Genomic DNA, 136,676 nt, shown 5'->3' with positions numbered 1-136,676 from the left:
AACTGCTTTTGCTGCATCCCATAGCTTTTGGGTTGTTTTGTTTTTGTTTTCATTTCCAGGTGTTTTTAAGTTCCTTTTTTTGTTGATATCTTCAGTGAGCCGTTGAATAGCAGCATGTTGTTAAGCGTCACATTTACATTTAATGTGATTACTGATAGGTTCAGTTCAGTTCAGTTGCTCAGTCGTGTCCGACTCTCCGCGACCCCATGAATCACAGCACGCCAGGCCTCCCTGTCCATCACCAACTCCCGGAGTTCACTCAAACTCATGTCCATCGAGTCGGTGATGCCATCCAGCCATCTCATTCTCTGTCGTCCCCTTCTCCTCCCGCCCCCAACCTTTTCCAGCATCAGAGTCTTTTCCAGTGAGTCAACTCGTCGCATGAGGTAACCAAAGTATTGCAGCTTCAGCTTTAGCATCAGTCCTTCCAATGAACACCCAGGATTGATCTCCTTTAGAATGGACTGGTTGGATCTCCTTGCAGTCCAAGGGACTCTTAAGAGTCTTCTCCAACACCACAGTTCAAAAGCATCAATTCTTCGGCGATCAGCTTTCTTCACAGTCCAACTCTCACATCCATACATGACCACGGGAAAAACCATAGCCTTGACTGGACGGACCTTTGTTGGCAAAGTAATGTCTCTGCTTTTTAATATACTATCAAGGTTGGTCATAGCTTTCCTTCCAAGGAGTAAGCGTCTTTTAATTTCATGGCTGCAGTCAGCATCCGCAGTGATTTTGGAGCCCAAAAAATAAAGTCTGACTGTTTCCACTGTTTTTCCATCTATTTGCCATGAAGTAATGGGACCAGATGCCATGATCTTTGTTTTCTGAATGTTGAGCTTCAAGCCAACCTTTTCACTCTCCTCTTTCACTTTCATCAAGAGGCTTTTGAGTTCCTCTTCACTTTCTGCCATAAGGGTAGTGTCATCTGCATATCTGAGGTTATTGATATTTCTCCCAGTAATATTGATAGGTACTTAATGGCCATTTTGTTAATTGTTTGGAATGTTTGTTTTTTTTGTTTTTCTTTGCAGTTTTTTCCCCTTGTATTTATTTTCTAGTCTCATAACACTGTAGTCAGAAAGGATGATGCGGTTTCGGCTTTGTGAGCTTTAGGGAAACTTGTGGTGCAGTGTAAGTCCTAGAATTGTGGTGCTCTGTTTCTCCCTTGTCAACAGTTGCCCTGTGTGTTTAGGTGCCCCTGTGTTCAGTGCATTTATCACTGTTCATGCCTTCTTCGGCTTATCCCTTTATCATTATGTATTGTCCTTAGTCTCTTGGGAGAGTCTTTATTTTCAAGCTTATTCTGTCTGGTATAAGTATTGCTAGCTCATTTCCGCCCCACCCCCATTTTCACGGAATGCTTATTTTCCCATCTACCTAACTTTCTTCAGATTTGCAACAAGTCTCAGGCAGCATATATATTGATATTGTTTTTGTATCTGTTCAGCCATTCTGTGTCTTTTGATTGGAGCATTTAGTTCATTTACATTTAATGTGATTTTCTAATAGGTATGTACTTAATGCCATTTTGTTAGTTGTTTGAGGGTTTTATAGTTTTTGGTCCTAATTCTCTTCCCTTGTGATTTGAAGACTCTTTAATGTTTTAATCCCTTTCTTTTCTCTGTGTATCTGTTACAGGTTTTTGGTTTTCTGATTACCATAAAGTTGTCTATCTACCTCCCTATCTATGACTATTTTGTTACTGATCTCTTCAGTTCAAATGCATGTTAACAGTCCTGGCATTTTTACTGACCTTTCCCCCCATGTTTACTGTTTTTGATGTCATATTATACATCTTTTTTTCTGTATCCCCTAACTACTTATTGTGGATATAGGCAATTTTACTGTTGATAATTTTGTCTTTTAATCTTCTTACTTGCTTTATAAATGTGCCTTTACCAGTGAGATTTTTTTTTTCCTTTTGTAATTTTTATTTTTCTAGTTGTGCCCTGTCCCCTAGCCTTCCCCCTTAGGAAGTCTGTTTAACATATCTTGTAAGCTGGTTTGATGGTGCTGAACTCTTAGCTTTTGCTTGTCTGTAAAATGTTTGATCTCTCCATCAAATTTGAGTGAAAGCCTTGCCAGGTTTTTTTTTGTGTGTGTGTTTTTCCCTTTCATCACTTTTAAGTATATTGTGCCGATCCCTTCTTGCCTGCAGTTTCTGCTGAAAAGTCAGCTGATAGTCTTATGGGAGTTCCCTTGTACTTAACTAGTTGTTTTTGCTTTGCTGCTTTAATAGTCTTTAATTTTCGCATTGGTGTAGTCCTCTTTGAGTTTCAGACTCTTGGCTTCCAGGACCTGGATGTCTGTTTCCTAGTCTAGGGAAGCTTTTAGCTATTATGTCTTCAGATGGATTCTCTGTCCCTTCCTCTCTTTTTCTGAGACTCCTGTAATGTGAATGTTGCTCTACTAGATGCTCTTCCTCAGGTCCCTTAAACTCATTTTCTTTCTTTTTTTAAAATTGAAGTATAGTTGATGCACAATGTAAGTTTCAGGGATAGAACAGTGATTCACAATTTTCAAAGATGATGTCCCATTTATAGTTTCACAGTATCGTATGTATCCTTGTCACTTATTTTATGCCTCGTGGTTAGTGCCTCAACCTGCCCCATTGTGTCCCTCCCCTCTTCCTTTCCCCTCGCCCCTCTGGGAAACACTAGCTTGTTTTCTGTATGTTTCTTGTTACATTCACGAAGTTTTATTTTTTAAACTTCCCATATAAGTGATAGCATACATTATTTTGGCTTTCTCTGACTTACTTTACTAAACATAACATGGTTCATGTCCATTCATGTTGTTGCAAACAGCAGAGTTTCTTTTGGCTAAGTGGTATTCCATTGTGTGTGTGTGTGTGTACACACCATATCTGTCCATTTGTTGATGGACACTTGGGTTGCTTCCATACCTTGGCTGTTGTAATAATGCTGCTGTGAACACTGGTGTCCTCATTTCTTTTTGTTCATCTCGTGATTCCCACTGCTGTCTTCTAGTTTGTGGATCCATTCCTCTGTATCGTCCAATCTACTATTGATTCCTTCTAGTGTATTTTTTATTTCAGTTATTATATTCTTCATCTCTGGCTCTTCTTTATATTTTATAATTCTTTGTTAAAACTGTCTAACGTTTTGCTCTGTTCACCCACAGCACTTGTCTCAGGTATGGAACATCATTATGATCATTACCTGATGACTAGGGCTGCATGCCTTAGGGGTGCCCCCTGTTTGTGCCTGAACTCTTCTGTTGTGGTGGGCTGATTACTGTGGGCCATCTGATGGATGTGGCTGGCCCAAGCCCGGTTGGTTTCCAGGCCTTGCCTTGTGCAGAGGCTGCCATTTGCTGATGGGTGGGGCTGGATTACAAGGCTGCTAGCTGTGGAGCTTTGGGGGATCCTGGGCTCCAGCTAGTCCACCGGTGGGGTGAGCGAAGTGGCGTGAGGGGTTGTGGGGAATGAAGTGGGTGAGTGTGTCCCAGATCTAATGTTGGCTTGCTTGTGGGCGGGACATAGTTTGCTGACATAGCTGGCTGCCAGGTCTGAGGTGTGGTGTTGGCTCACTGGTGAATGAATGGGCCTGGATCCTGGGGCAGCTGGCTAAGGGTTACAAGGTGTCTTGGAGTTGGTGTCTGCCTGCTGGTGGGTGGGATTGGGGCTTCCTGGGGCTGCTGGTGTCTTGCAGGGAGACAGTGCTGGAGCTAATGCCAACTCACTGGTGGGGGGAACTGGGATCCCAGGTCTCTGGCTGCAAGGTCCCAAAAGTCCTGGAGCTGGTAGTGTTCTGCTGGTAGGTGGGGCCGTATCCTGGACCAGCTGACTGAGGGTCCCAAGGTGTCCCAGAGCTGGTTTTAGCCTGCTGCTGGGCAGGCTTGGACCCAAGGGGTCCTGTGGCAGGTGCAGGCCTGCTGGTAGGTGGGCTGGGTCTTGATACGGTAGGATGCAGGGTTGAAGTCCTCCTAGGCCTTGTTGCTTGCTGGTGGGCAGGGCCAAGGCCCAAGGTGTCTTGGGGCTAATGCTTATTCACTGGGAGGCAGATGCGGGACCTGAGGTCTTTAGCCCAGGGTCCTGGGGGTCCCAGAGTTGATGTTTTTTCCTGCTGGTGTGTGGAGTGGTGCCCATAGGATCCTGGGTCTACCCACTGATGGGTGAGCTTGGTCCTGTGAGTAGTGCCCATTGGTGGACCCAACCAGGGTTTGAGCCCTCTGGTAGAGAGAGCCAGGTCCTGGGTTGACTTTGGGCTCAGGGGATCATAAAGCAGCAGGCCTGTTGTTGGTGGGACTGTTTCTCCACCTGGTTAGTTGCTTGGCCTGGGCATCCCAATACTGATGCCAAGAGGCTGGTGGGAGGGGCTGGATCTTGAGGCAAATAAGCTAGAGAGAGGACTCCAAAATGGCACTTGGCAGCACCAGTGTTCATGTGATAGAACAAGCTCCCAAAGATAGTTGTGCCAGTGTTGTGTCCCCAGGACAAGCTGCAATTGCCTCCTGCCTCACCAGGAGACTCCAAGATGAGATGGTGGATCTGACTCGGGCTCCTTTCAAATTATTGCTTCTGGCCTGAGTCCTGGAGTATGTGAGAGTTTGTGTGCATCTTTAAGAGTGGGGTCTCTATTTCCGACAGTCCTCTGGCTCTCCCAGAAGTAAGCTCTGCTTATCTTTAAAGCCAGATGTTCTAAGGGCCCATCCTGGTGCAGGATTCTCTGGGATGGGGAGCCCATTGTGGGGTTGGACCACTCACTCCGTGGAAGAACCTCTGCAACTTTAATTATCCTCCCATTTGTGGGTCATTCACTTGGGGGTATGAGTTTTAGCTATATTGCATCACCTGCCCTCTTACATGTCTTGTTACAGGTCCTTCTCTGTATCTTTGGTTGAAGATATTTGCTGCTAGTCTTCCAGTTTTTCTCATCAGTAGTTTCCCTGTTTTAATTTTGGTATGCCTGTGGGAGGAGGTGAGCTCAGGGTCTTCTACTCTGCTATTTTGGCCACATCTCCATTATAATGAGTTTTGTTAAAAATTATATTTGAGTATCATCTATTTGGGTAATCAAAGGCACTAGTGTAAATATGCTGCTGCTTTTAGAATGGCCATGCCTGCCCACTATGGAAGTACACTTATATGGGCAGCGTGACCCAGTTGGGAGCTTGTAAGGCATGGAATAAGACCAACTTGAGAATAATGACACGATTTAGTAGGGCCACAAAATGCTGTTGTCTCCCTTTCTTGTTCACTTTTGTTACCATTCGGCAGGCTGGCTTAAGTAGTTTCTCAACAAGTGGTACTTGTGAGCAGTCTGAAAGGGATGTAGCTAGGGCATGGATGGGACTAGGATTAGTCCCTGTCACTTGTCAGCATGAAAGGTGCTGTTGTAATTGCATGTGACTTCTCTGTGTTGTCTGTGAACCTAAATTCCATGAGGCCAAGAATGTCTTCTTGACTGTGACATACATACAAGTGCTTAATAAGAGTTGATATTGAATGAGGCTAAGCACTGGGACATGAGTCTTGAAGCTGGCTTTAAAGCAGGAGATTGTGGGTCCCAAAGGCAAACCAAGGTTAGCTGTTGGCATAACTTGGTTTAGGTTTTTAACTTTGTTGTTCAGTTGTTAAGTCTGGTTTTTTTTATTTTTAAATTTGTTGTTCAGTTGCCAAGTTGCTAATTCAGGGTTGATTTCCTTTAGGATTTACTGGTTTGATCTCCTTGCCATCCATGGGACCCTCAAGAGTCTTCTCCAGCACCACAGTTTGAAAGCACTAGTTCTTTGGTGCTCAGCCTTCTATATGGTCCAACTCTCACATCCATACATGACTACTGGAAAAACCATGTTCTTCAGTCACTAAGTTGTGTCCAACTCTTTGTGACCCCGTGAAATGCAGCACTCCAGGCTTTCCTGTCCACCACTATATCCCTGAGTTTCCTCACACTCGTGTCCATTGAGTCAGTGATGCCATCTAACCATTTCATCCTCTGTCACTCCCTTCTCTTGCCCTCGATTTTTCCCAGGATCAGGTTCTTTTCAGTTAGTCAGCTCTTTGCATCAGGTGGCCAAAGTATTGAAGTTTCAGCATCAGTTCAGTTCAGTAGCTCAATCATGTCCAATTCTTTGCAACCCCATGGACTGCATCACGCCAGGTCTCCCTGTCCATCATCAGCTTCTGGAGTTTACCCAAACTCATGTCCATTGAGTCAGTGATGCCATCCAACCATCTCATCCTCTGTCATCCCCTTCTCCTCCTGCCTTCAATCTTTCCAAGCATCAGGGTCTTTTCCAATGAGTCAAGTCTTTGCATCAGGTGGCCAAAGTATTGGAGTTTCAGCTTCAGCATCAGTCCTTCCAATGAACACTCAGGACTGATCTTTAGGATGGATTGGTTGGATCTCCTTGCAGTCCAAGGGACTCTGAAGAGTCTTCTCCAGCACCACAGTTCAAAAGCATCAATTCTTCGGCGCTCAGCTTTCTTTATAGTCCAACTTTCACATCCATACATGACTACTGGAGAAACCATAGCCTTGATTAGATGGACCTTTGTTGGCAAAGTATAATGTCTCTGCTTTTTAATATGCTATCTAGGTTGGTCATAACTTTCCTTCCAAGGAGTAAGAGTCTTTTAATTTTATGGCTGCATCACCATCTGCAGTGATTTTCAGTTCAGTCGATCAGTCGTGTCCAACTCTTTGCGACCCCATGAACCACAGCACGCCAGGCCTCCCTGTCCATCACCAACTCCCGGAGTTCACTCAAACTCAGGTCCATAGAGTCGGTGATGCCATCCAGCCATGCAGTGATTTCAGAGCCCCTCAAAATAAAATCTGCCACTGTTTCCACTGTTTTCCCATCTATTTGCCATGAAGTGATGGGACCAGATGCTATGATCTTAGTTTTCTGAATGTTGGGCTCTAAGCCAACTTTTTCACTCTCCTGTTTCACTTTCATCAAGAGGCTCTTTAGTTCTTCTTCACTTTCTGCCATAAGGGTGGTGTCATCTGCATATCTGAGGTTATTGATATTTCTCTCGGCAATCTTAATTCCAGCTTGTGCTTCATCCAGCCCTGTGTTTCTCATGATATACTCTGCATATAAGTTAAGCAGGGTGACGATATACAACCTTGACGTACTCCTTTTCCTATTTGGAACCAGTCTGTTGTTCCATGTATAGTTCTAACTGTTGCTTCCTGATCTGCATACAGATTCTTGAAGAGGCAGGTCAACATCAGTCCTTCCAGTGAATATTCAGGGTTGATTTCCTTTAGGATTGACTGGTTTGATCTCCTTGCTGTCCAAAAGACTCTTGAGTCTTCTTCAGCACAACAGTTTGAGGGTGTCAGTTCTTCAGTGCTCAGCCTTCTTTATGGTCCAACTCTCACATCCATACGTGACTACTGAAAAAACCATAACTTTGACTATATGGACCTTTGTAAAAGGCTTTGGCATAGTCAATGAATCAGAAGTTGGTGGATTTTTTTGAATTTTCTTGCTTTTTCTGTGATCCAGCTTATGTTGGCAATCTGAAGGGCATGTCACTGCTAGTTAGGGCCTGACAAAATGTGGTCCACTGGAGAAGGGAATGGCAAACCACTTCAGTATTCTTGCTTTGAGAACCCCACAAACAGTATGAAAAGGAAAAACCATGGCTTTGGTTTACATATAGACCTTTATTGGGAAACTGATGTCTCTGCTTTTTAATACGCTATCTAGGTTTGTCATAGTTTTTCTTCCAAGGAGCAAATGTCTTTTAATTTCATGGCTGCAGTCATCATCCACAGTGATTTTAGAACCCAAGAAAATAAACTATGTCACTGTTTCCACTTTTTCAACCCTTCTATTTGCCATGAAGTGATGGGACCAAATGCCATGATCTTTGTTTTTTGACTGTTTTAAGCCAGCTTTTTCACTCCTCTTTCACCATAAAGAGGCTCTTTAATTTCTCTCTGGTTTCTGCCATTAAGGTGGTGTCATCTGCCTATGTGAGGTTACTGATATTTCTCCCGGCAATCTTGATTCCAGCTTGTGCTTCATCCAACCCAGCATTTCTTATGATGTACTCTGCATATAAGTTAAATAAGCAGGGTGACAATATACAGCTTTGTATTCCTTTTCCAATTCTGAACCAGTCCATTCCATGTCCAGTTCTAACTGTTGCTTCTTGACCTGCATACAGCTTTCTCAGGAGACAGGTAAGGTGGTCTGGTATTCCCATCTCTAAAGAATTTTCCAGTTTGTTGTGATCCACACAGTTAAAGGCTTTCGCATAGTCAATGAAGCAGAAGTAGATTTTTTGGGAAATTCCCTTGCTTTTCTGTGATCCAGCTGCTGCTGCTAAGTCACTTCAGTCGTGTCTGACTCTGTGCGACCCCATAGACGGCAGCCCACCAGACTCCCCCGTCCCTGGGATTCTCCAGGCAAGAACACTGGAGTGGGTTGCTGTTTCCTTCTCCAATGCATGAAAGTGAAAAGTGAAAGTGAAGTTGCTCAGTCGTGTCCAACTCTTCGTGACCCCATGGACTGCAGCCTACCAGGCTCCTCCGTCCACGGGATTTTCCAGGCAAGAGTACTGGAGTAGGGTGCCATCGCCTTCTCCGTATGGTTAAAAAGATGTTGGCAATTTGATCTCTGGTTGCCCTGCCTTTTCTAAATCCATCTTGTACATATGGAAGTTCTTGGTTCACGTAGTGTGGAAACCTAGCTTCAAGGAGTTTAAGCATTACTTTGCTAGCATGTGAAATGAATTAATTGTATGGTAGTTTGAACTTTCTTTGGCATTGCTTTTCTGTGGGATTGGAATGAAAACTTACTGGTCCTGTGGCCACTGCTGTGTTTTCCAAATTTGCTGACATATTGAGTATATCTCTTTAACAGCATCATTTTTTAGGATTTTAAGTAGTTCAGCTGAAATTCTATCACCTCCACTAGCTTTGGTCATAGTAATGCTTCCTAAGGCCCACTTGACTTCACACTCCAGGATGTCTGGCGCTAGGTGAGTACCTTTAATAAATGTTTTAAAGCTACTGATTAGATCTGTAGGTTCATGAGAGTAACTGCAAATATTCATTGTATTGTGAAAAGGTGATAGTTGCATTTTCTGGTTATTTGGATTCTGAATTGTGTTTTTTTATTTAGTTTACTAAATTTTTTTATTTGATTTACTAAAAAATTATTTTTTAGTAATACTTATATTTACAAAAATTCAGTCAGTTCAGTTCAGTCGCTCAATCGTGTCCGACTCTCCACGACCCCATGAATCACAGCACGCCAGGCCTCCCTGTCCATCACCAACTCCCGGAGTTCACTCAAACTCATGTCCACAGAGTTGGTGATGCCATCTAGCCATCTCATTCTCCGTCGTCCCCTTCTCCTCCCCCCCCCAACCTTTCCCAGCATCAGTCTTTTCCAGTGAGTCAACTCGTTGCATGAGGTGGCCAAAGTATTGCAGTTTCAGCTTTAGCATCAGTCCTTCCAATGAACACCCAGGATCGATCTCCCTTAGAATAGACTGGTTGGATCTCCTTGCGGTACAAGGGACTCTCAAGTTTTCTCCAACACCACAGTTCAAAAGCATCAATTCTTCGGCGATCAGCTTTCTTCACAGTCCAACTCTCACATCCATACATGACCACGGGAAAAACCATAACCTTGACTGGACGGACCTTTGTTGGCAAAGTAATGTCTCTGCTTTTTAATATATTATCAAGGTTGGTCATAACTTTCCTTCCAAGGAGTAAGCGTCTTTTAATTTCATGGTTGCAATCAGCATCTGCAGTGATTTTGGAGCCCCCCAAAATAAAGTCTGACACTGTTTCCACTGTTTTTCCATCTATTTCCCATGAAGTGATGGGACCAGATGCCATGATCTTTGTTTTCTGAATGTTTAGCTTCAAGCCAACCTTTTCACTCTCCTCTTTCACTTTCATCAAGAGGCTTTTGAGTTCCTCTTCACTTTCTGCCATAAGGGTAGTGTCATCTGCATATCTGAGGTTATTGATATTTCTCCCAGCAATCTTGATTCCAGCTTGTGCTTCTTCCAGCCCAGCGTTCCTCATGATGTACTCTGCATAGAAGTTAAATAAGCAGGGTGACAATATACAGCCTTGACGCACTCCTTTTCCTATTTGGAACCAGTCTGTTTTTCCATGTACAGTTCTGACCGTTGCTTCCTGACCTGCATACAGGTTTCTCAAGAGGCAGGTCAGGTGGTCTGGTATTCCCATCTCTTTCAGAATTTTCCACAGTTTATTGTGATCGACACAGTCAAAGGCTTTGGCATAGTCAATGAAGCAGAAATAGATGTTTTTCTGGAACTCTCTTGCTTTCTCCATGATCCAGCGGATGTTGGCAATTTGATCTCTGGTGCCTCTGCCTTTTCTAAAAGCTGCTTGAACATCTGGGAGTTCACCAATGCAGTATACTAATGCATATATATGGAATTTAGAAAGATGGTTATGATAACCCTGTATATGAGACAGCAAAAGAGACACAGGTGTATAGAACGGTCTTTGGGACTCTGTGGGAGAGGGTGAGGGTGGGATGATTTGGGAGAATGGCATTGAAACATGTATATTATCATATGTGAAATGAATCACCAGTCCAGGTTCAACGCATGATACAGGATGCTCGGGGCTGGTGCACGGGGATGACTCGGAGGGAGGATATGAGGAGGAGGGAGGTGGGAGGGGGGTTCAAGAAGGAGGGGAACACATGTACACCCGGGGTGGATTCATGTCAATGTATGGCAAAACCAACCAATATAATATTGTAAAGTAATTAGCCTCCAATAAAAAAAAATAAAATAAATAAAAAACTACTGGTTTAAAAGTTTGTGGTCATATTGTCTATCAAACAGCCAGTTTTCAATAATATAGGGAATTTTTGACATTTACAAATACTACTTTAAAAAGATAAATATCTGAAAGCACCAGCACATGTAGAATTTGCTTAGTTCAGTTCAGTTCAGTCGCTCATCATGTCCGACTCTTTGCAACCCCATGAATCACAGCACGCCAGGCCTCCCTGTCCATCACCAACTCCTGGAGTTCACTCAAACTCATGTCCGTCGAGTCAGTGATGCCATCCAGCCATCTCATTCTCTGTCGTCCCCTTCTCCTCCCACCCCCAATCCCTCCCAGCATCAGAGTCTTTTCCAGTGAGTCAACTCTTCACATGAGGTGGCCAAAGTATTGGAGTTTCAACTTTAGCATCAGTCCTTCCAATGAACACCCAGGATTGATCTCCTTTAGAATGGACTGGTTGGATCTCCTTGCAGTCCAAGGGACTCTCAAGCATCTTCTCCAACACCACAGTTCAAAAGCATCAATTCTTCGGCGATCAGCTTTCTTCACAGTCCAACTCTCACATCCATATATGACCACTGGAAAAACCATAGCCTTAGAAGTTGCTCAGAAGTGTTTAATATAATAGCAAATTGTATAATGAACTGTTAACAGAAACTAGCAAAGAGAAACAGAAAATAGAACAAGGGCAGTGTGAAGTGACAAGCAATTGTGAGAGTCCCCATGTTCTTAGTAGTTTACTAGTATGAAATGTATGTGAAATTATATATTAAAATATTGTTACAATATTATTATTTTGGATAAGAGCACCATAATTGATTGTTTTTAGGAGTGTGGTGATCCTAAAACATCTTTGAATTCTTACCGTTCTCTTCTAAAACTCTCCTTTAAAAATTCCTGTTTAAAAAAATTGATAGATATTACTTTCTCTCTCTCTCAGCATGGCTTACAAGGTCTTCGTTCCTCCACTGGGGATGGAACCTGGGCCCATGGCAGTGAAAGCAGGGAGTCTTAACAACTGGATCACCAGGGAATTCGCAACGTTGCCCTCTCATCCTTGTTTTAAGTCCTACAGATCTGCCTTCAGAGTGCAACTATTTAGATGTTCACCCAACTACTTAAAGTCAGCTTATCAAAATATCTTTCATATTCCAAATTTCAAAATTTCAACCTTTTCAGAAGATTTTTCTTTACTATCATGTTAGGTGGATTTCATTTATTTCTCAGTTTCAGTATTTTTATATGCTTATTTTTGGTTCACACCTTCCCAGGCCACATCCTGTACTAGGCCTTCCTCTAAGATCACAGTAACATCTGCCTAGATTGACGTCACCACATTAAAAAAAAATTCATTTATAGATAATTACAGATATCTTCATGTCACTTCCCTGATTTAAATACTGAAAAAAACCACTCATTTTACTGCTTGTTGGACATTATCTCACGTTTGCCCAGTCATTTTGGACTTGTAGAGCTCTCTGTGAAAGCTTTCTTTTCACCACTCTATTCTCTCAGGTTTCTTGCTGCAACAAAGGTGACTTGCTTCCTGAGTTTCTCATGATTTCATTTTCATCCTAGTGGGGCAAGACAGGCTAAATTCAGATAGCAGATCTGGTACTTACTTGTTTAGTGGCCTTAGAATTGGAGACAATAAATACACAAATCCTGGAATGGAGTCTGGCCAGTGGGAAGGACTTCTTTTAATCATATCCTCCTTGCATCCATTATGACCACAAGTCCACTGAGCTAGATTTGAGTTCATCTCGCCCCCGGTTTTTCGCCTTTGTTGCCTGAGTACTCTACTCACATTTACATTCACTGCCTTGCTGCTTTGTGTCTTCTCTCCACAATTATAACATCATTTTGAGTTGTCTTCTAACCTCAGGGGCCTCCCGTACTGCATCCTGTGCACAGCAGGCATTCAGTAAAGGATACTGCTTGGCAGGGAAATCAGCTGTGCAGTTTTCTCAAATTTACGAGAGAAGAAGACAGTTGTTATTGTCTATGCAATAAATTATTACCAAAAAAATAAATTATTACTTAAAGGACAAGAGAATCGTTCTAATGAAACAGTGATCTTTAAAAGTTGATATGGTGTCAGACGTGTAATAGAATAACTTTCCCAGTTAAAAACGGAGCGTCCCTCTGTATTAATACTTTTTTCACCTTTTCTCACAATCGTTTATTTTTCTTTTCTAAGAGACATGTGAGAAGACCATATCTCTGTAGCTAATTCCTTTAACCACCAGGTGCAAGCACCGCATTGGGCATTCTCAGCAGGCATCTCTAATGGTAGGTAGACTCCTAACAGTATGTACAGAATACTCCCACAAGACAGGTTGCTGGACTAGAAAGCAAAGAAATAATACGAATTCTGTTGCACATTTTGGTCCTGAAATCCTTCACTAGTCACCTTTAAGGGTTTCATGAGATAAACACTGTGCATAATAATATTATGTTTTCATGTTGAAGAACATGTCCTTGCCTTGATCAATTAGGAAAAAATTTAACCTAAGTTAAATCAACTATTATTTTCGTATAAGCTCTGGAAATCTCCATGAATATGTAAGAACATGTAGCAATTGTATAAGCTGGTGTTCTGAAATTTGAGGTTCCATTCTTTAAATCAGTCATATTGCTTTCAGACAGTAAAGAATCTGTTGCAGTGTGGGAGACCTGGGTTCGATCCCTGGATGGGGAAGATTCCTTGGAGAAGGGAATGGCTATCCTCTCCAGTATTCTTGCCTGGAGAATTCCATGGACAGAGGAGCCTGGTGGGCAACAGTCCATGGGATTGCAAAGGGTCGAACACGACTGAGTGACTAACACTTCTTTCATTACAGTAAGTAATGAAAGTGGAAAGTAAGTAAGTGGAAAATTTCAAAAATGAAATAGGAAAAATGAAAACATACTACCATCCCAAAATATGGACTAATACATTTAACATTTCTTTTTGGCTGTGCTGGATCTTCGTTGCTGTGTCTAGACTTTCTGTAGTTGCAGTGAGTGAGTGCTACTGTCTAGTTGCAGTGCTCAGGCTTCTCATTGCCGTGGCTTCTCTTGTGGAGCACAGGCTCTAGGGTGTGCAGGCTTCAGTAGTTTCGGCTCCTGGGCTCTAGAGCCCAGGCTTGATAGTTGTGGCACACAGCCTTGGTTGCTCCACAGCATGTGGGATCTTCCCGAATCAGGGATGGAGCCTTGCGTTGGCAGGCAAACTCCACTACTGAGGCTCCAGAGGAGCCCCCTGGACTAATTCTTTTTAGAATTTACCGTTTACTTTTTTCTTCTATGTCTATTATTTTAAAACTTAGTTTATTTAAAATTTGTATTTTGCTTTGGAAGGTGTAATGGTAGTAATGAATGCTATAAGGAGCTGCAAATTTAAATATCAAAATCTAGGGACTTCTGGGCATCCGGTGTTTAAGACTCTACACTTTTACTGCAGGGGGTGTGGGTTCAATCCCTGGTTGGGTAACTATGATCTCACCCTGGTTGTGATGCAGCCAGAATTTTTTTTTTAAGTATCAAAGTCTAGGTAAGATGTACCAGGAAACTCCTGCTAAAGGCATTTCTATATAATGAAGTCACTCAGTCGTGTCCGACTTTTTGTGACCCCATGAACTGTAGCCTACCAGGCTCCTCCACCCATGGGATTTTCCAAGCAAGAGTACTGGAGTGGGTTTCTATTTCCCTTTCCAGAGGATCTTCCTGACCCAGGGATTGAACCCAGGTCTACCGTGTTGCAGGCAGCCGCTTTACCAGCTGAGCCACCAGGGAAGCTCTTTTTCCTTTTCCTTTCCTTTTGAAAATAGAAAAACTGTCCCCAGTTTATTTTTAAATTGAGACACTTGTCACTTTTTAAAAATTGGTACCTATAAATTAGTTCCTCCTCAGTCTTGTCTCATTTAAACTATTATTTGTTTAGCATGTTTCAGGGGGCATATAAGACACTTACGTCCAACTTCTCTGCCCTATGACTAGAAATTCAATGTTAAGAGGTTGCATCAATGAAGGAATGAGGTTTAGGGCTATTAGTTTTCCAGTTCCTAGAAGAGACAAATTCTTTTTCTGTGTTTCAAAAGCACTTTGAAATCAATAAGACATTATTTAGGACAAAAGGCCCTTCCCTATATCAGCATTTCCCAAAATGTGTTTGGAAATCTAGATAGGTCAGTTCTAAGAGATGGTACTAGCCTAAATTATTCAAGAAAAGTTTCCATCTGAGTCTGTTGGAGGAATCCACTTTTTTCCTGCATGCTTTCTCAGACCCTTGACTACATTAGTGTGCATTGGGAATTTTCCAAAGGTTTTTTTTGGTGTATGTGGTATGTTTTTTGTATGATTTTTTTTGTGTCAGTGGGCATACTTTTCATCCATTATCCGCCCCATGCACAAACTAATTTGGACGAGTATATGTCATATAAGCTCTTCTGGAAGCGCTATCTCGGCTTTGAAGAGTTATTGCAATATTATTGCCTCATAAAATGTCATTAGATTTGGTCTTTCCCAGGCTTTATTTGATGACAATCAGTTCTTTCTGGTATGTGGACTTTGTACACTGGTGTAAGTATGTGTTTTCAAAGTAACGTAATGGAAAGAAGCAGCACTCATTGTTTATAGGAATATTAATTCTTTATTGAGAATCAGAAATATTCTGATTTTTACTGAATTCAGAGGTAGTCATGGCCCCTACCCAACAAGACTTTATAGTCTTAAACAATTTGTATGTTTTAATTTCTTAATTATAGCACAAAAGAAAGTCACTGAGAAAACCTGTAAAATCATCTTATGCAACATCTAGAAAATGCTATGGAGTAGTTCATATGCTAAAGTATGATAAAACAATTTATGATCAACACAGTAAAATGTCTGCTTATCAGTGATATAATGTAAAAGTCTGTAATGAAGTTAGACTATCTCCCCAAATTTCTACTTTAGGTGCTGTGAACTTTTTTCTCTTGAACCATAATTTTCTCCCCTTCCACCCAGTCTAAATCAGTCATTAAAATAGGCATCAACTGTATTATCACTGTGTAGAATAAGAACCAAATTTCTCAATAAGCAATTTTCCCTGTTACAGTGAGACAATATGCTATGTTCATTTTTCCATATTCCCTAGGAAAAGATATTTCTAATCTAGTGCCAGATATTTTTATTTTCTAAAGATAAAGCTAGCCTCTCACACCATTTTAAGAAACATTACAAATGCAAAGTTGCTTCTGAAACAAAAACATTGATTCCTTAGATTTTCAGAAATATTGAGAAGAAACTAATGTTTCTAATACCTCCAATAGCTCAGTTCAGTCACCCAGTTGTATCTGACTCCTTGGGACCCCATGGACTGACTCCAGCACGCCAGGCTTTCCTGTCCATCAACAACTACTGGAGCTTGCTCAAACTCATGTCCATTGCATCAGTGATGCCATCCAAATATCTCATCCTCTGTCATCCCCTTCTCCTCCTTCAATCTTTCCCAGCATCAGGTCTTTTCAGTTAGTCAGCTCTTTGAATCAGGTGGCCGAAGTACTGAAGCTTCAGCATCAGTTCAGTTGGTGATGCCATCCAACCAACTCATGCTCTGCTCTGTCGCCCCCTTCTCCTCCTTCCTTTAATCTTCCCTAGCATCAGGGTTTTTTCCAATGAGTCAGTTCTTTGCATCAGGTGGCCAAAGTATTGGAGTTTCAGCTTCAGCATCAGTCCTTCCAATGAACATTCAGGACAGATTTCCTTTAGGATTGACTGGATGAATATCCCTGTGGTCTTATAATGCTGGTACTTATAATGCCGAGGTTGTGAGTGGGGCTTCCCTGATAGCTCAGTTGGTAAAGAATCTGCCTGCAATGCAGGAGACCGCGGTTCTATCCCTGGGTTGGGAAGATCTGCTGGAGAAGGGAAAGAAGCTATCCACTCCAGTAATCTGGCCTCGAGAATTAGTCCATGGGGTTGCAAAGAGTTAGACAGGACTGAGCGACCAATAGCTCAAGTCTGTGATAAATTAAGCACTAAAATCAACACTGACACTTACCTGTAGAGACTTTTCTCTAAAACACTCCCCACCATTTAAATTCATTCGTGTTAATATTTATTATAATAAGGAGGTACATGAGAAAAAGCTGTGCAACTTCATGAACTTTTCTTAAATATAAATGGTCATTCTAGCTAGCCAGTGTTTCAGCTTTCAGGCCAATTCTGTTTATTGGTCTTTGATACGTTATACAGTCTTTAAAATATTTATGCCTCTAGAGTATTAACTATCCTTCTTCCACCTGGACAATACCCAAAACTGGCACCAGAGTGTGGCATCTGACACCACTGTGCCTGATCAACATAGAATCACAGTCAAGCAAAGAAACGGAACATTTTACAGGTAAGGAAGCTGAACATTGGGTGGGCTGGATCTTGGGGCTCCTGCCTTCCAATTACCATTTTACTCTTTTTACATGTACTACCTTTTCTCCTATCTTGGAAATCGTTGCCATATTGGTTTCTCTTTAAAAGCAGTTATGCCTGAGCTTAGAAATCCTGAGGAGCGTAACCACCAGCCTAAGAGGGTGGAGAATAGTAGGAAAGGTGTTATGTAGGGGAATGTGGGGATCTGGTTTGACTGTAGTCAGAATTCCATGATTGTTTCTCCTTTTGAACAGGTCACTTGATGAGCATGTAGCTGGGATTCTGCTATACTAAATCCTTGTGGCAAATTTCACTTTCAAGCTCAGACAGAGCTGTTGCTACAAAATAAGTACCTCAAACCTGCTTTGAACTAAATTCAGGTTTGGTTTATATTTGGAAATTTTCTAAATGGTTTTAAGTTTGAGAAAATTTCTTATTTTGAAAACATTATTTGTTTCAGAGATTTACATTAAGCCTTAAGAACCAAATCAGATCTTGGTTCATGTCCCTTCAAAAATTGCCCTCTTAGAAAAGTTAGAATGCCTAAATGCCTGATTGAAAATTGTTTACAACTTGATAGACTCAATGTATGTAGTAAACCAAAATAATTTTCTGTAATATATACTTTCAAGCATATAACAAATTACTGCTTATTTAAATAAAAATATTCAGGTTATTACCAGATTTAAAAGAAGTCTACAAATTTTACTTTAACATGTATGATTTTGTGCATGTGGAATCAGCCTGGCACAGGAACATCTCCTAAATGCCCATGTATCTCCCTTTCATTTGTGGGTCTCAAGCGTGTGCCAAATCCAGTATAGTTTTTGTTTCCAGATCATATAGAACTTTCTATTTATAATGAGAACTAAAGCAACTCACTTTCCATGAGGAATACATAGCACTCAGAAATCTGCTTGCCACAGTCGCTATATTAACCACCTGACCCCCTTAACCTAATTCATATATATATAATGTTTTAAGAATAGCAGTTTGCTGGAGCACTTAGTTCATTTATTCAGTTCTCACCGTGTGCTAGGATTTGAGAGTAAATAAATTTTCCAAACAAATTAAGTAGACCTTGGTCTCAGAGACCTCACACTCTACCAGAGACAATCAGCCATGGAAGTAGAAGATCATAATATAGTGTGGTAAGTCCCATAACAAGTAACCTGTGTAATCTGGGGAGCAAAGAGGCAGGGCCCTCAGATCAACGGGTGGGGGGCAGCGCTGTGAAACGGGACAATGGTCAGCAAAGGTTTCCCACGGGAACTGAAACGTGAACTGAGGTTTCCTTTTTTTTAAAGGGAATCATCGATCTTCAAGTTTTACTTGTTTACTCTTAACAGACTAGTCTTTATTTCTGTTGTAGTTTCACATCAGCAAGTAAGAAAGATGTAATTTACATAGCATGTATGCCTTGAAACCTTCACTTTGTAGAGTACATTATCACAAAGCACCTTATGAAACGTTATTTAATACGTAATAGTTACTATCTTTATACATAAAACCTACCATTTTAACCAGTTTGAGTATACGATTCAATGGCATTAAATACTTTACAACGTTGTACAACCATCATCACTATTTTCAGAACTTGCTTACCTTAAACATAAACTCTGCACCCCACAGACAGCCTTAACTGAGTTTTAAAGGTGGAGTGGGAAAGAAAATGTAGTGGGTCAGAATGGCACTGCCAGGCACAGGAACACACACGGCATGTTATGTGTGTAGGAACTACATGCAGTTGATTGCTGATTGTTTTAAACAGACCCCTTTCCCTAGTGCTACATGGAGGTTGCATTTGAAGAGGAGAAGGCTGGGAGCAAGAGACCAGTAAAGCTGTTGCTGGGGTGCAGGTGAGTTATGATGGCCTAAACCTGGTGGTGTTAGTAGCCATGAAGAGAATGTAGAATCAGTCAACACAAATAACAATGTTTATTGTTATCTGAAATCTTTGTTATTTGATAACATGTGAAAGGAATGATTTCATATTTGAATTTGAATAATAATTTGAATCCTTTAAAATTCCTTTCATATTGTTATTTGATAACAATCGTTATTTGTTAGTTTAATGCAAGTCAGGGACTGAATAGAGGGGATGAAGGAGCAGGAGGAGGTATTAAGGGCGACTTCCAGGCTTTTAGTTTGTGCTGTCAGTAACTGAGACAGAGAATGCAGGAGGAAAAGCAGCTCTGGGGAAAAAAGTATGTACAACTTTTCAACATGATGAGTTTGAGGTATCTATGGGCCACATCCAGGTAGATGTGTCCAGTGGGCAGTCAGACCTGAGTCTGAAGTCTGGCATTTGGGGGTCATCAGCATAACCGAGGACTGTGGCATCTGGTTTCAGAAAGGCAGGGACCCTTACTTAACCTATTATTTTGGGGGCTCTGTAGACAAATTTGTCATCCCATCAGGTCTGTATTTTCTTGGGCTTCTGGGACATGGTTGCCTATTTTCTCTTACATTTCCTTAGAACATTGGCAGAACTTAATATTCCCAGTCCTATATCATTTCTCCCTGTACTCAAAATTATATATGGCACTATCTTTTCACACAGAGCACACATGGCAAGGTCTTGCATGTATTAATAGTATGCTATATGCTCACTCAGCTGTGTCCGACTCTGTGACCCTTTGGACTGTTGCCCCGCCAAGCTCCTCTGCCCATGGGATTTTTCAGGCAAGAATACTGGAGTAGATTGCCATTTCCCCCTCCAGGGGATCTTCCCGACCCATGTATGTAATGGGTAATCAATAAATATTCATCTTCATTGCTTATATTCAAATGGCTGTCTGTATACAAAATTAGTTCTTTTTTTTTTCCCCTGCAGGAACTTTTTTTAGCTTCTTAAGTTTAACTTCTTATAAGTTTCTAAGACCACTTCAAGATTAAGTGTAAGCAGTACTTGATGGGCAGGTATCTTCCACATTAAATAATTCCTTTCATTATCACCATACATTGCTCATTGCAGGATCTGAAAACAAACATTTCTCTTCTTAGGGAAGGATCATGGAGTTTATCCAATCAAGGTCCCACAGAGGGAGTTAAGAGTTGCAGTAACCTGGCATGGTTAATCCCTGATTCCAGGTGATGATGGGAGTTGAATTTCACATTTTGCTTTATTTGAACAATATGAGAAAAAGAGTCACTAAAAATAAGAACAGACTGGGTTTTGTTGCAGCTGAGTGGCCTTGCAGTTCACTGTAAAGAGGAATCCTGGGACATAAAGGATTTGATTCTGAGATATGATTCAATTGCCCTCTGAATGGAAGTAAAATATCCTTTTTAAGAGCACTGAAGTTCTGGGATTTGGGGGGAATAGTCACCTCTGTGAGATGTGGATCATGTCCAGGGACTGTAACCTGAGAGGAAACAAGAAACAGTTATCTGAGTGGCTTCAGATGTTTTGTGGTGCCAGCACTGAAAACACCGATATCCACCACTAAATGCAGCCCTTATGAAACACATGCAACACCCTGCCAGGTCTCTCTGGGCTAGAAACAGCTTCAGTCCTGCTCGCTGAATGAGTTATCCTACTGATACGGAGCACTGTTGTTAATGCCGTTGCCGAGAATTACAAAGTGAAATAAACACAGTTCCTTTATCTGGAGATGTCAGAATTCGAAAGCAACAGACTGATTTCTGTCCCCATCATTTATCATGGGTTGCAAAGGTAAAAGAGTTGACTGTTTCTCTTTGTCCCAATCTGTACTTACTATCCTGACTTGAAATCAAGATTATTTATAAGTGGAAATCTTTTCTCAATTTATTCCATTTTCCTGCAACTGATTTTATATATTTGTGTGCATATATATATATATATATGTATATATATATAATGTTATTGCTTCCTTAAAAAACTTTGATTTTACCTGGTTTTGTCCATGAATCTGAATCTTCAGCTAGATTTATCTTTTTGGTGGAGGAAATGATCAGGTAAATAATGACAAATGCTGAACTATGGACTGTTATTTACTGAGAAATGCTTTCATTATATATGGTAGAGGGAGAAGAGAATGGGGAGTAACATTTACCTGACCACTAACTAGCCTGTATTTAGTCATTCATCTCAGCTTCCACAGTCTTACCTTCCCCTTTGTCCTACAGTTAGTAACTAAAGCTGATTTGTGCTGCGTTAGTCTAACTAATTGGAAATTAACAATTCATAACTTTAAATTTTATTAGAGTATAGTTGATTTATAATTTTCAGGTGTACAGCAAAGGGAATCTGTTATATGTATACATATATCCAAGATGTGGCTTTTTTATGGGACTGCATAAAAACAATTTAGATTCACCATAAGGAAAACCCTTTTTTTCATGTAATGAAAATGTCCCAGTAAATAACAGGGAACAAAGGGCCTTTTTAGACAAAGATTCATAGTGAGTTGGGTCTTTCCAGTTCTGTTTATCTCCTCAGTAGGAGGAGAGACACTCAAGAAAAGGGTGAGTACCTCACTCCAAGTGTGCTGGGCCCTTTGGGGATAACCTCTGGAGCAGGAGTTTTTAATCCTACAGAGTTTTACGAACTGAAAATCATGCCTTTTTTATGTCCTAAAGACAAAGTAACTCAAAAGCCAGTTTTACCACAGAATAAATGACTACCTTCTCAGGACTAGATCTGTATGGAACGTATGCTATGGCTGGCATTAGACCCACTAAACAAACTAGATATAACTTGACATTCTAGATAAAGTCACATCAAAAAGGAAGAGACACAATCTAGCCTACTAAATCAGCTACTTATTCATTTAGTTCATTTGCATAAACCCACTCAGCCTCAAACTAGGCCATGTATCCTTACAGAAGAAAAGCCTCAGAAACATTCATCTAAATAGAATTAAAATCTGGAATTTTACTTGCATTGATTGAAAAACTCACCATCATCTGCTTATGAGAAGGCTGCAAAAATATGTGTCACTTAATATACTGATAGACTTTGTGGATCAAATTTTATTTGTAATGAATTCTAAGGAACTTGTGTCCCAATCAGTTATTTAATAGTAGAAATTATGGTTCATGGAATAGGTGTTAAACTGGTATTTCATGAACCTTGGAAGAACTTTGACTATGTTGGTTGTTGTTGTAGGATTTGTTCCATTTTTTATCATGAGAAATGTGATTTGGCTTCTATTTAAAAAATTTCCAGTTGGGGAAAAACATGATTTTGAATTTGTTTTTACTATTGCCACTTTACCCACTCCCGCTGACAAATGCAAATCTGACACTGACCTTTTATTCTGTCCTGATGTACCTCCTTTTGCATATTCCAGACTTATTTTAGATTCTTTCTAGGTGAGTAAGCATTGAGTTCTATAGTATTGTAATAACAGTAACTAGCATTGTATACTTACCTCTATTACATAGGATCCAGGCAAGAGGAGAAGGTAATACTCTCCAAATTTGTTGGTTCTATAGGGGCAGATATGTTTTCTGTCCTGGACTTCTACAGTTACATTGGATAATGGAGTCTTATTCTGATCAAAAACTTGACCCTTTACACCTGCAAGATAAAAAAAGAATTAAGTGTTAATACCACATTTTACGGCATAAGAAAAAAATACTTATAATTGTTTAAGAAAAATAAGCTCCCCCCCAAAAAAGAAAAATAAGCCCAACATTTATTAGCTATTCTGAGTTAATAGAGTATTTGAGAAGGGATGGTAAACTGTTTTAAAAAATTGAGATATAATAAAAATATATTAGCTTTAGGTATATAACACGGCTAAATATATGTATGTACTGTGAAATATTCACCAAAACATGCTCAGTTAACATAGTTACACTTTTTTCTTGTGATGATAACTTTTACTTTCTGAGCAAACTTCAAGTATACAATACAGTATTAACTCTATTTACCACGCTGTATACTACCTCCTCAGGACTTATTTAGACTTACCACATTTTCTGCATCTATTTATCCATCTGATTAAGTTGCTTCCATTTCTTTTGGATAAATACCCTTAAGTAGAATTACTGGATCATATAGTAGTTCTATTTCTAGTTTTTCTTAGAAGCCCCATACTGTTTCCACAGTGCTACACCAGTTTACATTCCTGTCAATAGCGCAGAAGGGTCCTCTCTTCTCCACATCCTTGCCAACACTTGTTACTTCTTGTCTTTCGACAACAGCCATTCTAACAGGGGTAAGGTGATATCTCTTATTTGTCTTTAACTTTTGACATATTAATTACAATAAGTCTTGATGTGGGTCTCTTTTGGTTTATCTTATTTGGAATTCTCCAGGCTTCCTTGATCTGGATGTCTGTTTCCTTCTAGGAAGTTCCAGGTCAGGGAACTTTTCAGCCTTTTTTTCCTTCAAGTAAGTTTTCTCTTTCTCCACCTTCTGGGACTCCTGTAGTGTAAATGTTGGTCTGCTCAATGTTGTCCCGTAAGTTCTTTAAGCTGTCCTCACTCTTTCATTTGTTTTCTTTTTGCTGCTCTTATTGGATGAATTCCATTGTCCTGTCTTTGGATTTACTTACCTTTCTCCTGTCTCATCTAGTGTGTTGTTGAACCCCTCTACTGTATTCTTCAGCTCCATGACTTCTATTTGGTACTTTCTTATATTTTCTTTCTGTTGAAATTATTTTGTTCATGATATTTCTGCTGAACTCAGTGAGCATCTTTATGACCACTATTTTGAACTCTATCATGTACATCACTTACCTCTATTTCATTAAGCTCTTTTCTGGGGTTTTATCTTGTTCTTTGATTTGGAACGTAGTCCTCTGTGCTGACACTGTGTTGGTTTATATGCATTAGATAAAACCACCATCGCTCCCAGTCTTGAAGGAGTGGGTTCATGTAAGAGATGAACTTACTATTCAACCCTGCCCCAGCTCTGGGTTTTGTCTCAAATCTTTGTGATTACCCAAGCTGCTTAGTTTAGACTTAATGACTCCCATAGTTGAGAGTGTGCCAAGACCTGTTAGTGTCTCAAAGGGGAATATTTTGCACAAAGGTTCAGGTGTACTGGAAGCCAAACCCTCAGACAGCAGCTTTGAAGGTATACGAATATGTCTCTTTCGGGGAAGGCTGGGAGATGAGTGTTTCTGTCTATTGCCTTTGCACTGAGCCCTGGGGTGACAGCCAGTTAAGAACCATTTCTTTGTTTGATATCATCTCTTTGAACTCGTGAGAATCAGGCTATCAAAGGAAGTGTTCTCTGGGTAGTAGCCACAAAAGCCAAGGGGCTAGATGGGTATACAGGCTCCTTTCTTGAAGACATTGGTGACCATGGGTAGGGCACAAGTTGAGAGTGAAGATGGTGCCCAGTGACATCTAGAGATGACTATAGTGAGCCACTAGATGTAAATTTAATTAGAAGCCTGCTCCTTAGGCCACAACTATGAAGATAAACTAATAGTCCTCTTTCACCAAAAGACTGTTTTTTGTTTTTTACTGCTGCTCTCCCACTGTGTCCTGGGTATAGCTGGTTAAGAACTCCTTTTCTGTTTGTTACAGTCCTGTGGGATCCATGAACACAAGCCCTGCTGGTCAAACAGAACCAGGAAATGAAGGGGTGGCCCCTGGGTGGCAACTGTGGAAAGCAGTGCACCAGACAAGTGTACAAACTCTTTTCCAGGAGACACTGGGATCCTGGAGGGAGGTGGAGGGACAGGGCAAAGATGGCAGCCTCTGTCTTTGGAGAGTATTTCAGCTGACCCCTAGATATGTGTTAAATGAAATGACTGCCCCTCAGGCTGAAGCTTTCAGACAGGCAAATAGGCTTCTTTCACAGAAAGACTGGGCACTTTTCCATCAGCTGCCTTAGCACTAGGTCCTGGGGAATAGCCAGGCAAGTCTGTGCGATTCCTTTAAGAACCGTTTCTCAGTTTGCTGTAGCTTTGTGGGTCCCGTGGATGCATGCCCTCTCATTTTCAAAGCTATATGTTTCAAGAGTCTCTGGAAGGAACCAGTCCTGCTGACACCTGGACTTGAGCCCAGTGAGACTGGTATGAACTTCTAACCTTTAGAACTGCACATTCAAATTCACTGTTATTAGAGAGGAGACAAGATGGTGGAGTAGAAGGACAAGAGCTCACCCGTTATGGAAACACCACTGCCAAAAAAAAACAAACAAACTGGAATCTACCAAAAGAGATACCCTACCTTCAAAGAAAAAGAAGAAGCCACAACGAGACAGTAGGTGGGAGGCACAACTGCGATAAAACCAAATTCCATACATGTTGGGTGGGTGACCCATAGGCTAGAAAATAATTATACCACAGAAGTTCTATAGGATTGAAAGTTCTGAGCTCCATATCAGGCTCCGCAGCCTGGGAGTCAGGCAATGGGGAGGAGTCGTCCCTAGAGAATCTAGCTTTCAAGGCCAGTGGGGTTTGATAGCAGGAATTCCACCAAACTGGGGGAAACAAAAATTCCATTATTGGCGGGCACACACAGGGTCTCATACGCACCAGGACCCAGGAAAAAGCAAAGACCTCATAATCGATTGGGCCAGACTTACCTGCTAGTATTGGAGGGTCTACTGTGGAGGTGGGGGTGATGGCTGTGGCTCACTGTGGGGACAGGGACACTGGCAGTGGTAGTTCTGGGGAGTTTTCATTGGCACGAGCCCTCTGAAAGGCTGCCATTTTCTCACCAAGACTTGTCCCCACACAAAAGCCTGTAGGCGCCAATGCTGGGAAGCCTCAGGCTAAATAATCAAAAGGGTAGGAATACAGCCTCACCCATCAGCAGACAGTTTAATGTCTTCCTGAGCACACAGCTGCCCACTAACCACACCCCCTGACAGCCCTGCCCACCAGAGGGATAAAACTCATCTCCATCCACCAGTGGGCAAAAATCAGTCCCTCATCCCTGGAAGCCTGTACAAGCCTCTTAAACAGCCTCATCTACCAGGAGGTCAACAGCAGAAGCAAGAAGAGCTACAACCCTGCAGCCTGTTGAATGGAAGCTGCAATCACAGAAAGTCAGACAAAATGGCAGAGTTCTATGTCCCAGGTGAATGAACAAGATAAAATGCCAGGACAAAACTAATTGAAGGGGAGATAGGCAATCTACCTGAAAAAGAATTCGGAGTAATGATAGAAAAGATAATCCAAGATCTCAGAAAAAGAATGGAGGCATAGATTAAGATACAAGAAATGTTCAACAAAAACCTAGAACTAAAGAACAAAGAGATAAAGATCACAATCACTGAAATGAAACAGGACCCTAGAAGGAATCAATGGAGTAACGGGCGGAAGAATGGATGAGTAAGCCAGAAGACAGAATGGTGGCAATAGACTGTTGTAAGAGACAGAAGGACCCCACACAACCAAAGAAGGACACTGCACAATGATCAAGGAATCAATCTAAGAAGATATGACAACTGTAAATATATAGGAACCCAGCATAGGACCACCTCAATATATAAGGAAAATACCGACAGTCATTAAAGGAGAAATTGACAGTAATAGTAGGGGACTTTAATACCCCCCTTTTATCACCGAACAGATCAGTTAGAGAACCAGTAAGGAAACATAGGCCTTAACGATACATTAGACCTAGGTATATTCTTGACACTTTGAAATTTCAATAATACAGTTAATAAAAGGCCATATATATTTTAAGACTCCTCTCATTTTAAATCCTGTTTTCCCATCTCAGTTTGTCTACTTTGTTGACAAGTCACGTTATCTTAATGACATAAATGAGAAGAGGCCACAATGATAAAAGTTATTAAATTCCATATTTCCTTCTCATTTTTTTCAATGTAATCAAATGTAAACCTCCACTTTGATTTTTTCCGCTTTTGCATTTAAAAAAAAATAGGTTCCATTTACACTTATTCCTACTAGAGCTGACCTTTGAACAATGCAAGTGTTAGGGACATTGACCCTCCACACGGTTGAAAATCCACATATAGCTTTATGGTTGGCTCTCTCAGCACTGGCAGAGTCCACCAATCATGCATTGGGTATAGCAATGACACCCCACTCCAGTACTCTTGCCTGGAAAATCCCATGGACAGAGGAGCCTGGTAGGCTGCAGTCCATGGGGTCACACAGAGTCGGACACGACTGAAGCGACTTAGCAGCAGCTGCAGCAGAGTACATATTTAGTGAAAAAACAGAACCAGTCCCCTACCCCACACATATAAGTGTATTCATGCAGTTCATACCTGTGTTGTTCAAGGGTCATATATATCCTTTTGATCTTCAGGTAGTACTCAACTGTCCAACATCAGTCATAATTTAGTAACCTGATTCTGTATTTATTCATTGAATTTTAGTGGCATTCTTTTTTTGAAGAGAGATTTCCATTATGTCCCAAGTCACTAAACATTCCCAAGCCTCAATTCCATCACCTATAAAATGGGCATAATATGTATATTCCTTCCAGGATTGTCATGAAGATCAAATACAAGAGAAGGCTCAACAACTATTAATCCATTTCTTAATCCTTCTTTCTTATTTGGATAAGAAAAATGATACAAAGGAATAGAAAGACCACAACTATGTAAGTTTGAAGTTGAACGGATATACTATATAAATTGCTGGGATCTCATTTCAACTTGAGAGCAAGAATATGTGAGGAAAGAAGCTATGCTTAGACCTTCCTTCCTTAGGTCTCTGAACTAGCTTATAGTCTTCCTACCACTGAGAAAATCTGTGCATTTATGCAAGATGGCTTGTGGTACTGGCAGCATGTGTGTTGGCATCTTTTGTATTTTTCAGCTTCTTTAAAACAAACAAACAAAAAAAAAACCAAACCCCAAAACTCATAGAAAATAAGCTATCTTTGAAATTGACTTTATACCATCCTTTAACATCTAAGATAATGCTAGAATAAGACGCCGGATGTTTGAAACTATCACAACATTGTTGATTGTCTATACTCCAGTATAAAAAAGCTTAAAAAGATTCAGGATGCAAGGCAGAAGGTACCAAGAAAAAAATTCCATGGCACTTGTTAAAAATCAGCAAACAGGACCCGCGGGCCGGTTGGCGGGGAGCGCTGGGGGCTGGCGGCGGCGGCACCGCGTCTGAGGGAGCGGACTCTGCGCTGCGGCCGAAGGGCCCAGCGGTCTGGCAGGCACAGAAATGGAACAAGAACCCCAAGATGGAGAACCTATTGAAATTAAGATCATCAAGGAAGCATACAAGAAAGGCTTTGTATTTGTTAATAAAGGACTGAATAATTTATTTAAAAAAATAAAAAATCAGCAAACAGTAATCAAAACAGCATGGTACTGGCACAAAAACAGACATATAGATCAATGGAACAGAACTGAGAGCCCAGAAATAAACCCACCAACCTATGGTCAATCTTCGACAAAGGAGACAAAAGAAATATACAATGGAGAAAAGAGCCTCTTTAGCAAGTGGTGTCGGGAAAGCTGGACAGCTGCATGTAAATTAAGGAAGTTAGAACACAAACCATACACAGAAATAAACTCAAAATGACTTTAAGACTTAAATATAAAACATGACATGACACTATAAAACTCCTAGAAGAGAACATAGGCAAAACATTTTCTGATGTAAATCATAGCAGTTTTCTTGTCAATGTATGGCAAAACCAATACAATAATGTAAAGTAATTAGCCTCCAATTAAAATTTTAAAAAAAGCTAAAAAAAAAATAAAAACAAACAAATGGGACCTAATCAAACTTACAAGCTTTTTCAGCAAGGGAAATCATAAACAAAATGAAAAGACAACCTATGGACTGGGAGGAAATATTTACAAATGATGCAACTGACAAGGGATTAATCTCCAGAATATATAAACAGCGGGGCTTCCCTTGTAGCTCTGTGGTAAAAAATCTGCCTGCAATGCAGGAGACCTGGGTTCAATTCCTGGGTCAGGAAGATACCCTGGAGAAGGAAATGGAACCCACTCCAGTATTCTTGCCTGGAGAATCCCATAGACAGAGGAGCCTGGCAGGCTACAGTCCATGGGGTCACAAGAGTCGGGCATGACTTAGTGACTAAACCTCCATATAAACAGCTCATACAACTCAAAAAGATTTTAAAAATGGCCAGAACTAGACAATTCTCCAAAGAAGACATACAGATGGCCAACAGGCATAAAAAGATGCTCAACATCGCTAATTACTAGAGAAACGCAAATCAAAACTACAATTAGATACCATCTCACCCTGATTAGAATGGCCATCATTAAAAAGCCTACAAATAACAAATGCTGGAGAGGGTATGGAGAAAAGGAAACCTGCCTACAGTGTTGGTAGGAATGTAAGTTGGTGCAGTCTCTATGGAAAACAGTATGTAGATGCTTCAAACAACTGAAAATAGTATTGCTATCCGTTCTGTTCCGTCCGTTCCGTCGCTCAGTCGTATCCGCCTCTATGCGACCCCGTGGACTGTAGCCTACCAGGCTTCTCTGTCCATGGGATTCTCCAGGCAAGAATACTGGAGTGGGTTACCGTTTCCTTCTCCAGGGGATCTTCCCGACCCAGGGATCGAACCCGGGTCTCCCGCATTGGAGGCAGATGCTTTAACCTCTGAGCCACCAGGGAAGCCCAGTAATCCCACTCCCAGGCATATATCCAAACAAAACTATAATTCAAAAAGATACATGTAGCCCTATGTTAACAGTACTATTCACAAAGGTCAAGACATGAATGTCCTTTGGCAGATGGATGGATAAAGAAGATGTACATACATACAGACCACAGACAGAACAGTCTTGTGGTTGCCAAGGGGGAGGGAGAGGGAGAGGGATGTATTGGGGGTTTGGGATTAGCAGATGCAAGCTGTATAGAATGGATAAACAACAAGGTCCTACAGGGAACTATATTCAATATCCTGTGATAAATCAGAAAGGAATATGAAAAATACATAAAACTATATGTTATATATACATATATAAAACAGTCACTTTGCTGTAGAGCAGAAATTAAGACATTGTAAATCAATTATACTTCAAATTAAAAAAAAGTTAGCATTTCCTTCTTGGCTGGAAATGGTTGTTACGCTTTAACAGAACAGATCTGAATTTTTTGACAGCCTATGAACAGTGTTTTTGGATGACCTTAGATACCCACCAGAGAAGGCAATGGCAAGCCACTCCACTACTCTTGCCTAGAAAATCCCATGGACAGAGGAGCCTGGTGGGCTGCAGTCCATGGGGTCGCTACTAGTTGTACACAACTGAGCGACTTCACTTTCACTTTCACACATTGGAGAAGGAAATGGCAACCCACTCCAGTGTTCTTGCCTGGAGAATCCCAGGGACGGCGGAGCCTGGTCGGCTGACGTCTATGGGGTCGCACAGAGTCAGACACGACTGAAGCGACTTAGCAGCAGCAGCAGCAGATACCCACACAGACCCCCTATATCATCTGTGAAACTGAAGAAAGATTTCCAGGGACCTACAGTTTGCCTATCCTCAAGTATGGGGAAACAAAGGGTAATTTGGATTTAGGTCAGTTGCTAAAGTCTTCATATTCGAGTCTGACTTTCATTCAATGTCCTCTAAAGATTAAAAGATTCATTTCTGTACACCACTTACCCAAACCTAGAGACAGTAGTTCAAGTTGGGAATATCTGAATATCACTGTTACTGAACAAACACAGACCATGCTTAACTACAGAATTTCTATTAGAGGATAACCCCATACCACCAGCCAAATGCAAGCTACCTTTGGATCTTATATGTCTTTTCAATACTCTGTCCAGGCACCACCAAACTTTTCACTTATAAGTGACTGTTTTACCAAAAGAGATGATTTATTTCTGTATGCTAAAATTGAAAATGGAAAAAAAAAAAAGACCAGTAGATCCAAAGATTTGCAGATAACATCAGCACTATGACATCAGGAGAACAAAATGCAAAATTTTGAAAAAAGTTCATGAAATAGGCAAAGGAGAATGAAATATGAGACTTAAATTTTGTGGCAACACCTGGAAATGAGGGGGAGAAATAAATGTACATCCCCTGGGTATGTATCAAGCTCCGTGGATGAAAAGCACATTCTGGGCAAGAACTGGCCAGAGCGCAGTCTGAGCTGGTGGTTTTCAGGGGACTGTTCATTCCCATGTCCCCACCTGATGAGCACAGATGTCACTGACTTTGGAGCCCGTGACAGACGCGTTATCTGTCTCTCAGGCTTCTGGCACTAGGCACATACCAGATTCTCTAGGGCCCAGGTTGCTTAGGTTTCTGGGTGCTGTGGGCCATCCCCTAACCTCTGGGTTCAGCTCGCTCTAAGGAGTTCAGGGGAAAGGACAGCAGCAGATAATGTCATGTCTTGCTCATCTTTACTTCTCCCAAGAGAGGGAACATTTGAGACATTCCAGGTCCCTAGAATTCAGACTCACCTTAATGTCTGCCTTACCCTCATCTCAACCTGAGCCTGGTCAACCCTCTTAAGCTTGATGACACAGCAACAAAGAGCCTGAATTTAGACTGAGGTTGGAGGTTAGATTTAATTGAAAGAATGACCAATCAGAAGCTGGGGTGAGGCAAGGCATATGCTGTTAGTCCCAGCTATCAGTTGACTAAAAACAGGCGAGGCCAGTGACTTGCAAGGTTTCACACAGGCAGATAACAGAACAGCTTAGGCTTTACCCAGGTTCCTGCCCTCTAGACCAGTGGGCCTGAACCCTTTTGTCACCATAGACAGGTTTCACAGAAGACAGTTTTTCTACAGACCAGGGGTGGAGGGGGGTTTTGGTATGAGTCAAGCACATTACATTTACTGTGCACTTTATTTCCTTTATTACTACATCAGCTCCACCTCAGATCATCAGGCACTAGAGAGGATGGGGACCCCTGCTCTAGACTAGGTTCTTCCATTAGAGCAAGAGGCCTTTCCTTCCCAGACAAGGACGACTTACCAGAGTCTTTGACCCACCTGGGAATCTCAGGTCTTAGCATCATAGCAAGTGGTGAAACTGAACCAGTGAATGGGATGCACCTTGACAGAGCTCAGTAATTTTCTTAAGCCAGAGCAATAAAGGTAAAGCAATGTCTGCTTCCGTTATCCACAGACATACTCTGGCTTCCCCTCTGATGCCAGGAGGGACTGGGGGTGGGAGGAGACGGGGACAACAGAGAATGAGATGGCTGGATGGCATCACCGACTTGATGGACATGAGTTTGAGTGAACTCCGGGAGTTGGTGAAGGACAGGGAGGCCTGGCGTGCTGTGATTCATGGGGTTGCAAAGAGTCGGACACGACTGAGCGACTGAACTGAACTGAACTGGGCACCAATATGGAGAACCTCTCTATCAGGTAACAGTAACTGTGCTGTATCAGTATTTTGAAATAGGGTTTCATTATTAAACTAGGGAGGGAAAGAAACCCAAAAACCAACCCTGTCTTAAACCACAAGGGGGCAGTGTTGATGTGTTAATATCCATTAATACATACGGTGTAAAGTAAACTGCCCATCTGATTATAGGGACACACAGATGAATATTCTTTATAAAATCTCGTTAAATGGACTTGTAAATGCTTTAAATTAATAACAACAATGCTGAGGCCATAATTTGTATGTTATTTAACAGTTTACAAAGCTCCTTCACTGACATTATTTCAGCATGATATTTCAGAGCCCACCTTAACTCAGCGCCCAGTAAGTAGTACCCTAACCGTTCCAGCTAGTCTGAAGTTCATAGAGTATATTTTGTGTTCCGTTGCCCTCCCAGTTTTATATTCTTCTGAAGGAGGAATTTTTAGAGTTTACACTAAAAGATTGGTATAGGTAGAAGCTACAGCCAAAGTAGAAATGTGCCTCGTGAAGAAAGCCCAATAATAAGCTCAATAAAAATTATTAAGATGCTGGTAAAAGTTACACTAAGATGCTGGTAATACTACATTTTGTAATATCCCCCATCAACCTACTCCATTAATGTCTCAGCCAGTTATATGGAGTCCTGCCAATTCAAAAATAATATTTCTGGGAACTTCCTGGGTGGTCCCGTGGCTAAGACTCTGTGCTCCCAATGCAGGGGGCCTAGATCCCACATGCTGCTCATATGAGTTCTCAAGCCACAGCTAAAGATCCTGTGTGCCGCAACTAAGATCTGGTGCAGCCAAAGAAATAAACATAAATATTTAAAAAATATATGATCTTTCTGTACTTGTGTTTTGGGGTGGCAAGAGGCTGGGGGTCAAGTATGAAAGGGGGAAGGAATATCTATGTTTGGGATGTATGCCCAAGGGAAGCTTCTAATTGCCCCTGCACTCAGCCCTGTACCCGCCAACTACCCCAACTCTTTGCAGGAGGTGGGAAGCTTTGGTGCAAAGCATGCAATTATGCAATAGGTCCATGAAGAAAACTTCTTCAACACACACACTCTCCACTTTGGCTTCATATGGTAGCATATGAAGAGTTTGCTTGACATTTGCCATTTAATACCACAATTCTTGACACCTTGCCTCCCCTAACTGTTCTGAATGGAGAAAAATAACACGGGCAATGCAGAAGAGCCTTCCACACTGTGCCCAAGGTTCCAGCATCACCACAAGTGATGTGCTATTTTCATGCAATGGTTTTCAAAGAGTCGTCCCTGGACCTGCAGCGTCCGCATCACCAGGGAAGATGTCAGTCATTCCAGGCCCACTAAAGCAGAAACTCTGAGGATGGGCCTGGCAAGCCATGTTTTAACAAACCCTCCTGGTGAGTCTGTTGCACATGCCTGAGAATGACTGCTCTTCTCACACCGTCCACTCATCTGTCATAAAGGTCAGACAGGCATCAAAAAAACAGGCTGCAAAGACTCCCAGTGCCTGGTCATTTGGCACAGTTGAGAGGTGGGAGGGGTTGAAGCGAATGGTGCTAGGTCTAGAAAAAAATGTAAAATGGCATGTCCAACGTTCTCTGGGTCTGTGGTATTAAATGGCAAATGACAAGCAAACGTGGCTTCTTTCTAAATTGGCGGTGATGTAACAGAGTTACAGCCTGCTTTATTGATCTTTTGCCAGATTTCCAGGTCATTCAACATGTAAAATTAGAAGTACTCTGGATTTTACACCCCCATATTAAAGTAACACACACCATCTTTCTCTTATATGAGCTGATGGGTGCTGCATTTTTCACATGCTGCAGGTGCTCATGCAGAGAGAATTCTGAACCGTTCGTTTTGGTACTAAAAATGAGGCTGGACCGAGAAAACAGAAATAGGAGCTTGCATTTTCTCAACCCAAAGGTTTTGCCAGATGCTATATTTTATGTTAATAGGAATTAATAATAAAATCTTACAAACCTATGTGCACTTGTTTTATATATTCAATCAGTGAATCTTTGTTATCCTTCCAGAAGCTTGGAAGCTTCTCCTTGCGAGGATATTTACAGCATGACAGCTCCAATGTAATTTCAAAACACTGGGCCCAGATGTAGTTGTAATCTTGCATTCCACCTAAACACAAACATGTTTAAGTTTTTTAAAAAGTATGAAGTTGGAATGAAGTCAAGTATCACATATCTTGGAGACAGGTGAATCAGACAGTTGCAATGACAGTACATGTAAACAGGAAAAGATGAATTTGACATATTGGCATGTACAATTACAGCTTGACATTTTATTATCCAGACATGACCAAGCAATCCTAAATATTCCCATGTGGGTAACTGAATCAGAGCTGACTGATGATCATCTATGCATTCAGATTAACTGAGGAGTAAGGGAAGGGTCCTTTTTAAAAATCACAACTACAAAAAGTATTATTCATATTAAATTTCTTTCGTAAATTACATTTTAAACAGAGAGAAACTAGAGTGAGATTTCTTTTAAAATATTTCTACAAGCCTTTCATAAACACATTTATTCTGTAAAAATAAGTATACGCTAGCGTGTGAGATGAGTGCAACTGTGCAGTAGTTTGAACATTCTTCAGCATTGACTTTCTTTGGGATTGGAATGAAAACTGACCTTTTCCAGTCCTGTTGCCACTGCTGAGTTTTCCAAATTTGCTGGCATATTGAGTGCAGCACTTTCACAGCATAATCTTTTAGTATTTGAAATAGCTCAGCTGGACTTCCATCACCTCCACTAGCTTTGTTCACAGTGAGGCTTCCTAAGGCCCACTTGACTTTGCATTCCAGGATGTCTGGCTCTATGTGAGTGATCACACCATCTGATTATCTGGGTTATGAAGATCTTTATTTTTAACAGTTCTTCTGTGTATTCTTGCTACCTCTTTTGTTAGGTCCAAATCATTTCTGTCCTTTATTGAGCACATCTTTGCATGAAATGTTCCTTTGGTATCTCTAATTTTCTTGAAGAGATCTCTAGACTTTCGCATTCTATTGTTTTCCTCTCTTTCTTTGCACTGATCACTGAGGAAGGCTTTCTTATCTATCCCTGCTATTCTTTGGAGCTTGGAATTCCAATGGGTATATCTTTCCTTTTCTCCTTTGCCTTTTGCTTCTCTTTCTCAGCTATTTGTAAGGCCTTGTCAGACAACCATTTTGCCTTTTTGCATTTCTTTTTCTTGGGGATGGTCTTGATCCCTGCCTCCTGTGCAATGTCATGAACCTCTGTCCATAATTCTTCAGGCACTCTGTCTATCAGATCGAATCCAATGAATCTATTTGTCACTTTCACTGTATAATCGTAAGGGATTTGATTTATGTCATACCTGAATGGTCTAGTGGTTTTCCCTACTTTCTTCAATTTAACTCTGAATTTTGCAATAAGGAGTTCATGACTGCACAACTGCACTCATCTCACATGCTAACAAAGTAATGTTCAAAATTCTCCAAGCCAGGCTTCAACAGTACATGAACTGTGAACTTTCAGATGTTCAAGCTGGATTTAGAAAAGGCAGAGGAACCAACATCTGGTCGATCATTGAAAAAGCAAGAGAGTTCCAGAAAAACATCTACTTTTGCTTTACTGACTATGCCAAAGCCTTTGACCGTGTGGATCACAACAAATTGTGGAAAATTCTTAAAGAAATAGGAATACCAGACCACCTGACCCACCTCCTGAGAAATCTGTATGAAGGTCAAGAAGCAACAATTAAATTGGACATGGAACAACAAACTGGTTCCAAATTGGGAAAGGAGTACATCAAGGCTGTATATTGTCACCCTGCTTATTTAACTTATATGCAGAGTACATCATGTGAAACGCCAGGCTGGATGAAGCACAAGCTGGAATCCAGATTGCCGGAAGAAATATCAATAACCTCGGATATGCAGATGATACCACCCTTATGGCAGAAAGCGAAGAAGAACTAAAGAGCCTCTTAATGAAAGTGAAAGAGGAGAGTGAAAAAGTTGGCTTAAAGCTCAACATTCAGGAAACTAAGATCATGACATCTGGTATCATCAGTCAGTTAGTCAGTTCAGTCGCTCAGTCATGTCCAACTCTCCGCGACCCCATGAATCACAGCACGCCAGGCCTCCCTGTCCATCACCAACTCCCGGAGTTCACTCAAACTCATGTCCATCGAGTCAATCCCATCACATCATGGCAAATAGAAGGGGAAACAATGGAAACAGTGAGAGGCTTTATTTTTTGGGGCTCCCAAATCACTACAGATGGTGACTGCAGCCATGAAATTAAAAGACGCTTGCTCCTTGCAAGAAAAGCCATGACCAACCTAAACAGCATATTAAAAAGCAGAGACAGTACTTTGCCAACAAAGGTCTGTCTAGCCAAAGCTATGGTTTTTTCCAGTGGTCATGTATGGATGTGAGAGTTGGACCATAAAGAAAGCTGAGCACTGAAGAATTGATGCTTTTGAACTGTGGTGTTGGAGAAGACTCTTGAGAGTCGCTTGAACTGCAAGATCAAACCAGTCAATCCTAAAGGAAATCAGTCCTGAATATGCGTTGGAAGGACTGATGCTGAAGCTGAAACTCTTATGCTTTGGCCACCTGATGTGAAGAACTGACTCATTTGAAAAGACCTTGATCCTGGGAAAGATTGAAGGCAGGAGGAGAAGGAGACGACAGAGGATGAGGTGGTTGGATGGCATCACTGACTTGATGGACATGAGTTTGAGCAAGCTCCAGCCGTTGGTGATAGACAGGGAAGCCCGGTGTGCTGCAGCCCACGGAGTCGGAAAGAATCAGACATGACTGAGCAACTGAAGTCCATGAATTTGGAGGAATAATAGCCGATGTTTACTGAGTGTTCGCTGCTGCTAGGTACTGTTTGAAGAGCTTCACTATCATCTCTAACCCTGACAGTAATTATCACCCGTATTTTACAGACGAGAAACAGAGTTACACATGGGAGGTCATGTACCCAGGGATTCTTGCCAGTGAATGGCTGAAACCTGATCCCATGCCACCTTCCTAGAACCCCTGTGCTCTCACCCAGCACACCGCACTATGTCTGTGGATGAGAGACATGGTGCCATGTGGACTCTTGGGGAGCAGGGGAAGACCCAGACCCCTGCTCTTCTGGGATTACCACTGCCCATGCTCACTTTCTAGTTCTTACCTCTCAACACCCTATTTTCAAATGGTTATACTCATATTTTAAGTTTTTTAAGGTGTAAAACTTCTATTTTAAAAATCTCTGAATTGGGAAGCATCTTAAATTTGATGGCTGAAAAGCATCACTGTGTTATTAGTTCAGCTGGAAACTTTTTTCTTTCTTGGTGGGACATATTTTACAATCACTGGCATCTTAGATTTGATGAAATATGGTATCTTTGAATGAATTAGTCTCTGCCAGATTTTAATTAGTTATACTTGATATTTGCTAGGGAAATAAGTTTTCTGAAGTCCATCAGAGTATTTGGGAAGTAATGAAATAAATATTTATGCTCAGAAAATGGTCAAAATATTACATAACTATTAAGTAATACCTATGGAGTTGGTGATGGACAGGGAGGCCTGGCATGCTGTGATTCATGGGGTCGCGGAGAGTCGGACACGACTGAGCGACTGAACTGAACTGAACTGATGTAGGTTCCTGGAGAAGGAAATGGCAACACACTCCAGTATTCTCGCCTGGGAAATCCCACGGACAGCGGAGCCTGCAGTCCATAGGGTTGCAAAGAGTCGGACACGACTGAAGCGACTTAGCACACACGCACGCATGTAGGTCCCAGTTTTAGCCAGGAAGAATTCTTTTCTTCCTTTTCCTTTACTTGTAAGTTTTGTATTTCTAAGCTCATTTTCACCAAGAAATAGAAGAGAAAAAAAGGAAGAGAGAAATGAAACAACAGCCCTTGACTGGATGACTGTCTCAGGTAGAAAGAACTTAAATGGCAAAGCAGGTGTGGAAAGCACGCCGGATGGAGAATGCCGACTGTGGAGAGCGTGTGCCGCTCCGGATAAGGCCAGTCAGGCCTGACCAACAAAGGCACACGTGGGAACAACTCGCGACAGCAAAACTGGCTCCTAGTCAGTCTCCGACACATCTGGGTCTGCCTTGGGAAGTCACACAGAGAGCACACTGCAGGACAGAGCCGCTGCTGGGCAGGAGGGCTCCTTTCCTCCCGTGTAGAGTCGGGAGCGGAGACTAGGCTGCCCTGCGGTGGGGGTGGGAGGGGAGGCTGTCTCTCGGACACGGAGGGAAGTCTGGGGTCCTGTGGTGTCTGGCTGACCCTGCCGCCTTCCAGTCATGGTCGAGGCTTATTTACATTACCTGGAAAGCTGGCAGAAACCTGCCCAGATAGAAAAGTCCCAGCTTGTGCAAGGTTACCTGATAGGCTGTGCATCTACGCTGACAAGCAAGGAAGTGGCCCGTGTGTGGGAATGCAGGCTGCGGCCTGCTGCTGGCCGATCTGCTGACCAGTCTGAAAGGGGGCGCTTTTCACCGAGGCGGTGGAAACCTGGTCGCCGCCCACTGTCTCCCCTCTCACCCTTCCATGCTCGGTTCCTCCTATTCTCTCGAGTTTCCGGACTAGGACTATGACACCCGTGGGCTTCTGCTGATATTCTTCCTTCTGACAAGAACATCCCCTCTGCCATGTTTCCTACATGGCGAACTCCTCCCTCCCTCCCTCCCTCGCCTGGCTATCCTATTCCAAGGGAGCAAGACTAGAGGGCTCTTCTGTTCAGTCTGCAAAGTGGCTTGAAAACTCAGGAGACTTCATGGAAACATCCATCTTGCTTCACAAACTGGAAGATCTGCAATACTGCCCCCTCCTGCTGCATGGCAATGACTACCTGGATGTAAGTAGCGACACGCTTTGCTTCCCTGGTGGCTCCGATGGTAAAGAACCTGCCTGCCATTGCAGGAGACAAAAGAGAAGCGGGTTTGATCCCTGGGTCGGGAAGATCCCCTGGAGAAGGAAATGGCAACCCACTCCAGTATTCTTGCCAGGATAATTCCATGGATAGAGGAGCCTGGTGGGCTACAGTCCATGGGGTCGTAAAGAGTTGGACACGGGTGACTGGGTGACTAGTCACCCATTAACTAGGTGACTAACACACAAGTAGCAACTGTCCCCATTGGATGAGACATAAGAATTTCATTCCTCCAAGGCCTTCACTGCTTCCTGCTGTGTTTCGGCTTTACACCCCTGTGGTACACTGTCCCTTTTCTAAATCTCTCTTCTTATTGATATGACACTGCCATCACAATTAACTTAAATGTTGCTCTTCTCTGTTAAACTTGGGCTTAAGATCTGCGTCCTGCTCATCTTTCTTGGCACAGTTCCTGGCTCCAAAGTGAATGCTAAACAAGTGTCTGAACTCAGGCAACTTTGGCAGTAGGGAACATGTCTGAGCATCTCTCAAATGGTCGTCCCCCTCCTGGCTCTGTGCTATTAGCTGACAGAGACATGACTGAAGGGACTGCACTGTGCCTGACTAACTTCTGGCAACTGCTGAGGTCAATAAAGGCCTGCTGGCACCTCTCGGTAAAGACAACTAGAAGAATAGTAGAGCGAAGAGAAACTCACCTTTCAGTGGATACCAGGAGTATCCGTTTATAATTCCACTGGAAAACCCTGTTTTAATTCTACATGAATTCCTTTTCATCTCAGGATTCCTCGAAGCATAGGTATTTGCAAGATATTGAAAAACATCATCATCAGGGGTTAAGCTCCGAGAGTATAATGTTCCAGTGGCTGCACATGGAAGACAGACCAAGACCTTTTAGCTGATGTAGAGGAAATATACAGTATATTAGCCCCTGCACCACAAATTCCACACAAAGGCTCTAATTTCCTAGAGAGACCCTCTACCCACTTCCAGGAATGCTTCTCTCTACTCTTCTTCCCAGTTTTAGATGGACATAACAGAAGGGATATCACACAAAATAACCACGTACATGTCCATACTCCTCTCCTCAGTCAGCTTAAAAGTTAAATACCTTCTTAGTCATTCTTGTTGATTCCAGGAGATCAGTAAACTTTCCTTAGGTACTGTAGGGATTAAATGAAGCCACTGGAATATTTTAACTCCTTGGCACATACCTTATCCCACAGTTTTAAGGGGAGTCAGGAATTCCTATTCATGTGATTAGTGTTTTTTTTTTTTTTTGCAGTCATGTTGTCTCTTGTGTGCTAATCTAAATTACAATTTTACTATTTCACTGATGAATGTCAAGTAATCCCATTTTTGGTTGTCCGTTCAGACACCTTGCCCATCTCCTGTTTATAAATTGTAGGAAGGATAGCTCAGAGTTCAGAGAATGAGGCTTTTTCCACCCCCGCCAGAAAAATTAAGTAGGGAGAGAAAGAGTGTATCCCCACTCATAGGTGGAAAGTTTGCAGTCTCACTCTGGATTTAGAGAGCAAGAGCAGGGCCCATGTGTGCTTACCTGGAACACCATTATCAAACGGGTAACTGGCCACCAGGGCACCGCCATGGAGGTTTGCAGAGAGGACAAAGGTCTCTGTAGTCAGCCACTTCATGACTGCCATGGTCTCAGGCTGCCTTGGTACATTATTAAACTCAAAAGCATCAGGGAAGTTTCTATTCAGGTCATAGAGGTTACTATTATCCCTTTAAAAGAAAGAATTTTTAAGGGTTTACTGTTGGTGTATGAGGGAGCAAATTCCTGTAGAGTGTAGACCTTTGCTCTGGGCTCCAGCTGTTTTTCCAGATATGAATACAGAGGTGGTGGATGGTTGTCTTGTCAGCCTCCAACGAATTGCACTTGGTATTCATGCACTATGTCGTTCCCTCCCATGTGACTTGTTCTTGCCAGTGGGACAGGAGTGAGTTGGATATAAGCAGAGGTTAGATAAGTGTTTGTGTTTCGGGACTTCTGCTCTTGGAACACTCCCATTTGGAACCGAGACCTCAATGCTAGCTACATCAAGGGGCCACATGAAGGAACGAGGGACCCAGGTGACAGCCAGAACTGAAACTCAAGACACAGGGTCCCAGACAGCCCCCGCTAGGTCCCATCATCATGGCATAGAGATGGACCCTGCTCCGCCCTGCCCAAATTCCCAACCTACAGAGTGGAGAGTAAATAAAAAGGTGGCTGTTTCCTCAGTCTTGGGGCAATTTGTTCCACAGCAATTGTTATCAGAAATAATAGGAACATGGTATTTTATACAAATATGTTTCTGAAAAGTGGATTGGCTACGTTTGTCATAGTCGTTTAGTCAGTAAATCCTGTCAGACTCTGACCCTATAGACTGTAGCCTGCCAGGATTCTCTATCCATGGGATTTCCCAGGCAAGAATATTGGAGTGGGTTACAATTTCTTTCTCCAGGGAATCTTCCTGACACGGGGATCAAACTTGTGTCTCTGGCTTGTCAGATGGATTCTTTACCACTGAGCCACCTGGGAAGACTTGGCCATGTTTAAATATGTTAAAATAAAAAAAAAACCTTAAAAGTGGAAGGGAATCCAGTGGTGATTTATGTCCGGTAAAAACAAAATTTTAATTGCACAAGTATCAGTGTTTATCAGACATTTGAGAAATTCCAAACTCCCTGAGGCCATTTAAAATACAATAAACTTTAAATCAGAAATACTACAAGACTCACTCTTCTTTATGTTAGTTCTTGGCCGGGCTTAATAAATCAACCTGCTTATCGAGGGGCCAGGTTCTATACTAGGCTCTGGGATTTCCTAGTGATGAACACTATGGGCAGGGCTCCTGCCCTCAGGTAGACATTAAAGGAGAAATGAGACATTGAAATTGTGCTGTGAGGGTAAAGGGCCAGGTGACATGAGTATAACTTGGGACCTAATATCCGATAGGTTAGGGAAGGGGGTTTTGAGGAAATGCTGTTGAAACAGGCCAGGGTCGGGCCAAGGCAGGTGGGTGGGAATGCCAGAGGTGAGAAGGAAGGCTGTCGTTGTAGTTTCAGGGGTGAAGAGGGATCGAAACGGCTGCAGGAGGGTGACAGTGGAAAAAGCAATAAAGCCAGAGCAGTGGAGGGTGGGCAGGCACAGGAGTAAACCAGCCTTATTCAGGATTTCACCTCTCACAGTCAAAGCCATGGGTGGTCCTGAAGAGTTTCCAGCATGGCAGTGACATGACACAGGCTATAAGATGTTTCATTAATTCCTCATGACAGGGCCAAGGTGTCCGATCTGATGGGGCCTTTTGTGGTTTTGTTATGTTTTACATAGATGGGCCCATTCTTACCTGCCCTCATTGTAAAAACAGTCAGGCTTTACAACAGCTTCGAATCCATCTGGGTTCATTGAGGGCATGATGTGGATCCGGGTACTGCTGATTAGATTTGTGATTTCAGGGTCTCTTCCATCTCTGGTTACAAGATATTCAATTAAATGGAGCAGCAGTTCCCGCCCTACAGCCTGTAGGTGTTAAAACAGAGAAGAGGCTACTTGAGGCAAATGAGGAAAACAGTCCCCAAGGTACAAATTCCCCAACAAGAAACACTACAGATGATATTTAAAACCAAAACCAGTCGTCAGACCACCGTTTCTTCAGGCACATGACAATCCATGACTGGTATGCTGCAAAATCTTTTTTAAGAGTTTACTTAAGTTAATTTTTTAGAAAGTATCTAATAATTTACTTTTAAAAAATGAATTAGAGTGGAGTAAAGGTTATTTCTTATTATCCTACTTTCAATTTGCTTGTCTTCCAAATACTTCCTGGAGTGATGGAGACAGGGGGAGCTAGAAATCAGGCAGGGATTCTACTTCTCAGCTTCACATTCTCAATTTACGGTGTTTACAGGGATTTATTTTTACAGACTCAATAAAGGAGTGTTTGAATCACCTTGTCAAAACTGGTCCCCCACTCTGTCCAGGAAGCTGAGGAGCAGCCATTGTCCCCCCTGGTCTGATTCCCTTTACTTTCTCTGATTTTCCAAAAGAAGTCCCAGCCTCCAGACCCTGCCATCCAGTCTTGAGAAGAGTGTGGCTCCTTCCTCCAGTCTGATCGGTGGGCCCCTCTGACCACCCTGCTTTTTAGCTGTCTGATAACCTAACGCCTAGCCATCTTCGCGAGCACACGTGACACACGGGAGAGCTGTGGTGCAGGTCTCGGTGGATGATGCATGGAGAGCCACTGCAGCAGACACGTGGATCTTAACAGAGAAAAATCCAAGTTTGTGACACTCATAATTTAAATAGGTTTCTGATTTCCAGATTCCCCTATTTCCAAGTTCTTCTATTTTCAAATTCCCCTCTTGCACACTTGTGCAATTTTTGCCATAGCTCTGTACTTCTGATTTCCACAGCCTCATGTTTTGTTGACATGTCATCCTCACAACTTTTTGCCATATTTCCATATTATCTATACTATTATTTAGTCTGCAATTTTCTGTAATTTGGCTCGCTTTTTACTTACATTATTAATGATAAACTTTGTATAATTATCATTTTGCTAGATTTCATGTTTTTAATTATACAGTAAAATAAAAGCACGACTATGAAAATAAACATGGTCACATTTACCTAAAATTAACTTATGTACCAACAACGACTGGGAAACTGAAGGCCTGTGAAAAATCTTGCTGTATAAGGGAGAGATTTCCTATTTTTCTTTTTTTAGAAAAAAAAAAAGGAATTCACATTTTCGGCCTTATTCTGTAAAGATCTGATTCAGTTCAGTTCAGTCACTCAGTCGTGTCCGACTCTTTGCGACCCCATGAATCACAGCACGTCAGGCCTCCCTGTCCATCACCAACTCCCAGAGTTCACCCAAACTCATGTCCATCGAGTTGGTGATGCCATCCAGCCAACTCATTCTCTGTCGTCCCCTTCTCCTCCCGCCCCCAATCCCTCCCAGCATCAGAGTCTTTTCCAGTGAGTCAACTTGTCGCATGAGGTGGCCAAAGTATTGGAGTTTCAGCTTTAGCATCAGTCCTTCCAAGGAACACCCTGGACTGATCTCCTTTAGAATGGACTGGTTGGATCTCCTTGCCGTCCAAGGGACTCTCAAGAGTCTTCTCCAACACCACAGTTCAAAAGCATCAATTCTTCGGCGATCAGCTTTCTTCACAGTCCAACTCTCACATCCATACATGACCACGGGAAAAACCATAGCCTTGACTAGATGGACCCTGGTTGGCAAAGTAATGTCTCTGCTTTTCAATATGCTATCTAGGTTGGTCATAACTTTCCTTCCAAGGAGTAAGCGTCTTTTAATTTCATGGCTGCAATCAGCATTCACAGTGATTTTGAAGCCCCCCAAAATAAAGTCTGACACTGTTTCCAGTGTTTCCCCATCTATTTCCCATGAAGTGATGGGACCAGATGCCATGATCTTTGTTTTCTGAATGTGCTGAGCTTCAAGCCAATCTTTTCACTCTCCTCTTGCACTTTCATCAAGAGGTTTTTGAGTTCCTCTTCACTTTCTGCCATAAGGGTGGTGTCATCTGCATATCTGAAGTTACTGATATTTCTCCAAGCAATCTTGATTCCAGCTTGTGCTTCTTCCAGCCCAGCGTTCCTCATGGTGTACTCTGCATATAAGTTAAATAAGCAGGGTGACAACATACAACCTTGACATACTCCTTTTCCTATTTGGAACCAGTCTGTTGTTCCGTGTCCAGTTCTAACTGTTCCTTCCTGACCTGCATACAGGTTTCTCAAGAGGCAGGTCAGGTGGTCTGGTATTCTCATCTCTTGAAGAATGTTCCACAGTTTATTGTGATCCACACAGTCAAAGGCTTTGGCATAGTCGATGAAGCAGAAATAGATGTTTTTCTGAAACTCTCTTGCTTTCTCCATGATCCAGCGGACGTTGGCAATTTGATCTCTGGTGCCTCTGATTAGCCTACATTAATTTCCCCCTGTAATCCTGACCTCAAAGATTCTGCTTCTAAGTAAGGAGTATTTACCTCTTACTTGTGATCAGATGTTGTTGAGGGGTTAGGATATGGGAAATCAGTGCAGCAGGTGGTTAAATAAGGATGGTGCTGCCAGTGCATTAATGAAGGCCATGGGCAACAAAAGAATCTTCAATTATGACTCCATTGTAGCGATTCATGGCTGTGACAAAGAAGGAACAATGCGGCACTCTATACTCCTTGCTGGCAAGCAAAGAGATCACATCTTATGAATTTGTTATCCTAATGGACACAGAATAATTGAAAATGGAACTAAGAAAAATTTAAATATGTGAATTATATATTTATACATAGCCATACAATTTAGAGTGGAAATAAATTCCATTCTGACTTCTATTTCTTTTTTTCCCACTCATGTCTGTCTTCTTCCACTACTGTGATTTTTGTTTTTATAGTCCAAATTTTGAAAAAGGTCCTTACAAACTAATAACTAAAAAAGTCAAGTGAGTCACACACTGGGTTTCCAATTCGGTGTCTTGGAAGCTCAAGCACATTTGCAAGCTCCTTACTGCCTTCCCTAAATCCAGAGGAGGAGGGGCTGGTAATTTTAAGTTGTGAAAGGCTCTACAAGTGGACCAAGAGGACCGTGTGGTTGGTTGAAGGGGGCCTTTCCTGGCAAGGGGAGGGAAGGAGAAAAGGGTCAAGGAAACGGAGGAGAAGTAAGATTTCTAAATACTGGTTCAAGACTGCAGGATGCTGCCCTTAGAGGGATGTACCAGGAAAAACCTGAGGCCAGTCTGAGTCCCAGGTCAAGTATGAAGTGAGCCATATTGGAATCCCCACGTGATTCTAAATTTCCTCTTAATTCTCTGAATCATACATTCTCAAGCATGCTTGAACTCAAGACAGGAGTTGGCAATAAAATTCATCCACCCACAAGCAAATGAAAACAAAGAGTAAGAAGCTGTAATTAAGCTATATAACTCAATTAAGCAACTGTGGTGGTGTTGCTTAGGATAGAAGGTAAAAGTTAAGGTTTATCGTTAACAGCAAGGGTGGGGGTTAGGGGAGCGGGGTGGGCGCAGAGATGAGTTTTCAAAGTGCTAATTTCACTTTTCATAGCAATGGGTCATAGGATATTATCCAAAGTTTAAAAAATATATATATATAAAACCATTATAATTTCAGTTTTTCCTAATTTTTTGACTTCAGAAGAATTTTATTAATAAGATAATTAATTTCTTATTTTGAGAAATTAACAAGTTCACCAGTCATTTTCATTTCACTTAAGATCAAGTAAACTTATTAAGTCTCATACTTCTTAAAGATAACACATATGACACATTTTATTTCCTTTTGATTCCTCTCATTCTATTGCTACAGAAATAAAGAAATATATAGAATAGCGTCTGGCAAATAATAATGATGGCTATTTCTAAGTGACAGTATCCTGAATAGTTCTTATTTACTCTTATTTTTCTAGTTCTTTTAAATGAAAGAAAACCTATGTTCTTTTTACAAAAACAAAATCATGATTCTTTCAAGGACACAAATATGTGACCAAGGTATTTTCTGTTTGCCTCCATATTCCAAAACAAACCACAAATTCTTAACTGCATAGGGTGAAATAAAAATCTTGGAGGTATGATAAAGAATTGATTAAGAGTCAGATAATCTTAAAACTAGTGAGATAAACTGATAAAATTTCAGAGAGAGTTAAACAAGGTCCTTTCGTTTTCTTGGACCATATTTTCTTGTCCCTGTAAAAGCAAATTTATGTCACATATTATTCAAATTAATTCTTCTCAACCTTAATATAAATGTCTCAAATACTCATTCATGTTTTATGTATAGGCCTCCCTTCATTTAAAATTAAGTCTTTGAACATGAGACCTTAGAGAGACTAAACATTTTTTTTAACGTGGTCAGAAGTGTTTCCATTGACTTATCCAGCCTTTCATTTAGCTTTCGCTTCCTTTTGTGAGAGTGTGGAGAATCCCTAATGAAGAGCCTGAAAGACTGGGTAAGCACACCGGCTTCTAGAGTGTTTCTCTGATAATTCATCTGGTCATTAAGATGGCAATACCCCAGGATGGACCTACAGATTGTCATAGTGAGTGAAGTAAGTCAGACTGAGAAAGAGGAATATTGTATAATATTGCTTATAAAAGGAATCTTAAAAAGACAAGATACAAATAAAATTATTTACAAAATGGAAACAGACTCACAGAGAACGAATTTATGGCTACCAGGGAGGAATGTGGTGGAGAGTGGGGAAGGATAGTTAAGGAGTTTGGGATTAACATACACACAGTGCTATATGTAAAATAAACAACCAGCAAGGACCCATTGTATAGCACAGGGGACTCTGCTCAATACTATGTAACAACCTAAATGGGAAAAGGCTTTGAAAAAAATAGATAGATGGATCAGTGAATCACTTTGCTGCACACCTGAAAGCAACACATTAATCAACCATTCAGTTCAGTTCAGTCGCTCAGTCGTGTCCGACTCTCCAACGTAAAACTAAAAGTGTTTAAAAAAAGATGGAAGAACTCAGGAAGCAGAAAATAAATCTCTATCAGTTTTACCTCAATTCAGTCAAGTTGGAACTTGCTAGATAGATGAAAATGAGTGTTCCAGCACTTAAAAGAACAACTGCAAAAAATTTTTGAAGCAACAATCCACAACTGGGTAGTGTATTGTGTAAGACTGAGTTTTGAGGTCCACAAACTCCTAGAAGATCCATGCACCTTGAGGACAGCATTCAAAGCTAGTGCCAGAATAGCAAGGAATCCCCCAAAGAAGGTAAAGAACCACTGCCCACAAATGTAAACTCTGCTGCTTTTTAATAGTGGGCCTTGAAAATGCTCTTAAATCCCAAAAGGTCTAAGAGAAGAAGAAGGATGAAGAAGCCGGTTAGACCCAGCTAACCCAAGTGACCCTTCTGCTCCTGGGTTAAGCCATCCCTTTCCCCAGCTCCTGGTGGTACCACGAGGGTGGAACACACAAGATCTAAATTCAGGATAATGAGTTTCTCAGTGGCCCCCAAAGCTGTCAGACACTGTTAACAGCTAGGACACACAGAGGGTGACAGGACTTCAGGGCTCTACACCCAAAACACACTGACATTCCCCCTGCATAATCTCAGTCCTTGGCAGTCGCCAAAGAATCAAGGTAAGTGAATGAGACCTGCTTTGACAGGATACATTAACTACCTGGAGGGCAAGATGTCAGAAATTTGGGAAAGTACAAGCAAATTCAGGGGTGAACAAGAGGAAGGACTCTTGCTTTTCTTTGGAAGTTTCAATTGAGAGGATTAAATTCTGAGCAGCAGACTGCAACCTTTCGAAATGCTAGGAACTCAATAAGTAAGCTACTGGAGTCCATTGAGGGCCACATGTCTCTTATTAAAAATGGATTCTATGGGACCTAATCAATTGACCAGATAGCAAAAGGGAAAGGAAGTCTGGGCTGCTGTCTATCATGAATAGTTGTTTTATTAAAAACAACTTTGCTCAGACTCCCAGCAATATCAAGCCTTTTTGAGCACAGCCTATTAGGCTCAAAAAAGTAACTTCCACCTACCCATAAATCAGATTCAAAGACAAGACAAGCCACTTTCTCAGAGGCAAACGTTTGCATTTGAGCTCCAGTGACAAGAAGTCCCCTCACTGGTCAGGACGGGTTGAGCAGCATGTCTGGACAGGAAAGGCAGAATTGTGTGTGTGTCACTCAGGGTGGAGCCTGTTCCTATAAAGCCTGGGTTTGGGGAGGGTTGAGTCAGAACAGGAAGCGCAGCATTTGAGCAGTGGATGCTGCCACACTACTGCAGATCTGGAAGTGTTGTAACAGTCAGCAGGTCATACTTACAGGATTATGCATTTTCTCTGACATTCCCTAAAGTTAAGTGTGTTTGATAAGGTGTGACACAGATCATATGTCAATTTTCTTTACTGTCAAGACTGGAGACTCTCTTTCCCTTCCACTGGATTGCCCAGTTGTGTGGGGTCCTGGGAAACAGAAAATCCTGCAGCTGTCATATTCTAAAAAATATGAGAGCTGAGGAAGTATATACTAAAATATGTATTGAAAAGTATATATAAATATATATTAAAATATATTTTATTGTACATGAAATACATATACAAAAGTATATACTAAAATATATATAAAAGTATACATACAAAAATATTCTCTGAGGAAGTAAGGTGAGAAATTTTGGGGAACACCTTCAAATGCCTGGCTAGAATGGTTGGGCAGCCAAGAGTGGTAAAAGGGTATTTTGCAAATTATAAGATAAATAACATAAATGAAACAAAATGGAGTTGATCTCTGATAAGCTGGAAAAGAGCAAGATGTTATGATGGAATTTAAGGGTTTGTGAAATGGTGGGGATGACAGAGCCCTAAGCTTGATGGTCTAAACTTAAGCACCAAAAATGCTAAGTTTTGCATTAAGAGAAAATGACAAAAGCATTAAAAAAGGCAGCTAGTAGGAGGCTGCATAGCCAGTTGGGACCTTCTTAGTTCAGATATATCACTCTTCTGCTGGGTCACCTTGACGCTGAGCAGGAGGTGGGGAAACCAATCCAGGAGGCGTTCAGGGACTTGGACAGATGTCATTCTTCCAGCCCCCAAACAAAAAACAAGCTCAGGTTACCTGCACAGGGCACTGGGTAAACAACCAAATGGCTGTGATGGTTTTTGGATCATGGCTCCTTCAGTCCTCTCAGAAGGCCTTACAGGAAGACCCTTCCAGATTCTTTGCTACAATGTCTACTGCTTCCTCTACATTTACACAGAGTGCAAGAGACACGAGGGAAGGTCCTTTGGTGACACGTCAGATACACGTTCCAACCACATACATACCTCGTCTCCATGCATATTTGCCACGTACTTGAATTCCGGAATCCCGATTCTGTGTTCCTTTGGAGAGCGTCCCACGACGAGAACCCACAGGTTTCTGCCTTTATGGGGGAGAAAAGTACAGAAAAATGAGTAGCCTTTTGAAGTGACAAATGAACTCTGGTAGAATGACAATAGTGAACAATGATGCTACTTCTCCCACCTGATGAATGTTTCATGACCATCTCAGTTCGTGCAACTAGCACCTCCGTGCCTGGAGCGATTTTAGTTTACTGCCAGCCAAAATCCTTTCAATCAGCAGAAATATTTAACTTCTTATTCTAGAATGTGACTTTTAAAAATTGAAGACTTAGTGGGTTACATAGATCTGATTTTTCCAAAAAGTGTGCTCTGAGTTCCTGGTGCCTTATAGAAGTGATCTTGCTAATTCACACAATAACACAGAAATAATAATGGATAGTTGACTGGGAGGGAGCCATAACTCTCAGTGCAAGGAATGTGAAAAAACCAACAGCAAGAAAACATGCAACTCAGAAGGGAGATTGTTTTTACAGTAAATCCTGAGTCTTGTTGTATTCAAATGATCATGTAACAAAGCCTCTCAGCAGTGAGTGTCCTTGATGAGCACTGAGTCCTGGTGTAAGTTGGGAACCACAAACTATGCTGACAATGCCTCAAGGAAAACTTGTAAGTCCTAACTCTGCCAGGGATAGTGAGATTTGGACAGAGACTAAACATGTGAGGGTTGGACTGTGAAGAAAGCTGATTGCCGAAGAATTGATGCTTTTGAACTGTGGTGCTGGAGAAGACTCTTGAGAGTCCCTTGGACTGCAAGGAGATCCAACCAGTCCATTCTAAAGGAGATCAATCCTGGGTGTTCATTGGAAGGACTGATGCTAAAGCTGGAGCTCCAATACTTTGGCCACCTCATGCGACGAGTTGACTCACTGGACAAGACTCTGATGCTGGGAAGGATTGGGGACAGGAGGAGAAGGGGACGACAGAGAATGAGATGGCTGGTTGGCATCACCGACTCGATGGACATGAGTTTGAGTGAACTCCGGGAGTTGGTGATGGACAGGGAGGCCTGGAGTGCTGTGATTCATGGGGTTGCAAAGAGTTGGACACGAACGAGCTACTGAACAGAACTGAAACATCATTGAAGATTCGCTCTGGGCAGATGTTACCATTGCATCTTTGGTTCATATTAACTCAGGCAATCCCTTGTCCTGAGCCAGTGAGATAGATTTTTAACTAGACTTTACAAAATGAAAACACTGACCTTCAAAAAATATTAAATAAACTGCTTATGATCACACAGCCAGTAAGAGGCTGTGATTTGAGCCCCAGAACCAAGACCTGAATTCTGGCCTATATGACTCAATTTTAGAGCTCTTAACACTAATGAAAACAGCCTGTCGCTCAAGAAGCTTGGTGTCCTAATCAGCAAAATGAAGAGGTTTCTTTCGATTCTAAAATCACATTCTTTTTTTTAATACACTTTAAAACCAGAGATTGGGGAAATGTATATTTGATATCTAGCACCAAGATACAAAGTTCACATATCTGTAATAGCTAAACCTTCTGTGGAATTCAAGAAACCAGGAAAGGAATTTAACAGCAGTCTGTGGGCTAATGTGGAGCCCGTTTCTGCAGAATTTCTAGTGTAGTTCTTTTAATCTGGGGATGATCCCATAGGTGAGGGAATACTCGCCATAAAGAACTCAGGTGGACTTGTCTTTTCCACCATTAATTCTTAATTTATTATAACAATTGTAGGACAATTCATCTTGACAGGGTAATGTTTTAAATTTAGTAATTGCATAAATTGTCAAAAAAAGGGCATCCCCAAAGGGTGGCTTATCTGACTGATGCCACTTGTTCAGTACAGACTACTCAGGTCATTCATTCACATCCATTTATTTAGTACTATTATATTCAGGCATTTAACCCTATAGATAGTCATGCTCCCTATACCCAGTGAGTCTCTGATCTAGAGAAGAACAGCATGCAAGCATCATTACACTGGACTGTGACATATATGATCACAGACTGTGTATAAGTTACTGGTGTGAGTGTAGAATAAAGGAAGAAACTTTTCCAAGGAGTGGGATCACACAAAACTTTACAGACAGAGGGTTTCAGAGCTGACTTCTGACCAGGGTTCTGAAGAGTGACTCCAACTTAGCCATGTGGACAAGTATCAGTACAATCCATTTGGTGTTTTCCCATCAGAACCACTTTATTAACCAGAATCTTTGATTCCCCCATATTACCAATTCTCAGATCACCTAGGGTTTCAAATTTAGCATGTTATCATTTTTCATGTGAAGCAAATAAGAGCTTTTTTCTGAGCTTTTTTCTGTTAAACTTGGCTCTTTAGGTTTCCTTCTGGGGGATTCTTTTCTGTAGCTATTAATGCTTTCAAGGCTAGAATAACCACAGATTTGTACAGAATATGGTCTGGTCCTCTCACAAGCAAGGAAAAAAGTTCAGTATCATCTTGACATTGTTGTTTAGTTGCTAACTCGTGTCCGACTCTTTTGCTACCCCATGGACTATACCCCATTGGGCTCCTCTGTCCATGGGATTTCCCAGGCAAGAATACTGGAGTGGGTTGCCACTTCCTTCTCTAAGGAATCTTTCTGACACAGGGATCAAACCCATGTCTCCTGCATTGTCAGGCAGGTTCTTTACCACTGAACCACCAGGGAAGCCCATCACCCTGACATAATGTTTCTCAATTGTTTTCCAACTCTGCATTTGCAAAGCTGACCTGTAATATAAAGGATAGTGTAAGACAAGAAAAACCTGACTTGACATAGGTATTCAATATTATTTGAGGGCTTCCCTAGTGGTCCAGAGGTTAAGAATCTGCCTTGCAGTGCAGAGAACACCGGTTTGATCCCTGGTTTGGGAAAATTCCACATGCTGCAGAGCAATTAAGCATGTAGCGCCACAACTACTAAGCCTGCACCCTAGAACCCATGTGCCAAAACTACTGAAGGCCACTCACCCTAGAGCTGGTGCTCCGCAACGAGAAGCCACTGCAATGAGAAGCCCAAACACTGCAACTAGAGAAAACCACATGCCAGTACAAAGACCCAGCACAGCCAAAAATATATACGTGTGTGTGTGTATAATTTGGTTCAAGGAAGTAGGGAAATTAAACCAATAAAATCTAAATGAAGAAATATTGGTAGTAACTCAATCTCAATTTTAACATGAATGGCTCCTAAGTGAACAGCAAAATGAGAAACTTACCTTGAATAACCCTCCATGGCACCAAGCCTGAGGATGAAAACCAACCCATAAACCTGAAGATATTCACCCAATGCTTTTGGAAAGCTAAGCCTCTTGAAAGTTTTTAACCAGCCTCTCCAATAAACACTGGTTATCTCTGGCTTAGACTAGAGTAAATGCACAAAGTACAGACTATTGACTTTTCACAGCTTAATTGCCAAGGTGAGGCTAATTTAAACAAGATCTTTTTTTTTTCTATCAAGGTTGGACAGGCTGCCTTTATCCCTCCAAGTTCCTGCTTTGAACTTTGAGCACCTACTTTGAACTTTGAACTCTTGAGCACCAGGTGTGCTCAAGAGTTCTGATTATGCTCAGCCACTTTCTCTTCACTACAAAGTAAAGAAAATCTGGATTCGAAAATTGTCAGTATCTATGTCCAGGAACCCTCTTTGGGCTTGACTCCAAGCCCAGGGATGTGACATGGTGCCCAACTGGGCACCTAACTGGGTTTGCTTGTGGGACCAGAAAAGTGTTACCATTCAAAAGGCTTCACAAAGATCCACAAGGGCAAGGAAACAGAACACACTAGGCAATCAGGAGAAAGTAGGAGGAGAAGCTTGAAAAACGAAGTACAGTATCAACAGGGAGAAATTGAAGGAGTGTTATTTCCTTATCAGAATCACTGGATCCTTGGAAAAGCGCCAATCCCTGAGCCCCATTCTCCTAAATCACACTCTAAGGGGAGGGTCCCCAACTTGCACTTAACAGGCTCCTTTGGTGATTCTGAGGGCCATTAAAGTTTGAAAGTCGCTCAGATTGAGGCAGTGACTGTCCAGATAGACTTGGGAGGTAAAATCATCTCATTTTACATACAATCATGAACGTGTTTCTATATTAATATACTTTGACTACATCTTTTTAAATGGCTGTTTGATATTTTATTACACAAATGCAGTATCATTCATTCAACGATGCTCCATGGTTAGGTGTCCAACTATAAGTAATTTATGTAAATTACAGCATGTCCACTTAAATTATGTACAGAATTTTTAATGTAAAATATTTTACCATGGCAAAGAGAGTACAAAATTATATAATTATAACCATGTAAAACAGACTATTCACTAACAAAATACCATGGAATGAAACAGCTCCAGAGCACATAAAGCCTTAAATGAAATAATTGATGAGTCCCTATAAGAACTGAAAACCACACACTGTCAGTAAAAATGGGCTCAGTGACAGGGTTATAAAGCCAAGCCTTTTTCACTTTTCCATCTTTCTAGTTTTTAAAAATAAAACACTAAATCTTATTGTTTATTAAGTTCAGATACTGTGTGCTGAGCTTTATAATACCTGCTCTTTACACTTTATGATACTTGATGTTCACAACACCTCTTGAGGTGGGTGATACCCACAGTTCCTTGATATAAGTGGCAGAACCAGCATTCAAACCCAGCTCTGTCTGATTCCAGTATCTCTGTTCTTCTGATGACTCCAGGGTCTTCCTGAAAGTACTAGGTAGGTCAGGGCCAATCCCACTCTGGGGGCATAGCTCCCCAGCAGTTCTTTCAGCATCACACTGCCATGATTTGTCCCTGGAACAAGTTCCAGGCTGCTACCTGTCTATGACCATTGAGCCATAACAAGACACCTGAACTTCAGTTCAGTTCAGTCGCTCAGTTGTGTCCGACTCTTTGCGACCCCATGAATCACAGCACACCAGGCCTCCCTGTCCATTACCAACTCCCGGAGTTCACTCAAACTCATGTCCATCGAGTCGGTGATGCCATCCAGCCATCTCATCCTCTGTTGTCCCCTTCTCCTCCTGCCCCCAATCCCTCCCAGCAACAGAGTCTTTTCCAGTGAGTCAACTCTTTGCATGAGGTGGCCAAAGTAATGGAGTTTCAGCTTCAGCATCAGTCCTTCCAATGAACACTCAGGACTGATTTCCTTTAGAATGGACTGGTTGGATCTCCTTGCAGTCCAAGGGACTCTCAAGAGTCTTCTCCAACACCACAGTTCAAAAGCATCAATTCTTCGGCGATCAGCTTTCTTCACAGTCCAACTCTCACATCTATACATGACCACTGGAAAAACCATAGCCTTGAATAGATGGACCTTGGTTGGCAAAGTAATGTCTCTGCTTTTTAATATACTATCTAGGTTGGTCATAACTTTCCTTCCAAGGAGTAAGCGTCTTTTAATTTCATGGCTGCAACAGCATCCACAGTGATTCTGGAGCCCAAAAAAATAAAGGGCTGCCCTACAGGGATGGTCCATACTAGGTGTTGACATAACAACCCCATTAGACTCTCTCTACTCCAAGTGTGTCTCTATTCTCTGGACACACACCCAGAGAGAAGTGGAATCCCTGTGTGGTTGGCCTGGTCCCAGAAGCAGACCTGCAGTGATGACAAGGCTGGTGATATGCAAGGTCCAACCCACGAGGCACCAGCCTCCAGGGTGATGGATCAGTTGTTTCCCAGACTAGCATATTTCTCTTTGTGTCCTTACAATTACCCTTTGACCTAAGTCAAAGCTCGGGGGACCTTGCTTGATGCATGAGTTTGCGTCTTCACATCTAAGTGGGACCAACAGCTCTATTGGCAAGATTGATGTAAAGCTGGCGAGTTCCTCCTGTCTTCCCTAAAAAAGAAGCCAACGCTCCAACACCAAACCTTCAGTCTCACTCATGCTCATTCCCATTACCACATACACAAAGCCTGGCATCAAATAATGTCCCAGAGGAGCTGAAAAATAGCACATAACTTCGGTCGGGTTAAACATGGAATCTCCGTGACCTCAGGCCTGGAAGTGGAAGAGGAAGTTCCTGCTAAGTGGCTTATGACAAACAGCACAAACAACTGCAAACAAAACAGGGACAAAGTCTCCAGAATGGCTATGCTTGCACGGTAGTATGACTCACAGTTCAGAGCATTTTATATAGTCACTTGGCCCTGACAACCATAAGCAGTAGGTACAGAGATTATCCTTTCACACAGGTGGAGGCGCTATCCTAGGGAAGCTCATAAGGCCATGGTTCTCACGTGTGGTCCCAAGACCAATATCATCATGTCCTCTGGGAACTTGTTAGAAACGCACATTCTCAGACTCCACCCCTAAGTACTGTGTCAGAGATCCTGGGGGTGAGGACCTGCAGTCTGTGTCTTAATGAGCTCCCCAGGGCATCCTCATGCACGCTAAAGTCTGAGAACCACAGACGCAGAGAACGGACTTGTGGACACAGTGGGGGATGTAATTGAGAGGGTAGGACATAACTGAGAGGGTAGCATTGACGTATTTACATGATCATGTGTAAAACAGCTAGTGGGAACCTGCTATATGACATCGGGAGCCCAGCCTGGCAGTCCCTAACAACCTAGAGGGGTGGGATGGGAGAGGGGAGGGAGGAGATATGCATATAATTATGGCTGGTTGATGTTGTGTTGGTTTCTGCCCTACAACAACGTAGTAAAGCAATTATCTTTCAATTAAAAATATAATAAAATTTGAGAGCCATAGTAACAAAGGATGGAGCTGGATAGCCTATTCAGAGCCTGCTCTGTTCTTAACAACCATGCTGCACTATTCCAGTCACCTAAGGGACAAAGATCAAAGAAACGTGAACCTGCGCCCATAAATTGCCATGTGCCATTTCTGGTGTTGAGATTTTTCTTTCTCCCCTCTGGAGAACTGGAAATGGGAGGAGGTTTCCAGGACCCTATGAGGAAGGTCTGAGAAGTTAAAGCTATCATCTCCTTCCTTTAGTATGCAAATCTCAGATTGGTCTGCAAACTAGTGTACTACCAGCTTGTCCCCAGACTGTTCTCTATTCAAGGATTACCGGCAAGCCTCAGTGGCTCTGCCCCAAAGCTGTGGAATCTGGAGACAGCTCTACTTCAGAGGTTTGTCTCCTAAGCTGACTAGGCTGAAGAAGTAGGGTAGGTGGAGTAGCAATAGGAGGAAGAACATGGACAAAACTCATCTGCTCTACTCAGACCTTTCCTGGGACAAAAAAAAAAATTCACACACACACTCTCCCAACATGGCAAATGGCCCAGCAGTCACTGGGGCTTCTGCATTGAGTTGAGAAGTCTGGCCAGCCCATGTGAATGCCCAGTCTGCCTGATTCTGTTCATGCAAAGCTGTGAACCCATCCTTGGTAAGATGCAATGATTCCAATCCCCAGTCAGCCACATGACCTTATGGTGTTTTAATGCCATTTACTGTGTGGTGGGCTCAGAATTCCTGACATTGCTCCTGAATGGAGGAACTTGTCAAGAAGGGGTTCAGCGGTGCAGAAAGAAATCGGGCGACCTAGAGGTCTTTCTGCTACTGTGACAAGAGCAAGTGCCCTGCTCTGCCTGGAAGCAGTCATGGGACTGGGCTTCCTCCTGCCTCCGGAAGTTCTAAATTCTAGCTAGGACCCCGAGTTTTGGTCCCTTTTTCTCCCATGACATCAAAGTACAATCCAAGCCCCTCAGCAAGGCAAGTGGCCTCTCATGGATTGTGGCCTTGCTGCCTCTAGCCTCCTACCACAATTCCTTACACTGGGCTCCAGGCAGTCTTAATTTAATCATGTGTGATTCTAATGGGAGCTACCATCAGCCTTGATGCCTATAAATGTACACTCTTGTTCCCGCACGGATAGCCCTCTATCTACCTGATCAAAGTGGCCAGCTTCCTCTTGCCTTTCCAAGGCTCAACCAAAAACCCCCTCCCATCCATCACCTTTCTTACCCTTCTTCCTTGATCCTATATTGTACCAGCCTAAGTTGCTCTCTCTTTTGAACGCCTCCTACATGCTTCTGCAACCTCTCTCCTAACACTAAAACAACAGGTTTCCCTGCAGGCAAGGGATTGTGCACCTCTGTGCTTGCGGTAGCTAATGTCATGCCTGGCACAGATGTAGTAGGTGGCCCATAAATGCTTGCTAAATGAATGGACGGCTGGAAAAATGATTAAATAAAGAAGTTCAGTTGGAGCCAGGATCCAGGACTGAAGAAAAGGCTTACAGCTAGTCTACAAAGAACTGTCTGGGGTGGGCTCTGAAAAAGCTCCAAATTTCTAGATCAATCCCAGGGTTTTCAGACCTTTTTGGGGATATTTCCATACAAGAGACCGCTGAGATCCAAACAAAATATCTGGTTTCTGGTTAGACTCTTCCGTCATCATGGGGAGATGGGATTTCATTTGCTTACTTATTTGTCCCCATGGCACTAATGCTGTGAAATGACACCTGGGAAATGGAGATGTTAGTTTCATGTTATTGCTTCCTGAACAGGTCAGTAGGGAAGTTTGGGGGTTTCAATTTCTAAATCAGAAATTCTTCTGATTGCTTGGGGACATTATCTTTTTCAATTGAAAAAGAGAAAAGGAAAAACCTGAAGATGTACTGAATTGGAAGACACTTTCCTTCCTCTTTTTTTTTGATTTCAAGACTAGTCACGATTCCCAGAGAAGCAGAGTGTTTGTCTCATTAATCACCAACCATCAACCCAAATAAGAAGATGGCAGGAAATTCCTCTGCCTTCCTCCTCTTCCAACTCTACCTTCTCTATTCCTCCCACTCTATTCCCAGGTCAGAAGCTGATAAATCTGTTGTACTTCCTCTAAAAATTTTTAATTTTTAAGCTATAAAATTAAGAGAATTTTTTAAAATTAAGTTTTAAAAGCTAGCCATAATTCTCATGTCCCAGTCACCCTATTTTTTTTTATGTTCCCTTCTAGTCTTTTTTTCATAGACAGGAAACTTGTTTTAAATCCCCAAAGTGAAAATCTCTAGAGACCTCATACTATAAAAAGCTGCGAACTTCCGCTTTTGGTCCCTTAGGGGAGAGGTCAAACAAAATCAGATCTTCGTTTTGAAGAATGGCTCAGTTTTAACAGCCAAATTAAATATCATCTTAAAGTACAAACAAGTACTTGAGATTTTTAAAAAATGCTATTTTAAAAGGTCAGTCATTATAGCTAGCACTATGTTTGTTGTCCATTGGTGGCTTCTCTTTTAAGGTTTTCCAGGGCATTCTGGTTCAGTGTTAGTGTTTTGGTTCTTTCTTCCCAGTTGGTGGTTTTACTTGTTACACATTCCTGTAGGTGTCACACAGCTGTGTTTTACAAGGAGGTCCATTCAGATCCATCGGAGCCCTTCCTCCATGCCCCATCCCTCAAACCCCAGTTTGTTGGCGGTCTGCTTATCCTAATTGCCTATTTATTGCTACCATAAGAACTCATCCTTCAGCGGCAAGGAATAATGGCAATTTCTTTACTGGTTTTCTCATAAGCTGCTGAGAAGAACAAAGACCTTTTCTCAGCCATCCTACTTGTTGCATTTGTACCTAAAAGGCTTTCATTTGAAAGTAAAGGAAACCAGGGTTCAGACAGAAATATGCTGAACTTCTGATAGTGGAAGAAGCCCCGAAGTTGCCAAAATGAGGTTCCTTTAAGGTCTAAACTTGACCTAAAAGTAGGACCATTGGTGCTTTTGTGGGATTTACAAAAGTAGATTTCTCACTGGTTTTACCATTCTGAGATTTAAGTTTCACAGTTGGGTCAATAATTTAGTAAGTACATCTAAACCAGAATTTCAACACAACATATGCCTCCAAATAGCATCTGAGAGTTCTTGAAAGGTATGCAGTGTCCCTCTAGCGGCACCTTATGTAACGATGCCTTGTGCAGGTTTTAGAATCAAATTACCAGGGCTTAAACTCCCAGCTTTGCCACTTACTACCCACATGGTATTGGATAAATTGCTTAATCTTGCTGAGTGAATTTAGTTTTTATGTTATAGGATTGATGGTACCTATACCTCATGGGATTTCTATCTCATTTAATCCTCACAAACTTTATAAACAGTGCCAGAAACATGATGAGCACATGTTTGTTTGCGGGCCTTGAGTTGAATTGATGGGTGATACTACAGGCCTTATGGACTTCCCTGGTGGTTCAGTTGGTAAAGAATCCACCTGCAATGCAGGAGACCTGGGTTCGATCCCTGAGTCAGGAACATCTCCTGGAGAAGGAAATGGCAACCTACTCCAGTATTCTTGCCTGGAGGATCCCATTGGCAAAGGAGCCTGGTGAGCTACAGTCTATGGGGTTGCAAAGAATCAGACACGGCTTAGTGACTTAGTCCCTAGGAGATGATGCAGCATCAGAGCAATGAAAGAAAAATTTCAACTGTAAACAGCATCCCTAACATATGGACAGAAACATCATGCCCCAAAAATGTGTCTTTCAGAAAATGTGCAGATCAGTTCAGGTAGACCAAAATCAGCTACAGTTTTTTAAAAAACCTTTGTGGATTCACCGAATGAACAAGCTGTCTTGAGAAAACACGTCCTTCAAAATTGAAGGTGACAGCATGAAAACTGTCAGGAACGTTCATACCACCAGACATCAGGTGAATTTACTTAAACCCAAGAACAGAACCTCATTCAGAACTCCCAGAGCAAAATGCCTGAGGCTGGTGCTGGGCCTGGAGGCAGCACTGCCGCAAGGACAGTGCGGAAGCAGGTGGCCTTGGCCAGCTGTGCGGAGCCATAAACGCGTCTTCCACGATGTGTTCTGACGTGGTCTGTTGCCAAAGTGATTGAAGCCATCACTCAGATTTTAATAGTCTCCAGGAGACAGAGGCTGGAAATCATGTTAAGATTCCCAGTCTGGTCCTGCCGTGCAGAGACGCCAACTTATCACTGTAGGCGGGCAACTCCAGTGCTTGTTGATAAAGAACTGGTTCATTAGGAATCAGTCAATGACAAAACACTGGTCCAACAGGAGATGGTCAATGTCAACAAAAGGCAGGGGGACTGGCCCAGATTACAAGACTAAAGAGATAGAACACTATAGGCAGTGTGTTTCCAATTTTTGATTGTATTCTAAGGGAAAAAAATGTTATAAGAGGCATTCTTGGAGCCATTGGAGTACTTTGAAAATGGACTATATTGTTCATTGAGTAATTATTTTCTTAATTCAATAATGGTGTGCTGTGGTTAGGAAGAAGTCATATTTAGATGGTGTACGCTTAGATGTTTGTAAGTAAGCATGCTATTTACCATTTCTAATAGTTGACGGAAACCCATAGACAGAGCTCATGAGAGAGAGAAAGCAAATGTAGCAAAATCTTAACAGCTGGTGGATATATAAATGAAAACTGAATATTTAATATTTTTTCAATCTTTCTATAGGTTTGAAACATTTCAAAATAGAAGCTGGAGGGGACAGGATTTGTAAAAGATAATGGTAAAAAAAAAAAAAATTGTAGCCTGATTCACTGGTTTCTGTAGTTTGCAAAGTGAGATGCAGGGTCAGAAGAGGTCAGAGTTATTCACCTGAAAGGTGAAGTCATGGTTGGGGGTAGGTGGGGGATGGAGGCCCCAAGGTGAGAAATTCACAGGTTGCCTCTTCCTGATGAAAACACAAAACTATACTAGAAAGGGGTTAAGAAGTTACGATGTAAACTATCCAAAACCAAGACACAATAGCTTAATTTTTAAAAAATTTATTTGGCTGCACTGGGTCTTAGTTGCAGCATGCAAACTCTTAGCTGTGACTTGTGGAGTCTAGTTCCCTGAGCGGGGGTCAAACTTGGACCCTCTGCATTGTGAGCTCAGCGTCTTAGCCACTGGACTATGAGGGCAGAGCCCACAATAGCTTATTAAATCTCCATATACATTGAGAAAGAAAAATCATCTTGATGCAAATGTGAATGTTAACTAAAGGATGTTTTAAAATTTCTATTACAACCAAAAAAAATTAAAGAAGTATTTCAAAATCACATGATTTATGTGATCACTGAGTTTTCTGGTCACCAAGTCATTAACTTAGCAAAGGTCAAGTGATTAACATAGAATAAGAAGCTTGGATGGTGGGCAGCATTAATTGTGAGTTTCATGTCTCCTCAGGATTGGGCTTTGGATCAGGGGAAAAAAGATGTAGATGGCTGGAACTTTTCTCTCTGCTTGAATTTGGTCACCACTCCTGTTCGGGCTTTGGGTAGAACAGAGCAGATATGGTTTCCTGAAATCTTTGAATTCTTCCTCAGGTTCCTTGATTATGACATCATTTAAATATGCTACTCCCTCTGTAATCCTAATAATCAAATTCTCAGTGCAACACTAGAAAAGCCCCAAGTGAGGAAGTGGAGGGGAGGCAGGGACAGGCCCTGGCTGCTGAGAAGGCAAGGATGAGAAAGAGCCTGTGAACATGAACTTGGAAAATTTCTGGCTTTCAAGGGTCCTTTCATTTAACCTTTGACAAAATCACAGCATAACTTTGTTGTCAACAAACTTAAGAAGCTACATGATAATCACTCAACCTCTTTCAAAAGAGTGGTGAGTATGAGATTTATTTACATTTATTTTTTCCTATCTTTTGGCTATGCTGCATGGTATGTGGGATCTTAGTTCCCCAACCAAGGATTGAACCTATGCCCCCTGCATTGGCAGCATGGAGTCTTAACCACGAGACAATCAGGCAAGTCTCTGTTTATTTTTGATATAGCCAAGAAGAATATGAGCATATTTAACAATATAGTTCTACATCATTTAAGCCATGAACTGGTGCTAATTAACTTCTGTAACAAAGCAGCATGTTAAATTCATTGCAAAGTCAATACAAATATAAATATTTACTTCAAAACAAAACCATAAGAATCATTGTTTTGGCATTCACATCTTTGCAACACCCAACCTTCAGAAATTATCAATGGATTTCTCAAGCTTACAAGAGTCAGCAATGATGCTTTCAGCAGACCCATCGACAACTGTCACTCACTGAGGGGCATTATAAGGTGAGCTGCTTTAGTAGGAATTTCTATTGATTTGGGGCTTTTCTAGTGTTGCACTGAGAATTTGATTATTAGGATTACAGAGGGATTAGCATATTTAAATGAGGTCATAATCAAGGAACCTGAGGAAGAATTCAAAGATTTCAGGAAACCATATCTGCTTAAAATCCTGATATTTTAAATAATTTCCAAAGTGTTTCACATACTTTTACATGTCATCTTATCACTTAATCCTCAGCAAGAACCCCAAGAGATAGGTAAGGCAAGTATGCTTATAGTATGCTCATTTTACAGTTGAAAGCATAGGCTCTGACGGCTTGGACTCAAACTGGCTTTTTGTTTTACTCTAAGATTAATGTTTGTTCCACACTGCTCCTTCAACATAAAGTAGAACTTCCTCTGTTACCATTTTAGATGCAATAGTTGTTTCTCTTTCTTGGGACAAAGAACTTGAGGCATCTAACTCCTGAATCCATGAGGCATCTGACTCCCAAAATAAACCTACAGCTTCATCTCCCACATCACTCTCCCCTCCCAACAAAGGCAATTCTCAATAAGTCACTTCTCTAATAATGGCATTAGACTCATTAATTAAGAAGCTTTGGGAATGTAATGTGCTTTTTTTGTGTGTGTCTAGAAGAGGTTTTGAGACCCTTCTTACCCTTCAAAGTCAACGTTATCTGCAAAGTAGACCTATGCCCACATGGACAAAGAAATGACCATTTATTTTGGAAGTCGCTAAGTTTCCCAACTGTTTCTCTGGCTGTGCATGTACAACTGACTGATCATAAATCTTCTTAAGATGAAGATCATAGCGTTAACAATGCCATCTTGTACCTATAGCTGCAGCTTTGGCTCAATATGTCCAAGGGAACAACACCGTATGTTCAGGCCCTGAGCTGTCTGCTGGAGCAGACCCAAGATTACATGGATTGCTGCCACTGAACACTTCAAGGTCAGAAAATCTCACAGAGCCAACTTTTCTGCTTCGGACTGTATAATTATCTTGCATCTCAGGTCAGCTTCTACCTTAAAATGTGGGTTGAGCAATGCCCACATCTAAAGAAGCATGAGGAAATGCAGTTGTTAATCAGCCACCAAAGTTTACTCACCCACTAAAGGACATCTTATCTCGATCTTTGTTAGTTTATATGTATTTAATGAACAATTATGCCTTTCCAATTTCACAATGATATGAGGTGGCTTGCTCACATAGCACGTGGCTCACTGGCAAACTATTCTCAAGAGAGAGTGGGCCAGATGCCATGTCCAAAAGCTATGATTAGTCACATAAGTGTATGATGCACGTCCGGTCTCTTGAAAGGCACCCTATTTTTCAGGGGCTTTTCTTAGTGAAAAGTCCCAATAGTTGTAAGAAGCCATTCCAGAAACCCCTTTTTTGACTATGTTAGACACTTTCCTACAATGGGTCAGTGTAGCCCTGGTGCATCTCACATCTCCTAGGACAGGGACAGCTCTGCACTTATCATCTGCTGCACATGGTGGCTGGCCTTCATCCCCTCTGACAGCGTGCCTCTGTTTACTTCAGTTGAGTTTAACACATTTGGAGACAGGGCCCTTAGGGCCCTTATTCAAGCTGTCACCTAATTCACTTCAGTACTCTCAGTCAAATAATTGGGCTGCACAGATGAGGCAGATTCTTAAGATAGGATGGGCAACACGATTTGCCAGGGTTTCTCATTGTTCAACAAGCCAGCAAGCTGGGCCACAGAATTACTAATAGGGCAACACCCTGAGATGTGCCCAACCATCCCTCAGAATCAGGTACACTCTTGAAGGCCAGTGACTATATGCTCTTCAAACTGCCCTCCCCACTTAACCCACATGTAAGTGGGCATGAAATGCTATGAGAGAGGCCCACCAGGGGAGCTGGGCAGAGCAGTTTTTAACCATGGCATGTGCATTTGGATAGGAGGGGAAGAAGAGGTAGCGGAGGATGTGAATGGTGATAGCTGTGTACAAAGGACTTCTATCTAATGGAGATAAGCTTGAGTAGAAAAGAGCCAGGCTTGGAGTTTACTCTCTTTCCATTAACATGCGGCAGGACTTTTATATACTTCTCATGCCAGCATGAAAATGATTCAGAGAAACCTTGTTGTGGGCATTTTATACAGTGTTTCTGCATTTTTGTGACTCTAAAGTCATTAAGATACATCTCTATCTACCCTATATCCTATAGTGTGAGTTCAATCATTCTCAAAAAAAAATTTTTTTTTTTTTGCCAATGCCTTATGGCATGCAAGATTTTAGTTCCCCAACCAGGGATCAAACCTGTGCCCCTGCAGTGGAAGTACAGAGTGTTAATTACTGGATCACCAGGGAACTCCCATGAATAATTCTTTTGCTCATCTTGCATAGTCTTGTTGCTGGCCAGGGTTAAGTAGGTCAAGAGCAGAGAGGGTCGGTAGCATCACTGTGTTTCTTATGAGCAGGTCTGTGGGCTTCCTGCAGCAGTGTTTATCTGGGGTATTTGTTAAAACTGCAAACTTGTGGGCCCCATCTAGAATAGGAACCTCTAGATATGAGTTCAGGAGTTTGCATTTTTCCTAATTCCTCAGCTGACTATAAATACACCATTAAAAAAAAAAACCTCTTCAGTAAAATACAGTATACATACAGAAAACTATACATTTTACAGCTCACTGTGGATTTTATAAACTGAACACACAGATTTTCAGCCAGCATGTAGAAGCACACTTGTGCCTACTCCCAGGCACTATCCATTTCCAACTGTGGATTTACTCATATTGTTGTATGTGAATGTAACTCCTTCTCAGGGCTGTGTAGTATTCCATCCTATGATGCAAACCATATTGAGAACCATTTCCTTCAGAAGGCAGCACACCAGCCCTGCACGGATGTGCCACAGAGCAGTTATGTGTACCTGGAGCCAGACCACATAGGCCCAGACTGTGATTCTGTGACTTCCTGTGTGATGCTGGGCCCCTCCTTAGCTCTGGAGCCTGTTTTCTCATGTGTAAAATAAGACTTATTTCTGTATCTCATGGGGTTGTTATGAGGGGCGAGTGAGCTAATATTTGAAAAGCACTTAAACAGAGCCTGGCACATAGCAATCAACATAGATGTTTGATAAATGGATTGGTATTTTTAAACTCAACAGTGTAACACAGACACACTAAAGGATCATATGGATCTAACTCCAAAGGAAGAAGGGTACCAAAGTGGCTTTGCGTGGCCCAGACTAGATCACACTCCACCCCTCCCCCCCTTGAAAGAATTATCTACCTGAATTTTGTTCATTTGTTACCCTATTTCTGCCACTTTTGCTTTCTTATATCTAAAAGAGTATTAATCAATATACCATTTTTACTAACCGCTGGTAGTCGAACTAATGGGAATGAGGTGAATCACTCACGTAGTGTTGGATGATTTTTAAATAGGGTATCATCCCAAACTCATTTTTGTCCCAGATGATGAATTAATAAATTCTATTATATTACTACTAGAAACACCAAAGAATCCAATCTCTGATTCATTCTGGCTTGTTTTCTCATTCTTGTATTCTGAAGTTGACATAGTGTTTATTTGAGATGACTCATGTATTTCCTGAGTTGCTGTAGCTCCCAGGACACAAGGTCAGCCAGAGCTCTTCCTTCTGTCCCTATCTAGATTCATTAGGACCCAAATCCACTCCACAGGCCACAGCCTTCTTTTCCCATCACTTTACCTTTCCTCCTCTGGAGTCCACTTATAAGTATGTTTTCAAAATCATCATTACTCTTTCTGCTTACAAAAATCATGCATACTTTTTAAAAAATTGAACATTTAAAAATATATACTGTAGGATGTGAAATCCATCCACACACCACTCCATTCACCAAAATAGATTCCAGATGGATTCAGGTGCTAAATGTAAAAACTAAAACTACAAAGTACTAGAAAAAGTATAGAATACAGTTATGACCTTGGGGGTAAAGAAGGCTTTTTAAAATGAGACATAAAACATAAAAGCATAAAGAAAAAGATCGATGAATATGACTTCATAAAAATTTAAAATTTCTATAAGGCAAAAGATGTTGAAAATAACATTTAAAGACAAGCCACAGAATGGGTGAAAATATTTGCCACACACGTAACAAAGACTATCTTAAATATCTATGAAGGCCTTCACATAAGTAGAAAAATAGGCAATAGGCATGAGAAAATAAAAATGGCCAATAAACTTTGAATGTAAATTCCACAGGAGCAGGAATTTGTTCACTGCTGTCTCCAGCATCTAGAGCAGTACCCTGATGTTTATGTAATGTGAAGTAAAATGTGAAAACATGCTCCTTTTAAGTTTCAGTCATGAAAACACAATTTTAAATGGAGACATATTTTACCCATTGGATTGGAAAAAAATTTCAGTGCTGGTTAGGAGGTGGGGAAATGTACATTGTTTGGTGCTGGAAGGGCAAATATACATTCTTGTTGTTTAGTTGTTAAGTCATTTCCAACTCTTTTTGCAACCCCATGACTGTAGCCCACCAGGTTCCTCTGTCCATGGGATTTTCCAGGCAAGACTACTGGAGTAGGTCACCATTTTCGTCTCCAGGGGAATCTTACCCGCAACTTCTGCATTGACAGGCAGATTCTTTACCACTGAGCCACCAAGGAAGCCCAATAGACATCCTACTGAAGGGCATCTGCCTCTACCAAGTACAGGAACACACATACCTTTTGACCTAGCAATGCCAACCCTCAGGAAATTATTGAGCTCATGTGCTCGTTCAAAGGGTATCAATCACAGAACTGTTTGAGATAACTGAAAGTTGTTAACTGACCTACATACTCATCAGCATGGAAGTAACTGAATAAACTACGGTAAAATCAAACCACGAATAGTATCAGTTCAGTTCAGTTCAGTCGCTCAGTCGTGTCCGACTCTGCGACCCCATGAATCACAGCACGCCAGGCCTCCCTGTCCATCACCAAATCCCAGAGTTCACTCAAACTCACGTCCAGAGAGTCGGTGATGCCATCCAGCCATCTCATTCTCTGTCGTCCCCGTCTCCTCCCGCCCCCAATCCCTCCTAGCATCAGAGTCTTTTCCAGTGAGTCAACTCGTCGCATGAGGTGGCCAAAGTCTTGGAGTTTCAGTTTTAGCATCAGTCCTTCCAATTAACACCCAGGATTGATCTCCTTTAGAATGGACTGGTTGGATCTCCTTGCCGTCCAAGGGACTCTAAAGAGTCTTCTCCAGCACCACAGTTCAAAAGCCTCAATTCTTCGGCGATCAGCTTTCTTCACAGTCCAATTCTCACATCCATACATGACCACTGGAAAAACCATAGCCTTGACTAGACGGACCTTGGTTGGCAAAGTAATGTCTCTGCTTTTTAATATGCTGTCTAGGTTGGTCATAACTTTCCTTCCAAGGAGTAAGCGTCTTTTAATTTCATGGCTGCAATCAGCATCCGCAGTGATTTTGGAGCCCAAAAAAATAAAGTCTGACACTGCTTCCACTGTTTCCCCATCTATTTCCCATGAAGTGATGGGACCAGATGCCATGATCTTTGTTTTCTGAATGTTGAGCTTCAAGCCAACCTTTTCACTCTCCTCTTTCACTTTCATCAAGAGGCTTTTGAGTTCCTCTTCATTTTCTGCCATAAGGGTGGTGTCATCTGCATATCTGAGGTTATTGATATTTCTCCCGGCAATCTTGATTCCAGCTTGTGCTTCTTCCAGCCCAGCATTCCTCATGATGTACTCTGCATTAAATAAGCAGGGTGACAATATACAACCTTGAAGCACTCCTTTTCCTATTTGGAACCAGTCTGTTCGAATAGTATGGAGTAGTTTAAAACAATGAGGTATGACTACAAGTACCAATCCGTGCCCACCCCCCCATACACATAAGTGAAAAAGGCAAGCTGCATAACAATATTAGCAAAGCAATACCATAAAGCAAAACTATAGACATGTGCATATGATGCTTTCTACATAAATGCATAGAAAAAAGTTTGGATATGACATCTTTTCCTTCATATATATTCTGGAATCTACCCATGTAAAAAGGCAAAATCTAGCTCATACTTTTATAAAGGTTGTGGAATGTTCCATTGACTGGGTATAGCATGACCTAATCAATTCCCTGTTGATGAATGTATAGTTGAACAGCTTTATCAAGGTTATTTCACATACTACACAATTCACCCACTTAAAGTATATAATTCAATGGTTTTGGAATATTACGTTATTAATTTTTAAAAACTGATAAAACATAAAATTTGTCATTTTAACCATTTAAAGTATATAAGGGGAGGAGGGAGTTGGGAGGGGGGTTCAGGAAGGGGAACTCATGTACACCCGGGGCAGATTCATGTCAATGTATGGCAAAACCAACCAATATAATATTGTAAAATAATTAAAAAAAAATAAAGGCATTTATTCCAGAAAAAAAAATTAAAAAAAATAAAGTATACAGTTCAATAGCATTAATTAAATGACTGTATCTTTTTTATTATAAATAAATGCTGTAAATATACATCCTCATACATGTTTTGTGCACGTGTTCCTCTACAGGATAGGCAGTATATTAAAAAGTAGACACATCACTTTGCCAATAAAGGCCTGTATAGTCAAAACTATGGTTTTTCCAGTAGCCACGTATGGATGTGAGAGTTGGATCATAAAGAAGGCTGAGTGCCAAAGAAGTGATGCTTTTGAACTGTGGTGTTGGAGAAGACCCTTGAGAGTCCCTTGGACTGCAAGGAGATCAAACCAGTCAATCCTAAAGGAAATCGATCCTGAATATTCACTGGAATGACTGATGCTAAAGCTGAAGCTCCAATACTTTGGCCACCTGATGTGAAGAGGTGACTCATTAGAAAAGACTCTGATGCTGGGAAAGATTGAAGGCGGGAGGAGAAGGGAACGACAGAGGACCAGACGGTTGGATGGCATCACCGACTCGATGGACACGAGTTTGAGCAAGCTCTGGGAAATGGTGAAGGACAGGGAAGCCTGGTGTGCTGCAGTCCATGGGGTTGCAAAGAGTTGGACACGACTGAGTGATCAAACAACAACAGGATAGAAAGTTCTCATCTGCTGAGTACCAGTGATAAAGAGAAATATGTGTGAGTCTTTTCCAAAGATTGCTACATCACTGTTAAATATGATTTTAAACCTCTAAAAAGGTAAGGACTCTTTATCTTTGTAAAGATAAGGATCTTTGCCAACAAAGGTCTGTCTAGTCAAAGCTATGGTTTTTCCAGTTGTCATGTATGGATGTCAGAGTTGGACCATAAAGAAAACTGAGTGTTGAAGAATTGATGCTTTTGAATTGTGGTGTTCAAGAAGACTGTTGAGAGTCCCTTGGACAGCAAGGAGATCAAACCAGTCAATCCTAAAGGAAATCAGTCCTGAATATTCATTGGAAGGACTGATCCTGAAGCTGAAACTCCAATACTTTGGCCATCTGATGTAAAGAACTGACTCATTGGAAAAGACCCTAATGCTGGGAAAAACTGAAGGCAGGAGGAGGGGACGACAGAGGATGAGATGGTTGGATGGCATCACCGACTTGATGGACATGAGTTTGAGCAAGCTCCGGGGTCGGTGGTTCAGGGAGGCCTGGCATGCTGCAGCCCATGGGATTGCAAAGAGTTGGACATGACTGAATGACTGAACAACTCAACTGAGCTGAGAGAAATAAGGGATTTTCCAAAGCAAATGCAGAAGTGAAAAAACAAAAAACTGCATCTTCCTAAGTTCATTCAAGTTGTCGAGTATATAAATACAACCCAGTTAAAGCAAAGGATGATCTGTCCCCCAGTATCTGAGCATGCATATGCTCAACAGTGGAATCAGTTATCTGCTATCTGACAGCTTATCCTGAAATTTTTGGTCAAACATACCACAAGCACTGGACCCTGCACTGGACACAGCCTTATCGGGTTTCCTAATCTGAACTTCACAGTTTGATTAGACGGTGACCTCTGGAAATTCACTTAATCCTATGGTTTTGTGTCTCTCTTCTGTAAAATGGACTGTCTAGCCTGGACGCCAGCACTTGTATGGCCCAGGTCACAAGGTTGTGCTGGCAGGAATGAGATCAGCCTAAACTCATAGATGTGCCAGAGCCAACCTCCAGAGACTGGAAGCTCAGGTCTGAATGTGCCAATGACTTGCTTTGGGGCCCCAAGCAAGTTACTAAACTGCTGGCAAGTCAGTCTTGAAAGCTGTCAATTGGTATTTACCTTACAGGGTGTTGTGACGATTTAATGAGATAAAGCACAAATACTGCCTCCTTGGGCCTGACATCAAAGATGCCTTCAACACGGGTAGCTTCGAGTGTTTTAAACACCAAAACATGTGTCAGTGCCATGGTTCCAAGTTGCTAAATACCCCAACTTATATAACATAACATGCTTCTGTAGCATTTATAACGTGGCAATCACATTCAGTCAATCCTAAAGGAAATCAATCCTGAACATTCAACGGAAGGACTGATGCTGAAGCTCTAATACTTTGGCCACCTGATGCGAAGAGCTGACTCACTGGAAAAGCCCCCAATGCTGGCAAAGACTAAAGGAAAAAGGAGAACAGGGAGACAGAGGATGAGATGATTAGATAGCATCACCGACTCAATGGACATAAATTTGAGCAAACTCCAGGAGACAGTGCAGGGCAGAGGAGCCCGGTGTGCTGCAGTCCATGGAATTGTGAAGAGTCAGATATGGCTTAGTAACTGAACAACAAAAAAATCACATTCTGAGCACTTAACATCTATTAACTTAGTTAATCCTCTCAACACCTTATGAGGCAAATATTATTACTTACATTTTACAAAAAAAAGAAATAGGCACAGAAGGTAAGAAATTCATTCTAGATCACAATTAGTGAATAGAATAACCAGGATTTGAATTCAGGCAATCTCTACTCTACAGGATCTATGTTCTTAATCATTTCCTAAACTGTTATTGTTATTTACAAATATCTGTATTTATTGGTATGGATATGAATACAGCATCTCACCCTATTCTGATAGCTCTCCAGTTTCAATATCTGATAGCAACAACCCTTTCTTACCAAGATCTTACTAAGATTACTTTGATAAAACACTCAAATTTCACTCTACCACCTAATTTTAAGTATATGCTCTGCTGAAGCGGGCATTAAAACATCTACTTTTTTTTTTTATTTTTTTTATTGGAGGCTAATTACTTTACAATATTATATTGGTGGGTTTTGCCATACATTGACATGAATCCGCCCCGGGTACACATGTGCTCCCCCTCCTGAACCCCCCTCCTACCTCCCTTCTCCCCATATCCTCTCTCTGGGTCATCCCCGTGCACCAGCCCGAGCATCCTGTATCATGCGTCGAACCTGGACTGGTGATTCATTTCACATATGATAATATACATGTTTCAATGCCATTCTCCCAAATCATCCCACCCTCATCCGAATGCAAACTAGTACAGCCACTATGGAGAACAGTGTGGAGATTCCTCAAAAAACTGGAAATAGAACTGCCATATGATCCAGCAATCGCACTCCTGGGCATACACACCGAGGAAACGAGAATTGAAAGAGACACATGTACTCCACTGTTCATTGCAGCACTGTTTATGATAGCCAGGACATGGAAGCAACCTAGATGTCCATCTGCAGACAAATGGATAAGAAAGCTTTGGTACATATACACAATGGAGTATTACTCAGCCATTAAAAAGAATGCATTTGAATCTGTTCTAATGAGGTGGATGAAACTGGAGCCTATTATACAGAGTGAAGTAAGCCAGAAAGAAAAACACCAATACAGTATACTAACGCATATATATGGAATTTAGAAAGATGGTAACCTTAACCCTGTACACAAGACAGCAAAAGAGACACAGGTGTATAGAACATCTACTTTTTAAATGACTGCCAGATGAGAACGTTGTTAAAGGCAGCTATAAAAAGAGTGCATAAGAGAGGACATTATTAAACTTCTCATTGGTCACTCATGGCCTCTAAGATCACACTGATTCCTATGAGGATAGGATGTTTTGAAAATCAAATACTTGGTCATTACTTTCTCATATTGGGAAAGTATAATGTTTCATTAGCTTACTTTATTTCCCTAGAGTTTCCACCTCAAAATTGAACAGTTTTTTCATGGGGTCTCAGAGACACGACTTAGCGAGTGAACAAAAGAGGCTACACCTGCCCAGAATACAGTAATGATGTGGGCATGCGGAGGCTCAAGAGTGCGATCTTTTGCCTGCTTCAACATATAGGTGACCAGCCAAGATATTGACAGAATATATTTAATATATGGAAATCAAAATACTGTATTTTCTAAGAGTCTTGTTTTTATCAGTTTCAGAAGGTCCTGAAAAGCTCCTTTGTAAAGCATCACACACACACACACACACACACATATATATATATATGTCCAATGAGAAGTGAATGTTCCAAACGGCAGGAATTAATAATCCTTGGCGCCTGCCAGAGTCTGGCGGGTTTGCCTTGCTTATGGCACTTTCTCAGTCTATCCTTGTAAAGGTTCCACAGTCAATGCAGTAGCTTTCATGTTACCTGTCCCTGGGTTATAGAACCTTTATTCCAATAGATTCTTATGTAAAAATCTAGTGTAAGAAGTTAAGTTGAGATGCTCTGGTTTAAGGAGCCAACCTGTTGTCTGTCTTTCTACCCACCAAAGTATGCCAAGTCACCTTGACGGAAGTTTCCCTGTTCTAGAGACCACTTGAAAACTGCAGCAACTGGAACTTTGATCCTAGGTTTGAGTTCCTAGCTCTGCTGCCTACCAGCTCAACTGCCTTACGCAACTTTTCCCCAAGCCCCAGTTTCCCATCTGTAAAACAGGGATGCGTGCATGCTAAATTGTGTCAGTCATGTTGGACTCGGTGTGACCCCATGGACTGTACCCTGCCAGGCTCCTCTGTCCACGGAATTCTCCAGGCAAGAATACGGGAATGGGTTGCCATGCCCTCCTCTGGAGGATCCTCCCAACCTAGGGATCAAACCCATGTCTCTTATGTCTCCTGCATTAGCAGACAGGTTCTTTACCACTAGCACCACCTGGGAAGCCCCTAAAACAGGGATAACATGACTTAGTTCCCAGATTGACATCAGGATTTAAAATAATATGTGAAAGTAGCTAGAATGTAGCAAGCATTCAATAAAGTATACAACTTTAATGCTCAAAAACCCCTTTTTATTCCTTTTCTTTTAGATTTTGTTTTTTAAATGTGGACCATTTTTGAAGTCATTGTTGAATTTGTTACAATATTGCTCCTGTTTTATGTTTAGGTTTTTGGGCCACAAGGCATGCAGGATCTTAGCTCCCCAACCAGAGACTGAAGGCAAGCCCCATGCATTGAAAGGTGACGTCTTAACCACCAGGGGAGTCCCTATTCCTTTTTAAACATTTTCCCAAGGACAAAGAACAGAATGTTCTGTGGAATCACAGTTCCCTGGGGGCTACAAACTATGCAATTTTAGTGAAAAGTTACGTGAGTCAAAATATTTTCCCTATTTTATCACTGTCCTTTGAACAATCTGTTTCCAAAAAATCATAACCAAACTCACAAAGACACAGTCCTCCTAAAACTTTGTATTTTCCGGTGAGCACAAACTAAGATCTCCTAGGTACTAAGACATAGTAGAAATCATCATCAATTCTACATAAACACACTATGCATAAAATAGATAACTAATGAGAACCTACTATGTATTAGGTTGGTGCAAAAGTAATTGCAGTTTTGCATTGTTGAAATTTGCTGTTAGATATTGGAATACATTCTTAAGCGTAATGTGGTTATGTTATATAGCATTTTCATGCACATTTCTCATTTTCTGTTTTTTTTTCCCTAGGGAAAAAAGTAGTCTATTTATTTTAGACTACTGAAATGATGTTAGACAAAAAGCAAATTCGAGTGATTATTTTTTAAACTTGAGTTCAAAATGGGTCATAGAGCAGTGGAGACAACTCACAACATCAACAACTCATTTGATCCAGGAACTGCTAACGAAGGTACAGTGCAGTGGTGGTTCAAGAAGTCTGCAAAGGAGACGAGAGCCTTGAAGAGGAGGTGCATAATGGCTTGTCATCGGAAGTTGACCACAACCAACTGAGAGGATCATCGAAGCCGATCCTCTCCCAACTATATGAGAAGATGCTGAAGAACTCAGCGTCGACCATTCTACGGTCATGTGGCATCTGAAGTAAATTGGAAAGGTGAAAAAGCTCGATAAGTGGGTGTTTCATGAACTGACCACAAATCAAAAAATCATCCCTTTGAGGTGTCATCTTCTTTTATTCCTTACAACAATGTACCATTTCTCGACTGGACTGTGATATATAAAGAACAGTGGAATGTATATGACAACTAGTGATTACCAGCTCAATGGCTGGACCAAGAAGACTCTCCAAAGCACTTCCCAAAGCCAAACTTGCACCAAAAAAGGTCATGGTCACTGTGTAGTGGTCTGCTGCTGGTCTAATCCCCTACAGCTTTTTGAATCCGGGTGAAACCATTACATCTGAGAAGTATGCTCAGCAAATTGATGAGATGCACTGAAAACTGCAATGCCTGTAGCTGGCACTGGTCAACAGAAAAGGCCCAATTCTCCACAACAGGGCCCAACTGCATGTCTCACAATCAGTGCTTTAAAAGTTGAATGAATTGGGCTACGAAGTTTTGCCTCATCTGCCCTATTCATCTGATCTCTCGCCAACTAACTACCACTTCTTCAAGCATCTCAACAACTTCTTGCAGGGAAACAATATCATAACCAGCAGGAGTCAGAAAATGCTTTCTAAGAGTTTATAGAATCGCAAAGCATGGATTTTTATGCGATAGGAATAAACAAACTTATTTCTCATTGGCAAAAGTGTATTGATTGTGATGGTTCCTATTTTGATTAATAAAGATGTATTTGAGCCTAGTTATAATGATTTAAAATTCATGGTCTGAACTGCAATTACTTTTATACCAACCTATTAGCACAGGGAACTCTACTCAGAGCTCTGTGGTGACCCAAATGGGAAGCAAATCCAAAAGAGAGGGAATATATGTATACATAGAGCTGATTCACTTTGCTGTAGAGCAGAAACTAACACAACATTGTAAAGCAACTATACTCCAATAAAAATTAATTTAAAAAGTAAGAAAAAAAAAACACCCCAAGAAACCACCATCAGTTCTTTATCCCTCACTGTGTATGAGGGCAGCACTCAGAGCCCCAGATGCTGCCTGCAGTACAGTCTCATCCTGCCCCTTACTCCAGTCTTTCTCCATTCATTTTACTGAGAATTCCTACCCTGTCACCTGTCTGCCTGGGAATAGTCAAAGCTTTGTCCAATTATCAGCTTCCCTGATAAACTTTTCTCGACTTTCCCAAGCACACTGGATACCAGGCCTTTCAACATTTACAGCCCTGTTACGGTTCAGTTCAGTTCAGTTCAGTCACTCAGTCGTGTCTGACTTTCTGCGACCCCATGAATCACAGCACACCAGGCCTCCCTGTCCATCACCAACCCCCGGAGTTCACTCAAACTCATGTCCATAGAGTTAGTGATGCCATCCAGCCATCTCATTCTCTGTCGTCCCCTTCTCCTCCTGCCCCCAACCTTTCCCAGCATCAGAGTCTTTTCCAGTGAGTCAACTCGTCGCATGAGGTGGCCAAAGTATTGCAGTTTCAGCTTTAGCATCAGTCCTTCCAATGAACACCCAGGATTGATCTCCTTTGGAATGGACTGGTTGGATCTCCTTGCAGTACAAGGGACTCTCAAGAGTCTTCTCCAGTACCACAGTTTAAAAGCATCAATTCTTCGGCGATCAGCTTTCTTCACAGTCCAACTCTCACATCCATACATGACCACAGGAAAAACCATAGCCTTGACTAGACGGACCTTGGTTGGCAAAGTAATGTCTCTGCTTGTTAATATACTATCTCGGTTGGTCATAACTTTCCTTCCAAGGAGTAAGCGTCTTTTAATTTCATGGCTGCAATCAGCATCTGCAGTGATTTTGGAGCCCCCAAAAATAAAGTCTGATACTGTCTCCACTGTTTTTCCATCTATTTCCCATGAAGTGATAGGACCAGATGCCATGATCTTTGTTTTCTGAATGTTGAGCTTCAAGCCAACCTTTTCACTCTCCTCTTTCACTTTCATCAGGAGGCTTTTGAGTTCCTCTTCACTTTCTGCCATAAGGGTGGTGTCATCTGCAGGTGACTAGGTGTAAGGCCCCAGCCCTAGTTCCTAAAAAGAAAGGTCCAGGTTCTTTGCAGCCTCCTGCCAAGGTTCTGATAGACAACAGGAGGGCAATAAATCAATTGTCGACCGAATATATAAATGAATTACTGGAAGACACATTTGGATTATTAACCCAAATCTATCAGTTACCAAGACACAATTTTGGATCAGTTCCTTCATCCATGAAATCTGTTTGTTCTCAGCTCTGACAGGAATGTAAATAACTTAGAGCTTTTGTATAGCTTAAGTGAGGAAAATCTGTAAAGTGTCTAGCACAGTGCCTGGCACATGACAGGTACTCAGTAAACAGCAGCTGCATGTCTTTCATTTTCTCATCCTTGCTGCTCCTATTCAATAACTTGCTAGAAAATGAGACCAAGATTAAGTTCCCTCTCTGTGCTGCTACACAACACTTGAAAAGTTTGAGTGGTTGTAGAGTTGACTCTTAAACAACACAAGGGTCAGGGGTGCCAAGCCTCTGAGCGGTCAAAAGTCTTGTGTGTAATTTAGTCAGTCCTTTGTATCTGTGGCTTTTCAGAGGATTCAACCAACTGCAGATCATGTAGTTCGGTAGTATTTACTATTAAAAAAAAAAATCCACAGTGGACCCACGCAGTTCAGGCTCATGATATTCAAGGGTCAACTGTATTTCATGATAGCTCCAATATTGTTTTGAAATAGAAAGTGTTTCTATCTTGTGCATGGTTGGTAGGCACATACCTTGGTACAGCCACTATAAAAAATGGTATGGAGTTTCCCCTCCCCCCCAAAAAAAAATTAAAATTATACCTACCGTGAAGAAAAAGTAAAGTGAAAGTGTTATTCACTCAGTCATGTCTGACTCTTTTGCGACCCCATGGGCTATAGCCTGCCAGGCTCCTCTATTTGTGGGGATTCTCCAGGTAAGAATACTAGAGGGGGTTGCCATTCCCTTCTTTAGGGGATCTTTCTGAGCCAGGGGCTGAACCCAGGTCTCCTTCATTTCAGGTAGATTCTTATACTGTCTGAGCCACAGATAAGCCCCAATAACTACCATTATCACCCAGCAATTCCACTTCTGAGTATTTACTTGAAGGAAACAGAATCAGTATCTCCAAGAGGTATCTTCACTCCCAAGTTCAAAACAGTAGTATTCATAATAAGCAAAACATGGAAACAAACATCCACAGATGAATGAATGGTAAAGAAAATGTGGTATGTACACAGAATGGAATTTTATTCAGCCATAAAAAAGAAGGAAATCTTGCCACCTGTGACAGCATGGAGGAAATGAGGGCATTATGCTAAGTGAACTAAGACACAGTTATGATCTGACTTATATGTGGAATCTGAAAAAGCTGAACTCACAGAAACAGAGTGGATTGGTGGTTGCCAGGGGCTGGGAAGCAGGGGAACGGGGAGGTGTTGATCAAGGGAAACAAACTTCCAGTTATAAATTCTGGGGATTTAACATACATTACAATGACTACAGGCTTTTCCGATGGCTCAGCAATAAAGAATCCGTCTGCAATACAGGAGATCTGGGTTCGATCCCTGGGTCAGGATGATCCCCTGGAGTAGGAAATGGCAACCCACTCCAGTATTCTTGCCTGGAAAATCCCATGGACAGAGGAACCTGGTGGGTTATAGTCACATGGGGTTGCAAACAGAGTCAGATGCAACAGTGACTATAGTGAACAATACTGTATTATACAAAGTTGCTGAATGAATGACCAGACTTAAATATTCTCACCACCACCAAAACAAAACAGTATAAACATGAGGAGGAGGAGATGTTAACTAATGTTTTTCTGGTTATTTTATAGTACGTGTGTATCAAATCATCATGTCACACAATTCAAACTTACATAAAATTATACACCAATTATATCTCAATACAGTTGGGAAAAAAATTTTAAGTATCTATTCCTAGGTACTCTAACATTCCTCTCTGAATTCTAGATTTAATTATTATTAAATACTTTCAGTATATAAGTCTGGAATAACTATAATTTGTCTCTAAAATGACTGATTAAAAAAAAACTTTGTGTGATCTGTGCTCTGTGAGGGCAAAAAAGACATTATGAGCAATTCATCATTAAAATGCTTCTAGTTAAGTTGTATGATTAAAAATAAATGATCTTTAAGATTTAAGTGAATAATTGGACCCAAATATGGTATTTAAATCAGAACTCTTTATGCTGATTAGTTCTGATGAACTATTCTTATTTTTGTAGATTTAATATTATGCTTTGTTGGTGCTCTGGTTTACTGACCCTGGTGTGTTTATATTTTCTCACTATTTTTCTTATTCCAGACATGACCATTCCACTTTACTTCTTAAAGAGAATCTTTATCGTAATGCAAAATGGACTGTAAAATAATCAGAAATTTTCTGCTTAAGAAAGCAAACCTATCAGGCAAGAGTCCCTAGGATGATGACGACCTCCTTTGGGTGAAGCACGAAGTCTTTCACAAGGTAGGCTAGGGCTTCCACAATCTGCCCATCTTGCCTCCTCTCGCCCCTTCATGCTCTCCTCTCCAGCCACATTCAACTTTTGCTCCACAAGGTCCATATGCCCTTTCATCACCAGACCTGTGAACATGCTATTTATGGCCTTAACCTCCACCTTTCACCTAACTCACTTCTATCCTTCAGGTCCCCTGCCTTCTATTCCCCCAAGGTGAATCCCATCTGCATTCATTAGGATGTCTCTTCCTTCCCTGTCACGCCTCAGATCATCAGCTCCATCAGGGCAGGGGCCACATTTGACATTCTTACTTTTATATTTTTATGCCAGCACACGTCACAAACTATATTAAGCATTTGGTACATGTTTGCTGAATAAATTGAATAAATCTGTCTAGAGATAGAGATTAAGAGACATTACTTTGCCAACAAAGGTCCGTCTAGTCAAGGCTATGGTTTTTGCCGTGGTCATGTATGGATGTGAGAGTTGGACTGTGAAGAAAGCTGATTGCCGAAACATTGATGCTTTAGAACTGTGGTGTTGGAGAAGACTCTTGAGAGTCCCTTGGACTGCAAGGAGATCCAACCAGTTCATTCTAAAGAATCAATCCTGGGTGTTCATTGGAGGGACTGATGCTAAAGCTGAAACTGCAATACTTTGGCCACCTCATGCGAAGAGTTGACTCACTGGAAAAGACTCTGATGCTGGGAAAGATTGGGGGCGGGAAGAGAAAGGGACGACAGAGAGTGAGATGGCTGGATGGCATCACCGACTCGATGGACATGAGTTTGAGTGAACTCCGGGAGTTGGTGATGGACAGGGAGGCCTGGCGTGCTGTGATTCATGGGGTCACGGAGAGTTGGACATGACTGAGGGACTGAACTGAACTCAACTTTGGGATCTATCACTTAACTTTATGGCTCTCAGACTTCACTTATAACTGCATGCAACATAGTTGGCCAGGACCTCTGCAAGGAAAGAATTAACATAGCTGGTCTGTTTTACTCCTTCCTTATCTCTAGAACACTTAAACTCATCATAATGCCCTTAACCAAACTCTGAGCACCAAACTCCTTCAATGTTCTCTAATTAACGATGCTATTCTGTACCCACAAGACAGAGGGTCAGTATATACCAGGCCTAAAGCATTGTTTAAAGTAAACAGTAATATTCATAATGGGTACCGGATACCTAGTATAGATATGTGTTTTGGCTGGTCACGATAGTCATGTGACCAGCTCCTGTGAAGAACTCTGGGCCTCCAAGACTCGAGTGGGCTTCTGTGAGTGGAGACAGACTTCAGGTTGGATAGAAGCATGCATCTGTGCAACCCTCACTGAGAACAGGTAAGCCCATGCTGACTTCTCTTGTCTTTGCTAATGTATCGTTATTCTGCTCTGCCTGCACTGTGTCTTTTGCTTCATTAATCTTGGCTGTGAGTATGACTTTGGAGAGTCACGGGTCCTTTGGCAATTTACTAGTGGGTGGTCATGGGACCCCAGGACAGCCTACTTCTTGAACTTCTGCCCTTTCGAGATGTCTGATACTGCTTTTCATCTTTTTCCTATTTCATTGCTGATTTTTTTCCTATCTCCTTCGCTGGCTTCTATCTCTATCAGACTCAAAAGATTACAGTATCCTACAGCTCTATTCTGGCCCTCTTTTATCTCTACTGTCATTAGATTATTATTTAATCACATAGGTTTCAATGCCATCTACATATTGATGACTCTCAAGTTTATTTCTATAGTCAAAACTTTCCTCCAAACTCCACCTATACACCTGTCTACTGGACATTCCCACTGAATATCTTTTAAGGATTTCAAATTTCTAAAAACTGTCTAAATCAGAGCTCTTTGTTTCAACCAAAACTTGTCCTTTTCTAGTGTTTTCTATCTTGGTAAATAATACCTCAGACACTCAGCTGCCCAAGCTGGAAACCTGAAAGTCATCCTAGATCTTTTATTTTTCCCTGATCCCTGCCCACTCTCTTCCAACCCATTAGCGAGTATTGTTGGTTTTATTTCCAAAGCAAATCTTGAATCCCTCCACTTCTCTCCATTTCTAATACAGCATCTTCATCCAAAACACCACCATAAACCAGTGCCTGGATTATTATAACTGAATTATTCTCCCTCTGTCTATACTTTCCCCTTTCTAATTAACTCTCTACTCATCAGCCAAGGAGCAGAGAGCAGCAGAGGATGAGATGGTTAGATAGTACCACTGTCTCAATGGATACAAATCTGAGCAAACTCCAGGAGATAGTGAAAGACAGGGCAGGTTGGCGTGCTCTAGTTCATGGGGTCGCAAAGAGTCAGACACGACTTAGTGACTGCACCACATCAACAGCAGCCAAAGTCACAATTTTTCTAAACCCACATCAGATGACATCATTTTGATTAAAACCATTCAGTAGTTTCCTGTTATTATCAGAAGAGAATTCAAACTCTCCTTTGAATCGGTGTACCAGGCACTGTATGAACTGTCCCCAGCACCCTCTCCAGACACACCCACTACCATTCTCCCCAGGCTCACTGTGCTCCAGCGCCACTGGCCTTGTTTCTGTTCTTGGAATCCAGTAGAATCCTCTGCCCTCAAAACCTCCTCACTCTCTGCCCACCCCTACACTGTGAGCTAGAGTGTGCTGCTGAATCTGAAGACACATTCTGTACATTTAGAAGTATATGTTCCTGAAACTCAGAAGATGACCAGGCCCAACTAAATGTTTGTTAAGGCTAGAATGTGGTATTTCCAAATTTGTCTGTTTTTTTTCATAAACAGAAAGGAATTTACTGGTAACAAATGATAACCCTGACAGGCTCATCTCTAGGACAGCAAAATTATTCAGTCTCTAATAGTAAGTGTGCTCCTCAACTGAGCAACCTGCATCTCAGCTTTAACTCCACATGCACTTGGTATTATTGGTGGTAGTGTGGTGGTTTAGTTGCTAAGTTGTGTCCGACTCTTGCGACCCCATGGACTATAGCCCTCGAGGTTCCTCTGTCCATGGGGTTCTCCAGGCAAGAATACTGAGTGGGTTGCCATTTGGTATTATTACCAAGGTGCAAATATATTTAATTATTAAAATAATGGGAAAACTTCTGTGGAAGTGCTCCATGTTAAAATGATCTATACTATCCATACATTCCCAGGTGTCTACACTTTCACAAGAGTAAACAGTCCCCTTAAAAGAATTTTAATGGATGGGCTTGACTGAGTTACCAACAATAAAAAGGGAATGAATACTTAACAGGGATTAAAAATCAAAGATGCTTTCAACCTTCAATCTATCTACCTCTGTATTTCCAAAACCTGTACATCTTAAATCTGTAAAGAATTGCTGAGTTTGGAAGGGGGAAAAAAAAAAGACTCTTAAAATTAAGGGATTCCAAGTACCTGCTTAACAGTTGTGTGTGTGTGTGGGGGTGGGGGGGTGGGGATGGAGAGGGCTTCATCACATGGTCCTTTTCTCTTTTTTTTACATTATCTACACTTGAATTATTTTTGCACTGTTCAAATAAAACCAGGGATATTTACTTAAACTCTTCTAATGGAAAGGGGTCTGTGTGTGTGTATCTCTTGTATTTACTCTTTTAACGCATGTTTGGTTAGTGTCTGGGGGGCTGAGGGGAGAGGGGGACAAAACCCCTTTAGGTTAACAGTGAACAATTCAGTTATCCCCTTTACTGCCTGAAGGACACTGACGTCCCTATTGCCTCCTCCTACACGCCAGCGAGTCACTGTGAGTCCTCCATTACCACAACTCCAAGTTATCATGCGATTTTACTGTAGTTTGAGCAAAATGCTTTATATGGCCAGAAAACAATTTTATTTTCTTGACACTTACGGGTACATACCACATATGTAACTACATAACGCTGCATAAAGTTACATATAGTACGTGTAACTACATAAATGTCTATAAAAATATACATAAGTATGCTATGCTATGCTAAGTCACTTCAGTCGTGTCCGACTCTGTGTGACCCCATAGACAGAAGCCCACCAGGCTCCACCATCCCTGGGATTCTCTAGGCAAGAACACTGGAGTGGATTGCCATTTCCTTCTCCAATACATAAGTATAAACATCTTATATACATACACATAGCATATTATAGACTATACTGTATAAAAGTGTATTTACATTAAAGTTTCCTTTACAATGCATGGAAAAACTCTTCAGCTGTGACCCTCAGCGCACCTGTCACATATAATCAGCACATATTTGGGACTATGATACACAGATGAACAAAGCCTGGTCCTTGCCCTCCAGGTGCAATATAGACAGAGAGGCTGGAAGATGCTCAGGAAGAGTCTAACTCTGCCCAAGCGTCCAGAAAAACGCTTCCAGGAGGAGATGACGCTTTGAATTCAGCTCAATCAACTGAATAAATGATCAAGTGGTCTCCAACATCCATTCCTGCTCTGAAAATGTGACAGTGTGCTCAATTTTCACCTGATTATATTCCTAGTAGTCCTGTGCACTCTGCTGGAAAGGAGTGCTCAGCTATGTGTCGGGAGAACTGTCAGCTCAGGTGACTTTGGTTGGGCTCCTTGGTGTGGTTCTAGTTTCCTCAGAGAGATTTCTATCAGAGCAATTTTAAAAAACTGAGTAAACAACTAACTGAAAGCTCTTTGTTTATACAGACTGAAGGTTTGCTTTCTTCCCCCAGACTTCGTGACAGTGCTTGCTTATTTGAAGGGTTTACCCTGTTGTTAATGCCTTTATACCCCACCATGAAGGCTGTTATCTTCAGGAAGCTCTGGGGAGGTTCAGGATAAGTCTGAGGAGCCAGTCTGAAGCCAACTTGTTTGAAGTTGGTGGCATTTTTGTGATGCCATGGAGACTAAACCTCCAGTTGAGCTTTTGATAAAGTTACGTGTGTGAAAGGTCACAGACCAGAAAATGTGCACTTTCAAACCATCTGACATGCAGCAGTCCTTACAAAACAGGCATGAGAAAACATTTTTAACGTGGAACTTATGTCTGTTGTATTTAATGTCTGTTTATTTGCACGCAAACTCAAATAAGGATTTTCTACCCTCTCAGCAAACTACTATCTTATATTGCATTGAATGACTACAGAGCTAGAAAGAATACCAATTGCTTTAAGTCGCTAGATAGAAGATCTGATTTAATCTTTTCCCTTTAACCCAAATGGATGTTGGTATTTGATATAATCTTTCAAAATTTAACTTTTTTTGTAATAACCTATAAGGGAAAAGAATCTGAAATATATATATATATATACACACACACACACACATATTTTACGTATATATAAACTAAATCACTTTGCTGTACACCTGAAATACAACATTGTAAATCAACGATACTTCAATTTTTTTTTTTTACTGTAATATTTTTATCTTACTTTCTGACTTGGTATTATTTGAGAAAGGGACACTCTAAATGCACAAAATAAAGGAAGGAAACAAGGTGAACAGTAGTTAGTTCTCAACTCTAGATTCTATTTGTCACTGTGGTATTACCTCCAGATACACAGTTTTTTGGTTAAAAACAGAAACCAAATACCTTTTGGATGCTGGCCACACAAATCTGAAGAGGGTCCTTATCAGCTCTCTGCATCTGTGGTTTTAGACTAACAGTTCCAAACCATATTAGTTGACGCCTCTTTTCACAACCAATATTTTGCAACTCTTCCTTTATTTACTGTGCTGGCATAAAATTCACAGAAAATATTTGCCTATGTAATTTCAAAAAGATTTATATGTCAAGGAAAAATAAAAAGAAAGAAATTTATAATAAAACATGTTATCGATATGTAAAAACTTGGGCATTATCCACTAACAGACACAATGAAAAAGATGCTTATATCAATTCTTGAGATTAACAGTGAAGGCATTTATTACAAATGCAGACTGATACAGCTGTGTGCCCACTGGTGTCAGGATTTTATGTGAAATATCTCAAAATCAAGTTCAGAGAAAAACATAATCAAATTTTCCTCAATTTACCTATAGTTACATTCCTGGAAAGTTAGTTACATATTAAAATTGTAAGGGAAAATATTTTGCATTTGTAAATAAAAGAATTGGTTTTAGGCTCAGATGATGGTAAGCTTGTCTTTCACTTATGGAAGACATTAGAAAGTATAGGGGATGATTTTTCACTATGCATGACAATTCTGTGTATTGTTAACACCACCAGGAGGATGCATTATTAGCAAGGTCCCCCATCCAAAGACTTCAAAGTTATGGCCTAAACCACCCCTCAATTTTCAAAATTCCCCCTAGGGGGCGGTACTGCTCTTAATGAGAAACACTATTATCAACTCCGGAGATGGCATTTAGGTGGGCGGGTCTCCCAAAAGTGTGCAAACCAGAACTTCAGCCTTCTCCTTTTGCCTCATAATCAAACAGTTTTGGCATAAAGAAAAAAATTAAGTCTACACCAAAATATGGAATTCACACTGCTTTGGATGAAACTGCAAATACTGTAAAGGGGTCAAGGAATTCTACAGAATATCACTCAGCACACACACAAAAAAACATTTAAAACAGGCCTTTTCTTGGATGATAGAGTATGCTTGTCTGCTTTTTCAGAATCATAGGGATCGGGGCAATGGGAGAGACAAGGATGTGTTGGGGAGGGGAAAGGGACAAAAAGAGAGGAAAGGTAACTGGAGAAACTTTTCTCTTCAGCAAAGTGCTTTTAAGGGTTCACTATTGGGCAAGACAGACTTTGGTCCAATCACTCCTCTGTCATTTACTATGGACGATTCATTCAATCTCAATTTTTCCCATGTGAATTGAAGGGTAATAAAAGCATAAATTCTTCGGTGCTCAGCTTTCTTCACAGTCCAACTCTCACATCCATACATGACCATGGGAAAAACCATAGCCTTGACTAGACGGACCTTGGTTGGCAAAGTGATGTCTCTGCTTTTCAATATGCTATCTAGGTTGGTCATAACTTTCCTTCCAAGGAGTAAGCGTCTTTTAATTTCATGGCTGCAATCACCATCTACAGTGATTTTGGAGCCCCCCAAAATAAAGTCTGACACTGTTTCCACTGTTTCCCCATCTATTTCCCATGAAGTGATGGGACCAGATGCCATGATCTTTGTTTTCTGAATGTTGAGTGATGCTTTTGAACTGTGGTGTTGGGGAAGACTCTTGAGAGTCCCTTGGACTGCAAGGAGATCCAACCAGTCCATTCTAAAGGAGATCAGTCCTGGGTGTTCACTGGAAGGACTGACGCTAAAGCTGAAACTCCAATACTTTGGCCACCTCATGCGAAGAGTTGACTCATTGGAAAAGACTCTGATGTTGGGAGGGATTGGGGGCAGGAGGAGAAGGGGACGACAGAGAATGAGATGGCTGGATGGCATCACCGACTTGATGGGCATGGGTTTGGGTGGACTCCAGGAGTTGGTGATGGACAGGGAGGCCTAGTGTGCTGCAATTCATGGGGTCACAAAGAGTCGGACACAACTGAGCAACTTAACTGAACTGAATGATATTTCACTCTCTTGCTAGAGTGATTAGGTGAGGTGTATATATAAAGTGCTGCTGCTGCTAAGTCACTTCAGTCGTGTCCGACTCTGTGTGCTAGGTAAAGAGTAAAATTCAGTTAAAGTTGGCTGTCACTATCCTTTAAGTTTCAAATGGCCCTAGAGTATTGGTGTTTGGATATATTTGAGATTGTTCCTAGACACAAGAAGCAGAGTAAAATTCTGTGTTATTTTTTGGATATTCTATCTCATCCTCTTCAAATATCATCCTACAAATATTGTGGAAATCTAAATCATTTCCTTGTAAGAAAAAAAAGCAGCATCTTTAAGAAACTGAGTGGTTATAAAACAAGGCTGATATTCCTAAGATGTTTCAGAAAAGGACTTTACATTTCAAGTTAAAGGGGAAAGGCTAACTCAGTGTAACCTGAAATCACAAACATGTATATTACAGCTAAAATTCCTAGATTTTAGTGGTCTTCTTGGTATTTAGTCCTTAATATGTCAATATTTACATCACAAAAAGCATTTTATGCAGGATCTCAAGCAAACTGGCTGTCCAATCACACTTGAGAAATGAACAGAGTGACAGAAAACTGAATATCGTGGCAAAAGTCTTAAATACAATGTTCTTTTCTGAGGGTAAATTGCTAGCCAAAATCTGCCTAGTCAAGGGTAGTAGACGATGAGAGATCTGTATACGTAAACACAGTGCATGCCTCTTTGGGGCAGGAATCTAAGCCAATTCTAGGAAGATTTTTGAGCATATGCAATGTTATGAAGATTCCTGGCAGAGAAATTCAATAAAATATCTGTTGAATGAATATAGGACAGTGAGTTCATGAGGTAAATGCATGAGAAATAAATTCTCCTTTATACTTTAAACAGTCATGAAAAAATTATGCTACAGTTATCTTTCATCATCATCAAAACACTTAGCATATCTACCTTCTTAGCAAATGTTAAAGTAAACAATATTGTTAACTATAGGCACTCCACCGTACAGTAGATCTCTAGGACATATTCATCCTGATGACCAAAACTCTGTACCCTTTGGCAAATACTACAGAAATCTTTAAAGCCACTAATGCCTGATTTATCATTGATATAAGATTTAGAAGAGTTAAGCATACATTTCTTGTGCGATTATCAGATTAATATACTCTTTCAGGAAATAAGTTTGGTTACATGTATCAAATACATAAAACTGCTTTCAGTTCAGTTGCTCAGTCGTGTCCGACTCTGCGACCCCATGAATCACAGCACACCAGGCCTCCCTGTCCATCACCAACTCCTGGAGTTCACTCAAACTCATGTCCATCGAGTCGGTGATGCCAGCCAGCCATCTCATTCTCTGTCATCCCCGTCTCCTCCCACCCCCAATCCTTCCTAGCATCAGACTCTTTTCCAGTGAGGTGCTGGTAATTTCCTTTTTGGAAATGTATCCCCAACAGCAGGTCTTATTCTGAATGACAGTGCTTACCATGTTCCAGGAATTATTCTAACCACACAGGGTCACACTGCTGCAAAACAGAGGATCTAGAATTTGAACTTGGGCCTTGTGGTTACCAAGCCTGTGTGCACTCTGACAACTTTAGTTGTCTTAGCTACAAAGATGTTCTCTATGGCATTAAATTTTTTAAAAAATTTATTTTTAATTGAAGGATAATTGCTTTACAATATTGTGTTGGTTTCTGCCATATATCAACATGAATCAGCCATTGGTATACATATGTCCCCTCCCTTTTGAACCTTTTTTTTTTTTTTAATAACAGGAAAAGTTTAGAAACAAACTAAATGTTCATCAGAGGGGTCTAAGTTAAATAAACAATAGTACATCCATTGATAGGACACAAGGCAGGCATTAAAAGTTAGGTTTTAGAAATATGTTTGCACAGGCAAGCAAGACATTTGGCTCAGTGGGAGGGGAGAATGACACAAAGAACATATAGTCTTTCAAGTTTACTACATGTTTCCTTTGGATGGTGAGATTTTAATTTTCTTCTTGGTGCTTTGTTAAATCTTCCCAGTTTTCTAAATGAACTTGAGTTCCTTTTGTACTCAGAAAAAAAATTGCTCATAACAAATTTCTGTCCAGATCAGCACAGCCCAAAATGCAGTGCAAGTCATATGTAATTTAAAATGTTTTAGAAACCACAACCATGTTAACAAAATTAAAACCAGGTGAAGTTAATTTTTCAATATGTCTTATTTCACCTATATATTTAAAATGTTACATTTTAACAAGGAATCAATATAAAATATTAATGGACTATTTTACTTTTTGGTATTAAATCTTCAGAGTCACTTTGAGCACATCTTAATTTGGTCTGGTCACATTTCAACTGCTCAATAGACAAATGCAACTAACTACTGTGTTGCATCTTGGTAGAAGCTTTATTTTCAGATCAAATGTGCCCAAAACATGACTCTGAAACCCTCCACTACCACAATCTCCATGCAAGCACATCTATGTGGAACTGCTTCCTTGATTAGAAAGATGTGCTTGAGACCTAACACTTGTCAGCTGTGTGATCTTCAGCAAGTTAATTGACTTATCTGTACCTCACTGGACCCATTCAGTTCAGTTCAGTTGCTCAGTCGTGTCCGACTCTCCGCGACCCCATGAATCACAGCACGCCAGGCCTCCCTGTCCATCACCAACTCCTGGAGTTCACTCAAACTCATGTCCACAGAGTCAGTGATGCCATCCAGCCATCTCATTCTCGGTCGTCCCCTTCTCCTCCCGCCCCCAACCTTTCCCAGCATCAGAGTCTTTTCCAGTGAGTCAACTCGTCGCATGAGGTGGCCAAAGTATTGCAGTTTCAGCTTTAGCATCAGGACCCATTCTGTAAATGACGTTAATGCCTACTTTGAGATGTTGAGATTTAAATAATTAAAACACCCAATACATAGAAAGCACTTTATAACATAGTTATCTAACCCTTGATCTTTGCAACCTTCCTTATTCAGATAAAGGTTAGACTTAGCAAGAGGAAAGACAAGATTCTTAGAATAGATGTAGGAAATCTTATATAAAATGGTCCTAGAACTAATTTGAGGGGATGTGAAGAGAAAAGCTGGGGAGTCTATTGATACAAGAAATACATTTGTATTTTAAAGGGGGCTATCTGATGGCAGGACACAAATGGCACACTTTTCTGCTTGCTTCACAAGACTTTCCTTTGGCAAATATTTAAGCCACTAAACATAAAAATCACTGAATATGTGCCAAACACACTAGACAAAGGGACTCAGGAATAATTAAGAAGATAGAAGATAATTACTTTACAGTATTGTGATGATTTTTGCCATACATCAACATGAATCAGTCACGGGTACACATGTGTTCCCCCATTCTGAACCCCGCTTCTACCCCCTCCCCACCCCTATCCCTCTGGGTTGTCCCAGAGCACTGGCTTTGGGTGCCCTGCTTCATGAATCAAATTTGCACTGGTCATCTATTGTACATACGGTAATATATATGTTTCAACCCTATTCTCTCAAATCATCCCACTCTCTCCTTGTCCTACAGAACCCAAGTCTGTTCTTTATATCTGTGTCTCTTGCCACCCTGTGTGTAGGACTGTCAATACCGTCTTTCTAAATTCCAAATATATGTGTTAATATATAGTATTTGTGTTTCTCTTTCTGACCTGATTCACTCTGTATATAGAATCCAGTTTCATCCACCACATTAAAGCTGACTCAAATGTGTTACTTTTTTTTTTTGGTAATTAATTTATTTTTTATTGGAGGCAAATTATTTTACAATATTATATTGGTTGGTTTTGCCATACATTGACATGAATTCGCCCCGGGTTTACATAAGTTCCCCCTCCTGAACCCCCCTCCCACCTCCCTCCTCCCTTTATCCTCCCTCTGGGTCAGCCCCGCTCAAATGTGTTACTTTTTATAGTTGAGTAATATTCCATTGTGTATACGTACCACAGCTTGCTTATCCATTCATCTGCTGATGGGCATCTAGTTTGCTTCCATGTCCTAGCTATTGTAAATAGTGCTGCAATGAACATTGGGGTACATATGTCTCTTTCAATTCTGGTTTCCTCAGGGTGTATGCCCAGCAGTGGGATTGCTGGGTCATATAGTAGTTCTAATCTCAGTTTAAGAAATCTCCACACTCTTCTCCACAGTGGCTGTACCAGTTTGCATTCCCAACAACAGTATAAGAGGGTTCCCTTTTCTGCACACCCTCTCCAGTGTTTATTGTCTGTAGACTTTTTGATGACGACCATTCTGATTGGCGTGAGATGGTACCTCATTGTGGTTTTGATTTGCATTTCTCTAATAATAAGTGATGTATGCAGAGCTTTTGTGTAGGTTTCAAACATTTCAAAATTAAAAACTGGAAAAATAATTATAATAGAAGGCCATTAATCATGGCCTTCACTGTTTAGCATCACTGTTTATAACAGAGGCCACCAGAAACTATATGGATGGCTCAAAGAGATGAATGACTAAGAAATTAACATAATCAAGGGTAAAATATTATATAGCAATCAACTCACACTAGCAAACGTAATGAAATAATATGAACTGGGAGAAAGAAAGCAGACTATAATCCATGATCACAGCAGTGAAAATACATGTGACAGGCATTTACAAAAGCTAAAAATAAATTGGCAAGGTAGAAATATTACTATCCCTTCTAGGTAGGTTGCCCACATTCATAATAAAAAAAGAAAAATAAATAACACATATGGTAAATCATGTTTGCTAAGCAAGCATCTTACATCAGAGGGCAAGATGGCCAGGGAAAACTGTCCATCTAGCAAAGAGTACCAACAACCATACAAGGATGCCCTGGAAACCAGCTTCCAGTGTACACTTTAACCTCCTGCTCGGAACCCAATAGCAGATTTGGGATTTTTCTTAATCAGAGTAATTATTCAGAGCATACTCAATACAAACCTTTGACCTAAACTAGCATCATTGTATTTTTTACAAGATAATTCCCCAGTCCTTTAACTACAAGAGTGCACACAGGTAAAAACAATTAAGCCTGCTGGCTTCTTTCATTATTGCTGTAGTCTGATAGCATGCAAGGTAGATCAAAATAGCTGGTTGACATTGAGAGAGAGTCCCTGATTTTCTTGCACAAGCACTTTGTGCTTGAAAAAATAAAAGCTAACTCATTTAGTACTTAAAAATTAACAACATTCACATTGCCTTGTGGTTTAAACGATGACTGAATAATAACTCAAGTCAGCTGTGCTCTGTATTTCCTTTATTGATATAATTAGTATTCTTAGATCTTTTAAAGTTGCTCTTCTTTACCCCTAGGGGAAAAACAATTTCAAAAGGCTATATACGTATGCTGATTCAAGATATGCTTTCTCATACATTCAATCTCTATAATTTTGGATTATAGAGCAATATAGAATAATTCTGGCACCAACTCTTTAGCAATGCTGTTTAAAAACAAAGATGCCATTACACACAAGCCTAGGATTTTTCTGTTGCATTGCATATAAGCAAACTTATGGAACGCTGCTTACAATATAAACCATGGCCTTAAGTTTTTTGGAAATGATTACTTCAGAATATGGTGATTAAGAGACTCCCAAATTGGCTGAAAAACACAGAGCTAAAATTCAGCTGGGGTTGAAACACACCTTATAAAGAGCTGAGATCCAAGAGACTTGTGCACAGATCTTTGATTTACCACTCATTTTACAGGACTTAAAACAAAAAGAACAGATTTGCAGATTGTTAAAGTATTATTCTGGTGTGGAAAAAAAAAAGAGTTGAGATCCAAATTACATACACTTGACAAAACTTAAGTATTAAGTCAACGGTATGTTTTGGGGAAAGTACCAATATAAAATCAATAATACGTGGTAAAATTATGTCTTGTCCCCCAAATATTTAAGCCTTGAAGCAGAATGATCTGAGTGCCAATCCTGGTTATAAAACTCACTCGTGATCTGGGTGTTCTTGGGCAAAATACTAATTTCATTTTGATTCAGTTTTCCTATCTACTAAAAAAGAATTAATATACATTTATATGTTTATACTCAATATATGGCTTCCAAATTAAAATAAAGTATTTAAATGATGAGCATGAAAATACTAGGAGCAATACCAGTCACTGCTATGGTACACTTATTATTCAGCAATTGTCTTATTCCAATGAATAATTTTTAAAACAGCCTTTTAATCAGTACCAGAGTCACTTTTTTTTTTTTTACATAACTTTAAGCCATAGGGCTAATTGTACATGATATAGAACTCTCACCAACAGAACTGCACTATTTCGATTTAAAAGAGACTTGAAGACAGGATCCTAACAGTCTGAATCATATTTAAGGAAGCCATCAAAAAGGGATACTTGAGATGGGTAAACAGACTTCCTCTGCAAAAGTTTATCTAGGCTAAAATATTCATTCCAGGAAATCTGTCTGAAAAATCCAAAATCAGAACGCCATTCACGGAAAGCATTCAATGACACCGAATGACAGCGGAGACATTTAGTAAAATTCAGATCTTAGTACTCACTGACAAAAAGCAACGCAACACACAAAGGAAGAAACTACCTACACGCAAGGCAGTGATGGATTCTCTTGGAGCCCCTCCGAGTAGCTTCACAGAAAGGGGACGGGAAGCTAAGGTATATCTGATGAATGAAAGTGAGGACTAGGGGTTTTGGAAAGTACAGGAGACGCACCCTACCTTGTACAGATTTCCCGATACTGTGTAAGTGAGTGATAGAACTGTAGTTTTGGGCAACATTCTTCAGAAACGCTTCCATCTCTGGCTGGTGGTGGTAGCTGAAGTCCAGGGCAACTACCGCAGGCATAAGCAGCCCTAGCCAGAGGCGGGCGCAATCCATGTTCTAGAGATGAATAAAAATAATAAAGCTGAGCAGATACGGCAGGCGGTGGGCTGGAGGGAAAATGTGAATGCTACTAGCTCCCGCTCTGCTCTCTAGTATCAGATCTCCCGACACTAAAGCTCGCTGCTTCCGAAAGGGGTAAAAGTTGGAAGCAACAGCATCGGGAGTTAGCGCACTCAGAGCACCGGCAGCCCCAGGTGCCCACCATCCCGTAGCCCACCCAGCCCCTCCCCACGTCCCCACCGCCCTCCATCGCCCGTCAGTCGCAGCAGCTGCGCCTGACCCCGCGCGCCCCAAGCCTCACCCCTGCCCAGGCGCACACCGCCGCCTGGCTGCAGCCGCTTTCCGAGACCAGACATTATAGCTGGGCCAGGGGGCGGGCGAGCTCAGGTCCCGCCCTCGACGTCTGACTGACGTCGCTTTGGCCCACTCAGACACCGCGCGAGGCCCTCCGGGGCGGGGTCTAACCGGGCGACCCGGGCACCTCTGCCTGCTTCTCACCTGAGCCCGCCGGCGCCCACGCGGCGCGAGGATTCCAGGGCGCGGCGGCTTGTGCCGAGGCGCGGCTGAGAGCTTCCCGAAACCGAGTTACTTTGCGCGGTCTTAGTTTTTGCCGGCGCGCTAGGTTGGCTCCGTCCGATGTAGGGGTCCCCGGCGCTCCGCCCAACAGCTGCAGCCAGGGCTGGGACGGCTCCTCGCGCTCGGCGGTGCGGGCGGCAAGCCCCGGGCTCACCTGGAGCCGCACGGTGCGCCGTGAGTCCCGGGCGGCCGCAGCTGCAGGCGGGCTCTTACGCTCTTCGACTCGCCAGGGCAGCGCTCTCAGACGCTCCAGGGCCCCCAGCTCTGCGGTCGCGTGGCGTTTCAGAACGTGTGTTCAGAAGTTTTAAATGGATCTTGTGGAGTCCAGGAAAATTTCCGACAAATATTTACAGTGTATGAAAGAAAGAGGAAGTCGCTCAGTCGTGTCCGACTCTTTGCGACCCCATGGACATTATATAGTACATGGAATTCTCCAAGCCAGAGTAAAGGAGTGTGTAGCCGTTGCTGTCGCCAAGGGCTTTTCCCAACCCAGGGATCGAACCTAGGTCTCCCTCACTGCGGGCAGATTCTTTACCAGCTGAGCTACTAGGGAAGTTTAACTAAATCAAAGTTAAATTGAACACTGACAACCTGGAAATCATGTGTAAGAAGGCATCAGAGTCATCACTGTATTGTCGACGCTCCCTCCACCAACGCTGTCCAGTTCAGTTGCAGGGCCTGAAATGCTTCTTTCTGGAAGGATGGAATGGTCTGTGTTTGCAGTAGGGACAGCAAGGACTTGACCAAAACCTGAGAGGGTGTGTCGGGAGGGCAAACACCTCACACACCTGTTATACATTACCTATCAGGGTAACAGGAGACTTGTGCCAAGGGTCCAGTAAAGGTAAAACGTTTGAAAAGCACTGATTTAGGATAACGTTCTCCTTTAACAGACTAAAAACAGTAGTGCCAGGGCACTACCCCAGACGAATTAAACAGAATTTCCGAGGCCTGGGAATGTGAATGGACTGTGCCTTCCAGAGTTGAAAATTGCTAGTCACTCTTCTTTGTGATAGACAGATACACCAAGTATTTTAGGAGCCTTCCCAGGAGGCAGAGTAGAGAGGTTTAAGAGCATCATAATCTGGGTTTCCATCCTTGCTCTGACACTCATTGGTTGTGTCAACTCACTGTACCTTAGTTTCCTAGTCTGTAAGATGGAAATGATAATTGTACTTACCGAAATAACTGGGAAATGTCTATTAAGTAAATGACCTAGTTTAATTCATAAATCTTTAAACAAAATTTCTAAGAGTTGGAAAATCTTATGATGATGTCGTTGAGTTGCTGAATGGACTCAAAAAAAAGTATGCAGCAGTTACTCTGTATGACTTTAAGAAGTTCTTTGTCATTCATTCTTCAGAGGCCTGAAAGGAGGTGGAATGGGGTTGAGGAGATTAAATTTAGGCAAAATTACTGTAAAGAATGGGAAAGGGAACTGTCAAGGAACAAAGTGAAGGATTTCTGATCTGATGTTAAAAATCATACTTTTGTTACAGAAGCAAGTGGCAGTTATGTGATTTCTTTTAGTGGTGAAGTGGCTGGAGACTGGAGAAGATATGGCTTGGTCCATACTGGGATGGAGATTGCCAGGGTTCTTATTTCAGATAAACACAGGAGTGAGGTATAGTTGAAATTGCTGTGCTTGGGGTTCGTAGTAGGTAGGAAGAGAAGCAAATTCAGGAGAAGGCCAATCAGAGAAAGGAGGTAGGGAGAATAGGGATTTGAGGGCTGAAGATCCAGAACCTAGTCACTCAAAGTATGGTCTAGACAACATTGACATCAACTGGGAGTTTGCTGGAAATGCAGAATCCTTTGTTTCACTCCAAACCTACTGAATCAGAACATACATTTTAATAAGATTTCCAGATGATCCCTATGTACATTCAAATTTTATTTGCAGTGGCTCAGAGGGTAAAGCATCTGCCTGAAATGTGGGAGCCCTGGGTTCGATCCCTGGGTCAGGATGATCCCCTGGAGAAGGAAATGGCAACCCACTCCAGTATCCTTGGCCTGGAAAATCTCATGCACAGCGGAGCCTGGTGGGCTGCAGTTCAGGGGGTTGCAAAGAGTTGGGCACGACTGAGCGACTGTTACTTACTAAGGAAGGATCAACACAATTAATTAAAGTAGAATAACAAAGCTGGACTAACACAGTCCAACTTCGAGACTTACTGTAAAGCTACATTAACCAGTACAGTGAGGTACTGGTGAAAGATTAAACAAATAGTAACCTCCTGTAACTAACCTCCTGTAACTGACTCTTCCCATCCTCAACATCTTTTGTCTGTAACTGAGGATGGTATTCAAGATGAGGCTTCAGCCATTTGGCAAGTGGCTCAGTTTCTCTGGTCTCTTCCACATACACACATTATTAAACTTTGGTTTGATTTTCTCCTGTTAATCTGTCTCACGTCAATTGAATTTTTAGATCAGTGAGAATAATCTAGGGCGTCCCCTGATGGCTCAGCAGTAAAGAATTCTCCTGCAATCAGGGAAACACAGGAGATGTGGATTTCATCCTTGGGTCAGGAAGATCCCCTGGAGGAGGAGATGGCAACCCACTCCATTATTCTTGCCTGGGAAATCCCACGGACAGAGGAGCCTGATAGGCTACAGTCTAATGGGGTTGTAAAGAGTCAGACACGACTGAGTGGCTAAACACAGAATAATAGCATAGAAGGACAGAGGAAAATTTCTTCCTCCCCAACACAACACCAAAGACATGAATCATGAAAAGAATAATTGATAAGCTGAACTTCATTAAAATTAAAGACTTTTGCTCTGCAAAATGACAATATCAAGAGAGCTAAAAGACAAGTCACAGACTGGGAAAAATTATTTGCAAAAGACACATCTGATAAAGGACTGTTATATAAAATATACAAGGAACTCTTAAAACAATAAGACAATAAACAACCTGACTTTAAAATGCGCCAAAGATCTTAACAGATGCTTTGCCAGAGAAGGGATGTAGATGGCAAATAAGCATATTAAGAGATTTTCCACATCATAAGTCATCATGGAAATGTAAATTAAAATAATAATGAGATATCATTCACACTTGTCAGAGTGGGCAAAATCAGGATCACTGATAACGCTAAATTCTGATGAGGGTGTGAACTCTCATACATAGCTGGTGGGAGTGCAAAATGGTACAGTCACCTTAGAAGATAGTTTGGTGTTTTCTTACAAAAGTTAATATATTCTTACCATACAATTCAGCAATCTTGCTCCTTGGTATTTACGCAAATGAGTTGAAAACTTATGGCCTCACAAAAAACTGCACAAAGATGTTTATAGCAGCTTTATTTATAACTGTCAAAACTTGGAAGCAACAAAGATGTCCTTCAGTAAGTGAATGGATAGACATTGTGCATTTAGACAGTGGAATATTATTCAGTGCTAAAAATAAATGAACTATATAGCCATAAAAGACATGGATGAACTTTAAATGCATATTGCCAAGAGAAAGAAGCCAATCTGAAAAGGCCGCATAGTATATGATTCAAACTATAGGACATTCTGGAAAAGGCCAAACTATGGAGACAGTGAAAAGATCAGTGGTTGCCAGAGTAGGATTTGGAGGGGTAGAGTAGGGGTGGAGGGTGAATAAATGGAGCACCTAGGATTTTAGGGTAGTAAAATATACTCTGTATGATATTATATACTGGTGGATATACATCATTATACATTTGTTCAAACCCATAGAATATATAACACCAAAAGTGAACCCCTAGGTAAACTATGGATGACTGGGTGTATATGATGTGTCAATGTAGGTTCATTCTTGATGGAAAATTTACTATTCTAGTGAATGATGCTGATACTGGAGAGGTTATGCACATTTAGGGGCAGAGACTGTATGGGAGATCTCTGTACCTCCTTCTTCTCAATTTTGTTGTAAACCTAAAACTGCTCTTTAAAAAATTGTCTTTGGACTTCTATGGTGGTCCAGTGGTTAAGAATCTTTTCTGCCAGTGCAGAGGACTGGCATTCAATCCCTGGTATGGGAAGATTTCCACATGCACCACAACTACTAAAGCCCTCATGTTCTAGAGCTTGCACTCTGCAACAAGGGAAGCCACTGCAATAAGAAGCCTGAGCACTGCAACGAAGAGTAGCCCCTGCTCCCCACCAACTAGAGAAAGCCTGCTCACAGCAAAGAAGAACCAGCGCAACAACCCCCCACAAACTGTCTTTAAAAAAGTTTTTGAAATTTCACCTGTAGAATATAATACCTCATACTAATGCCACTCAATGACTCCACTGCCTGCTGCTTTCCATATAGCTGAGAGAGGCTGGGTATTTACTGTTAGCCTGACTTCCCTCCCTCAGCCCTCCACCTACTGCCTGCGAACTAGCTCCCCCAAATCAAATCTCTATGTCTGCTAAAATTGGATCTGTTAATTCTTGGTAAAAATAAAAGAAGTGACTTTACAGTGTTGTAGGATGGAAAGATGGCTATTTTTAGTCATTGACATGAAAGTTGTCAGTGGAAAGCTAGATGTTTCCAGTAAGGTCCAAGATTCTGTCCTTCTCCTAGACAACCTCAGAGTGATGTCTAAACAGTGGGACCCAGAAGTTTAAAGAACACAGCTCAACTCAAGCACTCTGTTGGAAACAAGAACTCGATAGCCTGTGCTGTACATTTTTTGTTGTTGTTGTTTTTGGTTTTGCTCCTTTAATTTTTGAGAACAGTACATCTTTTAATAAGCATTTCTTTAGGGATGGTGATTGTGTTTTCTATTTGCTATGCAAACTTCTATTGAAATCCAAGCAAAATAGTGCTTTTATCTTGGAGGTACAATTGTAAACATGGCATTTCTTTGGGAGATTTATAAAGGAGTTGTGTACACATCTGTGTTCATGATAAACTTCTGAATTCTGGAATTTTTGATAGCACACAGAGAGAAAGAGCTGAAAAATGCAAAGTCATCAAAAGCACAACATAGCTCCTGGAAGAGTTTAACAATAGATAGCAGTGACTACAAAGGTATCCACCATTATCACGCTCCCATGGTCCCCCTTCAGTGCTGCGTGCATCACTGTGAGAGTAAATCTGTTTGCTGCGCTGCCCCACTCTTCTTTCCTTCTTTCCTTCCTTTCTGCCCTCCTTCCTTCCTCTGTTTCATTCATTCATTCTTTTATCAATTGTTTATTGCTTACCTATGCCAGGCGCTGTGCTATCTCCTAGGGAGTACAACTGTGAACAAGAGAGGTCAAATCCCTGCCCTTATGTAACTTACATTCTACAATCCAAATTCTCCACTGAAGAATCTCATATGTTCAAAGAAACCTGTGATCTTTCTTGGAAGTTGGCTTGACATTACTTTCTGCCTCTTCCGTCTTATCTTTAGGGCTATGGACCACATTCTACACTGTACAGCATGACCTTTTTGGCTCAACATTTTATCTATCTGCTGACAGTGGAGCAAAATGAAAATTTAATCAGATAAAAGCTTAGACCTGACACTCCAGGGTATCCTAACATACTGATTGAGAACCACTGTCAAGAAAAATCTAAACAAATGTGGTGTGTATCTAATTTAGTTCAGGAAGATACCCCAATTAGAGTGAGTTGTGCGCTCCACAGCATCTAGAGCAGTGTTCAGTATATGCTTGCTGATTTATAAATGTTCCTGTAGGAAGGATAGAGCCTCAGTATATAATTCATAGTAAACCATACAATAAATTGCTAAAAACTGTCTGTGGAGCCAGGGCTTCCCTGGTGGCTCAGTGGTAAAGAATCTGCCTGCAATGCAGGAGATGAGCCAGATCACCCAAGTTTAAACTCTAACTCTGTCACTTGCTGTTTGACCTTGAGCATGTTACTTAACCTCTCTGTGTTTTCACTTCTTTATATGTAAAATGTGTACATGTTTGCAATACTCATGGTACCAATCTTATAGATTTGTAGGGATTTTATAGGGTTGCGTATTTTAAATGAGTTGTGATATGTAAAGGACATAACAAACAGCATCTTGGCACATTGTAAATTTTTTAAAATAAGAATTCCTCAATATATTAATATGCAGTCAAAAATTTTCTAGATTGTCTTCTAAACGTTGAATTGTATGTATTTATGTATTTTAAGTTACTTTTATTGAGTATTACAGACACGTACACAAGCAGACAAAGACGTACACAGCTAAATGCTCATGCAACCACCATCCAGGTCAAGATACAAAAGGTTCAGTTATGTCAGAATTCCCTCTTGTACCACTTCCCAGTTACTGGGCCTTTCCTCTTTCTCCAGGGTAATCACTTAGCTTTGCAATTTTTATTAGTACAAGCTATGGCATATTATAAATTCTTTATAAGCCCCAAATTGGAGCTATTGTTGACATTGTTGTTACCACCTAGCGAAAATAAGCAAGACAGAAAGAGGCAAAAGATGTAAGAGATTGCTTCTGCTGCTTCTTTATTTCTACATCCCAGCTTCGTCCAACATATTCCCAATAGTGGAATAAATCTTAATCACGCATGATAATTAACTGTTAGGAGCAACTGTTAGAAGTGACTTTTTCCTCTTAAAAGCATGGTCTTTGAGTGCAAAAATAATTCTCACTTTACCTTCTATACTTAATTTATAGGATAGATTTAAGAGAAAGCTTCCTGGGCCAAATAAGGCAAATTTCCAAAGCCAAGGCAGTAACATTTAGCAGCATTTACTTGGCTCACTGGATTATGTTTGGTCACTATCAAACTGTTTGCCGTAAGAGCAGATGATAAGTGTACTCATATCTATTTAGGAAACAGTACAACCACTGAATTACATTTTCTTCTCTTGCTTGGTTTTTAAATATTGAGCAATAACTATCTTTTGGCTCATTAAGAAAAAATAAACTGTGTATTTGAGAAAGGGTTCCCCAATTTTGTTACTATTCCATATCTGCTAAGAAAAGAAAAGGGGTTGTGGAGAAAGAAAACGATGTGTATGTACCAGAATGACAAAGGTGAGACTATTTGATTGTAGTTGATACTTGTAAGTTTATCAAATTATCTACTTTTAAAATTCTCATTCCTTCTTTTTTTATTAAATCAATTTTATTTTTTATTGGAATAACATTGTTATACAATGTTGTGTGTGTTGTAGGTCTTATTGTTGTTCAGTTGCTAAATTGTGTCCAACTCAGAGGAACCATGGACAGCAGCCTGCCAGGCTCCTCTGTCCTCCACGATCTCTTGGAGTTTGCTCAAATTCATGTCCATTGAGTCAGTGATGTTATCTAACCATTTCATCCTCTGCTGCCCCCTTCTCTTTTTTGCCTTCCATCTTTCCAATGAGTCGACTCTTTGCATCAGGTGGCCAAAGAAATGGAGCCTCAGCTTTAGCAACAGTCCTCCCAATGAATATTCAGAGTTGATTTCCTTTAAGATTGACTGGTTTGATTTCTTTGCAGTCCAGGGGTAATTATTTACTTTTCAATGATCCTTTTGAAAATAGCCCAGATTATGTCCATTCAACAATGATCTCCATGAAATGAAATTTTAAATACATTTAGACAACTCCCCAAACAAATTCTCTTGTCTCCTCATGATTGCATAATTAATTGAGTCATTCAACCTGTCAATAAATAATAATTGACATCTAATAATACATAAGCACTGTGAATATCATAGTGGAAAAGAGAAACATATCCTTCATACTAACAGAGTTCCTATTGTATTGTGGAAGTCACAGAGACCCACAAAGACTCAGTGATCATTTTGATGTGTATCACAAAAGGAAAATTACAGGATATTATGAGGCAGACTAACAGAAGGTTCTAATCAGGTCTGGTGGGCACGAGTGAAGGTCAGAGAAGGTTTTTTCAAAATGAGTCTTTTTTAACCCAAAACCTAAAGGATGGAGAAATGGAAGGTTCAGACAAAGAGAATAACATGTTTTATTTTATATACCCATGTGGTTTTAATTATATTTGTTCACACCCATTAGAAATAATATTGAGATGATGAATCATTTCATTTTTTTATACATTTATATTATCATATTTTCTATTACCAGCACCTCCCACTCTCCAAACAATTCTGATAGCTCTTGCCCATCTAAAAGGGTTCTGAACACCTAATTTCAACATAAAAGTGTGAGCTAAGACAAACTTAGACAGCATATTAAAAAGCAGAGACATTACTTTGCCGACAAAGGTCTGTCTAGTGAAAGCTACGGTTTTTCCAGTAATTATGTATGGATGTGAAAGTTGTATCATAAAGAAAGTTGAGTGCCAAAGAATTGATGCTTTTGAACCGTGGTGTTGCAGAAGACTCTTGAGAGTCCCTTGGACTGCAAGGAGATCAAACCAGTCCATCCTAAAGGAAAACAGTCCTGAATATTCATTGGAAGGACTTATGCTGAAGCTGAAGCTCCGATACTTTGGCCACCTGATGAGAAGAGCCAACTCATTGAAAAGACCCTGACTCTGGGAAAGAGTGAAGGCAGGAGGAGAAGGGAACGACAGAGGATGAGATGGTTGGATGGTATCACCGACATGATAGACATGAGTTTGAGCAAGCTCCAGGAGTCGATGATGGACAGGGAGGCCTAGCATGCTGCAGTCCATGGGGTTGCAAAGAGTTGGACACAACTGAGCAACTGTGTGAGTTTCCTCCCTACCAACAAGCAATTCTCTGGATACAAACTGGGTCTCTTACAATTCAATTCATTTCTGACATTATTGAAACTTAATAAAAAGAAAAACATTTAAAATGAAATGGGAAGGCCAGAAGAAGGAGCTCTCAGGCCATACCACTCAACTTCAATTACATTACTAACAAGAGATTTATCTTGCATCTCCAACAGGAAGAAAGCTATTTCTTTAGTACCTAGCAGGAGGAAGGAAGAATTTCTCCTTGCCGGGCCATCGCACTGTCAATGCCAATGAGACATTCACAACTCAACCAATAAAAAGCCACTACTCTTCAAACTCCAGTTTCCACCAGTGGACTCTTTGTTTATAACAGTTCCTCTAAACTCCTCCTTCTCTGTAAAAAAAAAAAAACGGTCCTCTTCTTTGTTCTCTGGCCTTGCCTGTGGTTCTCCATAGATTGTGTGTCCTAAATTACAATTCTTTGCTGTTTATCAAAGACACCCATTTTGCTGGTAAAATAGCTGGCTGTTTTTATTGTCTTAAGTTAACGCTATCTATACAGAGATAGTATCACATTCCACAGTTTAAGCGTTCAGTTCTGTAAGACTGGTCCATCATCCTTCTATGCCTACAAAACCCTGCATCAGATAATCACAGATCTAGGTTATCACTTGAGCTTCTCACCAACTGGCTATTGGTTGGAGGTTTCCACAACATCCTCCTTGGATTCAATTAATTTGTTGGAATGGCTCACATAACTCGAAAAAATGTTCTACTTACTGGATCACCAGTTTACTATAAAGGAATATAGCTTCAGTTCAGTTCAGTCGCTCAGTCATGTCCGACTCTTTGCGACCCCATGAATCACAGCACTCCAGGCCTCCCTGTCCATCAACAACTCCCGGAGTTCACTCAAACCCACCTCCATCGAGTCGGTGATGCCATCCAGCCATCTCATTCTCTGTCGTCCCCTTTTCCTCCCACCCCCAATCCCTCCCAGCATCAGAGTCTTTTCCAGTGAGTCAACTCATCGCATGAGGTGGCCAAAGTATTGGAGTTTCAACTTTAGCATCAGTCCTTCCAATGAACACCCAGGATTGATCTCCCCCAGAATGGACTGGTTGGATCTCCTTGCAGTCCAAGGGACGCTCAAGAGTCTTCTCCAGCACCACAGTTCAAAAGCATCAATTCTTTGGCAATAAGCTCTCTTCACAGTCCAACTCTCACATCCATACATGACCACTGGAAAAACCATAGCCTTGACTAGACGGACCTTGGTTGGCAAAGTAATGTCTCTGCTTTTTAATATACTATCAAGGTTGGTCATAACTTTCCTTCCAAGGAGTAAGCGTCTTTTAATTTCATGGCTGCAATCAGCATCCGCAGTGATTTTGGAGCCCAAAAAATTAAAGTCTGACACTGTTTCCCCATCTATTTGCCATGAAGTGATGGGACCAGATGCCATGATCTTTGTTTTCTGAATGTTGAGCTTCAAGCCAACCTTTTCACTCTCCTCTTTCACCTTCATCAAGAGGCTTTTGAGTTCCTCTTCACTTTCTGCCATAAGGGTGGTGTCATCTGCATATCTGAGGTTATTGATATTTCTCCCGGCAATCTTGATTCCAGCCCGTGCTTTTTCCAGCCCAGCGTTCCTCATGATGTACTCTGCATATAAGTTAAATAAGCAGGGTGACAATATACAACCTAGAAGCACTCCTTTTCCTATTTGGAACCAGTCTGTTGTTCCATGTCCAGTTCTAACTGTTGCTTCCTGACCTGCATACAGGTTTCTCAAGAGGCAGGTCAGGTGGTCTGGGATTCCCATCTCTTTCAGAATTTTCCATAATTTCTTGTGATCCACACAGTCAAAGGCTTTGGCGTAGTCAATGAAGCAGAAATAGATGTTTTTCTGGAACTCTCTTGCTTTCTCCATGATCCAGCGGATGTTGGCAATTTGATCTCTGGTGCCTCTGCCTTTTCTAAAACCTGCTTGAACATCTGGAAGATCACGGTTCACATATTGCTGAAGCCTGGCTTGGAAAATTTTCAGCATGACTTTACTAGCGTGTGAGATGAGTGCAATTGTGCGGTAGTTTGAGCATTCTTTAGCATTGCCTTTCTTTGGGATTGGAATGAAGACTGACCTTTTCCAGTCCTGTGGCCACTGCTGAGTTTTCCAAATTTGCTGGCATATTGAGTGCAGCACTTTCACAGCATCATCTTCCAAGATTTGAAATAGCTCAACTGGAATTCCATCACCTCCACTAGCTTTGTTCGTAGTGATGCTTTCTAAGGCCCACTTGACTTCACATTCCAAGATGTCTGGCTCTAGGTCAGTGATCACGTTATCATGACTATCTTGGTCGTGAAGCGGCCGAGAGGAGCTACCCCACGTCCAATAGGCGGTGGCTGCGTGGGCGCAGGAGGGCCGAGAGGAGCTACTCCATGTTCAAGGTCAGGAGGGGCGGCCTTGAGGAGATACCCCTCATCCAAGGTAAGGTGCAGTGGCTGCGCTTTCTTGGAACAGCTGTGAAGAGATATCCCACGCCCAAGGTAAGAGAAACCCAAATAAGACGGTAGGTATTGCGAGGGGGCATCAGAGGGCAGACACACTGAAATCATAATCACAGGAAACTAGTCGATCTGATCACATGGACCACAGTCAAATATGGTCCACTGGAGAAGGGAATGGCAAACCACTTCAGTATACTTGCCTTGAGAACCCCATGAACAGTATCAAAGGGCAAAATGATCGGATATTGAATGAGGAATTCCCCAGGTCAGTAGGTGCCCAGTATGCTACTGGAGCTCAGTGGAGAAATAACTCTAGAAGGAATAAAGGGATGGAGCAAAAGCAAAGCCAATGCCCAGTTGTGGATGTGACTGGTGATAGAAGCAAGGTCCGGTATTGTAAAGAGCAATATTGCATAGGAACCTGGAATGTTAGGTCCATGAATCAAGGCAAATTGGAAGTGGTCAAACAGGAGATGGCAAGAGTGAACATAGACATTCTAGGAATCAGTGAATTAAAATGGACTGGAATGCGTGAATTTAACTCAGATGACCATTATATCTACTACTGTGGGCAGGAATCCCTTAGAAGAAATGGAGTAGCCATCATGGTCAACAAAAGAGTCCGAAATGCAGTACTTGGATGCAATCTTAAAAACGACAAAATGATTTCTGTTTGTTTCCAAGGCAAACCATTCAATATTACAGTAATCCAGGCCTATGCCCCAACCAGTAACGCTGAAGAAGCCGAAATTGAACGGTTCTATGAAGACCTACAAGACCTTTTAGAACTAACACCCAAAAGAGATGTCCTTTTCATTATAGGGGACTGGAATGCAAAAGTAGGAAGTCAAGAAACACCTGGAGTAACAGGCAAATTTGGCCTGGAGCACGGAATGAAGCAGGGCAAAGGCTAATAGAGTTTTGTCAAGAGAATGCACTGGTCATAGCAAACACCCTCTTCCAACAACAAAAGAGAAGACGCTACACATGGACATCACCAGATATTCAACACCGAAATCAGATTGATTATATTCTTTGCAGCCAAAGATGGAGAAGCTGTATACAGTTAGCAAAAACAAGACCAGGAGCTGACTGTGGCTCAGATCATGAACTCCTTATTGACAAATTCAGACTGAAATTAAAGAAAGTAGGGAAAACCACTAGACCATTCAGATATGACCTAAATCAAATCCCTTATGATTATACAGTGGAAGTGAGAAATAGATTTAAGGGACTAGATCTGAGAGAGTGACTGATGAACTCTGAACGGAGGTTTGTGACATTGTACAGGAGACAGGGACCAAGACCATCCCCATGGAAAAGAAATGCAAAAAAGCAAAATGGCTGTCTGAGGAGGCCTTACAAACAGCTGTGAAAAGAAGAGAAGCGAAAAGCAAAGGAGAAAAGGAAAGATATAAGCATCTGAATGCAGAGTTCCAAAGAATAGCAAGGAGAGATAAGAAAGCCTTCCTCAGTGATCAATGCAAAGAAATAGAGGAAAACAACAGAATAGGAAAAACAAGAGATCTCCAACCCTCTAGGTTTTCACAATTCCAAATTTCTGATTGCATTGCTATGAGAACAGGTTCCTTTGATTAAATCAAGCACGAACACATTCCATTCTGGAAAGCATGTACAACTGCTCTGGGAGAGCCACTCAGCCAGAAAAGCTACTACAAGTAGTTTGGTAGTCCCAGAAAAACTAGACATGAAATTAGATAGCTGACCTAGGCAAGCCCATTCCTACTTCAGAATCATGGGAAGCAACTGGCATGAAAATAATTACTAAGGGCATTAATATACTGCATGTGTGTGCTAAGTCACTTCAGTTGTGTCTGGCTCTTTGCAACCCTATGGACAGCCAGGCTCCTCTGTCTATGTGATTCTTCAGGCAAGAATACTGGAGTGGGTTGCCATGACCTCCTCCAGGGAATCTTCCCAACCCAGGGATAGTGTGTATCTTAGGTCTCCTGCAACGGCAGGCAGGTTCTTTACCACTGGTGCCACCTGGGAAGCCCATACTGCATAATATTGTGCAGTATATTAATGTTATAAATATTGGCTTTCAGGAAATGGAAATCTTCTTTTGTAACTTGTAACAGTAAAGCAACTAGGAGTCAGAGTGAAGAAAATTTACATTGTGGCAATTAAGCTAAACTGGAACCCTATTTCCCAGATCTCCTTTCCCTGCATAGTTCTGGGTTGCTATGCCACAAGAGATGTTTTGCCAAGATTTGGAAGGTGGGAGTGAAGCATCTATTTTTTCTATTCTCAGAAGATCAGGGTAGAGTCTCAGAGCTGTTGCAGCTCAGCCTTCTTTTTGGTTCACCTGGTTGATGTAGAGAAGCTGAGCCCGCAGCTCCTCCAGATCCTCCCAGATCTTCTCCTTCAGCTTCCATGATCCCTGAGCCAGGTGTGTGTTTACCCCTAACAAAGGTGCTTAAGCTCATGGAAGTCTTTCTCACATGGAGGTTGGAGGCTTGAAGCACGTGGGTACCATTGTGGCTTCCAGTCTGTTTGGGAGGGTTCCAGCTAGTCCCCGCAGGCTCCTGTTTGTCCTTGCTCTCTCCCACTTCATGTCCATCTTTCCTTCCGGACTACCTGCCTTGCAGACTGCAGGCCCCAGCACCAGACACGGAAGCAATAGCCTTAGAGAGCCCATTTAAGAAGGTTCAACAATTGCCCATTCGAGTCCAATCCTTAAATCCCTCACTCTCCATCATTCTTAGTGGCACTACTTCTGATTGAACTCCAGCTGACACAGGACTTTCAACATATAGACTGTAAAGCCTGACAGTACAATGGCACCACTTCTAACTGTGTGATCTTGGGCAACTTAATCTCTCTGAGCCTCACTTTCCCCATCTGTTAAATGGAACACTAGTTCTCGCCTTCTAAGACTGTCACAAGATAATAAATGAAAATCATTTAACAGTGTCTAGCCTTCAACAACATTCAACAATTGTGTGTGTGTGTGTGGCAGGAGGAGAAGGCTGCCAAGTTTGGGGAATACAATGGAGAATAGACAAACTAGTCCCTGCTTTGATCTTGCTTGGAATTCAGCAGGGCATACAGACAAGTTCGGAATAATTATTGAGTATAGTGGGATGTGTGTTGCTACAAGGGGAGGGAAGAGGAGGATGGGAGGACTGGCTTAGAACTGGTGGGGGGCAGGGGTGGGGTACATCCAGGAAGGATACCCAGAGGAGGTGGCATCTAAACTGAGACATGAAGGCAGTTAGAAGCCCTTGAGCCATCTAAGAAGAGGGCACTGTGTGAGTAAACCAGAGTTAATATCAGAGTTGTTGTTGTTCAGTTGCTAAGTTGTGTCCAACTCTTCGCAACTCCATGGACTCTTTGCACACCAGGTTCCCCTGTCCTTCACTTTATCCTGGAGTTTGCTCAAACTCATGTCCATTGAGTTGGTGACGCCATCCAACCAGAGTCTGATAATTGTTATCACCGTCAGAGTTCAAATCACATATGCTGAATGTTGGCCTTCCTGGCCTTTGCCGCCAGTGGACTTTGAGTCCAGAGCAGAGAAGAGGGATGGAGAGTGGGAGGCAGGCAGTGCCCAGGAGGGTGGAGCACCACCGGGAACCAAGAGGCCCATTCAGAAACCAGCTGGTCTGGCAGTGAGAGTGCCCCTAGACCAGGAATGAAATGTTGTATAGCAGAAAGCAATGGTAGGACTGTGTTATATCAAATGTTGATTTTTTTGAAATTGAAATACTGTTGATATACAATATTATAGTAGTTTCAGATGTACTAAATAATGACCTGAAATTTGTATACATTATGAAATGATCACCATGATAAGTCTAGTAACCAATTGCCCCCGTACAAAGTTAGAACAATGCTATTCACCATGTTCCTTATGCTGTATATTAACTCCCTGTGACTTATATATTATCCCTAGAGGAGGGCATGGCAACCCACTCCAGTATTCTTGCCTGAAGAATCCTATAGACAAAGGAGCCTGGCAGACTACAGTCCATAGTGTTGCACAGAGTTGGACACAGCTGAAGTGAGTTAGCATGAACGCACAACTTAAATGTTATATAACTGGAAGTTTGTATCTCTTAACCCCTTTCACCTATTTTGCTCACTTCCCTACCCCATTCCCTTCTAAGCAATCACCATTTGTTCTCTGTATCTATAAGTCTGTGTTCATTTTATTTTGTTTGCTTGTTTCTTTGGTTTTTGAAGTTCAACCTATGAGTGAAATTAGGCAAAATTTGTCTTTCTCTGTTTGACTTATTTCACTTGGCATACTACCCTCTAGATTCATCCGTGTTGTTGCAAATGTGACTTTTTTTCATAACAAGAGGGAAAGAAAGAAGAGAAGAAAAAAGCAACAAGACACAATGAGTTACATCGTGTAAAGGCCACGGGAGACCCACATGAGGAGAGAAAAGAAGCTGGAATCTGTACGTGGGTGCTGGCTGAACTGGACCTTTGCCTCGTCTCTCCTAGACCTGTGTGCCTGCTTATTGTCGCTGCATTGGAGGTGATTGGTGGTGGGGGACAGAGAATTTCACATCCAGATCACCAAGAAAGTGCCTTCTTGACGTGTTAGTTCAGTTCAGTTCAGTTCAGTCGCTCGGTCATGTCTGACTCTTTGTGACTCCATGGACTACAGCATGCCAGGCTTCCCTGTCCATCACCAACTCCCAGAGCTTGATCAAACTCATGTCCATCAAGTCAGTGATGCCATCCAACCATGTCATCCTCTCTTGTCCCCTTCTCCTCTTGCCCTAAGTCTTTCCCAGCATCAGGATCTTTTCCAATGAGTCAGTTCTTCGCATCAGGTGGCCAAAGTATTGGAGCTTCAGCTTCAGCATCAGTCCTTCCAATGAAGATTCAGGACTGATTTCTATTAGGATGGACTGGTTTGATCTCATTGCAGTTCAAGGGACTTTCAAGAGTCTTCTCCAACACCACTCAGTTAAAGATTATTTCTGGGGGCAAATCCTGTGTTATTTTAAAAATGTATCCAGACTTCCTTGGTGGTCCAGTGGTCAGAACTCTGTGTTTTCAATGCAGAGGGCATGGGTTCCATCCCTGGTTGGAGAACTAAGATTCTGTATGCCATGTGGCACACCCAAAAAGAAAAAAGAAAAGAACATTAAGAAAAAAAAAAGATTTTAAAAAGTGTATCCAACAGATATATTACGGGACAGAATGCAAACATCACTCTTTTGGTTTTAGGATGAAAATTAACCTTCAAAGAAACGTCATCATTGAAGAGAGCTTTTTCTTGTTCTTCCCTCAGATCTCTCAGACCCAGGTCAGTGGGTCTTCCAAGGCTCCTTTGTTCTGATGTTGGGAGGATTTGGGAGGAGAAAGAACTTGACCAGAAACTGGTCAAGAAGTACCAGCTTAAAGTCCAGGTGAGAGTCAGGCCTGAACTTGCTTTTCCCTGAAAGCTACTTCTTGCCAGTTCCCATCTCCAGGTAGGGCTACACAATTTGTGGGGCCCAGGGCGACATGGAGATGTGATGTTCCATGTTCAAAAGTCATTAAGAATTTTGAGACACTGAAACCACAGTGTTAAACCCAGTGCTGGCCTCACTTTTCTCACTGGTGCGGGTCTCACAGTCGTGAAGCTGTCTCTGCCCCCTCCTCTCCCCTCTTCCAAACACACACCTGGGACATTTCTGAGGCAGAGTACTGGCTGGAGAGAAGGAAGAGAGATGTTTCCCCAGTTTGTCCTATTTATAATCTTTTCATGCCTTCTCCAAGCTGTTGGGAGAAGGATGGACCAGGCAAGATTCCACGGAGGCTGCATCTTGTCAGTGAGTCCTGCAGGGGTCCTGAGGTCTGTCTGCTTCCCCATGAGAGCTAGTAGGGTGGAAACCCACTTGTGGCTGACCTTATACACCTGTGCTGTGCTTACAGGATGGTCAAAAGAAAGAGCTCTGCTCCCTGTGTTACCTGAGGTTGGATGGCTGATTATCTCTTCATCTAAAATTTACAGGTGATCTAACCCAAACTACTATTTCTCAAGAAGATACGGTCAGGCCAAGAAGGTAGATATCAGTTCCTAGAAAACAGCTTTTTCTACAAGTTATTATTACGGAACACAGCCTAGGACATTGATGCAAATTGTCCTTCAGAATATCTGACTTGATATTAGATAGTAAACTCAAAACAATACACTTCACAAGATCGGGTAATAAAGAGCCTTTTCCAACATGTCTATGTTTTCTCTTTTCTTTTCTCTTTATAGGATCTCCTTTTGCAGTTAAAAATCTTACAGAAGCAGTTCTTTCTTGTTTCCATGCCTGAAATATCCTTCCTTCTAATTCTATTTGTTAATCTAACCTTCAAGGCCTATTTCAGAAGTCACAATCTTTTCAAGAATTTTTTCAGACAGTTCTAATCCTATATTCTTTTGTTTTTCCTATTTATTTTGCCAAGTATCCTAAGATACATGTTCAATAAATATTCATTGCACACCTACTAAGGACCAGATATACCTTTCTTTCTCCACTTTGAATTTATTTATTCACAAATACTAACTTGTATTAGCTTGGGCGCTGCTCTGGTCCAAATGTCTCAGTCCCTTCAAAATTCATACATTCAAAACCTAATGTCCAAGGTGGTGGAATTAAGCAGTGGAGTCTTTGGGAGGTACTTAGGTCATGAGGATGGAGCCCTTATGGATGGTATTGATGCTCTTATGAAAGAGACCCCACAGAGCTTCAGCCATGTGAGGACACAGCAAGAAGACGACTGTCTATTTACCAGGAAAGTGAAAGTCACTCAGTCGCATCTGACTCTGCCACCCCATGGACTGTAACCCTCCAGGCTCCTCTGTTCATGGGAATTCTCCAGGCAAGAATACTGGATTGGGTTGCCATGCCCTCCTCCAGGTGACCTTCCCAACCCAGGAATTTAACCCAAGTCTCCTACACCACAGGCGGATTCTCTACCATCTGAGCCACCAGGGAAGCCCATTCACCAGGAAGCCCTTGCCAAATATCAGATCTGCCAGTGCCATGATCCTGAACTTCCCAGCCTCCAGAACTGTGAGAAATTTCTGTTGTTTACAAGCCAACTAGCCCACGGCATTTTGTTACAGCAGCCCAAACAGACTGAGACAAATGCCTTTTGCATCTGGGTGTGGGCTTACAGTGGCAATCCAGGGAGACTGAGTCTCTGCCCTTGTGGTGCTTGTGGCCAGGTGGTAGAGAGAGTTCTTGTTAGCTTTTTGAAGCAGAGATCACTTATGACTCATCTCTGTGTCTCCTTCCCCAGCAATACAGTCCCTTCTCTTGACTATCTGCTGAATAAAAATCTTTGTTGAATTAAATGGAGTATGCTATGATTTCAGCAGCCCTCTGTGACAAGTGTAATAAAAGTCTGTCACAATTCCGGACCAATGCTTTGCTAGTGGTGGGAATTGTTATACTACAAATGCCTTAGCCACGGAAGTCAACACTCTATGTTTATAGTAGCTTTGTTAGCATTACAACACAGAAATTCATCAGGCATGAGTGATTCCTGATCACTTTTTACAATTGCTTTTATTAGCTATTCCTTCATGGTGTCTTGGAGAGCTACACCATAAACTTATTAATGCTAGTTATTTAGGAGTTCCTTCATGGCATTTCGAGATTTATGAGTTATGTAGGTGGCAATAAAAACTTCACAACATTTTTTTTTTTCTGTGTATTTGCTGTGTGTCACATAGTTTAGAAAAATAAAAAAACCTTTGGGAGACCATTGTGTGCTCCAGCATAGCTTTAGCAGTATTGCCCAACCTGGAAGAATACGGCATCTGTGTCTTCAATTCCCCTCACTATGTTCCCATTGCTCTGAACCTGCCTTGTCAAGGTTGCCAAAGACCTCCAGTGACCACGCATCTGTCTGCATCTTATGCAGCCTCTCATCTGCCCCCAGCAGAGTCCACGCTCCCTCTCCATGAAACATGACTCTCTCTTGGCTTCTGGGCCACTCATAGTCCAGATCTTCCTCCTTCTCAGTGGCTCCTTTGCTAACTTCCCTGCTAATCCTCTAAGCGGTGGCATTCTGTGTGTCTGTGTGTTTAGTTGCTGAACAGTATTGTATGCTACATGTGTTTAATGTAGGGATTCACAAGTTTAAATGGTTATACTCCATTTATAGTTATTAGAGAACATTGGTTATATTTCCCATGTCATACAGTATGTCCTTGAAGTTTATTTTATACCTAATAGTTTGTACTTCTTATACCCCTACCCTATATTGGCCCTCCCCGCTTCCCTATCCCCACTGGTAACCACTACTTTGTTCTTTATGAGTCTGCTTCTTCTTTTTTTTTTAATTTATTTATTTTAATTGGAGGCTAATTACTTTACAATACTGTATTGGTTTTGCCATACATTGACATGAATCCGCCCCAGGTGTACATGTGTTCCCCATCTTGAACCCCCCTCCCACCTCCCTCCCCATACCATCCCTCTGGGTCATCCCAGTGCACCAGCCCCGAGCATCCTGTATCATGCATCAAACCTGGACTGGAGATCCATTTCACATATGGTAATATACATGTTTCAACGCCATTCTTTTTTGTTATATTCACTAGCTTGTCGTAGTTTTTTAAGTGGTGGCATTCTTGATTCCTTGTCTTGTTCATTTGCCCTCCCTCAGATAATCTCATCCTGACTCACGGTTTCACCTTCCATCTATAGGCCATGACTCTCAAATTTAAAATCTTATCCCTGACTTCTCCTATGTGCTCCAGGCTTACTATCCAAATGTTCACCTGATAATTCTGCTTGGGTGTTTAATAGACATCGCAAACTCAATGTTTTCAAAAGCAACTCTTGATTTCCCCCTCCTGAATCTGTTTCACCAAACTCCCTCCTCCACTCAGGTTTCCACCTCAGAAAATGACAGCACAGTACAATCAGTTATTCAAACCAAACACCCGGGAGTCATTCTCGACTCGTCTCTTCCCTTTCTTCCCCGCCACGTGCAACACATCCTCAAGTTCTGTTAACTCTGTCTGTAAGATACACGCTGACGCTGCCACTGACACCGCCCGCTGGTGCCATCCTGGCCCAAGCCACCATCAGCTCTGTCCTAACTGCCCTCCGTGCCTCCTCTCTGACACCCAAGTCACAATGCAAATGCAGGAGGTGTTGTTTTAAAACATAAACAGAATATGTCATCCCCCCTGCTTAAAACGCTCCAGTGGCTTCCAGTCACACTCAGATTCAAACCTGAAACCTCTTCCTGTCCTCTAAGACCCAACATCAACTGGCCCCTGCATAACTCTCCCCACTCCATCTCCCTCCATCATCCTACATTCTAGCCATAACCACCTTGAACACACAGAGTGCCTCTCATCTAGGGCCTTTGCACTAGCACTTCCATGTACAGATATGTTCTTTTTCCAGACCATTCCATGTCTGGTTCCTTCTTTAGGTTCTCAACATCAATATCATCTCCCCAGAGAATCCTTCTTTTACCGCTCAGCTGTAGCTTCCAGCCCACACCCTAAGTAGTCATTTCTTTTCATGTCAACATGTCTTATTTTTATCACAGCACTTATTATTACCAAATATTTTATTATTTGTCTACAGGTTTCCTCCCCATGTGCCTAGAACATAAGCTGCACGAGAACAGAGACTTGGTCACCTTGTTCCATGTTGTGTGTCCTGACACAGTCTATGTAAGTCCTCGGTACATGTTTGATGATCAAATAAAGAAACAAATAAAACATATTTCAGAAAAAGCCAATCCCATCCTATCAACAGAATGCCATGTAGTAAATTATGAGACTCAGGGGTGTTTCAAAATCTCAAATGCCTAGCCAGAAATTCCAACCTTCAAAGTCACTCCATGAACCACTGTCTTGAAATATCATTGTTATTATAAAAGGAGAAGAGAAGTTTCATGCTATCTTGTTAAAACATGAATTCATTGAAACATAAGCCTGAGTTAGTAGTCGGATTATTTTCATTTGGGGAATCAGAAGGAATGGGACCAAAGACAAGTAAATTACACTGAAAGTGTGAGAGAGATTAAGAGCTGGCTCCATGGAGGCACTACCCTATCAGGACAGAAACAGGTGAAAAATTAGCAGAAGGGAGGAAGTCCATCCCTCCAGAGGCCAAAATTGGAAAGAGGGTGAAGAAAAGTTTCACTGAGTACTCTCCACACATGGACACTGTGTAAGTGCCTAAGGGAGAGCGAAGAAGTGAAACACAGACTTCAGATCTCAGTGTCTTCTGGGAAAGCTGACTCGATAGTGACTTCTGGTGAGAAAGGATGATCAGGTTTAATATATAAATGCACTAACATTTCATTCTGCCATATCCCTGGTTTTCTCTCCTGATATGGGTTAATATCTCTATAAGCAAAAGTCAGTTAACCTAAGGGTTTATAAAATTCACTAAAACATACCAATACAAACGTAAATGTTACTCTACTGATTTGGAAAGGATTCTGGAAATAAGTCTCAGATAAACATAGCAATACATTATTTGTTCATTTACACAAACGGCCTTTTTATGGCTTTTGAGACTTATCTGAATCAGTAAATGTAAGAATTTGTGTTTCTGATAGGTGTTGGCCTTGTGAAACTAGGAAAAAAAGGTCACATTTTCTTTAACATATGAATGAACAAATGATTCGTTCTTGGAAACATTTAGTTTTGGCATTCTTAGATTCTTTTTTCATTAGCTTCACAGATTTTCAATAAGATATAGACACTGGATAGACCTCATTCATAAGGAAACAGTAAGATAATTGGCGTGACTAATGTCTATCAGTTTGAAACTTGTAAATATTTATGAGAAAATTATATCCGTCTTTGTGAGGATTTCTGTTTGAACCATGGATGTAACTTTAATGTGCTCTAGAATCCCAGGGACGGGAGAGCCTGGTGGACTGCCGTCTGTGGGGTCACACAGAGTCGGACACGACTGAAGTGACTTAGCAGCAGCAGCAGCAGCCTCCCTTTGGAGAAGGCAATGGCAAGCCACTCCAGTACACTTGCCTGGAAAATCCCATGGACGGAGAAGCCTGGTGGGCTGCAGTCCATGGGATTGCTACGAGTCTGACATGACTGAGCAACTTCACTTTCACTTTTCACTTTCACACATTGGAGAAGGAAATGGCAACCCACTCCAGTGTTCTTGCCTGGAGAATCCCGGGGACGGGGGAGCCTGGTGGGCTGCCGTCTATGGGGTCACACAGAGTCGGACACGACTGAAGTGACTTAGCAGCAGCAGCAGCAGACTTGGCTGATCATTGTAAATACTTGGAGACCATTTAAAAAACACAGATTTTGGTACTCACCCTGGGGTCCAGTGGTTAAGACTTTGCCCTTTCACTGCAGAGGTCACTGGAACTAAGATCCCACAGCCACACGGTGAGGCAAAAAAAAAAAAAGTTATTTTAAATAGTGTGTTTCATCATCTGTTTTTTAAAAAAAATTATTTATTTTTATTTTGGCTGCACTGGGTCTTTGAAGCTGAGCACAGTCTTTCTCTAGTTGCGCCGCAGGGGCTACTCTTTGTTGCGTGTGGGCTTCTCACTGCATGGCTTGTCTTGTTGTGGAGCACAGGCTCTAGGGCTCGTGGGCTTCAGTAGTTGTGGCTTCCCAAAAATCTAGAGTGCTGGCTCAGTAGTTGTGGCACATGGGCTTAGTTGCTCCACAATATGTGAAATTTTCCAGGAGCAGAGATTTAACTGGTGTCCCCCGCATTGCAAGGCAGATTCTTAACCATGATTCCACCAGGGAAGCCCTCATGGTCTTTTAAAGTAGGTTTTTAAAATTTTTAGTTGTGGTAAAATTCCCATAAAATTTACCACCATAACCATTTTTAAGTTTACAGTTCAGTTGTTAAGTATATATATATTCACATTGTTGCATAACCAATATCCAGGATTTTTTCATTTTGTGAAAATGAAAGTCTATACCCATTGAACAACCCATTTTTCCTCCCTCAGTCCACGATAACTCCTATTCTACTTTATTCTCTGAATTTGACAACTCTAGATACTTTATACAAGTGGAATCACACAGTATTTGTTTGTTTTTTTTTGGTGTGTAACTGGCTTAGTTGCTGCTGCTGCTGCTGCTAAGTCGCTTCAGTCGTGTCCGACTCTGTGTGACCCCACAGACGGCAGCCCACCAGGCTCCCCTGTCCCTGGGATTCTCCAGGCAAGAACACTGGAGTGGGTTGCCATTTCCTTCTCTAATGCATGAAAGTGAAAAGTGAAAGTGAAGTTTCTCAGTTGTGTCCAACTCTTCGTGACCCCATGGACTGCAGTCCACCAGGCTCCTTGGTCCATGGGATTTTCCAGGCAAGAGTACTGGAGTGGGGTGCCATCTCCTTCTCCGAACTGGCTTAGTTAACTTAGTACAATTTCCTCAAGTTTCATCCACGCTGTAGCATGTGTCAGAATTTCCTTCCTTTTTAAGGATAAATCATATGTACACAGGCTCCAGCATATGTACATACCACATTTCATTGATCAATTCATTCATCTGTTGATGGACATATGGGTTCCTAGTCTTTTATTTTGTACTCCAGAAAGACCTTAGTCAAAATATTCCTTCAAAATAAGTGCAGTGTTCTCCTCAAAAAGAATCCCACTGAATAAAATTGCTCCATTATCATCAATAGCAAATTTGTGTTTTGACTGCTACGTTACAAAAAGCAAGTCAAGCCATCACTAGGTAAAATACTGCTACTGTTTAAGGAAGGTAACATCATCAGACGGAGAATGAGATGGCTGGATGGCATCACCGACTCTGTGGACATGAGTTTGAGTGTACTCCGGGAGTTGGTGATGGACAGCGAGGCCTGGCGTGCTGTAATTCATGGGGTCGCGGAGAGTCGGACACGACTGAGAGACTGAACTGAACTGAACTGAACTGAACATCATCAGAAGAGTTCCAGGGTCCCCAATGGTGAATGCTGGTATAGTGACCTTGACTCATCTTTGGAGCTCATCTGTGCTTGGAACCAGAGGAATTAATGAAGAGTTCAGCGAAGAAGGACTTGATTTTGAAGACCATTTTCTTGTCAGGATCACCTCACGGAGAAGTGAAGTTCATTAAGCTCATGTAAACTCAGCTGGAACCTTTCTATACATGTGGTAGAATTAAGAAACTCCGTGAACTTTCCGTAAACATCCAAATATGCTGCTATGGCACTCCGAGCCTTCTAGTTAGTTTCCTGTTTCCTTTTCCGTCCATTTCATCCTCTTTGGTTAGAGATACATGCAGCTTCTGTCTTGTATGCGGCTTCTGCTTGCCTTGTGTAAAGGAAATGAGACTTCTGTATAGAACAGGTCCTGCCCTAAGAAGAACAGATGGGGCTCATTGAGAGTAGAAAGACAAGAAAGAATGAGTGAGGAAGCCTCAGATTGAATACTCACACAGAGCATTGTTAAAGACTTAAGGTAAGTGAAAGACATATCTTCATGTTTAAGTTGATAAACTGGACCCAGGAGAGATTGCTAAAGGAACTGGCAGACATTGAAGGCATAGAATGGGAAGGCATAGGACACATAATCAGTTTTTTACTTCTATTTCTTGAACCAAGATAACTGGGACATGGATTTCCTCCCATGAATCTACAACCAATGAGAAAAAGTTGATTTAAAATACACTGAATAGAGAAACTCCCAGACCTCTCTCTCTACTCAGCTCCCAGAATCTGATAATTTGGCTAACCTTACCCTCAAGATAGGAGATAGGGATACTTTTCTCATGAAATTTCTGACCAGTCCACAGTGAAATATTTGAAAATACTAATACGGAGGTTAGAGGGTAGGGAGAGGAAACTGAGCAAGATAGCCAGCCATTTCACCCTAGACCTAAAATGAAGATCAAAGCCTTATTTTTGAACTTCCAATCAGTCTCCTATTCTTAACTAAGGATGCTAATGAGCAAAACAGACAAAAGTACTTTTTTCTATGAGTTGACATTCTAATGTCAACTCTGCTCCCAGAGTTGAGCAGAAAACAAGTGTGTTAAATATATAGCATTTTGTTGTTACTGTTCAGTCGCTCAGTTGTGTCCACTCTTTGTGATCCATGGACTGCAGCACACCAGGCTTCCCTGTCCTTCACCAATTCCTGGAGCTTGCTCAAACTCATGTCCATTGAGTTAGTGATGCCATCCAACCATCTCATCCTCTATCGTCCCCTTCTCCTCCTGCCTTCAATCTTTTCCAGCATCAGGGTCTTCTCTAATGAGTCAGTTCTTCGTGTCAGATGGCCAAAGTATTGGAGTTTCAACTTCAGCATCAGTTCTTCCAATGTATATTCAGAGCTGATTTCCTTTAGGATGGACTGGTTGGGTCTCCTTTCAGTCCAAGGGACTCTCAAGAGTCTTTTCCAACACCACAGTTCAAAAGCATCAATTTTTTGGTGCTCAACTTTATTTATAGTCCAACTCTCACATGCATACATGACCACTGGAAAAACTATAGCTTTGACTAGATGGACATTTGTTGGCAAAGTAATGTCTCTGCTTTTAATATGCTCCCTAGGATGGTCATAGATTTTCTTCCAAGGAGCAAGTATGTTTTAATTTCATGGCTGCAATCACCATCTGCAGTGATTTAGAGCCCCCCAAAATAAAGTCTCTCACTGTTTCCATTGCTTCCCCATCTATTTGCTATGAAGTGATGGAACCAGATTCCATGATCTTAGTTTTCTGAACGTTGAGTTTTAAGCCAACTTTTTCACTCTCCTTTTTCACTTTCATCAAGAGGCTTTTTAGTTCCTCTTCACTTTCTGCCATAAGGGTGGTGTCATCTGCATATCTGAGGTTATTGATATTTCTCCTGGCAGTCTTGATTCCAGCTGTGCTTCATCCAGTCCAGCATTTCACAGGTTGTGCTCTACATATAAGTTAAATAAGCAGGGCGACAATATACAGCCTTGATGTACTCCTTTCCCGATTTGGAACCAGTCTGTTGTTCCATGTCCAGTTTGAACTGTTGCTTCCTGACCTGCATACAGATTTCTCAGGAGGCAGGTTAGGTGGTCTAGTATTCCCATCTCTTGAAGAATTTTCTACAGTTTGTTGTGATCCACACAGTCAAAGGCTTTGGCATAATCAATAAAGCAGAAGTAGATGTTTTTTTCTGGAACTCTCTTGCTTTTTTGATAATCCAATGGATGTCGGCAATTTGATCCCTGGCTCTTCTGCCTTTTCTAAATCCAGCTTGAACATCTGGAAGTTCACGGTTCACATACTGTTGAAACCTGGCTTGGAAAATTTTGAGCATTACTTTGCTAGTGTTTGAGATGAGTGCAATTGTGTGGTAGTTTGAACATTTTTGGTGTTGCCTTTCTTTGGGATTGGAATGAAGACTGACCTTTTCCAGTCCTGTGGCCACTGCTGAGTTTTCCAAATTTGTTGACATATTGAGTGCAGCACTTTCACAGCATCATCTTTTAGGATTTGAAATAGCTCAACTAGAATTCCATCACCTCCACTAGCTTTGTTTGTTGTGATGCTTCCTAAGATCCACTTGACTTCACATTCCAGGATGTCTGGCTTTAGATGAGTGATCACACCATCAAGGTTATGCAGGTCGATAAGATCTTTCTTTTATAGTTCTTCTATATATTCTTGCCACCTCTTTGTAATGTATTCTGCTTATGTTAGTCCACACTGTTTCTGTCCTTCATTGTGCCCATCCTTGCATGAAATGTTCCCTTGCTATCTCTAATTTTCTTAAAGAGATCTCTATTCTTTTCCATTCTATTGTTTTCCTCTATTTCTTTGCACTGATCACTCAGGAAAGCTTTTTATCTCTCCTTGCTATTATTCTTCGAAACTCCATTCAGAGAGATATATCTTTCTGTTTCTCCTTTACCTTTTTCTTCTCTTCTTTTCTCAGCTATTTGTTAGGCTTCCTCAGACAACCATTTTGCCTTTTTGCATTTCTGTTTCTTGGGTATTGTTTTGATCACCACCTCCTGTACAATGTTATGAACCTCTGTCCATAGTTCTTCAGCCACTCTGTCTGTCAGACTTAATCCCTTGAATCTATTTGTCACTTCCACTGTATAGTGTAAGGGATTTGATTTAGGTCATACCTCCATAGGGTCACAAAGAGTCAGACACAACTGAAGCAACTGAGCATGCACGCACGCATGCATACCTGAATGGCCTAGTGGTTTTCCCTACTTTCTTCAATTTCTGTCTGAATTTGGCAATAAGGAATTCATGATCTGAGCCACAGTCAGCTCCTTGTGTTGTTTTTGCTGACTGTATAGAGCCTCTCTATTTTTGGCTGCAAAGAATATAATCAATCTGATTTTGGTATTGACCATCTGGTGACATCCATGTGTAGAATTATCTGTGTTGTTGCAAGAGGGTATTTTCTATGACCAGTGTGTTCTCTTGGCAAAACTCTGTTAGCCTTTGCCCTGCTTCATTTTGTACTCCAAGACCAAACTTGCCGGTTACTCTAGGTATCTCTTGACTTCCTACTTTTGCATTCTGGTCCCCTATGATGAAAAGGACATCTTATTTGGGTGTTAGTTCTAGAAGTTCATGCAGGTCTTCATAGAACCGTTCAACTTCAGCTTCTTTGGCATTAGTGGTTGGGGCATAGACTTGGATTAATGGGATATTGAATGGCTTGTCTTGGAAAGAAACAGAGATCATTCTGTTGTTTCTGATATTGCACCCAAGTACTCCTTTTCAGTCTCCTTTGTTGACTACGAGGGCTACTCCATTTCTTCTAAGGGATTCTTACCTGCAGTAGTAGATATAATGGTCATGTGAATTAAATTCACCCATTCCAGTCCATTTTAGTTCACTGATTCCTAAAGTGTTGATGTTCACTCTTGCCATCTCCTGTTTGACCTCTTACAATTTGCCTTGATTTATCGGTCTAACATTCCAGGTTCCTGCACAACATTGCTCTTTACAGCATTGGGCTTTACTTTCACCACCAGACACATCCACAGCTGGGCTTTCTTTCCACTTTTTAACTCGGCCTATTCATTTCTTTTGGAGCTATTTCTCTACTCTTCTCCATTAGCATATTGGGCACCTACCAACCTGGAAGTTCGTCTTTCAGTGTCATATCTTTTTGTCTAAATGCTTTAAATAAAAGTTGGGTGGTGGTGGTTATGAAATGGCATTTCCGGAGCATTTTGCAATGGCAGATTTTGTATGGGTTGGTTAAGGAAATCACAGGCATCTATTCAATCTGCCATCTTCACCCAGAAGCTTTGCTTCTGAATGACTTTCAGTTCCTGAAACTTGCCTGTGCTAGTGCCCAGGCGTCGCAGTATTCAGTTCCTTTGATCTGGAATGAGGGACTCCTCCACTCCACCTTGCATGCTGTCTTTGGAGGAAGAATGAGATTTGGAGTTGTGCTTAAAATTAATTGCTTTAGGTTTACCCATTTAGTTTTATTTATTTGCATAATCAGAGCAAGGAGGGAAAAGCTTTAGATGTTTTCCGACCAGAAAAACCACAGTCTTTTATCCTGGTTGAGTTAATTTTAACAGCATCATTGAGGTCTTACAGGTTAATTATCACAAGGTTGGTGAGCTAGTTTAAGCTCCTGTGACAAACACTTTACAACCTCAAGTTAAGAAACACAATTCTCTGCAACGACATCCTAACATGGAGAATGTAGTTCTGCAGCATAAACTTCCATAGTCTCCAGGTTATCAAGCAACAGTCCCTCCAAGTAAAAAACATGCCTCTGCCCTTCTTAGTAAACAGAGAGAGGGAAACCTAAGATAAAGAATTATAGATAGATTTAACTTCAATTTAATGGAAACAGATGTGTAAACATTCTCTAACCTTCTGTAATTTTTTAAAGTGCAGGTGATGTTTAATCCAGTACTATGGGAAGTTAAAAGCACTTGTCAGGACTCAGAGTCTCTCATTACATACCACTGACATGCTCATGATCACAACTACAGCTTTAAGGATTAGTTAAAAAAAAAAAAACCAAAAACCGGGAACTTACAACAATTTTATTTCACCTTTGATTTATTTACTTTTATTTAAATTTATTATTTCACCTTTCATAATTCAGTAAGGTCATCATTCCTTCCAGAAGCCTTCCGTGATCCTCCAAGAAGGGAACTACAATGTGTATCCCTCTCCCCTTGTATTCTTATTACATTCTGATTGCCTTTGCCTATTTCCTTTGCATAAATACCCCAGTAGACTGGACATTTTTTGAGAGCAGGAACGAAGTTTTACTTTTTCTTGGTTTGTAGATATTGCTAAATATATAAATGAACAAAAATTTAAATATCATAATAGGGTATTAAATAGATTATATATGTTTTAATCTCAGTAATTGTCCACTATTATTTATGAAGATGCTCATTTAGATTTAAAATAACATTAAAAATGTCAGATTAAAAAATTAAACATTGAACTCTGTTCAGATGTTGCCTTCTCAGCGATGCCTTCCCCAACCATCCTTTCTAAAGCTGAACCTGAGTCACTCCATTCCCTTTCAGCTCCCTCTTGTTATGCTGCTTACAGAACCACTGATGCTGTGCATCATCTTTCTTCCATTCTATAGGGCCTCTGTGAGAGTATGGATCTCAGTGTTACCACTACATCCTCAGTGCCTAGAACCATGCCTAACATGTGGTAACAGCAAATGAATAACTCCCTTTAAAACAAATTTCAGTTATTAAGCAGAAATAGAGTTACAGATTGTAGAAAATAAACTTATGGTTACCAGGAGGTAAGGGAAGGAGGGATCAATTGGAAGACTGGGATAGACATTTATACACACCACTGTATATAACACAGATAACTAATAAGGACCTACTGGATACCACAGGGAACTCCTCTTAATGCTCTGTAATGGCCTGTATGGGAAAAGAATCTTTAAAAGGGGGATATCTACGTGTATGTATAACAGATTCACTTTGCTGTACACCTGAAACTAACATAACATCATAAATCAACTACACTCCAATAAAAACTTTAAAAATAAGAAAATTTAGAAGGACTATGTTAATGGAGAGTAATTGCTGAAGTAAGGATATAGTTAATTAAGGATTCTTCTTAATGAGAAGAACACTGACTATTATCTATAGTCTTGGGCTTTTATACCTGTGACGCAGCCCATAATAGGGATACATTTGACACAGCAACCTGGCCCATCGCATGAAGTTAACACTAACCTTTACTACATGCAATACTCTTCTTATTTTTCCCTTTGTTTTCCCTTCAATTTCATCTCATGAAAAACAAAAAAAAGCCAGTCTAACCCACTTAACTGATTTCATTACCTACTCACAGTTTGAAAAACTCTGATCTAAAATGCTTCTACTTGATAAAATACCCAACTCATGAAAATAAAATAATAACTATCTTTACTATGGCTCTACAAGTATCTCCTGAAAGTTCCACCGTAGCTCTGCTGCTGCTGCTGCTAAGTCGCTTCAGTCATGGCTGACTCTGTGAGACCCCATAGACGGCAGCCCACCAAGCTCCCCCGTCCCTGGGATTCTCCAGGCAAGAACACTGGAGTGGGTTGCCATTTCCTTGTACAATGCATGAAAGTGAAAAGTGAAAGTGAAGTCATTCAGTTGTGTCCGACTCTTTGTGACCCCATGGACTGCAGCCCACCAGGCTCCTCCGTCCATGGGATTTTCCAGGCAAGAGTACTGAAGTGGGGTGCCATTGCCTTCTCCACCACCATAGCTCTATTGATTGCTAAAAATAGACCAAGAATTAGTTCCAGCTCAATAGGCTTATTCGGAGAAGGCAATGGCACCCCACTTCAGTACTCTTGCCTGGAAAATCCCATGAATGGAGGAGCCTGGTAGGCTGCAGTCCATGGGGTCGCGAAGAGTCGGACACGACTGAGCAACCTTACTTTCACTTTTCACTTTCATGCATTGGAGAAGGAAATGGCAACCCACTCCAGTGTTCTTTCCTGGAGAAGCCCAGGGATGGCAGAGCCTGGTGAGCTGCCGTCTATGGGGTCGCACAGAGTCGGACATGACTGAAGCGACTTAGCAGCAGCAGCAGCAATAAGCTTATTTAACTTTTTTAGGTCTATTGGACACAATTTTTTTCTAAACAACTTTATTTAATGTTGTTCATAGGGGTATTTTATGCTGTGTAAATACAATTTGTAAAGTAATGGTCCAACATATTAGTTAAAATTACTTCGGAGAGGCACATTTAGAGGGGAAAAAAGAAATGTAAATTTTAAAAAGAATGAAATAATGCAGCAACATGGATGGACCTAGAGAGTATCACACTGAGTTAAGTAAGTTAGACTTCAGTTCAGTTCAGTTCAGTCGCTCAGTCGTGTCCGACTCTCCGCGACCCCATGAATCACAGCATGCCAGGCCTACCTGTCCATCACCAACTCCCGGAGTTCACTCAAACTCATGTCCACAGAGTCGGTGATGCCATCCAACCATCTCATTCTCCGTTGTCCCCTTCTCCTCCCGCCCCCAGCCTTTCCCAGCATCGGAGTCTTTTCCAGTGAGTCAACTCGTCACATGAGGTGGCCAAAGTATTGCAGTTTCAGCTTTAGCATCAGTCCTTCCAATGAACACCCAGGACTGATCTCCTTTAGAATGGACTGGTTGGATCTCCTTGCAGTCCAAGGGACTCTCAAGAGCCTTCTCCAACATCACAGTTCAAAAGCATCAATTCTTCGGCGATCAGCTTTCTTCACAGTCCAACTCTCACATCCATACATGACCACGGGAAAAACCATTGCCTTGACTAGACGAGAAGGAGAAATATCATAGGCCATCCCTTACAAGTGTAATCTAAAAGGAAATGATACAAATGAACTTACTTACAAAACAGAAAGAGGCTCACAGACTTAGAAAGCAAACTTACGGTTGCTGGGGAAGAGACAGGGAGTTTGGGATGGTCACGTACACATTGCTATATTTAAAATGGATAACCAACAGGGAATTATTGTATAGCACATGGAACTCTGCTCAATGTTATGTGGCAGCCTGGATAGGAGAGGGATTTGGGGGAGGACAGATACATGTATATGTGTGGCTGAGTCCCTTTGCTGTTCCCCTGAAACTATCACAGTGTTGTTAATTGGCTATACCCCAATACAAAAAAAGTTCAAAAATAAAAATAAATAAAAGCCATTATGTTAGAAGTATCAAGATCAAACTGCAAAAAGATCAAACCAGTCAATCCTAAAGGAAATCAATTTTGAATATTCATTGGAAGGATTGATGCTGAAGCTCCAATACTTCGGCCACCTGATGCAAAGAGCTGACTCATCGTAAAAGACCCTGATGCTGGGAAAGATTGAAGGCAAAAGAAGAGGGCAGTGGTCAGATAGCATCACCAACTCAATGGACGTGAATTTGAGCAAACTCCAGGAGCAAAGGACAGGGACGCTTGGCATGCTGCAGTCCATGAGGTCACAAAGAGTCAGATATGACTTAGCGAATGAACAGCAACAGCAAATCAAGAGTGGATGAAAAATATCTATGGCAATGAATGATTTTAATAAATTTTTAGATCATATAGGTCCCTAGATAATGTAAAACTTTTCATATGATGAGATAGGACTTTAGATGAGAGAAGATTTTAGACCCTGAGTTTTGATATGGGGTTATAGAATAATATATTCTCTAGAAACAAAAAGAGTCAAGTCATAGAAAACGACAAGTAAATAGCACTGGGAACTCTACTCACTATTCTGTATAAGCTTATGAAAGAATTAAAAAACCAATGAATATTTGTATATGTATAATTGAATCACTTTGCTGTATACCTGACACTAACATATAATCAACTATACGCAAATAAAATTAAAAAAAGAATTGAGTCATAGCAGCCATCATGGTGTGAATGCTCATTCTTACTCAAAAGGAAATGGCAGAAAGCATTTGAAACAACACACTAAAGAGGAAATACAAAAAACTGATGTGTGGAAAAGTGATTAACCTCACTGGAAATAAATACAAATTAAAACTACAGTGAAAACAATTTAGCCTTTAATAGCAAATGCATATATTTAGAATTTTGTATCTATTAGTTTTAAAAATGAGATGCTTAATATGAATATGATTAAAAGGACATGCTGGTTCACATATTACTGATAGGAATGAAAATTGCTGCAGCCCTTTTGGAAAATAATTTTACAATATAACCTTAAAAATGTGTATTATGGTAATTCTATTTCTAGGAACCTATCCCAAAAGCATCATTTGAAATTTCAAAACATGTTTTTTTTTCATAAAGTTAGTATTTATACTGTTATTTATAATAGCAAAAAATTAGAAAAAAGGTATAAGCTAAAGACAAATGGGCTATAGCCTTTGTTAACATATAGGCACTTATCTGTTCATATTTTTTTTCTCTGCATGTATTTTTGTTGTTCTTTCAAAATGGATTAATTCTAGTAGGTTTAAGTTACCAATATGTTGTCAACACCTTTCCATGCCAATAAATATAGTTCTATCATATTATTTTTAACAGCTGTATGTATTCTACATTATGGCTATACTATATTTAACCAAATTGCCCATTTAAAGTATCTGTAAACCAGTGTTTTTCACACTGCAGTTCATGAGCCTTCAGTTCAGTTCAGTTCAGTCGCTCAGTCGTGTCCGACTCTCTGCGACCCCATGAATCACAGCACGCCCGGCCTCCCTGTCCATCACCAACTCCCGGAGTTCACTCAAACTCATGTCCACAGAGTCGGTGATGCCATCCAGCCATCTCATTCTCTGTCGTCCCCTTCTCCTCCGGCCCCCAACCTTTCCCAGTATCAGACTAGCAGTCTTACTTATTATACTTTAAGTATTATATCTTTTAATGTGTTTTGTTAAACAATTTATAAGACAAATCCTTCCTTTACGATATTTTTCTGTCCTGCTAAAATTATATTGGTTATTCTTATAAGTTTAGTCTAAAAAATTGTTTAAAATTATTTTGAATAGGTCCAAGAAAAATATTGTGGAAAGTTTCACATTAAATTTATAAATGAATTAGGGAATTGATGCCTTTATAATAATGAATCTTCTCACCCATAGATAAAGTGCGTCTCTTCATGTAAATGTCTTCTTTATGCCTCTGAATAAAGTTGCAGAGGATTCTTCATGTAGGCCTTTGTATTTCTTAAATTTATTCATTGGCGTTTAATATTTAGTTTTGATATTGCAAAAATATTTCCACTGTTGGTTTTTCCCAACTGAACACAACCATCTGTAGGAAAGATTCCAATGTTTATACACTTATTTTGTAAGTGAGCGTACTGGATTCTAAAAATATTTTCCCACCCACGTGGAAGTCAAATGAGAATGAGGGCTTCAGAATATAACTGACAAGTTTCACTTCCATCTCTTTTCCTTCCTCAATCACATTTCATTTGAGTCACTTTCATTTCACTAAATATTAGTATCAAGAAAATAAAAATAAGAGCATAAGGACATCTGTATGATCAAGTCTCTTTCTTGAAATAACCGAGTGAATTCCAAGTAAACATGATTAAACAATGCATAACAGGACCCACCTGCAATGACTTTATTTGCCCCCTTTTGTCAGCAGCTGCCCATCCTGAAACCATGCTCCCTCTGAACAGGAAGGGCCCCTCCGATGGGTAAACCCTGTTTTTACATTTTGACAAAGGTCGTTACCTGTGTATGTGTCATATTTTACTACCATTATCCTCATTTTAAAAGTGAGAAAACTAGGCCCAGAGAGGTTAAATGCTTCATTCACTCATTCAATGAATAAGTATGGGTTTGTGAAGAGATTGTATCATTGTGAGGAAGTGATGGCTAAAATTACTCTGAAGATACTGAATTAAGACTCAGCCTAAGTACTTACGGTATGCTGCTGCTGCTGCTGCTAAGTCACTTCAGTCGTGTCCGACTCTGTGTGACCCCATAGACGGAAGCCCACCAGGCTCCCCCGTCCCCGGGATTCTCCAGGCAAGAACACTGGAGTGGGTTGCCATTTCCTTCTCCAATGTGTGAAAGTGAAAAGTGAAAGTGAAGTTGCTCAGTCGTGTCCGACCCCTAGCGACCCCATGGACTGCAGCCCACCAGGCTCCTCCATCCATGGGATTCTCCAGGCAAGAGTACTGGAGTGGCTTGCCAACTTACAGTATATATTTCCCATTTTTGGATACTGGTTTTTAATGAAAGACTATGTACTCTTTTGAATTGGGGATGGATTACATGGCATTATGGCTTCTCTAATGGTATAAGACCACCCATGTGCCCGTCCACTGGGCTTTCCCCTACTTGAGTGACACCAGCAGGCATTTTCCATTTAGGAATGAGACCTCCTCCACCAGAAATTAGAGGCCCACTTCCCCTAGGAATGCATCCACTGAAACCCTAGGATAGATACTATTGGTTCTTAGTCACTTTTTTCCCTGCCATGCATCTTGTAAAACTATATAAAGTGTTTTTGAACTTTTGTCCCCTTTTTGCTTTATTAATATCAGCTAATAAAGGCATGGGCTTCCCTGGTGGCTCAGATGGTAAAGAACCTGCCTGCAATGCAGGAGACCTAGATTCGATCCCTGAGTCAGGAAGATCCCCTGTAGAAGGGAAAGGCTACCCACTCCAGTATTCTTGTCTGGGAAACCCCATGAACAGAGGAGCCTGGCGGGTTATAGTCCATGGGGCTGCAAAGGGTTAGATACGATTGAGCAACTAACACACACACCAAATAAAGGCATAGAGCAATTAGGTTGTGAAAAAAATAAGAACTGAGTACCTACTATGCACTAGGTCCTCTTCTGTGGTCACAAACTAGAGAAAGTTCTCACCCTCATGAAAGTTGCATTTTAATGGAGCAGGCATGCATAAATGAAAAATAAATTTTGACCTTGGACAAAAAAACTTTGTCCAAGGTCTTACAGCTGAATCGTAAGTCTGGCTACACAGACCATGGGCTTGATCTCTGCCCTATGCCAGGGCCACGTGGAGAGAGGAGAGAACACGAGCCAAGAAAAGATTATCTGCCATCTCCTGAAAAGCCTTAGAAGCTGGCATTGACTTGGGTGAGCTGGCCACAGTCCAGGGTATGATTTCATTCTAAATGTTCCACCCAAGGAGGTCTCTGCTGACAGAGACAGTTGCTTGTTTTTTCTTAAACCAGTTTTTGTGTTCACCTTTCCTGACCCCTGCAGCCTACCTTCCTACCAAGAGTTCTTGCCTTCACATCATGCTAGCTCTGATGCCAACTCAAACAAAGTATTAATGATTGATAAAAGCTAACTTATTTTAGAAAGCCCAATCATGAGGCTGGTGCCAGATTTTCACATACATAGTAGGCCAGTGTACAGAAAAATCATTGAGTGGAGTTGATCAAAACCTTTCAGTATCATTCATAATTACCCTTAGAAATAGGGCAGTTGGTTTAGAGGGTTGTCATCTGAAGCTACTTGGATTAACTTATATATTTTTTAACATAAATTAATTAATTTATTTTTTAACATAAATTAACTTTTACTTATTAAAATTCCATTTTCCACCACCGGTGGTTCATTTATTAATGAAACTAATGCTCTTCTTGGAGAGGGAAATGACAGCCCACCCCAGTATTCGTGCCTGGGAAATCCTGTGGACAGGGAAGCCTGGTGAGCTATAGTCCGAAGTCATTAAAGAGTCAGACATGACTGAGCCACTAAACAACAACAATGCTCGTCTTGCTTTACACACATAGATATTTGATGCATATAGATCTTTTCTAAATATCGAGAGTTAATCTTCATTTACTAGTTTCAGGATTCATCTAGATTTTAATATTTTATAAAAAAAGTTATTTGTGTAATTCCTTTGAAATCTTTGGAGTTAAGAAGGCTTTTATCTTAATCCGGGGTTTATCTGAGAACCATAGAAAGTTTTTGAAGGATTTAAGTTGCTTCTATTAAACACTGTTGGTACTTTAAGGACAAGAAAAAAATTTTTATTTTCCTGCTATTAATTTAGCTTGATGGCAAATATTGTTAGTCCCTTGGAAATAAGCTTCAAATTTTCAGATTTAATTAAAAAATAATTTGTGGGTTTTTGTTGTTGCTGCTGCTGCTTTTGTTGTTTTTGGATCTGTGAAAGCGAGAGAGGAAAGGGGAAACCAAAGGAAAAACACCACAACATCCTGCACCCTTTCTGTTAACTCTGCCCAGAAGTGTGGTTTATCCCTCTGAATTCTCTGCAATTAAGTAGTTCACGCAAATTTGGTAAGCACACTTGCTATGGAAAACTTTACACGCCTTTTTCCTTTCTTTTTTTTTTTTTAGTACATCATGTGAAACCCTTGCAAACACAAGAACCTTTCATTCATTGACAAAGAGAACAGTGATTCTAGACAAGCAGCTCTCTTGTCTTTCTCAAAAATAAGAAAGAGAATCTGTTTCATATTTTGGTGCAGAGTCACTAGAATGAAAACTGCATATTGTGTGTTATTTCTCCTTTATTCTTCAGTTGCTTTCTAGCCAACAGTGAACATTATTTATGTAAATGAGAAGTCACTCAGGGTCAAGAGTTACAGGACTGAACAGATTGAACAAAGTATTAACTTACCTGCTCTTGGGGAATTTGAGATAAAAGAAAGACACTGGTGAAATGATCTTCCTTCTTCATACATTCATGGGTGGGCAATAATGTATTCATCTCGTAACACGACTCAAGTGCCTTGGGCTGTGTACTGGGTGCATAAAGTAAGACAGGGACCCTGCCCTGGCACAGCTCATTTTTGGAAGGCAGGTAAACAAATAATCACAAAGCTGGGAGACTCATGCCTTAATCAGGAACACCTGAAGACAAAGAGACTCTCTCTACTCCCACCACCCTTTCTAGAGACCCCGAGTCAGCAAAGGAAGAGAAGATGCAAATCACAGTGAAATAATATACTGATTTTATTTTACTGAGTATAGTTGCTTTACAATGTTGTGTTAGTTTCTGCTGTACAGCAAAGTGAATCAGCTTTACATATACGTAAAACCTCGTTTTTTTTGGATTTCCTTCTCAATTAGGTCACCACAGAGAACTGGGTAGAGTTCCCTGTGCTATATAGTCAGTTCTCATTAGTTATCTATTTTATTGTTAACTGTTCAGTTGCTAAGTCGTGTCCAGCTCTTTGTGACCCCATGGACTGCAGCACACTACAGGTTCCCCTGTCCTTCACCGTCTCCCAGAGTTTGCTCAGATTCATGTCCACTGAATCAGTGATGCTGTCTCACCATCTCATCCTCTCTCCTTTTACCTTCAATCTTTCCCAGCATTAGGGTCTTTTCCAAAGAGTCAGCTCTTCACATCAGGTGACTAAAGTATTGGAGCTTTAGCTTCAGCATCAGTCCTTCCAATGAATATTCAGGGTTGATTTTCTTTATGTTTGACTGGTTTGATCTCCTTGCAGTTTAAGGGACTCTCAAGAGTCTTCTCCAGCACCACAATTCAAAGGCATCAATTCTTTGGCACTTAACTTTCTTTATGGTCCAACTCTCACATCCATACATGACTACTGGAAAAAGCATAACTTTGAATATATATACCTTTGTTGGCAAAGTGATGTCTCTGCTTTTTATTTTATTACAAAAGAGTAATTATCTATATTTAAAAAAAGAAAAAAACTTAACATTTGGAAGTTCTCCCCTGCAGGAAGAGGGGTGAATTGGAAGGAACAGGACTGGCTCCTATGCAGGCGGCTAGTCAGGTACAAACAGCTGAGCAATCTTGCGCTGGGAGGTTTTACACAGCATTAATAATAAAATTTCCTTTTCTTTTCTTTTTGCTCTGTTATTGTTGTGTGTGTATTTGTTGTTTTTTTTTTAGAAAAAGGAGTGGGGGAGATGAAATAAAATCAGAGAAAAATGCCAAAAAACATTAAAACATGAATACAGTATACTAACGCATATATATGGAGTTTAGAAAGATGGTAACCTTAACCCTGTATATGAGACTGCAAAAGAGATATAGGTATATAGAAGAGTCTTTGGGACTCTGTGGGAGAGGGTGAACGTGGGATGATTGGGGAGAACGGCATTGTAGCATGTATATTATCATATGTGAAATGAATCACCAGTCCAGGTTCGACGCATGATACAGGATGCTTGGGGCTGATGCATGGGGATGACCTGGAGGGAGGATATGGGGAAGAGGGAGGTGGGAGGGGAGTTCAAGAAAGGGAACACATGTACACCCGGGGCGGATTCGTGTCAATGTATGGCAAAACCAACCAATATATTAATGTAAGGTAATTTGCCTCCAATAAAATAAATTAAAAAATTAAAAAAAATTTTTCCACAATATCTAAAAACAGACAACCATAGTTCTTGTCAAGACAGTATGAATTCTGGATAAACTATTTTTTCCAGTTTCAACACCAATAAAGATTTTTTTCCAAAAGCTACCACATCAGAACACTCATCTTCCAGATCAAATAATCTCCTTCCCCTTTCACCTCTGCTGGTCATTTTTCATCAAAGGGTAACAGGACATATTCTGTTCTTGCAAACTATAAGTTCTAACCACAAGAGAGCTCTTCTGATAACTTGCATTATAGTGAGGAGTTTTCACAAATATCCAAGTTTTAGCACAGCTGGATGGACTAAAATTTCTCTCAACATAAATACTACTGGAATCCAAAAACTGATTTTTTGAGAAATTCTGCAAAAATCCTTTCTTCTTTCCTTTTTCTCTTAAAACTACATGTCCTTTTTAAGTTTTCTTTTTGCTCCAGGCACCTGACGATTTGTTCTGCTCAGTCAGATGCAGACAGGTTTCTCCAAAGTACCACCATGGGGATGTCCTCAGGGCCAGCGCATAAACTGAATCCCCACAGTATCAACCTTGGCCGGGCCAAAGGGGACACAGTGATGCAGCAACAGGGTTTTCATTAGGTTGAACAGCCCCGAGTCTTGGGCCCTTCCCTCCCCCTACCCCTATTTCCCCCACGTTTATTTAGTGCTATATTAAAAGTCTGGAGCCACGATGCAGTCTTTTCCTCCCACAACAGGGTAAAAGCTCCACAGATTGTGCTGTCTACCTGGTGGTCAGTGGCAGCCATGATGGTTGCTGCTTCTGGAAAATGAATGGAGTCTTATAACAGGCAGGATCTTAGGACTGCTACAGGCGCTTGCGTGGGGGCCCCAGAAACGGGCACTGTGCTGAAACCAGAGAGCGGTAGGCCTCAGCCACCAAATGGGGATGTGACAGCACCATTGACTTCCACCTGGAGGTCTCCAAGACATCTGAAGCATGGTAGTGGATGAAATCCACTGCCTGAGTTTTCAACTGATCTGCACTGTGGAGGCCAGCCAGGATGAAAATTTCTCTGGCGTTCTCCACAGAGAGATTACTGCAGAGGGCATCCCCACACATGACCTTTAAACGCTCCAAGGCATACTTGTCAGCAGCTGCCAGCAAATCATCAGCCATTTTGTCGAGGTTTGGAGCCTTCCCCATGTAAATGAAGCACATCATTTCCTTAAAAACTTCAGGCTCCACATCATTGATTTCAACCCGATTCTTTTTACTTTCCTCCATTTCATGTTCAAACATGGCACTAAAACCTGGAGAACGAGCTGCTAAAATAGCTTTGTGAGCCTGGAATTCCTGGCCAGTAACACACAACCAACAGTCTGTGAACCGGGAGTTTTCCCATAGTCCTCTTAATCATCTGCCAACCGGCACTCAGGACCCTTCACCATGTTCATGGTATTCTGGCCAGAAATGTTGACGGAATCTTGCACCACACTCACCTCACAGAAGAGGGTAAGCTTGTCATCAGGAAGAAGCCCATTGGCCTCATCCAAGAGAAAATCTCTACGGATGAATTTTTTGAAGCCCCAGTCTTTTCCCTGCGCAAACCTATATGCCCGTTGACTCTCCATAGCTTTGGTTTCTCCTCCCTTAGCATTCAGGATGGAGAATTTGAATTTTGCTTGAACTTCACTCTTTGGACAGCTGACAAGTAACAGGTAAGGTGACAGGCAATCTTTTCTTTCTTCGTCTAGTCCTTTTGGGTTTACCCGCAAACACCATTTCAGTTTTTCATTGGCTCCTGATGAAAAGGTTGAACTTTTAATGACTTCACCCATTTCCTCCCGGCAAAAGCTAAAGTTATTGATGGTCCACATGTAGGAGAATTTCACTACCTTGATCTGTGTGTAGCACCAGCTCTCAGCTACAGGGCCGCTTGACATTTCTGCCTGAGATGGAGGACTTGGAACCCTTGACATCGCCAGTTTGAAGGTTAAACAAGATTTCTGAAGTCAGGGGACAAAAACTTCTATTGTTTCTTCACCCAAGTCAGTAGGAAGACTCTAATTTGTCTTGTCTAACCGGAAATCTCTGACAGTGGCGGCCACAACTGCTGGTCCCCATCCCACTGTGCCCGCTTCATACTGTCCGCAACATCCAGGACCTGTGGGACCGCCAATACACAAATACACACATACACCGAAACACCGATGTCTCTGCTTTTTAATAGGCTATCTAGGTTTGTCGTAGCTTTCCTTCCAAGGAGCATCTATAGTAATATGCACTGATTTTAAATCTTTACTGATTGCAACCAACAGTAAACAGATACCTAGACAGCTACCATTCATTGCCTGTAGGCTGGGTGGCTGAAAACCATGAATGGGGTACTTTAGGGAGGATCCCTGATGTGGGCCACTTCTATTTTAAAAGAGGCCTTCCAGGGGAGGTGTTAGGTTCCTGTCCTTTTGTCATTTGATCTGAGTCTCAGGATAGCACCAAAGGTCCTTGCAATATCACAGTAGATTCACCCCAAGTCTCCAGTTAATAATAACTTTTTGGGTGTCAACTAAGTGTTTTCATCTTCTATGGCACCTCTTCCCAGAGGCCCTCACTGACTGGCAGATTTAA

At 41.3% G+C, this 136,676-nt stretch overlaps 1 protein-coding gene and 1 pseudogene across 4 annotated transcripts; both read right to left on the bottom strand.

The window, feature by feature from the left end:
• Window positions 1-15,101: 15,101 nt before the first annotated feature.
• Window positions 15,102-94,528, bottom strand: CPM (carboxypeptidase M). 4 transcript variants are annotated; one of them, XM_055394035.2, is made up of 9 exons: window positions 94,484-94,528; window positions 94,017-94,179; window positions 50,123-50,220; window positions 42,632-42,804; window positions 40,840-41,024; window positions 39,977-40,144; window positions 34,369-34,521; window positions 22,535-22,683; window positions 15,103-20,542 (listed from the first exon to the last, which is right to left on the bottom strand). In XM_055394035.2, exons 2-9 carry the CDS (start codon window positions 94,174-94,176, stop codon window positions 20,300-20,302), a joined length of 1,329 nt encoding a protein of 442 aa, XP_055250010.1. In that variant the 5' UTR covers window positions 94,177-94,179; window positions 94,484-94,528; the 3' UTR covers window positions 15,103-20,299. The 4 variants fall into 4 exon arrangements, with proteins under 4 accessions (XP_055250012.1, XP_055250010.1, XP_055250013.1 ...); XM_055394038.2 differs by lacking the exon at window positions 94,484-94,528 and adding an exon at window positions 75,126-75,351 and having other exon boundaries at window positions 15,104-20,542; window positions 94,017-94,155; XM_055394037.2 differs by lacking the exon at window positions 34,369-34,521 and having other exon boundaries at window positions 15,102-20,542.
• A 40,375-nt stretch (window positions 94,529-134,903) lies between these two features.
• LOC129536494 (speckle-type POZ protein pseudogene) lies at window positions 134,904-136,169 on the bottom strand (annotated as a pseudogene).
• Between the last annotated feature and the right edge of the window lie 507 nt (window positions 136,170-136,676).

The sequence above is a fragment of the Moschus berezovskii genome, chromosome 6 (genome assembly GCF_049115385.1).
Source record: "Moschus berezovskii isolate FMDL1 chromosome 6, NW_MosBer_1.0, whole genome shotgun sequence".
NCBI classification, from domain to species: Eukaryota; Metazoa; Chordata; class Mammalia; order Artiodactyla; family Moschidae; genus Moschus; species Moschus berezovskii.
Note: the sequence above shows the minus strand (reverse complement) of the source record. Positions and strands in the feature narration are given on the sequence as shown.

What these genes read in the sequence shown, in the direction of transcription:
- CPM (XM_055394035.2), bottom strand. Translation starts at nt 94,176, where the DNA reads ATGGATTGCGCCCGCCTCTGGCTAGGGCTGCTTATGCCTGCGGTAGTT. An exon ending in CAAATATGCATGGAGACGAG is followed by an intron (nt 42,805 to 50,122) that starts GTATGTATGTGG and finishes TAACACCTACAG; the next exon opens with GCTGTAGGGCGGGAACTGCT. An exon ending in CTGGATCCTATGTAATAGAG is followed by an intron (nt 20,543 to 22,534) that starts GTAAGTATACAA and finishes GTTTCCTCTCAG; the next exon opens with GTTACAGTCCCTGGACATGA.